The sequence below is a fragment of the Rhinoderma darwinii genome, chromosome 5 (genome assembly GCF_050947455.1).
Source record: "Rhinoderma darwinii isolate aRhiDar2 chromosome 5, aRhiDar2.hap1, whole genome shotgun sequence".
In the NCBI taxonomy this organism is placed as follows: domain Eukaryota; kingdom Metazoa; phylum Chordata; class Amphibia; order Anura; family Rhinodermatidae; genus Rhinoderma; species Rhinoderma darwinii.
In genome coordinates this window covers 270,876,227-271,020,405 of record NC_134691.1, presented here as the reverse complement: position 1 = coordinate 271,020,405, position 144,179 = coordinate 270,876,227, and the positions used below count along the sequence as shown (strand labels likewise).

General features: G+C 43.1%; 2 protein-coding genes across 4 annotated transcripts in view; both read right to left on the bottom strand.

Annotated features, from left to right (window-relative positions):
• The window catches only part of RPL14 (ribosomal protein L14), a 7,242-nt gene extending 6,448 nt beyond the window's left edge, over positions 1 to 794 (bottom strand). The window contains exon 1 of the mRNA XM_075827144.1: positions 704 to 794. Coding sequence (XP_075683259.1) covers positions 704 to 706 — 3 coding nt within the window. The 5' untranslated portion in view covers positions 707 to 794. The remainder of the gene's footprint in view (positions 1 to 703) is intronic.
• Positions 795 to 45,832: 45,038 nt separating this feature from the next.
• ENTPD3 (ectonucleoside triphosphate diphosphohydrolase 3) lies at positions 45,833 to 115,566 on the bottom strand. Of its 3 annotated transcripts, XM_075827142.1 has the most exons (11): positions 115,401 to 115,566; positions 84,267 to 84,286; positions 84,153 to 84,188; positions 79,497 to 79,614; positions 65,515 to 65,665; positions 64,841 to 65,000; positions 61,872 to 62,102; positions 57,451 to 57,723; positions 50,353 to 50,463; positions 48,862 to 48,999; positions 45,833 to 46,857 (listed from the first exon to the last, which is right to left on the bottom strand). In XM_075827142.1, the coding sequence occupies exons 2-11, from the start codon at positions 84,276 to 84,278 to the stop codon at positions 46,669 to 46,671; spliced, it is 1,419 nt and encodes a 472-aa protein (XP_075683257.1). In that variant the 5' UTR covers positions 84,279 to 84,286; positions 115,401 to 115,566; the 3' UTR covers positions 45,833 to 46,668. The 3 variants fall into 3 exon arrangements, with proteins under 3 accessions (XP_075683257.1, XP_075683256.1, XP_075683258.1); XM_075827141.1 differs by having other exon boundaries at positions 84,153 to 84,286; XM_075827143.1 differs by lacking the exon at positions 61,872 to 62,102 and having other exon boundaries at positions 84,153 to 84,286.
• Between the last annotated feature and the right edge of the window lie 28,613 nt (positions 115,567 to 144,179).

Below are 144,179 nucleotides of genomic sequence, written 5' to 3'. Positions count from 1 at the left end.
AAACAAGGGAATATACCCTGTACATTATGTACAGAAGGGTTGTTCCAATAATGGCCTACAGGGCGGTGCTATTTAACCCAATCTTTACAGTACCATTTACTGCACAATAATATTTAGCCCCCATTCTCCCTATTGAGTGCAGATTTTCTTCTCATACATATAGGTCGCTGACAAGTTTATAATTGTGACTCTCCTATTCAAGACTAGTCATAGGCCTTCACTGGATTTGTAGCGGCTATAAAATACACATGGCAGAAGATAACGAACATTGCAATACCTGTTCTATGAGAACGCATACTGTGACCGGGCTGCAATCACGCACGAGACACGTCCCCCCTCAGCAGTAGGTGACAGTATGAGGCGCCGGGAGTAGGCCCGGACCACAGAGATAGTGCGACTCACACTCAGCTACTAATTCAATTTATCTAACAATGCAATTTCACGACAAGCCGAAGGTCACGGAGAGGACCGCAGAACGGGACGGCTCTATAGTTGTACATTGTAGTAGTACTAGACGTCTGTACTCCATGCGGCCCCGGCCTCTCCTCAGTGCAGCGCCTCATACATCACCAGCGCGCACAGTTCTACCTTTACCGATAGCCCGTCCGCTGTTGAATCCCCATGACAACACCAATCTCCTTAATCCAAACCGGGAACCGTACAAAGCCCGCAGCATGCCAGAGCACAAGTCTACCCAACTCACCATGATGGCGTCGGCGAGCAGAAAGGAAGACGCTCCGGCAGCACTTTCCGGATAACCCAGGAAGCCGAACCAATGAACGAAGAGGAAACCGATTACATCACATATGCCAGTAACAAGCGGGCAGATTAGAAGGAGGAAGGGGACGGAAGGCTACGTTCATCTTTGATGTGATTGGATGATGTATGAACACGTGTTTAAGTGAAGTCTATTTCAGTTTTGTAGTGGAACAGCTTGTGGTGTTAATGTAGAGACATGTTTTCGTCTCTGCTAACATGGACGCTGCTGTAAGTTTGAATAAAACAATATTTTGAATCCTTTTGAAAGTCCATTAACCCCACAATGACCAGTTCATTTTGCACGTTAATGACCAAGGTTTATTTTTTGGTTTTGCACTGTTGCATTCTAAGGCCCTGTTCACACAGAGTTTTATGACACGCGAAAAACCCAGTGAAAAACGTGTCAAATGGAGTGCAGGCAGATCAAACTCTACCTAAAAATTCCAGACAGAATTTTGACTCAGAATTTTCTGCCTGCGAAAAACTCGGTGTGAACAGGCCCTTAGTCGTATACTTGTTTTTTTTATTCCGTCGACATAGCCGTATAAAAGGGATTGTTTTTTGCGAGACGAGTTGTATTTTTTAATTGCACCATTTTTGGTGCATATAATATATTGATTAACTTTATTTTAGGAAAGGATTGAAAATAAGCAGCTATTCCAGCATTGATTTTCACGTTATACATTTACACCGTTCACTATGCTGCGTAAATAACATGTTACCTTTAATCTATGGGTTGGCACGATTACGGGGATACCAAATATGTAAAGGTTTTATGTTTTCCTACATTTGCAAAATAAAAACCCTTTTTTAAAAAAAAATAGTTTTTGCATCGCCACATTCCAAGAGCCGTAACTTTTTAACTTTTCTGTCAATGTGGCCATATGTGGGCTTGTTTTTTGCGGGACAAGGTGTAGTTTTCATTGGCAGTATTTTGGGGTACATAGGACCTTTTGATTAACTTTTATTTAATTTTTTATGGTGGGAATGGGAGAGAAAAAGGAATTTTGCCATTGTTTCTTTGCGTTTTTTTTTAACGCCATTCACACTGCGGTTTAATTAATGTGTTAACTTTATTGTTTGAGTCGTTACGATCGCGACGATACCATATATGTGTTATTTATTTTTTTTACACTTTTATGGGAAAAAAGTGGTTTTATTTTATTTTTACTGTAATCTTAATTATTTTTTTTTGGTAAACTTTATTTAACTGTTCTATTTTTTTTTATTTTTGTCCCTTTAGGGGACTTCACCATGCGATCTGCTGATCGCTTATATAATGCTTTAGTATACCAAAGCATTATTGCCTGTCATTGTAAAATCCTGGCATGGCCTAATAGGCAGTTACTGAAGGCAAACTTGGGGGCCTTTGTTAGGCCCCCGGCTGCCATGGAAACCCGCTGATGGGAAGACATCCCTCTGTCAAACACATTAGATGCCGCTGTCGCTATTGACAGCGGCATCTAATGGGTTAAACTGCCGGAATCGTAGTGCCTAAGCCAATTCTCGGGATCGCCAGCGGTCCCACCGATCAGATATTTATCACCTATCCTATGGATAGGTGATAAATATTGATTATGGGAAAACCCCTTTAAACCTTATTTGTCACTTCTCTGCCCAAGCCTTCAAATTCTCCAGACCCATTTGTAATAAAATACTGTCCTCCTTTGTGTTAATTACTTTACACAGTTTAGTATCATCTGCAAAAATGAAATTTTTTCCCTGTAAGTAATAAATAAATATATGAAAAAGAATAGGGCCCGATATTGGTACCCCATTAGTCAGTGGCGGATTAAGTAGACCATGGGCCCTGGGCTGTTCCACAAGCTTGGGCCCCCCCCCCCCCTTCACCACCGCCCTGCCACACCGTGTCTATATTGAACACCACCTTTTTGTGCGAGCATTAACAAATGACCGCTACGATTCCCCTTGTCAAAGGGCTGTGTCCCTACATACTGACAGTCTCCAACCATCGCTGACAGTATCACACTGTGTAGGGACACATCCTCCTGACAAGGGGAATGGTAACACACATTTGTCAATTTTTCCTGGGTGCACAAAGACTTTTTATAGAATACAAGGATTTCCTATAATGGACATGTCAGGAGAGGGGACAGATCTATAAATCCAATGACTCACAAGTGATTTCTTCTCTGATGGGAGTCGTTCTCTTTTCCATCTAACACAGACCGCTATGGCGACTTCTCCTGATGACTGCAGAGTTTCCTGATGAGAAATCTTTGCCCCTCGATTCTGCAGCCATTTTCAGCGTCTATAGCAACACAAAAATTACAAAACGAAACACCCTAAATTGGTTTATACCCCCAGACCAAACCCTAAGGCCTGATTTACACGAGCGTGTGTGTTTTGCGCACGCAAAAAACGCGGCATTTTGCGTGCACAAAAGGCACTTAACAGCTGCGTGTGTCATCAGTGTATGATGCGCGGCTGCGTGATTTTCGCGCAGCCGCCATCATTATGACACTCCGTTTGGATGTTTGAAAACAGAAAAGCACGTGGTGCTTTTCTGTTTTCATTCAGAGTTTGACAGCTGTTGCGCAAATCACGCAGTTCGCACGGAAGTGTTTCCGTGCGACCTGCGTGGTTTTCACGCACCCATTGACTTCAATGGGTGCGTGATGCTCGAACAGCGCACAAAGAAAGGACATGTCGTGAGTTTTACGCAACGCACTCGCGCTGGGCAAAATTCACGCACTGTGTGCACTGCCCCATAGCCTAATATAGGTGCGTACGACACGCGTGAAAAGTACGCGCGTATATTACGCTCATGTAAATGATGCCTTAAGCAAATTAAGACCCCAGGTCCATACATTAAGGCCTCATGCACACGACCGTGTTCGGTCCGTGATATACGGTCCGCATGTCGGCCGCTTGTCCCGGACCGTACAAAGTACAGGGAGCCGGGCTCCTAGCATCATACTTATCTATGACGCTAGGTGTCACTGCCTATCCACGTAACTACTGTCACACACTAAAACATGATTACAGTACGGGACAGTAGTTCCGCGGACAGGCAGTGACCCCTATCGTCATAGATAAGTGTGATGCTAGGAGCCCGACTCCCTGCACTGTGTTCGGTCCGGGACATGCAGCCGACATGCGGACCGTATATCACGGACCGAACACGGTCGTGTGCATGGGGCCTAACTCAGACCAATAAATTCAGTCCCCAAGGGGTAACTAAACTTTTAAAAAACTTTTGGCGTGTCATAGTGATATTTCAGAAGTTTTGATCGATGGGGGTCCAAGCATTGAGACCCCCATCGATCACTAAAACAAAGCAGCAGAAGTGCTCGGGTGAGCGCTGTTCCACTTAATTTCTGATAGTGTTTCCCCGGAGCGGATCAGAACTTGTCACTATGACATATACATTTAAAAAAAAAAATTTAGTTATCCTTTAAGCAGTCAGACACCCCTCCCCTTGCAGTAAAATAACTCCTGAGGGCTATATGGGGAGATTATACTGCAGGGGGAGATCAGTGCGTCTGACTAACTGCTGAGTGCTCTATTGGAGGGTCTTAGCATCTGACTCCTATGGCTCTGGGGGGGGGGGTATCCCCCCTATAGTGACCTCAGCAGTCATTCAGACACTCTAACACCCCCCTTGCAGTATAATAACTACTGAGGGCTATGGGGGAGATTATACTGCAAGGGGGGGGGGGGGTTCTGAGCATCTGACTGACTGCAGAGGGCCCTATGGGTGGGTAACAATTTCACACACAAAAATTTAGAAACAAAACAAACACCCTATATACAATTCACAGTAACACCACACACTATATATTCAAACCACATACACACTATATACACACACACTACACACAAACTATATAGACTTACATTATACACACTATAAGCTCTATACACACAGCACACACACTATATAGACTTAGACTATATACACTATACACACACACTATATAGACTTAGACTATATACACTATACACACACACTATATAGACAAAGACTATATACACTATACACACACACTATATAGACTTACATTATACACACAGCACACACTATTTACACACTATACAATATATACACATATATGCAATATACACACACACACTGTATATACTTACATTTAACATACTATAAACCCTATACACACAGCACACACTATATAGACTTATATTATACACACTATAAACACATTATATACACCTACATTATACACATAGCACACACTATATAGACTTAGACTATGTTCACTATACACACACAACACGTACCAGAGCCCCTTCCTCTGCGGTGCTTGTGCTCTGGCAGCCTCCAGGACTATGATCATGTGACTGTGATGTCACCACAGGTCCTTCACCTCCTACTTGCAGTCTTGCCGTTATCAAGACCTCATGTTTAGAGGTTTAGACAGATGGGACAGTGCACAGCAGCACCGTTGAGCAGACTGTCAGGGAGACTCCAGCACCTGCCCATGACACTCTCTGACAGTCTGCTTTGTACAGCTAATGTGCTGTGCCACCGGCCCCCTGTTTCCTGGCCGCAATTGACTCCCCCTGAACATGCCCCACCCCCTTCATCAGCAGATGGGACCGATGACCCTGAGAATTCGGCCGGCAGCAGCCCTGGATAGTTTTTTTTAAACTTATGTGCGGTTTGGGCGGCCATGGGCCCCCTGGGATACTTGGGCCCCCTGGGATACTTGGGCCCCGGGCGGCCGCCCGAACCGCCCATATGAGGATCCGCCACTGCCACTAGTAACCGTGTACCAATTTGAGTGGGGTTCCACTAATAACCACCCCCTGAGCCAGTTATTTACCCAATAACACACATTTTCCCCCAGCCCAATCACTCTCATTATATGTACGAACCTTTTATGTGGTACAGTATTAAATTCTTAGGAAAAATCAAGGTATATGACATTCAATGACTCACCCCAGTACAGTCTAGAACTTACCTCCTCAATAGAAGCTGATCAGATTAGTTTGTCAGGACCGATCCCTCAAAGCCATGCCGATATGGAGTTACAGTATAAGGTTATTATCAGTGAGATACTCCAGCATAGCAACTCTTCGAAAAAAATTTGAAGCCCTTTGACTCACTTTTTTATCCCTCTTTTTAAATATTGGTATCAAATTTACTATGCGCAAGTCCTGTCGGAGAGACATGGTCATTATAAAATCCTTAAAGGGTATTAGGCTACATTCACATGAGCGTATCAGATTCATGCGCGTGAAAAACACGTGAATCTGGTCTGTTATACATCAGTGTGTTTTGCGAGGGGCATGCGTTATTCACGCACTCGCAAAGCACATCTTTTTTCTTTTTTATTATTATTTTCAATTGAATTGATGCGTATATCACGCACAGCAGATGTGCATCCATGTGCTGTGCGTTATTTTCACGCACCCATTGACTTCAATGGGCGATAGGTGCGTGAAAAAGGCACCAATATAGGACATGCAGTGAGTTTTACGCAACGAACACACGCTGTGTGATAACTCCTGCATGTGTGAATAGCCCCATTGCAATCAATGGGTCCGTGTGCTGTGCGTGATTTTCACGCACAGCACACGGACGAGTTTTACGCTCGTCTGAATGAGCCCTTATTCACACGAACGTGTCCGTTTTACGCGCGTAAAATACTCAGCATTTTCCTACGATTCAGTTCCGTGTGGTATCCGTGTACAGTGCACGTCTGCGTTTTTTACACGCGTATGTCATCCGTATGTCGCGTTTTTACGTCAGCAAAAAAAACTGGAGGAGGTGTTTTTCTTTTTCTCATAATTTCTTTAGCAACTGTTGCGTGAATCACGGACAGCACACGGATGTGCGTCCGTGTGCTGTCCGTGACTTTCACACATGCATTGACTTCAATGGGTGCGTGATGCGCAAAAAACGCACAAGAATAGGACATGCAGTGAGTTTCACACTGCGTGAAAAACACTGAATGTCTGAATGGACCCATTGAATTGCATAGGTCCGTGTGACGTCCGTTGTTTTAACGCATGTAACACGGACGTGAAATACGCTCGTGTGAATAAGGCCTTATGCACACTTCCATGTGCCGTTTAACGGCCGCTAATGACGGTTCTGTGAATCACGGACTGCACATGGATGGCTTCCGTGTGCAGCCCGTTGTTTCACGGACCAAATCAATGCAAAGGCCGAGACTGTTCCGTTAAAACAACGGGAGTATGCATAGCCCCTTTGACATTAATGTGTCAGGGTGCTATCCGTTAAAATAACGGATAGCACCCTGACGAAAAGAAACTGAAGTGGGAATGAGGCTTTATTGATCTTTATAAATTGTGTGCAAGTGGTTCAACTGCAGTGAGATTAGTCACTTACTAAGTAGTCTCTGTAGCTGAAATATCTCTGTTAGGGTTCATTTACACGAAGGTGAATCTGATCCGTGTGCTGTGCGTTGAAACAAAGCACAGCACACGGACGCATTGATTTCAATGGGGCTATTCACACATGTGTGAGTTTTCATGCAGCTAGTGTCCGTGGCATTAACTCAATGCATGTCCTATATTGGTGCGTTTTGGTCAATGTCAATGGGTGTGTGAAAACCACGAACAGCACACGGATGCACAATTACATTGAAAAAAAAGTGCTTGCGATTGTGGAAAAAACACATGCCACACGCAAAGCACACTGATGCTTAACTCAACGCACATGGACAGATTTCGGCACGTTTTTTACGCGAGTAAATCGATCACGCTCATCACGTAGCCTAAGCCAGTCTTACATGCAGTCACATGACCATGCTCCAGTGTTTATCTCCTGCTTGTGTGAGGTACTGTGCACTAAACAGTTCTCTCCCTCCCTTTAGTATGGACGTCACACCTTCCATATATCTCCATTTCTCCCAGCTGTCCCCCCTTTCTCCCTGCCTCTGGAGGGGGTTTGTTTCCTACGCTGGCCAGCAGATTTAGTGGCCAGCAGAGCTGTGTCTCAGTAGCAGATAGTGAGTGTTTACAGCACAATCCTACACCTTGTAAGGCCTGATTCACACGAACGTTGTATACGCCCGTGTACTGTCAGTGAAAACAACGGACAGCACATGGACATATGCAACTCAATGGAGCTATTCAGACATGCGTTATTTTTCACACAGCGTATTTCCGTTGCAAAATATATATATATAAAAATGTGCAAAAACTGATGTCACACGGAACACACACTGATGGCACACGGAACTGTAATGCAGGGAAAACGCTGCGTTTTTAGCGGAAGCAAAACGGACACATTCATGTGAATTTGGCCTAATAGAGGGCTTGCAGACAGCTGTAAATAAATGCAATGTTTGAATGGGTACATGGGAACTGTGGTCTTTACATGGTAATCCGACCCACAACAAGCGGCATCAAAATAGAAGTGCTGTACAAACCTGGGCAGGATAATAAAAATAACTACTTCTGTACCATGGTGGTACAGTGGAGGAAATAAGTATTTGATCCCTTGCTGATTTTGTAAGTTTGCCCACTGTCAAAGACATGAACAGTCTAGAATTTTTAGGCTAGGTTAATTTTACCAGTGAGAGATAGATTATATAAAAAAAAAAAAAAAAGAAAATCACATAGGTCAAAATTATATATATTTATTTGCATTGTGCACAGAGAAATAAGTATTTGATCCCCTACCAACCATTAAGAGTTCAGCCTCCTCCAGACCAGTTACACGCTCCAAATCAACTTGGTGCCTGCATTAAAGACAGCTGTCTTACATGGTCACCTGTATAAAAGACTCCTGTCCACAGACTCAATTAATCAGTCTGACTCTAACCTCTACAACATGGGCAAGACCAAAGAGCTTTCTAAGGATGTCAGGGACAAGATCATAGACCTGCACAAGGCTGGAATGGGCTACAAAACCATAAGTAAGACGCTGGGTGAGAAGGAGACAACTGTTGGTGCAATAGTAAGAAAATGGAAGACATACAAAATGACTGTCAATCGACATCGATCTGGGGCTCCATGCAAAATCTCACCTCGTGGGGAATCCTTGATCCTGAGGAAGGTGAGAGCTCAGCCGAAAACTACACGGGGGGAACTTGTTAATGATCTCAAGGCAGCTGGGACCACAGTCACCAAGAAAACCATTGGTAATACATTACGCCGTAATGGATTAAAATCCTGCAGTGCCCGCAAGGTCCCCCTTCTCAAGAAGGCACATGTATAGTCCCGTCTGAAGTTTGCAAATGAACATCTGGATGATTCTGAGAGTGATTGGGAGAAGGTGCTGTGGTCAGATGAGACTAAAATTGAGCTCTTTGGCATTAACTCAACTCGCCGTTTTTGGAGGAAGTGAAATGCTGCCTATGACCCAAAGAACACCGTCCCCACTGTCAAGCATGGAGGTGGAAACATTATGTTTCGGGGTGTTTCTCTGCTAAGGGCACAGGACTACTTCACCGCATCAATGGGAGAATGGATGGAGCCATGTACCGTCAAATCCTGAGTGACAACCTCCTTCCCTCCACCAGGACATTAAAAATGGCTCGTGACTGGGTCTTCCAGCACGACAATGACCCAAAACATACAGCCAAGGCAACAAAGGAGTGGCTCAAAAAGAAGCACATTAAGGTCATGGAGTGGCCTAGCCAGTCTCCAGACCTTAATCCCATCGAAAACTTATGGAGGGAGCTGAAGATCCGAGTTGCCGAGCGACAGCCTCGAAATCTTAATGATTTACAGATGATCTGCAAAGAGGAGTGGGCCAAAATTCCATCTAACATGTGTGCAAACCTCATCATCAACTACAAAAAAAACGTCTGACTGCTGTACTTGCCAACAAGGGTTTTGCCACCAAGTATTAAGTCTTGTTTGCCAAAGGGATCAAATACTTATTTCTCTGTGCACAATGCAAATAAATATATATAATTTTGACAATGTGATTTTCTGTTTTTTTTTAAAATATAATCTATCTCTCACTGGTAAAATTAACCTACCCTAAAAATTATGGACTGTTCATGTCTTTGACATTGGGCAAACTTACAAAATCAGCAAGGGATCAAATACTTATTTCCTTCACTGTATAAGGGTGAGAAAATTCCCACCCTTAAAGGGGACTTTGCTGCCCAAATGGTATATTTTTTTTTTTGTACTTCTGTCCGTATATGTATATTGATTTGTGCACTGTGATTTGTTGCATTTGTGTGCTGTTATGCTGGTTTTATCCCCTAGGTGGCATTCCCCCTAGGGAGCATCCCCATGTTTGATGTGAGAGTGTAGTGTAAGTAGTAGTGGGTACAGGCAGGAGCCTTTCCACGAGTGTCAGCAAGTAAGCAAGCAGTTAGCTAGTTGCAGCCTATCAGGTCTTACATTGCCGGATCAACCCCTGTATCAGGGAGGAGCACCCTGTGTCCTGTCTGCAGCTGCCTGAGCCTTTGTCTAAAGCCTGATGTGGCTGCGTGTACCATCAACACCGACATACTGTAGTAAATTCTCCATACCATTTTTGCCAAGACACACCTGCACCAGATGCCCTACCACCTGCTGGGGGCCACACCTTACATTGGCACCACCTTGGGAGCAGTCAGGCACATATAAGTACTTTTCTGTGTTTAGCTCGGGAAACTGCTTTTTTTTTTTTTTTTTAGAAATAAGGACCTATCACTGTACCAAAGGGGTTATCCCATCGGGACATATGGACATTAGGGCTGCGCGATTAATCAGATTAATTGGCCCTCAAGGGCTCTCACGATTCTGTTTTTTAACAGGATCATTGAATCGATGTCACAATCTGTCTGTATGTGGACCCACTGGGCCATAGCGGTATAGCAGCTGGCCAAACAGGGTACAAAGTCAATGTCTATAGTTCGGATAAAAGGTACATGTGGCAATTCAGACAGCAGCGATGGTTTAGGCTCGGATGGAACTCTGGCAGCAGGCAGACAACAGGTGCGGTGAAACACAGCGGATGTAGCAGGCGACACAACACGACTCCAACTCTGTACAGCACAGTAACACGGAAGCACGGGATACAGGATACAGGCAGCAGGAACGGGAACACTGGGAACTGGCGAACACTCAAGGGACCATTTGCAAAGACTGACACGGGTAGCTACAAACAATGCTCAGGCAATGAAGGAAGGGGCAGGTCCCTTCTTATAGTCCAGGGTGATCTGGGAGCAATCATCTCAATCTCACAAGGGTGTGCGCTCTGGCTCTTTAAGGCTGGACTGAGCTTGCGCGCACACCCTATTGGTCACTGCGGAACAGGACGGCCGCATGTGCTGGCATCTCTGGAGAGAAAGGCGTCGACAGGATGAGAGGAGTTCGTGGTCAGCGACCACGGGCGTTACAATATATTCTGTAGAGGCACCGTCGCGCCGTGATGCAAGGGGAAGCTCCGCCCCGCTGTCTTGTCACTGCCTGGTCCTTCCAATCTGCCACTGCTTCCCCATGGAACTGCTGTTCTGTACTGAACAAAATTATACAGTACGGAACAGCAGTTCCATGGGGAAGCAGAGACTCCTAGTATATAGCCACACTGCCCCGCTGTATATAGCACCCCCTTTGCATATCCCACCACCACCCACCCCCCTTGTGGATCGCAACCCCCTCCCTTGAAGATCGCAACAACCCTCCCTTGTAGATCACACCCCCCCCTTCCTTGTTGATCGCGCCGCTGTAGCTCCCACTAGGAGCTGAATCCGGCTGACACACGGATTGTTTTTCACGGTCCAATCACGGTCGTGTGAATCCGGCCTTAATGTCATTTATTAAAACCCCATTGTGGGGGAGATACTGACAGGGTCCTGCTCACACTTCAGACACTATAATGTTATCTCTCCCCAGAGTGCAGGCTCGGCGCTGTCTGCCTGGCCCTGCTACAATTTAGACTGCTCTCACCTGCAATGGAGTGGTCTGCTGCACATTACTGCGCCACTAAATGGTGTATGAAAGACTCCATGACACTCACCAGTAGAGATGAGCGAACCGGGACATCCGAACCCGGTTTCGGTCCGAACATCGCGAAAAGTTCGGTTCGCAGCGAATCCGAACTTCACCGGGTTCGGCCGAACACGTTTTGACCGAACCCGGGCGGGCAGAAAAAACATTACAAAAATATTATACTAATCGGCAGCCACTTGTCTCTATCAATCACTGATAGAGAAAAGAGGCTGCTGATTAAAAATAAAATAAAAAGCATTTCATACGTACCCGGTCGTTGTCTTGGTGACGAGTCCCTCTTCTTCCTCCAGTCCGACCTTCTTTCCTGACACGGCAGCCTGTGATTGGCTGCAGAGGCGGTCACGTGGGATGAAGCGTCATCCCTGGAGGCCGGCCTTCTGACGTCATCCTGACGTGCGTGACCGCCACTACATCCCTGGAGGCCGGACAGGAAGAATGTAAGTATGAACGTATTTTATTATTTTTTTTATTACATTAAAATTGTATTTTCCGCGCGCCGAGCATGGTACTGTCAAGGTTGCTGAAAGAGTTAGTGCAGCCCATTAACTCTTTCAGCACCCTGGACAGTACCATGCTCGGCGCACAGAAATTACAGACTCGGTCAGAACTAGTTCGGTCCGAATCGAACTTTTTCGTGAAATTCGGCGAACCAGCCGAACCGAACTTTTCATAAGTTCGCTCATCTCTACTCACCAGATATCTTTAGGACCATTGCTTTATTTTAGGAGCACAGAAACGATAAATCTAGAAACTTATGTTAAGGTTTGATCAGGGTCGGCCTTAGGATAGATGGCGCCCTGTGCGAAATTATCTTTTGGCGACCCACCCCATCATTAAAAAAAAATGCCCCAGAAAAAATATATAATGCCCCTTTAGTGCCCCCATACAGTTTAATAACAATATTTAATAATATAATATATTACAACCCCTTCAAGGACACAGTATTTTGTCCTCTAATTGTGCCCACATTATTATGCCATCTGTAGTACCCATACACAGTATAATGTCCGCTTAGTGTTCTCCACACAGTATAGTGCCCCCTGTAGATTTTGCCATACAGCCTCCCTGTAGACAGTGCCAAAATCCCTGACCTCCTCCTTGTAGATCATGCCATACAGCCCCCCACCTCCCCCTTGTAGACAGTGCCTCCAAACAAAAACAAAAATTGTACTCACCTAGGCCCCGTTCCCATGACGAACTGAGCTGCTCCACGATGGGATCTTGTAGCCTGGTGCAGAGTTTCCCAACCTTTTCGGACTCGAGGCAGCACTGGAAATATCAAATTTCCTCACGGCACCCCTACCAAAAATTGTTTTGAGAAAGACAGAAAACATACCTTAGGGTATGTGCACACGTAGTGACCAAAAACGTCTGAAAATCCAGAGCTGTTTTCAAGGGAAAACAGACCCTGCTTTTCAGAAGTTTTTTGCCCAACTCGCATTTTTCGCGGCGTTTTTCGCGCCGTTTTCGCGGCGATTTTTATGTCCGTTTTTGGAGCTGTTTTCATTGGAGTCTATGAGAAAACAACTCCAAAAACGTCCAGAGGGTATGTTCACACGGCCAAATTTCAGACGTATACGAGGCGTATTTTGCCTCGTTTTACGTCTGGAAATACGTCTCAAATACGTCGGCAAACATCTGCCCATTCATTTGAATGGGTTTGCCGACGTACTGTGCAGACGACCGGTTATTTACGCGTCGTCGTTTGACAGCTGTCAAACGACGACGCGTAAAAATACAGCCTCGTCAAAAGAAGTGCAGGACACTTCTTTGGACGTTTTTGGAGCTCTTTTCTCATAGACTCCAATGAAAACAGCTCCAAAAACGGACGTAAAAAACGCCGCGAAAACGGCGTGAAAACGCCGCGAAAAAGGCGAGTTGGTAAAAAAACGTCTGAAAAGCAGGGTCTGTTTTCCCTTGAAAACAGCTCTGGATTTTCAGACGTTTTTGTTGACTACGTGTGAACATACCCAAAGAAGTGTCCTGCACTTCTTTTGACGAGGCTGTATTTTTCCGAGTCGTCGTTTGACAGCTGTCAAACGACGACGCGTAAATAACAGGTCGTCTGCACAGTACGTCGGCAAACCCATTCAAATGAATGGGCAGATGTTTGCCGACGTATTGTAGCCCTATTTTCAGACGTAAAACGAGGCATAACACGCCTCGTTTACGTCTGAAAATAGGTCGTGTGAACCCAGCCTTACATCTGAAAATAGGTCGTGTGAACCCAGCCTATGGCAAAAAAAATCTGCCTCAAAATTCCTTCAGGAATTGACAGCGTTGTTTGACCTTTTTTTTTTGTGTTTTTTCTTAAGCCATTAAAGCTTAGGGTATGTGCACACGTAGTGACCAAAAACGTCTGAAAATACAGAGCTGTTTTCAAGGGAAAACAGCCCCTGATTTTCAGACGTTTTTTGAGCAACTCGCGTTTTTTGCTGCATTTTTCGCGCCGTTTTCGCTGCGTTTTTTACGTCCGTTTTTGGAGCTATTTTCATTGGAGTCTATGAGAAAACAGCTCCAAAAACGTCCAAAGAAGTGTCCTGCACTTCATTTGACTAGGCTGTATTTTTACGCGTCGTCGTTTGACAGCTGTCAAACGACGACGCGTAAATGACAGGTCGTCTGCACAGTACGTCGGCAAACCCATTCAAGTGAATGGGCAGATGTTTGCCGACGTATTGTAGCCCTATTTTCAGACGTAAAACGAGGCATTATACGCCTCGTTTACGTCTGAAAATAGGTCGTGTGAACCCAGCCTAATGCAAAAGACGCAGGCAAAAAAGCTCCAAACGTGCGCCGCAGGTATTTTCTGCCTCCTATTCATTTCAATTGGGGGTCAGAGGAGGAAAGCACTTGAAGACCATCAGCCCCCCACTCACAGTAAAATGACCATCAGCCCACCACTCACAGTAAAATAACCATCAGCCCCCCACTCATAGTAAAATGACCATCAGCCCACCACTCACAGATTCCCCCTGTAGGTAGTGCCATACAGCCCCTTGTAGGTAGTGCCACACAGCCCCCTTGTAGGTAGTGCCAGACAGCCCCCTTGTAGGTAGTGCCACACAGCCCCCTTGTAGGTAGCGCCACACAAGCCCCTTGTTGATAGCGCCACACAGCCACCTTGTAGGTAACGCCACACAGCCCCTTGTAGAGAGCGCCACACAGCCCCCTTGTGGATAGCGCCACACAGCCCCCTTGTGGATAGCGCCACACAGCCCCCTGTAGAAAGCGCCACACAGCCCCCTGTAGAGAGCGCCATACAGCCCCCTGGTAGGGAGCGCCACAGAGCCCTCTTGTAGGGAGCGCCATACAGCCCCCTGGTAGGGAGCGCCACACGGCCCCCTGGTAGGCAGCGCCACACGGCCCCCTGGTTCGTAGTGCCACACAGCCCCCTGGTTGGTAGTGCCACACAGCACACATCCCCCTGGTTGATAGTGCCACACAGCCCCCTGGTTGGTAGTGCCACACAGCCCCCTGGTTGGTAGTAGTGCCACACAGCCCCCTGGTTGGTAGCGCCACACAAACCACAGTCCCCTTGTTTGTAGTGCCACACAACCCACAGCCCATGATTGGTTGTGGCACAAAACCCACAGCCCCCTGGTAGGTAGTGGTACACCGCCCACAGCCCCCTGGTAGGTAGTGCCTCGCAGACCACAGCCCCCTTGTAGGTAGTGCCACACAGCCCACAGCCACATTGTAGATAGCAACCCCCCCCCCCTTACTGTAGATAGCGCCATTGTAGCTCCCTGAAGTTGCGGAATCCCCGTGTGGCCGGGGATTCCGCTCCTGGAGTGCTCCTTGATGTCTCTGTCAATATATTGACCCTGACATCAGGGGAAACTCCTGCAGCTGCAGCAGAATCCCCGTCCACCGCATTCATGGCTGGTGTTGCCGCTAGCAGACGCTATGGCTGCTACAGCACGAAGTGAAGAAGCGCCCGGGCGGAAAGGCGACTGCTGAGCCCGGGCGCTTCTGAAACAAGCAGGGGAAGAGAGCCAGTGCAGCGCCCCCTTCCACCTGCTGGAGTGATGCGCCCTGTGCGAAGGCACAGCTCGCACACCCCTAAGGCCAGCCCTGGATTTGATTATGGTTGACTCCCCACAAACTTAGCAGCCCTGACCCATTCTCCCAGACATGTCAAACCGACAGAACTCCTAAAGTTGAGACACAGGGAAATGCCATGGTCCTCATATTGGAGAACTAGCTATTGTTGTGCTTGCCTATGACATAGAGGAAAAAGGTGATCACTGGTTATTTTCTTTCACTAACAAAATAGTCACTCTGAAAAATTAAGGAAAAGGAAAATTAAAATTGGATTTTGACCATGAAAAGTGCAAAATGTGCACAAAAACATATTTTGGTTTTAATCTACCACCTGGTTTTTTATTTTGCTTCAGGTTCTTCTAAACTAAGGCAATTTCAACCTTCCCCCCTCTACTCATTTGCACTTTGTCTTATTTTCTACTACTCTTTTTAAACATTTGTTACACCGATAAAAGTGGAACGCCGATTCCTTTTATTTACTTCAAGCGCTGGATTCTAGTTCTATTTTTTTCTCTGATGGTGTTTGGGCTAAGCATTTTATTTTGTGGCATTTGAGGGCATTAAAAAAAGACATAATGAACGGTGCTGTAAAGGATCTGCCAGGCACAGCTTCTGTGTCTACGCCCATAGGTAATCAGTCTGCACCTGCTTCTATGTCTGTGAGACTGACTCCATCTTCCACCACTCAGCATGGCAGGCTTAGGAGTGGGAGAGCCTATCACAGCCTGGCCAGACGGAGCTAGCTCCCGCCCTCTGTCTATTTATACCTGCCTTTCCTGTTCCTCCTTGCTTGTGATTCTTCTCGTTTGGTTTCCTGGCCCTGCTGCAGCTTCTGAACTATTTGACCCTGCTTCATATTGACCCTGGCTTACGGACTACTCTCCTGCTCTGCGTTTGGTACCTCGTACACTCCTGGTTTGACTCGGCTTATTCACTACTCTCCTGCTCTGCGTTTGGTACCTCGTACACTCCTGGTTTGACTCGGCTCGTTCACCACTCTTGTTGCTCACGGTGTTGCCGTGGGCAACTGCACCATTTCCCTTAGCTTCTGTGTACCCTTGTCTGTTTGTCTGTCGTGCACTTACTGAGCGTAGGGACCGTCGCTCAGTTGTACCCCGTCGCATAGGGCGGGTCGTTGCAAGTAGGCAGGGACTGAGTGGCGGGTAGATTAGGGCTCACTTGTCTGTTTCCCTACCCTCATCATTACATAATCACAAGCCCATATACCTAGTCTACCCTGGTCCCTCACACTACTATGGACCCCCTTGAGACCCTGGCTCAGCAAATGCAGGGTCTCTCCCTACAGGTCCAGGCCCTAGCTCAGAGGGTTAACCAGCCTGACGCTACCATGGTAGTGCTCCTCACCTCACCTCTTGAACCCCACCTCAAGTTGCCTGACCGGTTCTCAGGGGACCGGAAGACTTTTCTCTCCTTTCGGGAGAGTTGTAGGCTCTATTTTCACTTAAATCCCCACTCCTCAGGTTCTGAGAGCCAGCGGGTGGGTATAATTATGTCCCGGCTCCAGGAAGGGCCCCAAGAATGGGCCTTCTCCTTGGCTCCGGACGCCCCTGAACTTTCCTCCGTTGATCTTTTCTTTTCTGCTCTCGGACTCATTTATGACGAGACTGACAGGACTGCCTTTGCAGAGAGTCAGCTGGTGACCTTACGTCAGGGTAAGAGACCTGTTGAGGAGTATTGTTCTGACTTTAGGAAGTGGTGCCAGTTTAGGTTGGGTCTGTCGAACGCCCTGAAAGACCTGCTAGTTAGCTATCCCTCTTCTGACTCCCTAGACCAGGTTATGGCTTTAGCGGTACGACTTGACCGACATCTCAGAGAACGACAACTTGAACGTTTTTGTGTTTTCCCCTCTGACTCCCCCATGATGCCTCCCGAGGTCCCGTTGCTTCGCTCTTCCACGGAAGACTCGGAGGTGCCTATGCAACTCGGGGCTTCCGTGTCCCCCCGACAACGTAGAGAGTTCCGCAGGAAGAATGGTCTCTGCTTCTATTGTGGGGATGACAAGCATCAAGTAAACACCTGTCCTAGGCGTAAGAATAAGCAGCCGGAAAACTTCCGCGCCTATGTGATCGGGGAGGTCACTTGGGCGCACAGGTATTTCCCGTAAATATGAAACGTAATAAAATCTTGCTTCCCTTTCAGGTCTCTTTTGGTGGTACGTCTGCTACCGGCAGTGCCTTCGTTGATTCAGGGTCTTCTGCTAATATCATGTCTGTGGAATTTGCTATGTCTCTAGCTATGCCTTTGATTGATTTGCCTAAACCTGTCCCAATAGTGGGTATCGACTCCACTCCTCTTGCTAATGGTTATTTTACACAGCATACCCCTGTTTTTGAACTCCTTGTTGGCTCCATGCATTTGGAGCAGTGCTCTGTACTGTTGATGCAGGGATTATCGTCCGATTTGGTTTTAGGCCTTCCCTGGTTGCAGTTGCATAATCCCACGTTTGACTGGAATACTGGGGAGTTTACCAAATGGGGTAATGAATGCTTGACGTCATGTTTTTCTGTTAATTCTATTTCTCACCCTGAGGAGGTGAACACGCTACCTGAGTTTGTTCAGGACTTCGCTGATGTTTTCTCTAAGGAGGCCTCCGAAGTGTTACCTCCTCATAGAGAATACGATTGCGCTATCGATTTGGTACCAGGAGCTAAGCTCCCTAAGGGTAGGATATTTAATCTCTCTTGTCCCGAACGTGAAGCCATGAGAGAGTATATCCAGGAATGCCTGGCCAAGGGTTACATTCGCCCCTCTACTTCTCCGGTAGGTGCTGGCTTCTTCTTCGTAGGGAAGAAGGATGGTGGTCTTAGGCCATGCATTGACTACCGTAACTTCAATAAGGTCACTGTAAGGAACCAGTATCCCCTTCCTTTGATTCCTGATCTCTTTAATCAGGTTCAGGGGGCCCAATGGTTCTCTAAGTTTGATCTACGGGAGGCGTATAACTTTATCCGCATCAAAGAGGGGGATGAGTGGAAGACTGCGTTTAACACGCCCGAAGGTCATTTCAAATACCTCGTCATGCCCTTTGGGTTGTGTAATGCTCCCGCGGTCTTCCAGAATTTCATAAATTAGATTTTAAGAGATTACCTGGGGGTATTTCTTGTAGTGTACCTTGATGACATACTTGTGTTTTCCAAGGACTGGTCCTCCCACATTGAGCATGTCAGGAAGGTGCTCCAGGTCCTTCGGGAAAACAAACTGTTTGCTAAGACCGAAAAATGTGTGTTTGGGGTACAGGAGATACCATTTTTGGGTCAAATCCTCACTCCTCATGAATTCCACATGGACCCCGCCAAGGTCCAGGCTGTGGCGGAATGGGTCCAACCTGCCTCCCTGAAGGCGTTACAGTGCTTCTTGGGGTTCGCTAATTATTACAGGAGATTTATTGCTAACTTCTCGGTCATCGCTAAGCCTCTTACGGACCTCACTCGCAAAGGTGCTGATCTCCTCCACTGGCCTCCTGAGGCTGTTCAGGCTTTTGAGGTCCTTAAGAAGTGCTTTATCTCGGCCCCTGTGCTGGTTCAGCCCAACCAAATGGAGCCATTTATCGTGGAGGTTGACGCATCCGAGGTGGGAGTGGGGGCTGTCTTGTCCCAGGGTACCAGGTCCCTCACCCATCTCCGTCCCTGTGCCTACTTCTCCAGGAAGTTTTTCGCCCACTGAGAGTAACTATGATATTGGCAACCGCGAACTCTTAGCCATTAAATAGGCATTTGAAGAGTGGCGCCACTTCCTGGAGGGGGCTAGGCACCAGGTAACGGTCCTTACCGACCACAAGAATCTGGTTTTCCTAGAATCTGCCCGGAGGCTAAACCCGAGACAAGCTCGATGGGCGTTATTTTTTACCAGATTCAACTTTTTGGTTACCTATAGGGCTGGGTCTAAAAATATTAAGGCTGATGCACTGTCGCGTAGCTTCATGGCCGGCCCTCCTTCGGAGGAAGATCCTGCTTGTATTTTGCCTCCAGGTATAATCATTTCCTCTATTGATTCTGATTTAGTCTCTGAAATTGCGGCTCATCAAGGTTCAGCTCCTGGGAACCTTCCTTAGAATAAGCTGTTTGTTCCCCTGCAATTCCGGCTAAGGGTACTTAGGGAAAATCATGACTCCGCACTATCTGGTCATCCAGGCATCCTGGGTACCAAGCACCTCATTGCCAGAAACTATTGGTGGCCTGGGTTGCCTAAAGACGTTAAGGCCTACGTCGCCGCTTGTGAGGTTTGTGCTAGGTCCAAGACTCCCAGGTCCCGACCAGCGGGCTTACTACGTTCTTTGCCCATTCCCCAGAGACCTTGGACCCATATCTCCATGGATTTTATCACCGATTTGCCTCCATCTCAAGGCAAGTCGGGGGTGTGGGTTGTAGTAGACCGCTTCAGTAAGATGTGCCACTTTGTGCCCCTCAAGAAACGACCCAATGCTAAGACATTAGCTACCTTGTTTGTCAAACACATCCTGCGTCTCCATGGGGTCCCTGTCAATATTGTTTCTGACAGAGGGGTACAATTTGTTTCATTGTTTTGGAGAGCCTTCTGTAAAAAGTTGGAGATTGATCTGTCCTTCTCCTCTGCCTTCCATCCTGAAACTAATGGCCAAACTGAGAGGACTAATCAGTCTCTAGAACAATATTTAAGGTGTTTTATCTCTGACTGTCAATATGATTGGGTCTCATTCATTCCCCTCGCCGAATTTTCCCTTAATAACCGGGTCAGTAACTCGTCAGGGGTCTCCCCCTTTTTCTGTAATTTTGGGTTTAATCCACGGTTCTCCTCCGTTTCACCTGGTAGTTCCAACAATCCCGAGGTAGAGGTCGTTCATCGGGAACTGTGCACAGTCTGGGCCCAGGTTCAGAAGAACCTAGAGGCGTCCCAGAGCATACAAAAGACTCAGGCAGATAGAAGACGTTCTGCTAAGCCCTTGTTTATGGTCAGGGATCTGGTGTGGCTATCATCTAAGAACTTGCGCCTTAATGTCCCGTCCAAGAAGTTTGCTCCCCGGTTTATAGGACCGTACAAGGTCATTGAACTCCTCAATCCTGTCTCCTTCCGACTGGAGTTGCCCCCATCTTTTCGAGTACACAACGTGTTTCATGCCTCCCTCCTTAAACGCTGCTCCCCGTCCTTGGCTCCCTCGAGGAAACCTCCTGTCCCCATTCTCACCCCTGAGGGGGTAGAATTCGAGGTGGCCAAGATTGTGGACAGCAAGATGGTCCAGGGTTCCCTCCAGTACCTGGTCCATTGGAGAGGATACGGGCCTGAGGAGCGGACTTGGGTACCCGCCCGGGATGTTCACGCTGGGGTATTGGTCAGGAGGTTTCACCTTCGTTTCCCCAATAAACCAGGTCCACCTAGAAAGGGTCCGGTGGCCCCTCATAAAAGGGGGGTACTGTAAAGGATCTGCCAGGCACAGCTTCTCTGTCTACGCCCATAGGTAATCAGTCTGCACCTGCTTCTATGTCTGTGAGACTGACTCCATCTTCCACCACTCAGCATGGCAGGCTTAGGAGTGGGAGAGCCTATCACAGCCTGGCCAAACGGAGCTAGCTCCCGTCCTCTGTCTATTTATACCTGCTTTTCTTGTTCCTCCTTGCTTGTGATTCTTCTCGTTTGGTTTCCTGGCCCTGCTGCAGCTTCTGAACTATTTGACCCTGCTTCATATTGACCCTGGCTTACTGACTACTCTCCTGCTCTGCATTTGGTACCTCGTACACTCCTGGTTTTACTCGGCTTGTTCACTACTCTCCTGCTCTGCGTTTGGTACCTCGTACACTCCTGGTTTGACTCGACTCGTTCACCACTCTTGTTGCTCACGGTGTTGCCGTGGGCAACTGCCCCATTTCCCTTAGCTTCTGTGTACCCTTGTCTGTTTGTCTGTCGTGCACTTACTGAGCGTAGGGACCGTCGCCCAGTTGTACCCCGTCGCCTAGGGCGGGTCGTTGCAAGTAGGCAGGGACTGAGTGGCGGGTAGATTAGGGCTCACTTGTCTGTTTCCCTACCCCCATCAATTCAGGTGCTTATGGTATTTTAGGCCCTCCTACAGCTAATCCAGGGCCGGCGTCAGCACCCGGCAAACCCAGGCAAGTGCTGGGGCCGACTCCACTTGGGGGGGCCCACTCGTACGCCGGTTGCTGACGCTGCCGTCGTTAAGGCATCACTGTCCATATATGGACAGTGATGTAAGAAGTAGAGGAGTCCCAGGCAGAGCGCTAGCGGCTCTGCTCCGGGACTCCGTCTCTGGGAAAGCCCCTGACATCGCTGTCCATATATGGACAGTGACTATGGACAGTGATGCCAGGACCAGAGCAGTGTCCGAGTCCTCGCTCCAGCATTCACTGTGCCGTGAGCAGCTCGGCACAGGCAGGCGCGATGTAGTGATGTCACTACATCGCGCCTGTCTGCGACGAGTCACTCACAGGACAGTTCAGAGGAGGAGAAGGATCTTCCACACGTCGGTAGGTAAGTAATTATGTTGTTATTTTTAAATTAGGTACATATGGGAGCATTATACTAGGTATGGGAGGGGGGGTCCTATTCTAGCTACTGAGGGGGTATTATACTGTATGTGGCAGCTATGGAGGGCATTATACTGTATGGGGGCATTATACTGTATGGGACAGCTATGGGGGTCATTATACTGTATGGGGCAGCTATGGAGGGCATTATACTGTATGGTGCAGCTATGGGGGGCATTATGCTGTATGGTGCAGCTATAGGGGGTATCATACTGTATGGTGCAGCTATAGGGGGTATCATACTGTATGGTGCAGCTATGGGGGGCATTATACTGTATGGGGCACCTATGTGGGGCATTATACGGTATGTTGCAGCTATGGGGGGCATTATACTGTATGGTGCAGCTATGGGGGGCATTATACGGTATGGTGCAGCTATGGCGGGCATTATACTGTGTGGGGCAGCTACGGGGAGCATTATACTGTATGGTGTAGCTATGGCGGGCATTATACTGTGTGGGGCAGCTACGGGGAGCATTATACTGTGGTGGTCAGCTATGGGGGTATTATACTGTATGTGGGGCAGCTATGGGGGGCATTATACTGTGTGGTGGATTTATACTGTGGGAGCAGCTATGAGGGGCATTATATTGTGATGGTCAGCTATTGGAGCATTATACTCTGTGGGGGCAGCTATGGAGAGCATTATACTGTGGTGGTCAGCTATGGGAAGCATTATACTGTGTGGGGGGCAGCTATGGGAGTCATTATACTGCGGGGGCATTCATGTGGTCTGTCGGGCAAGGCAGCTGGGCATAGGCGTGCGCAGGGTTCTGGTAGTGTTGGGTAGGGGGGCCTAAGCTGAATTCTTGCACCAGGGCCCATGACCCTTTAGCTACGCCACTCCCAGGCAGAGTGCTAGTAATGCTCTGCCCGGGACTATGGATCTGGGGTTTCCCCTGACAACACTGTCCATATATAGACAGTGACGCCAGGAGCTGTGTGACACTACCTGAGAGGGGGGCTGTGTGGCACTACCTGGGAGGGGGGGCTGTGTGGCACTATCTACAGAGGGGACTAAATTTATTGGGGTACAAACTGGGGGCCTAACTTTTATATGGGGGCATAAACAGGGCCTAACGTCTATATGGGAGCACAAAGTGACGATTTTTGGCATTTTACTGCCGCCTTGAGTTTCCTCGCAATGGGGCCCACTAAGTCTGTGTAGCCTAAGGGCCAACATAAACCTGGAGCCGGCCCTGAGCTAATCCAACTTATTTCAAGTAATTTTGAGAAAGCAAAGTAGAAGTCGTACAGGGGATGGTTTTCTCTTTTGGTGCTCCAACCTATCTTTATGACTGAAGTGCCCGGCATGTTTGCACTTCACAATAAAAATGAAGTACATTAGACCCCAAAGTACAATATGGAGAATACGGAGAAAGTCAGCAAATGGTTTACATCTTTTTTATAGACACTGGAGCTCCATTTCATACCCCAAATTGATTATATATATATATATATATATATATATATAAATAAAATGTATGTATATTGTAAAAGATTGGCAGCAAATTATAGAGTTTCTAGCAGGATTTGGGGCAAAAGAGAGCAGGACAGAGGACGTATAAATCGAACACAATTTGCACCTGTCTTTATTCCAGCAACTACGCTCATCCCTTATGGAATCTAAAAAAAAAAAAAAAAAGATTAAGAAATATTAAAATACAGTTTTAGTTTATCTTCTGTGTCTGTGCAAGGATATAATGTCAGACTATTAGAACTTTTTTACAGAACCCTATTCATGTGTGGTTTTATGGCCAGGTGCAGCGACAGTGAGCACCAGAAACCGGGAGGTCAGCTGTCGCCAAAAGCTGACACTCCACTCTTGCCGGCCAGTGGTCCTTTGCTGCCGATTCAGGCAATTAACCCCTTAAATGTGGCGCTGAAATCGTGGGGTTTTCCGATAGTTAGAATGGCAAACGGAGGCCAAACAATGGCCTCCGTGTTTGCCATGGACGGAAGCCCATTAGGACCAACCTCTGGCTGGTCCTGATAGGCTTCCTGTCAGAATGACAGCAAGTCACTGTGTTGTTCCCGATGAACACTGTCGGCGACAAGGTATGCATCCCTTAAATGCGGTGATCGATTGCGATCGCTGCATTTAGGGAGTTTGTAGCATATCGGTAGTCCCCATGCAGTCGTGGGGGTTGCTGATGCTTGTGATGGCATCCGGAGGCCAGAGAACGGCCTCCGGGACCTCCATGTATGTAAGCCTATGAGGACCAGCCTCTGGCTGGTCCTTGTAGACATACTGTCAGGGTGACGGACGACACACTGACAGTTGGAATACATTTAACTACTAGGTAGTGTAATTTATTCTAGCAGCGATCAGAGCTGCAGGTAAAAAAATAAAGTGTAAAAACAAAACAAAAGTAAGAAAAAGTTAACCATGTTTTATAAAAGTGTTAAAATAAACGTTTTTTTCTCCTATAATAAGTCTTTTATTATAGGAAAAAAAATTAAAACGTTAAAAAAAGTACAAATATTTGGTATCACCGCGTTTGTAACAACCCAATCTATAAAACTTTAATGTTATTTTTTCATCACGGTGAACATTGCAAACAAAATAAATGAAAAACTATGCCAGCATCGCTATTTGTTGGTCGCCACCCCTCCCAAGATATAGAATAAAAAGTGATCAAAAAGTCGCATGCACCCCAAAATAGTACCAATAAAACTAACACATGTCCTGCAAAAAACAAGCCCTCCCACAGCTTTTTTGACTAAAAAAAGTTATGGCTCTCAGAATATGGTGACACAGAAAATAAATTATTTTATAGAAAAGTAATTTTTTGTGCAAACGCTGCAAAACATAAAAAAAACCTATATATATATAATGGTATATATCGTATCGACCCGCAGAATAAAGTAAAACTTAATTTATTGCGCACGGTGAACGCCGTAACAAATAAAGAATTTAAAATGCCCAAATCGCTGTTTTTTGGTCACCTTGGCTCTAAAAATTTTTAATAAAAACGAATCAAGAAGTTGTATGTACCATAAAATGGTACCAATAAAAGCTACAGTTCATCCCACCAAAAATAAGCCCTCACACCTCTCAATCGACCACAAAATAAAAAATGTATGCCCAGTGGCGGATCCCCATATGTGCGGTTCAAGCGGCCGCCCGGGCCCAAGGCTTCCAGGGGGCCGATGGCCGCCCAAACCGCACATACACTACCGTTCAAAAGTTTGGGGTCACCCGGACAATTTTGTGTTTTCCATGAAAACTCACACTTATATTTATCAAATGAGTTGCAAAATGACTAGAAAGTATAGTCAAGACATTGACAAGTTTAGAAATAATGATTTTTATTTGAAATAATAATTTTCTCCTTCAAACTTTGCTTTCGTCAAAGAATGCTCCATTTGCAGCAATTACAGCATTGCAGACCTTTGGCATTCTAGCTGTTAATTTGCTGAGGTAATCGGGAGAAATTTCACACAACAACAGCTCTATGGGGTTGAGATCTGGTGACTGCGCTGGCCACTCCATTACAGATAGAATACCAGCTGCCTGCTTCTTCCCTAAATAGTTCTTGCATAATTTGGAGGTGTGCTTTGGGTCATTGTCCTGTTGTAGGATGAAATTGGCTCCATTCAGGGTATGACATGGCGTTGCAAAATGGAGTGATAGCCTTCCTTATTCAAAATCCCTTTTACAAATCTCCCACTTTACCAGCACCAAAACAACCCCAGACCATCACATTACCGCCACCATGCTTGACCGATGGCATCAGGCACTCTTCCAGCATCTTTTCAGTTGTTCTGCGTCTCACAAATGTTCTTCTGTGTGATCCAAAACCTCAAACTTCGATTCGTCTGTCCATAACACTTTTTTCCAATCTTCCTCTGTCCAATGTCTGTGTGCTTTTGCCCATATTAATCTTTTCCTTTTATTAGCCAGTCTCAGATATGGCTTTTTCTTTGCCACTCTGCCCTGAAGGCCAGCATCCCGGAGTCGCCTCTTCACTGTAGACATTGACACTGGCGTTTTGCGGGTACTATTTAATGAAGCTGCCAGTTGAGGACCTGTGAGGCGTCTATTTCTCAAACTAGAGACTCTAATGTACTTGTCTTGTTGCTCAGTTGTGCAGCGGGGCCTCCCACTTCTCTTTCTACTCTGGTTAGAGCCTGTTTGTCCTGTCCTCTGAAGGGAGTATTATACACCGTTGTAGGAAATCTTCAGTTTCTTGGCAATTTCTCGCATGGAATAGCCTTCATTTCTAAGAACAAGAATAGACTGTCGAGTTTCACATGAAAGCTCTCTTTTTCTAGCCATTTGGAGAGTTTAATCGAACCCACAAATGTAATGCTCCAGATTCTCAACTAGCTCAAAGGAAGGTCAGTTTTATAGCTCCTCTAAACAGCAAAACTGTTTACAGCGATGCTAACATAATTGCACAAGGGGTTTCAAGTGTTTTCTAATCATCCATTAGCCTTCTAACACAGTTAGCAAACACAATGTACCATTAGAACACTGGAGTGATGGTTGCTGGAAATGGGCCTCTATACACCTATGTAGATATTGCATTAAAAACCAGACGTTTGCAGCTAGAATAGTCATTTAGCACATTAACAATGTATAGAGTGTATTTCTGATTAATTTAATGTTATCTTCATTGAAAAAAACTGTGCTTTTCTTTTTAAAAATAAGGAAATTTCTAAGTGACCCTAAACTTTTGAACGGTTGTAATGACCGGGGTAGGGAAACGGACAAGTGAGCCCTAATCTACCCGCCACTCTGTCCCTGCCTACTTGCAACGACCCGCCCTAGGCGACGGGGTACAACTGGGCGGCGGTCCCTACGCTCAGTAAGTGCACGAGACAAACAGACAAGGGAACACAAAGCAAAGGGAAAGGGGCAGTTGCCCACGGCAACACCGTGAGCAACGAGAGTGGTGAACGAGCCGAGTCAAACCAGGAGTGCATGAGGTACCAAACGCAGAGCAGGAGAGTAGTCAGTAAAAGGGGGGGGGGGTCAGTATGGAGCAGGATCAAATATTGATAATCTGTAGCTGTGCCAGGAAACCACACGAGAAGAACCACAAGCAAAGGAGGAACAGGAAAGGCAGGTATAAATAGACAGAGGGCGGGAGCTAGCTCCGTCTGGTCAGGCTGCGATAGGCTCTCCTCCTAAGCCTGCCATCCTGAGTGGTGGAAGATGGAGTCAGTCTCAGAGACATAGACTCAGGTGCAGACTGATTACCTATGGGAGTATACACAGAAGTTGTGCCTGGCAGATCCTTTACAACGGTAGTGTAAGTTAAAAAACTATCCAAAACAATCTCATCGGTCCCACCTGCTGATGAAGAAGGGGCATGTGCAGGAGGAGTCAATTGCAGCCGGGGAACAGGGGGTGGGCGGCACAGCACATCAGCTGTACAGAACAGACTGTCAGAGATTGTGATCGGCAGGTGCTGGAATCTCACTGACAGCTCCCCTGTGCTGCTGTTCACTGTCCCATCTACACCGCCAGCAACTGCTTGATAATGGCAAGACTGCAATTAGGGGGTGAAGGACCTGTGGTGACATCCTAGTCACATGATAAAGATCCTGGATGCTGCCAGAGCACAAGCACCGCAGAGGAAGAGACTCTGGTAAGGGTGGTGTATATATAGTGTGTGCTGTGTGTATAGTGTATGTCTATATAGTGTGTATATAGTGTATGTCTATATAGTGTTTGGTATGTATGTCTATATAGTGTGTGCTGTGTATATAGTGTAAGTCTATAAAGTGTGTGTGTGTGTATATAGTGTAAGTCTATATAGTGTGTTTGTGTGTGTATAGTGTAAGTCTATATAGTGTTTGCTGTGTGTATAGTGTAAGTCTATATAGTGTGTAGTGTGTGTGTATTGTAAGTCTATATAGTGTATGTCTATATAGTGTGTAGTGTAAGTCTATATAGTGTGTGTATAGTGTACAGTGAAGGAAATAAGTATTTGATCCCTTGCTGATTTTGTAAGTTTGCCCACTGTCAAAGACATGAACAGTCTAGAATTTTTAGGCTAGGTTAATTTTACCAGTGAGAGATAGATTATATTTAAAAAAAAACAGAAAATCACATTGTCAAAATTATATATATTTATTTGCATTGTGCACAGAGAAATAAGTATTTGATCCCTTTGGCAAACAAGACTTAATACTTGGTGGCAAAACCCTTGTTGGCAAGCACAGCAGTCAGACGTTTTTTGTAGTCGATGATGAGGTTTGCACACATGTTAGATGGAATTTTGGCCCACTCCTCTTTGCAGATCATCTGTAAATCATTAAGATTTCGAGGCTGTCGCTTCGCAACTCGGATCTTCAGCTCCCTCCATAAGTTTTCGATGGGATTAAGGTCTGGAGACTGGCTAGGCCACTCCATGACCTTAACGTGCTTCTCTTTGAGCCACTCCTTTGTTGCCTTGGCTGTATGTTTCGGGTCATTGTCGTGCTGGAAGACCCAGCCACGAGCCATTTTTAATGTCCTGGTGGAGGGAAGGTGGTTGTCACTCAGGATTTGACGGTACATGGCTCCATCCATTCTCCCATTGATGCGGTGAAGTAGTCCTGTGCCCTTAGCAGAGAAACACCCCCAAAACATAATGTTTCCACCTCCATGCTTGACAGTGGGGACGGTGTTCTTTGGGTCATAGGCAGCATTTCTCTTCCTCCAAACACGGCGAGTTGAGTTAATGCCAAAGAGCTCAATTTTAGTCTTCTCTCCTTCTCCCAATCACTCTCAGAATCATCCAGATATTAATTTGCAAACTTCAGACGGGCCTGTACATGTGCCTTCTTGAGCAGGGGGACCTTGCGGGCACTGCAGGATTTTAATCCATTACGGCGTAATGTGTTACCAATGGTTTTCTTGGTGACTGTGGTCCCAGCTGCCTTGAGACCATTAACAAGTTCCCCCCGTGTAGTTTTCGGCTGAGCTCTCACCTTCCTCAGGATCAAGGATACCCCATGAGGTGAGATTTTGCATGGAGCCCCAGATCGATGTCGATTGACAGTCATTTTGTATGTCTTCCATTTTCTTACTATTGCACCAACAGTTGTCTCCTTCTCACCCAGCGTCTTACTTATGGTTTTGTAGCCCATTTCAACCTTGTGCAGGTCTATGATCTTGTCCCTGACATCCTTAGAAAGCTCTTTGGTCTTGCCCATGTTGTAGAGGTTAGAGTCAGACTGATTAATTGAGTCTGTGGACAGGAGTCTTTTATACAGGTGACCATTTAAGACAGCTGTCTTTAATGCAGGCACCAAGTTGATTTGGAGCGTGTAACTGGTCTGGAGGAGGCTGAACTCTTAATGGTTGGTAGGGGATCAAATACTTCTTTCTCTGTGCACAATGCAAATAAATATATATAATTTTGACTATGTGATTTTCTGTTGTTTTTTTTAATATAATCTATCTCTCACTGGTAAAATTAACCTAGCCTAAAAATTCTAGACTGTTCATGTCTTTGACAGTGGGCAAACTTACAAAATCAGCAAGGGATCAAATACTTATTTCCTTCACTGTATATAGTGATTATAGTGTATGTCTATATAGTGTGTGCTGTGTGTATAGTGTAAGTCTATATAGTGTGTGCTGTGTATAGTGTATGTCTATATAGTGTGTAGTGTATTTATAGTGTATGTCTATATAGTGTATGCTGTGTGTATAGTGTTTATACTGTAAGTCTATATAGTGTGTAGTGTGTTTATAGTGTATGTCTATATAGTGTATGCTTTGTGTATAGAGCCCTCAGTAGTTATACTGCAAGGGGGGTCAGAGCATCTGATTGACTGCTGAGGGCACTATGGGGGGGGGGGGGATAACTCCTTACCCCCAGAGCCATAAGAGTCAGATGCTCAGACCCTCCCATATAGCCCTCAGGAATTATTTACTGCAAGGGGAGGGGTGTCTGACTGCTTAAAGTGTAACTAAACGTCAAAAATTTACATGTCAGAGTGACATGTCAAATGTTCTGATCGGTGGGGTTCGAGGACTGAGATCTTAACCAATCGCCAAAACAAAGTGGCAGAAGCGCTCAGGTGAGTGCTATGCCACTTTGTTTCTGATCGTTTTTCCTCTAATAGCCGAGCAAGCAGTGAACGGACACAATAGAAAGTCTATGAGTCAGTACACCGCGCCAAAGAAAGACGATCATAAATTAAGTGGAACAGCGCTCACCAGAGCACTTCTGCCACTTTGTTTTAGCAATTGGTGGGGGTCTTAGTGATCGGACTCCCATCGATCAAAACTTCTGACATGTAACTATGGCACGCCAAATGTTTTTTAAAAGTTTAGTTACCCCCTTGGGACTGAATTTATTGGTCTGAGTAAGGCCCAATGCCCTTTCATTTCTACGTGCCATGGACACCTTTCAGTATTTTACTGATGAGTGTCCGTGCTGATAAAATTATAGAACCTGTCCTATTCTTGTCCGTAATTATGGCAAGGACTCTCCCATAGAAGTCTGAGAGCTTCCGTAAATACGGACCGCTACACATGTGCATCTGCATACCGTCAGTATTTACGGAAGCCCTGCTATGAAACATGCTGATGACATCATTTGCATCTTTCCGCTTTTTTTTTTAACGGATCCGTGTGTAGGGATGGAATACTGATGCAATATGGACCGTATTTCCGTAAATACGGATTAAATGCGGATGCCTACGAATCCGTATTTACGGATAGTATTTTGGGATAGATGAAAATACGGGGCCTGGGGTCTTAAGTTGCTTAGGAGTCTGGGGTATAAAACAATTTAGGGTGTTTCGTTTCTGATTTGTGTTGCTATAGACGCTGAAAATCGCTGCAGAATAGAGGGGCAAAGATTTCTCATCAGGAAAAGTCGCCATAACGGCCTGTGTCAGATGGAGAAGAGAAGAAAAGAGAATGACTCCTATCAGAGAAGAAATCACTTGTGAGTCATTGGATTTATAGATCTGTCCCCTCTCCTAACATGCTGTTGGAAAAAAAGGCAACAAAGCGCACATAGTGCATGAACCTGTAGAATGTAAGGAAAATTAAAAAACGGTGGTCAATTGTGCTGACCTGATGATGTTATGCTCCTAGCATAACACCCAGTGATGCGTGTCCAAGTCACACTTGGGTAAGACAGTTGCAGCCCAAATTCCGGTCTGAAGATTGCTAAAACTCCGCTGTGTGGATCCAGGAGGTAAAAAACTTAATGTCCGAGGGCGCAGCCGTACTGAAAATTGCTTTTATTTTTGTACAGTAACTAGTTACTCCATACATAAGAAACAACAATCAGAGCAGTTGAGGCCAGTATATATATATATATATATATATATATATATATAAAATTTTTGACTTTTATTAAACATATATCACAGACAATGTAAAAATGCAACAAGATACGACTCTAGTAAGAATGGCGGAACTATTATTGCTGGTACAGTTACATGGGATAGCCAGTTAGTATATAATTACTACATATCACGATAGTGTATACCACCCCTCACAAGGGGGAAATTTATTTAAGCCTAGTACATATAGTATAGGTATATTAAGTGTACGTAAACACAGAAGGCTAAAATAAAGTGACAGTGCTTTTATAAGGTAGTCTGTATGGCAGCAGCCTTACCCATGATCAGCAAAAGGAATGATAATGTCCGCTCCTCCACATGAACCCCGACGCGCGTTTCGCCACAAATGCTTCCTCAGGGGGATGTGTGTTACTGTACAAAAATAAAAGCGATTTTCAGTATGGCTGCGCCCTCGGACATTACGTTTTTTACCTTCACTGTACAAAAATAAAAGCAATTTTCAGTACGGCTGCGCCCTCGGACATTACGTTTTTTACCTTCTTATCTCCTGGAGCCTCTCCTGACATGTCCATTAACCCGTTAGTGACCGGCCCATCGTGTTTCTACGTCTGTCACTAACGGGCCTTATTCCGATGCCATAGACTTTTTACGTCGCGGCATCGGAATAAGTAAACAGAGCAGGGAGCTGTCAAATCTCCCTGCTCTCAGCTGCTAGAGGCAGCTGAGGGCTGGGGGCGTCCCTGCTCTGCGAGATCGATATAAGTATCGATCTCACACGTTTAACCCCTTAGATGCGGTGCTCAATAGCGAGCACCGCATCTGAGTGGTTTTGGAGAGAGGGAGGGAGCTCCCTCTCTCTCCCACCGACACCCGGCGATACGATCGCCGAGTGTCTGTGTTTCTAATGGCAGCCGGGGGTCTAATAAAGGCCCCCAGGTCTGCCTGGAGCGAATGCCTGCTAGATCATGCCGCAGGCATGACCTAGCAGATGCCTGTCCGTGTTAAACGGACAGGCAGTAATACACTGCAATACAAAAGTATTGCAGTGTATTATAAATGCGATCGCAGAATCGCATATTATAGTCCCCTAATGGAACTAGTAAAAAAGTGAAAAAAAAGTTTAATAAAGTTAATTTAAAAAAAAATTGAAAAAAAATGAAAAACCCAGCTTTTCCCCTTACAAACTGCTTTACAATTAAAAAAACAAAATAAAGTTAAAAAGTTACGCATATTTGGTATCGCCGCGTCCATAACGACCCCGACTATAAATCTATTACATTATTTAACCCGCACGGTGAACGCCGTAAAAAAATGAATAAAAAACTATGGAAAAATTGCTGTTTTCTGTGAATACTGACTTGAAAAAAATTTGATAAAAAGTGATCAAAAAGTCGCATCTACTCCAAAATGGTACCAATAAAAACTACAAGTCGTCCCGCAAAAAAAAAGCCCTCATACAACCGCATCGGCGAAAAAATAAAAACGTTACGGCTCTTCAAATATGGAGACACAAAAACAAATAATTTAGAAAAAAATGCGTTTTTACTGTGTAAAAGTAGTAAAACATACAAAAACTATACAAATTTGGTATCGTTGCAATCATAACAACCCACTGAATAAAGTTATTTATACCACATGGTAAACGGCGTAGATTTAGGACGCAAAAAAGAGTGGTGAAATTTCAGATTTTTTTCTATTCCCCCCCAAAAAAAGTTAATAAAAGTTAATCAATAAATAATATGTACCTAAAAATGGTGCTATTAAAAAATACAACTTGTCCCGCAAAAAACAAGACCTTATACAGCTATGTCGACGCAAAAATAAAAAGGTTATAGCTCTTGGAATGCGATGATTGAAAAACGTAAAAAATAGCTTGGTCATTAAGCTCCAAAATAGGCCGGTCATTAAGGGGTTAAAGGAAATCCTTGTATTCTATAAAAAATCTTTGTGTACCCAGGACTAATAGACAAATGCGTGTTACCATTCCCATTGTCAAGAGGATGTGTGATGCACAGTGTGATACTCTCAGCGATGGTTGGAGACTGTCAGTATGTAGGGACATAGCCCTTTGACAAGGTTAATCGTAAGGATATGTTCATACGGCTTATTTTCAGCCGTTTTTCGGAATCGGAAATCGGAAGCAGAACGCCTCCAAACATCTGCCCATTGATTTCAAAGGGAATAATGACGTTCTGTACCGACGGGCCGTTTTTTTTACGCAGCCGTTTTTAAAAACGAACTCGTAAATTAACGGCCGCAAAAAATAAGTGCATGTCACTTCTTGAGATGGTTTTGGAGCCATTTTTCATTGACTCTATAGAAAAACAGCTCCAAAAACAGCCGTAAAAAACACAGTGAAAAACACGAGTGGCTTAACCCCTTAATGACCAGCCTATTTTAGACCTTAATGACCAGGCTATTTTTTTACGTTTTTCCATCGTCGCATTCCAATAGCTATAACTTTTTTATTTTTACGTCGACATAGCTGTATAAGGTCAAAGGGGAGAGAATAGACATGGACCGCACATCCACTGTATACTATGATCAATTGCGGCTAGGCAAAATATTTAAATATGAACAAGAGGTTCTTTGTAACATTTTGATCAAATTGTATGCAAGCCCACTTGCCACTTCACGGCGACCTCTAAAAGTGGGTCCCTACTCTATCGGTTGCACCACCGCGTGGCGGCCACCGCCACCGCAGCACCGCTCCCACAGAGGGAGCGACCCAGAGGACCAAAAGCACCCATGCCATCAGGCCAAGCCTCCCTGGCTCTGGGCCACGTCCCCCCACAAGTGCAGCACCACAGTAACAGACACCACCACACAGTAGCACAACTAGTGAACAGATGGAATGAGCTCACCTTACCATGCGCCCCCAGTGGCCAACTGAGAGTACAAGCAGGAGCAGGAACACTTATGAGGTCATTCCTAAATTAAAATCAGCTGGGCCAAAAGTGTGGAGTGCTGGTACCAAGTAAAACAAAACAACAGAGGGGATAGACTCTGTATCATATCAAAGGGGAGAGAATAGACATGGACCGCACATCCACTGTATACTATGATCAATTGCGGCTAGGCAAAATATTTAAATATGAGCGAGAGGTTCTTTGTAACATTTTGATCAAATTGTATGCAAGCCCACTTGCTGTATAAGGTCTTGTTTTTTGCGGGACAAGTTGTATTTTTTAATAGCACCATTTTGAGGTACATATTATTTATTGATTAACTTTTATAAACTTTTTTTGGGGGGGGATAGAAAAAAATCTGACATTTCGCCACTCTTTTTTGCGTCCTAAATCTACGCCGTTTACCCTGTGGTATAAATAACACACGTTTATTCAGCGGGTTGTTATGATTGCAACGATACCAAATTTGTATAGTTTTTGTATGTTTTACTACTTTTACACCGTAAAAACACTTTCTTTTCAAAATTATTTGTTTTTGTGTCTCCATATTTGAAGAGCCGTAACGTTTTTATTTTTTCGCCGATGCAGTTTTATGAGGGCTTTTTTTTTGCGGGAAGACTTGTAGTTTTTATTGGTACCATTTTGGAGTAGATGCAACTTTTTGATCACTTTTTAATCACATTTTTTTAAAGTCAGGATTCACAGAAAACAGCAATTTTCCGTCGTTTTTTATTAAAATTTTTACGGCGTTCACCGTGCGCGTTAAGTAATGTAATAGCTTTATAGTCGGGGTCGTTACGGAATCGGCGATACCAAATATGTGTAACTTTTTAACTTTATTTAGTTTTTTTAATAGTAAAGCAGTTTGTAAGGGGAAAAAGTGGGTTTTTTATTTTTTTTTCACATTTTTTTAAAATTAACTTTATTAAACTTTTTTTTTAACTTTTTTACTAGTCCCACTAGGGGACTTCACTATGCGATCCTCCGATCGCTATTATAATACACTGCAATACTTTGTATTGCAGTGTATTACTGCCTGTCCGTTTAAAACGGACAGGCATCTGCTAGGTCATGCCTGCGGCATTATCTAGCAGGCATTCATTACAGGCAGACCTGGGGGCCTTTATTAGGCCCCCGGCTGCCATGGGAGACACTGACACTCGGCGATCTTATCGCCGGGTGTCGGTGGGATGAGAGGGAGCTCCTTCCCTCTCTCCAAAACCACTCAGATGCGGTGCTCGCTACCTCTGGCAGCTGAGAGCAGGGAGATTTGACAGCTCCCTGCTCTGTTTACTTATTCCGATGCCGCGACGTAAAAAGTCTATGGCATCGGAATAAGGCCCGTTAGTGACCGACATAAAAAGACTATGGGTAGGTCACTAATGGGTTAAAAACTTCTGAAAATCAGGAGCTGTTTTCCCTTGAAAACAGGTCCGTATTTTCAGAAGTTTTTTGCTAAGCGTGTGAACATAGCCTTACACTCATTTGCCAATGCCCACACAGAAAGGTGGTGTTTAATAGAGACACGACGTGGCAGGGCGGTGGTGGAGAAGGGGGACCCAAGCTTGTGGAACAGCCCAGGGCCTATGGTCTACTTAATCCGCCACTGGTTATGCCTCTCAGAATGTGATGATACAGAACTTTTATTTTTTAACAAGTAGTCTTTTCTTTGTAAAAGTAGTAAAATATAAAAAAAATATATAAATTTGGTATCACCATAATCGTATTGAGACGCAGAATAAAACAAAGTTGTCGTTTTTACCGCATGGTGAAAGACGTAAAAACAAAACCCCAAAAACAATGGAGGAATCACAGTTTTTTCCAATTTCAGCCCGCAAATAATTTTTGTTCAGTTTCCCAGTACATTATATGGTACTTTAAATGGTGTCAATAGAAACTACAACTCCTCCCGCAAAAAATAAGCCCTCACACCACTCTATTGACGGAAAAATTAAAACGTTTTGGCTCTTGGAAAGCGGGGAGTGAAAAACGATAATGAAAAAAAAAAAGATCAGTCCTGAAAGGGTTCATTAATTTCTAATAAACATTGCCGTACTCGGGAGAAATTGCTTTTCAAATGTTGGGGTGCTTTTTCTCTTTTATCCCTTGGGAAAATTAAAAAATTCAACATTTTAGTGAACAAAAATGTTGATATTAATTTTCACGGCCTAATTCCACTAAATTCTGCAAAAAACCTGTGGGGTCAAAATGCTAACTATAGCCCTTGAAAAATTCCTTGAAGGGTGTAGTTTCCAAAATGGGGTCACTTTTGGGGGGTTTCCACAGTTTTGGTCCCTCCAGGGCTTTGCAAACCCGACATGGCACTGAAAACCAATCCAGCAAAATCTGCGCTCCAAAATCCAAATGGCGCTCCTTCCCTTCTGAGCACTACTGTGAGTCCAAACATCAGTTTATGACCACATATGGTGTATTGCCATAATCATGAGAAATTGGTTTACAAATGTTGGGGTGCTTTTTCTCCTTTATTCCTTGTAAAAATGTAATTTTTTTATGTTTTAGCAGAAAAAAAGGTGATTTTCATCTTCACAGACTAATTCCACTAAATTCTGCAAAAAAACTGTGGGTTCAAAATGCTAACTATTCCCCACTTTTTGGGGGTTTAGACTGTTTAGACACCACAAGACCTCTACAAACCGGACATGGTGCCTAAAATATATTCCTAAAAAAAGGAGACCCCAAAATCCTCTAGGTGCTCCTTTGCTTCTTAGGCTGGTGCTTCAGTCCATAGGGCCACATGTTGGATATTTCTAAAAACGGCAGAATCTGGGTAATAAATATTGAGTTGCGTATCTCTGGTAAAACCTTCTGTGTTACAGAAAAAAATGTATTACAAATGAATTTCAGCAAAAAAAATTTAATTTGTCAATTTTACCTCTACTTTGCCTTAATTCCTGTGAAACGCCTAAAGGGTTAAAACACTTTCTGAATGCTGTTTTGCATACTTTGAGGGGTGCAGTTTTCAAAATGGGGTGATTTATGGGGCCTTTCTAATATATAAGGCCCTCAAAGTCACTTCAGAACTGGTCCCTAAAAAATTGCCTTTTGAATTTTTCTTGAAAATATGAGAAATTGCTGCTAAAGTTCTAAGCCATGTAACGTCCTAGAAAAATAAAAGGACATAAAAAAACAATGCACACATAAAGTACACATATGGGAAATGTTAACTAGTAACTATTTTGAGTGGTATTACTATCTGTTTTACAAGTAGATACATTCAAATTTAGAAAAATTTACATTTTTGTAAATTTTCCCTAAAATGTGAAGTTCTTCACAAATAAATATTGAATTTATCTACCAATTTTTTTCACTAACATAAAGTACAATATGTCACGAGAAAACATTATCAGAATCGCTTGGATAGGTTAAAGCATTCCAAAGTTATTACCACAAAAAGCAACACGTCAGATTTGAAAAAATCATCTGTCTCCACAATAACTTAATATATTAACAATAAAGAAAACAAATGGCCTTCGTAGAACCAGCTATTGCAGAGTATGGATGGCATAAATCCTCTCACTGTATTGGTTTATATACAACAATAATTATATTGCTTTTAGACCATTTATACAATTTTTGATAAATAACTACCTGCGAGAGAACCTGTCACCTCTCCTGACATGTATTTTAGTAAATACATGTATTCCCCATGAAATAACAATTCTAAAACATCTTTTCTTATAACTCTGTATTGTGCCGTTGTTATTCCTTCTGGAAATGTATAAATAAATTGACAAGTGAGCTATACCTTGCTCATTGTCAATATGGTGTGTCTCAGACTGATACTGTCAGAACTGATAAGAGTGTATAGAAATAGGCCCCATTGACAAGAGGACCAGTCATACATTTCCTGGAGGAATAAAGGAGGAATGGCACAATGCAGAGTTTTAGGGTAAGGTACCCCAGCATTCTTGTTTCATGGTAGGTCAGGAGAGCTTATAGTTTATTTTTAAGCATAAATTCACCTGAACCTATTGAAATAAAGTTAAAATACATTATGACCTTTCCTACATGTGATTGTAGGGGTGTGGATGGGAACAGGCAAACACCAGGCCCTTCTGTCCAGATATAAAGGGTAAAAGGAGTTTGATTTTGTATTCCCCAGCACCAAGAGCAGGGTAGCATGGTAGAACATACTTTATTCCAGAATGGGTACATAGTTTGGAGTAGGGAAGGCAGGGGCATTGGTGCTTTTGTGTTGGTTCTGGGCCAGTGAAAGTAAGAACCTTCAGCATAGAAGCCCTATTTTGATTTGCTGTGAGGAGCTTCTTCTTTGTTTCCTCTGCTCCAAGTAAGGTTTTGCTATCTAGCCCTTTAAAGCAGAAAGAGAGATGTATGACATTTTCAAGGGGATTTACACTTTGCTAAATGCTTCAATGGAAATGTCTAATGGAATGAGGTTGTTGTTCAGTGTACATTGTGTAATAGTTTCTCGTGCGAGGTAGTGGACATTTAAGGCTTCAACCGTTTTGGCACAGGCTAGACTGAATTGCAGAGTCTAAGGGCTACTCCGGTATTTATTCTTTAACCTTCGTACGGAGATGTGGACTGCTGCAGGAAATCCCCAGGTTGCAGTCCCCAGAATAGTCACCAGTTGGCAAATGTACACGGCAACAACGATAGAACACATGAAGAAGGTACTGGAACATAGTCAGAATAAGTCAGGTGTCAGATATAATAGAAACAGGAGTAGAACTACAAGTTTTGGGTATCCGAAGGGCAAGGCAGGAGCGAAGTCGGGAGTCGTCCAAGAAAAGAGCTAGGTCAAACACAGGTAATCAATAAGAATATATAACTGGCTAGGGGCAGAGACTGACTGAACTTACTCAGGCAATGAATGTGAGATCCAATTGGGTTTACATAGCAGGTCTGATAATTCATCAAAACAAGATGCAAGGCAACAGAGCACAGCATAGAAGGAGTTACACAACAAAAGCTGTAGCAGCAAGGTATGGTCACATCCCCAAGAAAGTCAAAGAAATATAACACTTACTATGAATGCCTGCAGGAGCAAATGATGTCCTGTCAGTGACACCAGAGGTACACTGTGACAATTGATATTGAGTGCACTCTGTCTACTAGACAGGAGTCTGATCAAAGGACTCCCTGTCACTCCACCTCTACTACCTCCCTATGATATGATGACTTTTCATATGAGGCTGTATGAAAAGGGATTTGTGCATGTGCCCACTGCAGGTTAATTTGGTTATGTGTGCAATGTGTGGACAGGATAAGGCTAAACTCACATCACGTTCGGTGTCCACATTTACTGTATTCCTATACAGTTGCATACGTCTGCCATAGACTTTCAAAAATAAAATAAAAAATAAAACAACTAGTTGACCACCCTTTTCAAAACAGTTGTGGTTGCAGGATCCCAATGTGTATCCCAGCCTATGGGCATCCTTTTGGCATATGCCATTAAAACCACTAACAAGTGAAGTGAATAACATTGATTATCGCATTACAATGGCACCTGTTAAGGGGTGGGATATATTAGGAAGCAAGTGATCAGTCCGTTCTTGAAGTTGATGTATTGGAAGCAGGAAAAAAGGAGAAGCGTAAGGATCTGAGACTTTGACAAGGGCCAGATTGTGATGGCTAGACGACTGGGTCAGAGCAGGTCCAAAACTTCAGATCTGGTGTAATGTTCCCGGTTTGCTGTGGTTAGTACTGTCAGGTCCGTATTTCACACCGAATAACCACCTCTGTAAATTGAAAGCTGAAGGCATGCCTGGAGAGAAGTACACCACACAGATGTTTGGTACAGCTTCCCTTTCTCAGTCAGGAGGAAGACTGAAAAACTTTTATTCAGAACAAAGAAACACAGAAAGAGACACATGTGTCCTCCCCAGAGATGTGGGAGTGCCCAAGCCCCCACCAGTTTCTCAGACTCACTCTTCTTGCATTCCAGGGGGCGGTGTCTTCCATAGGTGTGTCCGACATGAACAAAGAACTTGTTATATATATCAGTATATTACACAAAGAACTGAAATGTATATACATATGTGTGAGGATAATATTTTTCAAACAATATACATAGTATTGATCCCTGACAGTACCTACCAAAAGTGGTCCAAGGAAAAACAACCAGTGAATCAGCGACAGGGTCATGGGTGCTCAAGGCTCATTGATGCATGTGGGGAGTAAACACTACCCATCTGTTCCGATCCCATAGAAGAGCTAATTGCTGATAAAGTTAATGCTGGCTGTGACACATTGTGCATCCCAGCTTGTGGTCTTTGAGGCTGCACAGCTGCAGACCAATCAGAGTGCCCATGTTGATCCCTGTACTCTGCCGACCGTGTCTACAATGAGCTGACCATGGAAAGAAGTTGCCCTGGTCGGAGGAATCACGTTTTCTTTTACATCATGGGGATGGCCAGGTGTGTGTGTGTCACTTGCCTTGGAAAGAGATTGCACCAGAATGCACTATGGTAAAAAAGACAAGCCGGCAGAGGCAGTGTGATGCTCTGGGGAATGTTCTGCTGGGAAACATTGGGTCCTTACATTCACGTGGATGTTAAATTAACTTGTAGCACCTACCTAATCCTTGTTGCAGACCATAAACACCCAATTCATGGCAATAGTATTACCTAATGGCAGAGACCTCTTTCACCAGGATAACGCACCCCCCTGTCACACTAAAAAACTTGTCCAGGAAGAGTTTGTGAACATGACAAACAGTTCATGCTATTGGCTTGGCCACCAAATTCCCCAGATCTAAATCCGATTGAGCACCTGTGGGATGTGCTGGAAAAATCAATTGGATCCGTGGAGGCCCCACCCCAGAATTTACAGGACTTAAAGCATACTAAAACTTTGACTTAAAAGGTGACTTTTTAGAATAAGCAGTCATGTGTGTGTACATTAGGAATAACGCAATATCTACAATTATATGGCTTGTATATGGCATTTTTCAGTAGTTGTCCCCTTTTGTATGCTCTATTTTTAATTGTCAGTTTTCCTTGAGCTCAGATTCTGCGCGGGAGGAGACTATGCTATGTATGGTAGGCCGCATAGCATCTAGAGAGAACAACCTACTTATCTATCTATCTATCTATCTATCTATCTATCTATCTATCTATCTATCTATCTATCTATCTATCTATCTATCTATCTATCTATCTATCCATGACAAATATATTGAAGCAGAGTCATGGAGGAGATTACACAGCAGTAATAAGCATTGTAGTTGAGAATCCAGCTCTGGGGTGAGATAAAACACATGCTAGAAGCTGCAGCAGCGTCTGCCTGTGTCTCTCTCCTCTGTCTCCCTGCAGCAGCTCCCTCCCCCTCCCCTCCCCATAGACTTCCCAGTTGTAACCTGATCTGTCAGTGAAGCACTGAAACTGTATCCCCTCTCTGCTCTACAGAATTGATGAGTGAATTCTGAATGAGTGAACAGTTAGGAGGCAGGGGGAGAAGGAAAGGAACATGATAAGTGGAGAAAAAGGCATTTTTCTGTCATATAATATATTACAAAGTTTCTTATCTTCGCTTGTTCTATTGATTTATGGGAAAAATTTTAAGTATAGGTACCAAAGCATCTGTGGCTAATGTCTTGGTGCTAAATACCACAGGTCACCTTAAGGCCCCATGCACGCGACCATATTTTTTCCCTCCCGTAAATACTGGCGTAAATACGGGTCCTTTGTCACACGTTTTTAACCCGTATTTAACCCGTATTTATGGACCCGTGCCCGTAAATACAGGTCCGTTGTCATCCATATTCCACCCGTATTTACGGACCCGTTTTCTCTGCTTCTCTTTATTCAAAAATTGAAATGAGGCATGAGCCTGCAGACAGGGGAACCCCCTGACGTTGCCTAGCAACGCTCGCGTAATTACGGGTGCCACCCGTAATTAAAGGAGCCCCATAGACTTCTATGGGCCTGCCCGTGACGTAATTACGGCCTGAAATAGGACATGTTCTATATTTTTCAACGGCCCGGACACCATCCCATAAGCAAACGGGAAGGTACCCTTGGCCAATAGACGGGTGTTTTTACGGTCGTGTGCATGGGGCCTAAGAGGTCTATGCCTTGATGGGTCAGAACTTTTTTTGGTGACATATATATGTATTTGGTAAATTAAAGAATAATTATACCTTATTATGAAATTTGTTTCTTATAACAGAAAATGTACAAATTGTGACCATAGACAGCTTATACAATGTAGGATTGAAATCTCATTATACAATATTCTTTTTTTCCATTGCTGAATTACTCGATGCTCCCTGAACAGAGGACAACACGTTAATTTCTGCAAGACTGCACTGTGATTTCATCACTGCAGGGTTGGCTCCATGTATCTGGTTCAATGCAGTCCCGGGTTTGTTTAGTAAAACGTCTCCAAAATCTAGTCATCATTACCACCACTACTATCACGCAAAATATACTATCAAAGTATAAAACAACAATTAAATAAATAAAATAATTGAAATATCATATAGAGAAGGGAATATATATATACATATATATATATATATATATATATATATATATATATATATATATATATAGAGAGAGAGAGAGAAAAACATAGAGCGCAGTAACGGCACCAGGACTTCAAGGTAGATGAAAGCAAAAGTGGATTTATTCACCTCAACACAGCAACGTTTCGGTTCAATAGGAACCTTTCTCAAGCCATAATAAACTGAACAAAGTGTCTAGTATTTATAGGAGGAGCATACATAAATCGACAATAAAACAATTATATGTATAAATCCATCAAAACATATGGAAAAATATATACTGGCATTATAAAAAGACATTCATAGAGTGCACATAGTTTTTCCACTGTGAAATATATAAAAACAATACAATATGCATAGAAAGTATAGTGATAATTGTAAGGAACACTGTAAATGAAGGCAATTTAAGATAATTGGAAGCAGGCAGAAGCTGATTGTACTTAAGCACCAATGTACTCACTGTAAACCGTTCGATATGTGGAGAGATGGAAAAATGCGCCCAACACACACATGTGTGTCTACTGCGCATGTCCCAAGATGGCGCCCGCACCGGATATTAGATCCGGTGGAACGCATCAGACAGCAGGTCACCACTGCGCATGCGCCACGACGGAGCTTGCGTTCCACCACTCCTGGCGGATGCGTTTCTCTTTGCTATGATATTTATTGGGAATATCTGATATCCTTGATTGGAGTGTAAATGTTCCCTCTAATATAATATCCGTAGTTGTCCCATTGGTGACTACAGTCACATCACATTGAGATATCATGACATATAGATTTATCTTTCTGCCACTAGGGGGCCTCATATTACACTAACAGCATGGTATTTGTATTTTTTTGATCTAGCCTTCCAATTTGTGTAGGCATGGTCCAAAATCTATCTAATCCCTGTGGGATGGACAATTTAGTCCAATATACTATGTGGACTATGGTCTATTTTAGATACGATGCCATTCTCAGAAATTTACATTCTCTACATAGCTAAGTCCCGGCTGGCGCATGCGCAGGAGTGGTGGAACGCAAGCTCCGTCGTGGCGCATGCGCAGTGGTGACCTGCTGTCTGATGCGTTCCACCGGATTTAATATCCGGTGGGGGCGCCATCTTGGGACATGCGCAGTAGACACACATGTGTGTGTGTCGGGCGCATTTTTCCATCTCTCCACATATCGAACGGTTTACAGTGAGTACATTGGTGCTTAAGTACAATAAGCTTCTGCCTGCTTCCAATTATCTTAAATTGTCTTATTTACAGTGTTCCTTACAATTATCACTATACTTTCTATGCATATTGTATTGTTTTTATATATTTCACAGTGGAAAAACTATGTGCACTCTATGAATGTCTTTTTATAATGCCAGTATATATTTTTCCATATGTTTTGATGGATTTATACATATAATTGTTTTATTGTCGATTTATGTATGCTCCTCCTATAAATACTAGACACTTTGTTCAGTTTATTATGGCTTGAGAAAGGTTCCTGTTGAACCGAAACGTTGCTGTGTTGAGGTGAATAAATCCACTTTTGCTTTCATCTACCTTGAAGTCCTGGTGCCGTTACTGCGCTCTATGTTTTTCTCTATTTCGATGTTGAGGAATTGATTCACCCCCAGGTAACGAGCACATGGCCTGATCTTTTTGAACCATTGGAGTGCTGTGTTCATCTACCCTCGGACTGTATATATATATATATATATATATATATATATATAAAACTCCCCTTCTTCCTGTATTCTTTCCTTTCTTATCTTACTTTATTCCATTTCTTGTTCTAGCCAAAGTATCCTTAATAGGTAAATTCAATACTGTCTTGTTAAAATTTATTTTAATCCACATGATATGTACTGGTTTTAATATAATTACTGTAACTGCGCTTTGAAACACTTGTCACCCTTTTCATCCTGGGGAGGAAAAGATTCAACATAATAAAATTACAGACGTACAACTGCAAGTATTGATGTGAATAAAATGTCGGTATACAAATATTGGACAACAGAGTAAACATCTGATATAGAGTGGTTATAATATAAGATGATGGAATCAAACATTGATGGCATATCCTAAGGATAGACTATCAAAGTTAAAATCCCGGGGAATCCCTTTGAAAACAATGGGGGAGATTTAAAACTAGCATAATGGAATATGATGCTTTTGCCCATGGTAGCCCATTACATTGCATCTTTTATTTTCCAAAAGGCGTCAGAAAATTAAAAAGCTAGGATTTGATTGGATGTTATGGGCAACTGCTTCCCTTTTCACCTGCACAATCACAAATGGATTATTAGTGTACTACTGACATAGTCCGTTCAATTAGGATCCGGCATTGGCTCCATTGTACTCTCTTTAGCAGGCAGAAAGGGAGTGTTGGTGCTGTATATGAATACCACCTTCCCGTGTAATGAATGGGGGTGACAACACCATATCTCCATAAGGGTATGTGCACACACACTATTTACGTCCGTAATTGACGGACGTATTTCGGCCGCAAGTACCGGACCGAACTCAGTGCAGGGAGCCGGGCTCCTAGCATCATAATTATGTACGATGCTAGGAGTCCCTGCCTCGCTGCAGGACAACTGTCCCGTACTGTAATCATGTTTTCAGTACGGGACAGTAGTTCCACGGAGAGGCAGGGACTCCTAGCATCGTACATAAGTATGATGCTAGGAGCCCGGCTCCCTGCACCGTGTTCGGTCCGGGACTTGCGGCCGAAATACGTCCGTCAATTACCGACGTAATTAGTGTGTGTGCACATACCCTAATTGTTGTCACTTTTGCTAGCAGTGGGCTAAATTATTATTCAGAGACACTAAAGAATGTTACTATATCATTTAGCACTTTAGATTGCTAATACATGTTGTTCTATCATTATCTGTTGCAGGCAAAAACAGGCATGATGGCGAGAGCTTTCTTCTGACATAGCTTTAATAGGCCGCTTTCACACACAGTGTTTTTCATGTTTTTTTTTATTTGCTAATATGCTGCAGTAAGAAATTTCAGAAAATATCTATAAACACAGCGTTTTTGAGGTTCTTGAAGCCAGTTTTTTCCTTGTATTTTTTTTTCCATATACTTCTCAAAATAACTTCAACTGTACAAAAAGACACTATTAAGAAAAACAACCAATCAGGTTGATCCCTTTAGAGATCATATAACACGCATGCAAAGAGATGATATGGATTATGCATTTTTAACCTCCACTGATCACTTTCTATCCTGCAAGTTACCTCAGAGCAGCAGTTACTATCACTATTAATTGGAAACCATTCACAATATTATCCTTTGTGTTTTACGAGAAAATGTTTCTACAGAAAATTGGAATGACAAATATACAAACTCTCTACTATTCTACAGACCAGAATCCACATCCATACAAATACATCCATTGTTGCCCACAATTTGAAATGTGTCTAAGAATGAAATTATATATGTTGATACACAGTTTTTCTTACAAAACTCATTGCTTAATATCTGGCTTTATACAGCATCCCATCCTATCACAGAAGAAATGACCATAGGCATTGTCCACACTCTTGTCCCTGAGGTACATCCGTGTAATATGACGTTGAGTCCTGATACACCTTATTTGGTACTGTACATTTTCTAGATACTGTACAAAGGATTTCAAGGAATAATTCTTCTTGGACGGTGATCGACAAAGCTTCCTTTGCATAAAAACGACACACATTTGTCCTTCCTTTAGTCATTCAGGTAGGCCTTTACTTTAAAGGTTGAAGATTAGCCTAGCAAGCCCGAGCCAGTAGAATCACAAGGAGAATGAGACATAGTAATGATATTGCTGCAAACAAGAAGAGAAGTCCAACAAAGACAGTAGGCCGCATAGGGAGAAGAATCAGGGATCTCTCTGCAGGGATCATATTGGTGAGATTTAGCATGTATCCCAGGGACCATGCAATGCTGCTATTGTCAACCTGTCAATCAAAAAGGAGACCACAACATATCAAACTAAGAAAAAAAAAAAAGTCAGCTTAATCCCTGGCACCCCATGTTTTGTTTTTTTTTTAAGATTTTTATTTTCAATTTATCAAATTGATAATGACATATAAAAAAAGATTACATGTGTACATCAAATATATTCTCTCCCATAGCCTCCTTAAGCCCCATAAATAATACCCCCCAAAAAAACAAAAACCATGGTGCCCCATGTTTATACTTTCATTTCCCCTGCACTAATTAACATGCACCCTGGTGGAAATCTTTAGACACAATGGGAGAGATTTATCAAAACTAGTGGAGACAAAATGTGGAGCATTTGCCCAGGTTTTAGCTTTCATTCTCCAAAGTGCCTCCGAAAAACGAGAGCTGAACTCCAATTGGTCAGTGTGGGTTACTTCTCCACTTTTTTTTTTTTGCCTAGTTTTGATAAATTCTCTATTATATCTAGGCTACACGGGGACATCGACACGGGTCATGCAGTCAAAGATCGCTGTGTCACCCTGCCTGCATCACGGGTACTGAAAGTCAAGGAAGTCGCTTTGTGAGCCATAAACCTATTAAACTTCTTGCAAAGCGACCACATTCACTTATATTACTGCGATGTATGCAGCACTACACAGTGATCTTTGCACCCCTGAACTGTGTCTCGGCCAAGGTATCCATGTAGCCCTATATAGATAAATTGTGACCTGATTGGCAATGTCAGTAAATGTCAGAATTGTCACCTATCAGAATATACTGTCTCGCTTTTAACTATATGATTTACAAATAAATTTCATACCATAAATTGGGGTATTGTTGCAGCATTGTGTGGGGATGTTATAAATATGGATAAGAAAAAAGAAGGGCAAAAAGATACTTGCTCACTAGATCTCTTAAAAATGTTTGACCGGCAACAGCAGGTCTATATTGCTGAATACCCAATTGTAAATGATCAAAACACATTTATTTTTGTTATTATATTATAATATTAAATGTTATTTTTAATAAATGGGATTTGAAAAAAACCAAAAACAAATATAAAAACAATAAATATTATAATATAAAACTAAAAATAAATGGGATTTAATATTTTACAATTGGGTGTTGTCAATTAAGGGACCGTTCACCCGATATTCTGCTGTTAGGCAATATAGGCCTGCTGTTGCCGGTCAAACATTTTTAAGAGATCTAGTAATCCAAGTAAGTTTTTGCCCTTCTTTTTTCTTATCCATATCCCTTTTCCCTATTGTTTATGATTTGTTACTGGGCAGAATAAAAAGTTAAAAAAAGACTTAACGTCATTGTGTGGGGATGTGAAGCAAAAAAGGAATTGGAAGCATATCTTCTCCATTATTCAGATTTACTACATGACAAATACAAACTGCTGCAATTTTATAGGAAAAACGGCAGTAAAACCACTCATAGCATGCCGCGTTTGGAAAAAAACGCTGCTGACCAGAAAAATGCAACTTGAATGCCACAAGCAAAAAAGTAGTTATGTATAGTGTATTTTTTTATTTTACTACAGACTTTAATGTAATATCTGATGCACAAAAAAGCGCACCACAATTGGGATAGGGTCCTTTCTGCGGGTTCCCCAGTAGGACATTTTTTGTCACTGGTTCGTGCATGGTAAAAAAGTCTGGGAAATAATATACTAGAGCGTACTAAACGTGTAAACATGTCTGCTGCTCTGTGGAAATCACATGGAAAGAAATGACAAAAATCCTAAATAGTTAATTATTTACAAATTCCAAGGATGGATTCACACACTGCGTATTTGTTGCAGATTTTGAAGCAGATTTTTGTCCCAAAGCCAGAAGTGGATCCAGGAGTAAGGAGAAGTATCTGCATCAAAATCTGCAAAAAATACGTGATGTGTATATTCGACCTAATTGTATACTATAGATGTTCTGAATTTGTTGTATAGGAATACAACAATTGTGAACATAATTACACTTTTCTAATCAAATCTAATCAAGACATATTTATTTTACCTCCTTCTGAAACAGAATCTGTGGCCAAGATTCATGGTCAAATTTATATCCATGGACTAATAAATGGTAGATGTAATTAGCCGAAAAACAATAGGATCTTGCATAAGTTTCATCAAATCTTGCTAAGATTTGTGGAAGCTAAAAAGAGAAAAAGACAACAGAAACCATGCTTGTTAGGGCATATTCACACGCCACAGATTTGTTGCAGAGATTTTTATGCAATCGTCCGATTATCATGTGATTTAAAACATTTCTGTAATAAACTTTCTGCATGGTATGGAGACACAGACACAGACACACACACGCACAAACACACACACACACACACACACACACACACACACACACACACACACACACACACACACACACACACACACACACACACACACCTACACCTTGGCAATTGGTATCAGTGTATAGAAACATTTATGGTTTATATTGAGTAGCTTAAAACTCCTCCTGACACAGACCTGCCCACATAGCAGCAGTTTACATTTTTCAATCGTGAGAACGGGGGTCCTGGACCACAGATCCTCCTAACTGCACCCATTGCAGTGAGAAGGGGCTTGAATGGAGCAGCGGTCGAGCATGCGCCAGTCGCTCCATTCACTGTCTATGAGAATGAGCGAAACAGCCGATCGATATATTTGGCTGTTTCTGTCATTCCCATAGACTTTGAATGGAGCAGCAGTGCTCATGCTCAACTACCGCTCCATTTAATGTTGATAGATGATAATTTATGATTTTGTGTGTTCCCCTTTAACAATGGGTTTTATGGTAAGTGAATCATTAATACAGTAATACATTTAGTAATGTGCTCTATATTAGATCATACCAGGTAAGATCACACTCAAGATGCAGAAACACATCAACTAAACACTATGCATGGTAAGGGTATGTTCACACGATGAGAGGCATTTACGTGTGAAAAGACAGACTGTTTACAGCTGCCTCGTTTCACACGTCAATGCTCCTCCTCGTAATTTACGAGGCGTCTGAGACGCTCGTAAATCTTGAGCTGTGCTTCATTGAGTTCAATAAAGAACAGCTCAAATTACGTGGCAAAGAAGTGCCCTGCACTTCTTTGCCGAGGCAGTCCATTTACGCGTCGTCGTTTGACAGCTGTCAAACGACGACGCGTAAATTACAGGTTGTCTGCACAGTACGTCGGCAAACCCATTCAAATGAATGGGCAGATGTTTGCCGACGTATTGCAGCCCTATTTTCAGACGTAAAACGAGGCATAATATGCCTCGTTTACGTCTGAAAATAGGTCGTGTGAACCCAGCCTAAGAAGTTCAATGACCCTGTATTTCTTAATATAATGTTTGCTAGCCTTTAGAATACATGTGAAAAAATTTCTAACGATGTATTGTGCCCTGCTCACAAATGGGAACAGAGTATAATTTTTTTCTTGGACATACCAACTCTTACTTATGGATTTCCTTTAATTTCTTATCATCTGCTAATAATGGACAGTATACAAACCTTGCTCCATTCTTGACTACAGAAAGAAGACATACTTGAGTTGAATTCATTTAAATGGAAATTTCCAGTCAAATTCAAAGCATTGGCCGTGTAATAAAAACCAGAAAATGCCTGGAACATAAAGAACATCTTTAATCGTTTAAAGATATATGAGCTGAAATGAAGTATACATATATAGAACTATACACTGTACTAGGGGGACACTGTACTACAGTCAAACAATACTCAATTGTTTCCTATGGCATAAAAAAAACATACCAAGAGATTAGTTGTGTATGAAGACATTAGAACTTTTAAAGTAAACTTGTTTCAGTTGGCTTCCCGGGCAAGTTATGATCACTAATACTGGCCATACACATAAGATAGCCGTCTTCCATCGGCCATCACCCGGACTCCATAGGTTTGCATGCTCAGATCTGTCAATCATGAATGATTACTGCCAGAGGGATGCCTGTTTCACCTGATGGCAGATGTCGGGGGACAGAATGGCTGCCCCATACACATTGTTGGCTTGTCCTGCCTAAATCTACAGGATCAACCAACAATTATCTAATATGTACGACCAGCTGCCTCAGGTTGGTTTACTTACTGCAGATTTGTTCTGGTGTTCTCCCAGTGAAGTCCATGGGGAAAAACCTTGGCATTAAAAACTGCATGTAAATAAGGTATTCACAATTTTTAGCTATGGTACTGTGACGTGGTTTGCATTGACAGTTCTTAGAACAATTTTTTTTAAATAAAACCACAGTGAAAATGTCCTGTAGACTAATCAGCCATAACAATATTGCTTTCACCCATCGAGGCATAGTCTCCACAAGATCTTCGAAGTCGTCCTGCAGTATCTGACACCAAGACGTTAGCAGCAGATATTTTAAAGGGGTATTCCTGTTGCAACAACTTATCACCTATGGAATTGATAGGTAATAACTGTTAGTTCTTGGCGGTCGGACTCCCACTGATCTCCAGAGCAGGGTTCCTGTGCCTCTAGTTCCACATTGCGACAAAACTGCTTGCCAAGAGGAGTTGAATGGAGCAGCGGTTAAGTTTAGACACTGCCGCTCCATTTAAAGTCTAAACAGATAAAAACAAGGGGACATATATACACAGCCGGGGCTTTGATGCTGGGAGAGCATGGTGTGTTGTTGTTTGGCTTAGCAAGCAGGGTAGCCCGCTCTATGAATTATCAAGGAGTCACAAATAGGCTTCTACCTGGCTATACACCATGCGCCTCATGACTTACACACTATCCCTCCATGTTTCACACACTTGCACCCCATTATCCATTTATTTTTATTGAGGCACTTTACTCATTACTGCCCCCTATATTTCACTTATATTATTACACTTGCACATACACTATTCATTTATTATTTCTCACTACACATCCCATGCACCACACACCACTCCCCTCAAGACTAGTGGGAGTGGCTATTATTATTTAAAGCACCTGCTCAGTCTCCTTCATCAGCGTTTCTGACCTGGCTGTGTCCATTTGTAAGTATGGCCTTTTTCTGTGTTTTTGTATATATGTCCCCTTGTTTTTATCTGTTTTGTCTGTGCATCAGGAGCTTTTCGTTCCAGTTAGGGACTCGCAAGTCTGGGGATCCTTGTCGTGGATTTCGAGCTTGCGTCCTTTTGGCCAAAATAATCACTAATACCCCAGGTATTTTTCATTATTACTTATATTTGCTTCTTTTGGACACAGCCGGGTCTTTGATGCTGGGAGAGCATGGTGTGTTGTTGTTTGGCTTAGCAAGCAGGGTAGCCCGCTCTATGAATTATCAAGGCGTCACAAATAGGCTTCTACCTGGCTATGCACGTTGCGCCTCATGACTTACACACTATCCCTCCATGTTTCACACACTTGCACCCCAATATCCATTTATTTTTATTGAGGCACTTTACTCATTACTGCCCCCTATATTTCACTTATATTATTACACTTGCACATACACTATTCATTTATTATTTCTTACTACACATCCCATGCACCACACACCACTCCCCTCAAGACTAGTGGGAGTGGCTATTATTATTTAAAGCACCTGCTCAGTCTCCTTCATCAGCGTTTCTGACCTGGCTGTGTCCATTTGTAAGTATGGCCTTTTTCAGTGTTTTTTTTTTTTTTCCATTTAAAGTCTATGGCTGTGATGGAAACTGCCAAGCGCAGCTCAACTGCCGCTCCTTTAAACTCCTTATGGCAAGTGGCTTGCTGCTGGGGGGGATATTGGACTCGTGTTCTGGCAATCGGTGAGGGTCCCCAGCATATAATAGTTATCACCTCTCACATCCACATGATAAAGGGGTACTCCCGTTGTAACAAGTTAAGTCCTGTATGGTCCATGGTGGTCCCTTCTCGCACCCGACTTGTTTTTCCACCATATCCCACAGATGCTTGATCTAATTAAGATCTGGAGAATTTAGAGGCCAAGTCAACACTTTGAACTCTATGTCATGTTCCTCAAACCAGTCCTTAAAAATGTTTTCAGTGTGGCAGGGCATATTATCCTGCTGAAAGAGGCCACTGCCATTAGGGAACACCCTTTTCCGTGAAGGGGTGTACATATAGTCTGCAACAATGTTTAGGTAGGAAGAAATTGTCAAAGTAACATCCACATGAATGCCAGGACCCAAGTTTTCCTAGCAGAAAGTTGCTCAGAGCATTACACTGCCTCCACCGGCTTGTCATTTTCCCATGATGCATCTTGGTGCCATGTCTTTCAGTAAATGGTCCAGTTCTGATGCTCATGTGCCTTTCAACAGTGGACAGGGGTCAGCATGGGCACTCTGACTGGTTTGCAGCTACAAAGCCCCAAACACTGCAAGCTGTGATGCATTGTGTGTTCTGACACCTTTCTAACATAGCCCGCAGTAACTTTTTCAGCAATTTGTGCTACAGTAGGTCTTCTGTGGGATTGGACCCGCTCCCTAGATTTATCCATGAGCCTTGGATGTCCATGACACTGTCACCAGCTAACTGGGTGTCACGTTGGGTACGTGGACCCACTGGGCCATACCGCCTTGACGGTATGGCAGCTGGCCAACAGGACACAGGTCACAGTCTATAGTTCGTATAGTGTACCTGTGGTAGCTCAGACAGTAGTAAGGCAGGCTCGGTTGGGACTAGACAGCGGGCAGGCGCCAGGCGTGGTGTAGCAGGACAGGCGTGGTATACAGGACAGCACGACTTTGCTCAACACGGCACTTGACCAGGATAGCACGGAATGCAGGTTACAGGTAGCAGGAACGGGAAACACTGGGAACTGGAAAACACTTAGGAGACCATTTGCTTAGGTATGCTAGGATAAACGACAACAATGCTCAGGCATTGCAGGAAGGGGCTAGGCCCTTCTTATAGTCCAGGGTGCTTATGAGCTAATTTTAGTACTAATTTCAGGTGCGCGCGCTGGCCCTACGGTACACAGCCGGGAGAAGCGGAAATGAGCGCTGGCGTCTCCTGAGGAGGAGATGGGGACCAGCGCTCACAGTTCCATGGCTGCGGGCGTCAGGAGGTGAGTGAGCCTGACGGCCCGTGGCCATGGGCATGGCAGGTTGTCCTTTCTTGGACCCCTTTTGGTAGGTTGTAACCACTAGACACTGGGAACACCCCACAGAACCTGTCGTTTTGGAGATGCTCTGACCCAGTCGCCTAGCCATCATAATTTAGCCCTTGTCAAAGTCGCTCAGATTCTTACACTTGTCCATTTTTCCTGCTTCCAGCACATGACCTTCAAGCAGTGACTGTTCACTTGCTGCCTAATATATCAAAGCTCCTTTACAGGCATCATTCTAACAAGAAAAGCCTTGTTTTTCACTTCACCGGTCAGTGGTTGTAATGTTATGGCTGATTCAGTGGCGGACACAGACTGCAAAAGGCCCCTGTGCAGATAATGTGCCAGGGCCCCCCCGCCCCCCCCCCAATACCGACAAAGTTACCTAAACATATATATGCATATAAAAATAAACCTTACTAATAAAAATTATGAAGGAAGATTTATATTGTACATTTTATTACCAGTTTAGAACACAAGTAACACATTTTTTTCCGGGTTAAATTCTTATCTAAACTAAGTCCCTAAATGTGGGCAAAGAAAATGAAAAACCTATACTCACCTCCTCCGGCGCCTCCGTTCCCCCTCCGCAGCCCCTATCCCTTTCTGTGTTTACAAAGCTGCTGTGGTGACGCGCGGTCGATGGCACATGACCGCTGCAGCCAATCAATGCCCTCAACAGCGATTTGCTGTGGAACTACTGTCCTCAGCAGCACACCAATGAGGAGTTATTGGCAGCAGCGGTCACGTGCCATCGGCAGCGCGTCACCAGTGCAGCCTTGTACACTTGTAACACAGACCGAGACAGGAGGATGGGGGCTGCGGCGGGTGAACGGAGGCGAGGGAGGAGGTGAGTATAGTTTTTTTATTTTCTTTGCCCACATTTAGAGACTTAGGTTAAATTGAATCATTGAATATAACACAAAGCACTCATGCAACTGAGATGCAATAATTTAGATGATCTTATCATGCTTAGCTTACTGCACTGTTACCTATCAAGCAGGACTGAATCTCAAGATATCTACAGAGGGGGCTGTATGGCGTTATCTACAGGGGGGACTGTATGGCGCTATCAACAGAGGGGGCTGTATGGCGTTATCTACAGGGGGGACTGTATGGCGCTATCTACAGAGGGGTCTGTATGGCGCTATCTACAGGGGGGTCTGTATGGCGCTATCTACAGGGGGGACTGTATGGCGCTATCTACAGGGGGGACTGTATGGCGCTATCTACAGGGGGGACTGTATGGCGCTATCTACAGGGGGGACTGTATGGCGCTATCTACAGGGGGGACTGTATGGCGCTATCTACAGAGGGGGCTGTATGGCGTTATCTACAGGGGGGCTGTATGGCGTTATCTACAGGGGGCTGTATGGTGTTATCTACAGGGGGGACTTTATGGCGTTATCTACAGTGGGGTCTGTATGGCGTTATCTACAGGGGTTCTGTATGGCGTTCCCTACAGGGGGGGTCTGTAGGGAAAGTCATACAGCCCCCCCCTGTAGGGAACGCCATACAGACCCCCCTTTAGGGAACGCCATACAGACCCCCCTGTAGGGAACGCTATACAGCCCCCCCCTGTAGGGAACGCTATACAGCCCCCCCTGTAGGGAACGCCTTACAGCCCCCCCCTGTAGGGAACGCTATACAGCCCCCCCCCTGTAGGGAACGCCATACACCCCCAATCACTCAAAAAAATGCGACCTACAGTGTGAAAAGACAAAAGACATGTATCCCCTATCCACAGGATAGGGGATACATGTGTGATCGCTGGCATTGATAGGGAGAGCGGGGGACCGAAAGTCCCCCGAAGTTCTCCATCACTCACCTCTGACTTCCGGTGTCTGCGCAGCTCAAGTGTGACCGGCGCTCCATTCATTTCTACGGAGCTGCCGACACAGACCCCGGAAGTCCGAGGTTTGTGATGGAGAACTTCAGGGGACTTTCGGTCCCCCGTTCTCCCTATCAATGCCAGCGATCACACACGTATCCCCTATCCTGTGGATAGGGGATACATGTCTTATGTTTAATGGCAGAGCGGGGAGATACTCCCTGCTCTGCCGTAGTGTTCCGTGGCATCGCGCTGTAGCAGCCATAGCGGCAGCTAGCGGAGATTCCGGCCAAGGTGGGGGCCCGTGCCGGCAGGTGACGCGGGCCCCCTCATGCCGCGGCCCCGTAGCAGCCGCTACGGCTGCTATAGCAGTAGTTACGCCCCTGTGTTAGGGGGAGTTCACACTGAGGTTTTTTTCGCGAAAAACGTCAGAAAGTGCCTCCCATTGAAATCCATGAAATTTTTCCTGCGAGCAGTAAAAACCACATGCGGGAAAAAGAAGCGCAATGCCCTTTCTTCGGGCGTTTCTGTCTCTGACTTCCCATTGACAACAATGGCAGGCAGAAAATGCGTTTTTTGCTGCGTTTCCCTGCCCACGGCCCGATGGCCGAAAAACGCCACAAAAAAACGCAATGAAAAACGCGGGAAGTGTTCTACCGGCAGGTCAAAATATGCCTCAAAATTCCGGAAGGAATTATGAGGCAGATTTTTCTACATAAAAACTTCTCCCTTCTGACATGAACTTTTTAACTTCATCTACCTGTCCTCTGCAGTCTGCACGTCCTCCACTCGTCCTGTGTCTGTCCTCCGCTCATCCTATGAGTTCTCCGGCAGTCCTGACTGTACTGTCCAGCCGCCCGAAGTCTTACGTCGCACCGCCCCCTGTCCTCTCCCCTGCCTGAGCGCTCCTCCTACCACCAGCATCGCCGTCCTGTCCTATTCATCTGTGCCAGATTGGCAGTGCAGTGTAGCGGCTATCACCGGGCCCGGGCACCCGCCCCCTCCCTCCCGATTGGTAGTGCAGTGTGGCGGCTATCACCGGGCCCCCGCCCCCTCCCTCCCCTCATGCCTAGTGTTGTGATGCTACTAGGCATGAGGGGGCCCGTGCCGCCAGGCCTGGTACATAAAATGTAATGTGCCTGTCAGGGCGACACGGGCCCCCCCATGCCGCGGGCCCCGTAGCAGCTGCTACGGCTGCTACTGTGGTAGTTACGCCACTGAACGGGCCCCCTTCCCACGCGGGGCCCTTGTGCAGCTGCACCGGCTGCACATGCGGTATGTCCGCCCCTGGGCTGATTGGTGTACATACTTTTTCTGTGGCAACACTCCCAGTACCTGTAAACTAATAGGGAAATTATGGAATTTGAAGAAGTCAAATAGTTTATCATCACTTAGAAATATATGAGATTACCCTATTTTTATATCAGATACTTTGGTTACACCTTGCATAATGTTATTTCTTAGATACATGTCACTAAACCTTACATATTGCTTGTTGTTAAGCAGCTTTCCAAATATCATAGTATAGTATACAGTAGTATACAGTAGTATACATCAGCCAAGACATGATTACCATACAGACTGCATTGCTGGAAGATTATTTTGCTGGTTATTTCTAATAGTATCATCATGCCTACTTCACATATACAAAGAGGAGTAACATTGATCTATAAGTGATAAAACACACATTATTTATGTATAACAAGAGCTGCTTACCGAAAATCCTCCCTTCACCTTGGGTTGGTGAACACCATCAAATGAGCAGTCTTGTTTCCCACCACATGCAGTAAAATTGAACAGAGTAGACACTCTTTCCATACATAGGACTGGCTCTGCTGTTCCCTTAAAACTAATAAGTTGCTCCGGGTTGTAGTTTTCTGGTCGGAAAGATGCGGAACACAGGCTGCCAAATATGTGATTCATTGTTAGATTCACCTTGTAATTCCGGGGATAGCATGGATTTTCGACATGAGGTTTCCCCTGTGAGCTCTAAACATGATAGACACAAAAGTAGTATGGTACATTTAATTAATTTATTAAACTATTTAAAAAAACATGTAAGTCAGTCTCTATTTTCTGGGTTTTAATGTGGACTTCTTGTAAAGCCAGAGAAACCATCTGATGACAGGCATTATGTGATGTTCACCTCCAGTGATCATACAAAAATAGCAACTAATAACGGTGGTTTACATATTTCATCTTATGAGGCCTTGATGGATAAATAGTTGTAGAAATCCGTATTCTTTGTGCTTTTCCTAGTGGCAGAATTATCCCACAGAAATGTTTCTATAGTATTTACCAAATCTGAGCATACCGAGAAACAATCTCCTGTAACCCTGTTACAATATACATAAGCATTAGGCCTCCTTAATACAGGGTTTTTGTCTGGCTTTTTAAATGGCATGAAAAAAAAATGCATGTAAAAATGGCAGCGACTTTTAGATAAAACTTGTTCTTTGTAGCGTTTATTATTTAGTGTCATTTTGTACATTAACTTTTCTTTTGTTTCAAATTTTCTTTTTATTGATCTAAAATCACAAGGTTTAAAACAAACAAACAAACAAACAAACAAACAAACAAACAAACAAACAAACAAACAAACAAACAAACAAACAAACAAACAAGTTCAGTAAATGCTGAACAACGTGAACTTGACATTCGGTATACATACTAAGGTTACATGAGCCAATCGTACCTAACTAATTCATATAGGCGAAAAAGGTCTTAGTAAAGATTCTTACTAAAGTGTGGCTAAATGTCAGGAATTAAACAATAAAATAACGTCTATTCATTGTATAATTAAATCCTGTTCAATTCTCTAATGTGCTTTGTATTTTAGTTCTGCATTACTTTCAAGATCTCTGCTTGCTGTTAGTGAATGGAAACATTCTTCTTTACTTTCAGAGTCTAAAAAATATGTCCTCATCTGACACAAGGGCAAAGCTCAAGAAAGAACTCTGATACACTTAGGCTAGGTTCACATGTAGCATGCGTACTGCAGAATTTTAGTCCGGAAGACATGCTGAAACTGACCTGTGGTGCGGATTCTCAATCTGCAGCATGTTGATTTCTTTTGCGAAAATGCTGCGTAATTTCCGCACAGAAATAACGGATGAAAATTCAGCAGTATTTACGCTACCTGTGAACTTAGCCTTAAAGTGCCCTGCACCTATATCAGGTGTATATGATCAGGGCAGGTTTTCAGACAATGGCTGTAGACGTTTCTATTCATTGAAGCTTAATTTGAGGTACATTTGGTTTCTTTAATGGAGCATAAAAAATAAATACAAATTGAAATGTACACCCTTTAAAAAAATGGCTTAATTTTTTTAATACTTTTGGACCTTTCTGGTCTTTGTAGAGAGGTATAGAAAGCATTTGCTGGTAGATTCAACAGCTAACAGGAGCATTTCCGGGTATGCTGAGATATGTATTGCATGGCACGATACTAAAACATATATATCTTATTTTTATATACACAAGGGCTTTTTATGTAAGACTTCTGAAAGTTATCCATTAAAAATAACTTTTTCTCATGATTAAATATGACATTTCTCTGGTAGATCACAGAAAACACAACAATTCTTCCAATGGAATAATTTTTTTTTTTTTAAATCACTTAATTTGTCTTGTGCCAGTGGACGCACATGCCCAGTATCTCTGCCCCCCCCCCCGCCCGGATCCATTTGTACACAGAGTTATTGTACAGGCCACTTATTAAAGCGGTTTACCACTTTTTAACATTTAGTGCTTAAAGAGGCTCTGTCACCAGATTTTGCAACCCCTATCTGCTATTGCATCAGATAGGCGCTGCAATGTAGATTACAGTAACGTTTTTATTTTTAAAAAACGAGCATTTTTGGCCAAGTTATGACCATTTTTGTAGTTATGCAAATGAGGCTTGCAAAAGTCCAAGTGGGTGTGTTTAAAAGTAAAAGTCCAAGTGGGCGTGTATTATGTGCGTACATCGGGGCGTTTTTAATACTTTTACTAGCTGGGCGCTCTGACGAGAAGTATCATCCACTTCTCTTCAGAACGCCCAGCTTCTGCCAGATCACGCTGTGACGTCACTCACAGGTCCTGCATCGTGTCAGACGAGCGAGGACACATCGGCACCAGAGGCTTCAGTTAATTCTGCAGCAGCATCGGCGTTAGCAGGTAAGTCGATGTAGCTACTTACCTGCAAACGCTGATGCTGCTGCAGAATCAACAGCCTCTGGTGCCGATGTGTCCTCGCTCGTCTGACACGATGCAGGACCTGTGAGTGACGTCACAGCGTAAATCTCTCGAGAACACGGCTGTGTCTGCACTGCCAGAAGCTGGGCGTTCTGAAGAGAAGTGGATGATACTTCTCATCAGAACGCCCAGCTAGTAAAAGTATTGAAAACGCCCCGATGTACACACATAATACACGCCCAGTTGTACTTTTACTTTTAAACACACCCACTTGGACTTTTGCAAGCCTCATTTGCATAACTACAAAAATGGTCATAACTTGGCCAAAAATGCTTGTTTTTTAAAAATAAAAACGTTACTGTAATCTACATTGCAGCGCCTATCTGCTGCAATAGCAGATAGGGGTTGCAAAATCTGGTGACAGAGCCTCTTTAATAAATATAAAATATGACAATAAGGCACTCAATGTCCATGCTACGCATGTAAACAATCTGTCCCCAGTAATAATAATGAGGCGTTTCGTCTATCACAGGTCATCAAAATAAGATCACGTGACCATTTTGTCCATGGGTCTATCTGCACTCCTTTCTTATCTGGGCATGTGCCGATGACAGTGCATGTACAGACTCGTAACTGCCGATCTTGTCTGCCTTCCAACACACACTACTGAACCTTGTAGTGTATTATGTTACCATTCTAAAAAAATGAGAAGAGAAGTCATGCACATCAGGAATGTGCAGACTGAGGACATACTTGTAGTGGAATGTGGCAGATTGGGAGTTGTTATTCACAGGGAAGGAATGGATCGATTAACGACACATACAGAGATGGAATATGGCACATACAACCCCATAGAGAATGAGAACGGGAGCCGTTCCATTCACAGAAGCGTATGCCGTCTGTGTGGGAATGGTGCATGCGCCGCTCCCACACAGACCAAAACGAAGCTCGTTCGTAGAGCGAAATCCGGCGCCATTTTCACGTGGATCGGAAGCCGCTGCCGGACAGTAAGATGAAGATTTATGGCCGCGACTTCCAGCCATATGTTCAACTAAGTGAAGGCGCAAGGAATAGGAGCGTAGACCGGCGACGGCGGCAGGAGCAGGTAATTTATGTTCGTGTATGTGAGGTGTGTATTATGTTCGTGTATGTTCGTGTTATACTGTCTGCTGAGCCCTGTATCTAATCCTCCTACACTGTGCAGTTGCTCAGAAAATGACGGCACACAGTGTAGGAGGTTTGAAGACATTGAAACCCTTCCTTCTCCTAGCACTAGCCAGAAGAAGGGAGGGGGGATTGTATGAGGACACTAGAGGAGAGTGTGTCCACCCCAAATTTGCAGCATAAATCAATGAGGTTGCTTTACCACAGTGACCATGGTGCAATTTTGGGAACTGCTCCCTCTAGTGGCCAGCACATGGAAATGTTATAAATTAGAATCTAATTTATAATATTTCCTGACTTGTGAAAAAATTCTAAAAATTAAAACAATGTGTAATCACTTAAATCCTAACTGTTTAACTGAAATTTTTTTTTATCATTTCTAGCGACACATTCCCTTTAAGGATCCTGCATCAGAATGGAAAATAGATTTACCCAGGTGATTTCTTCTGTGCTCATTGTGTTCGGTTGTTAATTCATGGTCTTTCAGTCATTGTGACCTGCCAGGAGGACTGAGCACATTTCAGGGCACATTCAGACAAACTACTACTGTATTTTCTATAGTACGGTGTCCACGGATATGATCATGGAACTGGATATGAACAGCTGAGGATTTTCATGCCAGTCTAGAGTTGCACTTTAACATAATAATTTTCTATATTATAATCACACATAAATATGATCTCATACAAATATTGTGTTAAACAAGTTCTTAACATTGACATAAATATATATATATATATATATATATATATATATATATATATATATATATATATATATATCTGTGTTTCTTATACCTGAGCTAATAATGCCAGGAGTCTTTTCTCTGATTCATCCCTCCCATAGCACTGGAAGCTGTGAGTGTACACATTGTACTTATAGCCATACAGTGTCACCTCCAATGTGTTGTTGGGGTTCTGCTCTGACTTCTCTGGAATGAATGAGATCTGTGTAGAGGCACCACCCAAATCCAGCGCTCCAGTGGTCTCTGCCCCATCTGGCCTTACCCAAGTGCTCCAAATGTTTTTCTAAAGGTAAAGCATCAATTATTACTTACAGCTTCTAGTTAATAGTATTCTCATGTCTCACACAATTTTACTCTCTAAAATTTTTGCACATTTTTCAGGTTCTATTTCACATTTCAAGATACCCCTCTATGATCCATGTATTACATGGTCAGCATGTAATACTACATTTTCCCTGCAGTGGCTATGGTAAAGACACGGCTTTCTTATACACCATTACCTCTGTAGATGAATGTACCCTACCTATTCAGCCAGTTTATTATGGTTGGTTTAGAAGTCACATCATTTGTCAAACAGAGAAAACATATGTATAGTCAATTGAATCTACAACAAGTATTTTAAGAGTGCCCATACACGCTAAAACCATGTGATTGACCTGTACAGGCTGTACATAAATAACCGCATTTCAGCACACTAGCTTAGCTATGCCACTGCGAGTATTTTCGGAAATGCAACATAAGTGACTAATGGAAATGGTCCCTGAAAGTCCAACTGTTTTTTGGTGGTGATTTTGATGAGGAAACCACGTAGGAATCAGCGCCATAAAACGACTGAAACAACCTCGCATTGATTTCAATGGGAGGCGTCCATGTGACATTCTCTTTCTTCCTGCGGTTCCGTCTCTGACCTCCCATTGAAATCAATGGGAGGCAGAGAACGCGTTTTTGGCCCGTGGCGCTCAATGGCCGTGGCCGAAAAACGCACAAATAAAGCGCTGGCAGGTCATACCCTTCATTTTGAGGCAGATTTTTTCGGGCTGCAAAATACTCTGTGTGAACAGGGCTTAATAAGGGAGACAAAAACACTGCTAACAATTCTTGGACAAGATTATTGAAAAGTATCAGTTATAGGAAATTTCCACAGCAGGTCACACTGAAAGAAAGGGATCATGCAAAAAGCACTATAGAGTAAAGGCATCAAAGAGAACTAGGAGTTATAAGTTGTGGATGAGATGGTAGAGTTTATACATACAATATGACATCTCATTTACAGTTTTCCAAAAGACATGTGGGAGGTTCTGAAATCAAGTAGAGAAAGGGTCTATAGTTTGAGAGTAAAACAATTTTTTGGGCTATAAAAATTTCGTTTCACGCACACCACACACCATAAAAAAAAACTTACCACCCACAACAAAATATAATGCAGATGGCAGCACCATGATGAGGGAATGCTGCTCTGCAGGAGGGCTTGGAAGGCTTATGAAAATACTGGGTAAAATCAACATAGAAAATGGAAAGAAATTCCTATGAAATAAAATGCTGTAGTCTTGTGACTTGTAAGAAGATTTATTTTCTAGCAAGACAAAAGGGCCTAAATATAAAGCTTAAGCTACATAGAAATGGTTACATAGTGTGGTTGAAAAAGGCACAGATCCATAAAGTTCAACTGGGAAGGGGGAGAGGATGTGAATGAAGGAGGGTTACATTTAAAAAAATGTTTACCCCTATTGATCTAAAGGAAGGCAAAAAAATAAACCTAATCTGGCCTTAAAGTGAAAAATTTCCCTCCACATAATATGCGGTGTTCAGACTAGATCAACAAGCCTGTATTTAAGCTATCAACTATTTCTGATAAAACAGGCTTCTAGGGTGACTATTCCACAGATTCCCAGTTCTTATGGTAAAGAAGCATTGTCGTCACTGGAGAGTACCCCCTTGTCTTTTGAGGGGATTTTGCATGAAATAGCTTTTCACAATAATTTATGTATGGGTTATTTATATACATCTCTAAGGCAGATACAAAATAAGTTGCGTAATGAGGCTTTCAGCAATCTAACGTTTATCAGCTATCCTTTTTCAATAGTGAGATAACTCTTTTAATAGTCTTTTCAGTTAAGAAAAACAAAACAAAGAAAAATCCACTGTGATTCAATGTTTGTACACAATAGGACATTCAATTTTCTATATACTTCTATAAACACATCACACTAATATATACACTTATATATGTTAAAAACTTGAAGAAATACACACTACCCAATCAATCAGCTGGACATTCCAATTGCTCTTTATAGCAGCTGATCGCTCTGGTTAATAGAAGAGCATCTAGAGCAGGAGATTCCCCTCTATTACATCTATATGCTCTACTACATGCAAATTCCTTTAATTTAAAGAGGATGTGTGACAAGATTTCAGAATATAAACTGCATACAATATTTAATAGATCTCTTAGACCTGATGAAGCTGGTGTACTTACTTTAAGAAAGGTCATACAGACATTGTGACATGGATTTTCAACGTTTTTCTTTGAAATTTCAGCATCGTCTGGGGGAGGAGGGACACTGATAGGGGCTTGTCAACCATAGATAGAGATTATCTCATGAATACACTTGGACTCATAAAATGTTAATTTTAATATCAGGCAGGAAAACTTTGATTTTCAAAGTGAGTACACCAGTATCATTAGGTCTGAGAGATCTATTTAATAATGTATGCAGTTTGTATTGTGAAATCTGGTAAATGATTATCTTTAAAGCTTTTTCAATATTGAATTTATCCTTTCTATGGAATGTCCTTTTCTCTGTACTTTACATAGCTACTACCTGAGACAGTGGCATCAACCAGCTTCATTATTATCACCACACACCTGATGTGACCAATGGCTACAGAAAGGCTGATCATGATATTGGTGACTACTTATTCATGCAGACCTTCATGTAAAGTGTAAAACTATTGACTATTGTTAAATTGACCTGATAGGATACAACGTAGGAATAGAAATCATACACTTTTTACACACACCTCCAAGAAATTTCCCATTAAATAGTTCACTGTAATCCATCCATACACCCCTTCCTCCTGACCCGTTATGATGTGAGCTCCTCTAAAATCAAATGGCTGGGTTTGGAAGTAGTTCTCAATACTGGTCTGGACTCCTCGAGCGGCACTTTCATTTTTCAACCTAGCAAGTTTATAGAAGACAAAATGCTGAGAATCTGCAAAGTGGATCTAATGCCATAAATACACATGTGAGGTCTAGTATTTTCTTTTATAGTGCATACAATCTTACATGAATAGGGCTCAAATAACAAAACAGGTATAGTGCTCACAATTGCTTATATGAACTGCATAAAAATTAGAGTGCATTGAGTGGAATTCATTGAGGGATGGGGGAGGAGATATTAGTTTTATTGAAAAATATAAATGCTGCTTGGCATCTACAGTACATCCTATGCCTTTATAGCGCCCCCTATAGGCATATCCTTGTATCTCGTCCATAGGGACCACTAATGTGAGGAGACATTTCGTCCCTCCACTCATGGCTTCCAAGATCTGTGCTGGACAATAGGATTTTAAAATAGTTGACACTGGCAAGTGTGAGCTCGATAAGTGATCTGTTATTTGAGTCATGACTTTGGTGTGAAACTTTGACATGACTGTCTATGATGTAATGATGTAACTAATAAATCACTCACCTGAGAAGCCTCATTCCTGCTGTGGCTCCCAGATATACGGGCGTACTGTTCTGCTGATTAAATGGAATTACACTAATAACTTTCTTCATACAGCTGTCAATGTTCTTAGCAGCTTTTTCAGGCTCGCTGGCATAGCTGGAAATCCCAAGCCCTGAAAACAAGTCGAACTAGGCGCTACTTTGGAACATTTTTTAATTACGTGCAGACATACATTTGTATTAACTTGTTTATTCTTGCACACACGATTGTATAGAAATTCCTTATCGAATACAGTACAATAAAATTCTTATTTTCTATCTTTCCATCTCATTTCAGTAAAGGAAATATTTATCAAATTTATATAACAGGTAAATTTAGAACTCTTCGTTGTGCTGTACCTCGGATATTCCTCTTGGAAATATATGAATAAATTAACAACTGAGCAGTACCATTCCCCTTGTCTTTTTTTTTAATAAACAGAATTTTATTGATCCAGTATACATCTAATCATTACATACAGCAATGAAACATTGCAAACAAAGCATTGGGATAAGGATCAAATTTTTTACAGAGAAAAAAAAAAAGGGAACATACAAACAAACAAACAAACAAAACTCCGGATCCAGACACGACAAATTGACCACATATTCGACTAATTTAATCAACAGAGTATGTCGGAGTAGGTAGAGTCAGTCCATTGATCCCATAAGGAAGTACGAGCGTAGGACCCTTGAATAGAGGCTAAAGCGCGTTCCATAACACAATTATTGTTAACATATAAGATCACTTCACTCATACTAGGCACTTTTGTAGATTTCCAGTATTTTGCAATCCATATTTTTGCAGACAGCAATACATGAAAAAGTATGTTTCTGACACCCGGCGAGTAATCCACCAATCCCACATGCAGTAGGGCTAGAGCAGGGGCGAGCTGAATGTCAACCCCTAAAAGAGATCGTAAGAAATTTTCTACTTGCTGCCAAAAGCTGGACAAATATGGAGGATGGTACCCTTAGAAGTGAGGCACCTCCAGCACCTATCTGATGATGTTGGATATATTCGCGACAAACGACTACGAGTGTAATACCACCTATACATTATTTTCCTAGACGCTTCCAAATGTGTAGCGCACTTAGAGAGAGAGCAAGCTAGATTGAAAGCGGCTTCCCAATCCTGCGTACTTATAGGGATTCCCAGATCTCTCTCCCAATGCCCCAGACAAGGAAATTCCTCCCGAAGCAAACCCTCACACAATACCTTATAAATTTTTGATATCCCTTTGCATGTTTTATCCAGATTAGTGAATGACAATTCAAAAGGCGTTTTAGGGGAATCAATCAGAGGAGGCAATGTACTCAACAAGTGACGTATTCTAAGGAATTTATAGAAGTCCCTACGGGGTATGTTGTACTTCAGACATATATCATGAAATGCCATTAGATGAGTTCGCTCCATAATGTCAGAAATACACTCAATGCCGGACAACAGCCAATTTTGGATATCAATATCAGGTATCAGAAGCGGAAGCAGTCGAAGAGGAAGATCAGAAAATCTCACCGGGATTATAGGGTGAATAACAGTACATTTTTTCCAGACCTGGAGCCCTGCATCAATCGTTAAAAAAGAAGATTTAGATATTTTAGCACCAGTGGACAATAGCCACATGCGCGCTTCTACAGAAGATCCATCAAGTAATTCCTTTTCCATAGAAATCCAATGTTTCATATGAACTTTAGTCTTCCACATTCTGGCTTGATCCAAAATTGCTGCATAATAATAATGAGCCAAGTTTGGGAGACCCAGACCCCCTTTAATAATTGGCTGGTATAATACCTCCGCAGCTACTCTAGGGCGGGAGTTTTTCCATATATACTTATTAATTATACCTTGGAGTCTTTTAAGATAAGATACCGATAGCAGAATAGGTAAATTTCTAAATAGATATAGTATTTTTGGGAGGATCATCATCTTAACCGCAGAGATTCTCCCTACCCATGATGCCTCATACTTCATGTACTTGGATAAGTCTGCTTCTATCGCAGATACCAATGGTATATAATTATATTTATATAAAAGAGAGGTGGGGTAGGTAAGTTGTATTCCTAAGTATGAGAAAGAGTGCTCAACCCAAACAAACGGAAATTTCCTCCAGAGAGTCCAAAAGACGACGAGAAATATTCATACTCAAAACCATAGACTTTGTAACATTAAGCTTATAATACGAAACTGCACTAAAAGCCTCCAATATCTTAGTGACCTCTAATAGAGATGTCTCAGGGTCAGATATAGCAATGAGCACATCATCCGCAAATAAGCCAATTTTATGAGATATATCCCCCACCGTTATCCCACTAATAGCAACAGATGACCTAATGGAAGTAGCCAACGGCTCCATCACCAAGGTAAAGATGAGTGGAGATAAAGGACACCCTTGTCGAGTCCCATTGGTTATGTTAAAAATGTTTGATGTACTGTAAAGGATCTGCCAGGCACAGCTTCGGGGTTAACTCCCATAATTAATCAGTCAGCACCTGAATCTACATCCCTGAGACTGACTCCAGCTTCCACCACTCAGGCTGGCAGGCTTAGGAGTGGGAGAGCCTATCGCAACCTGGCCAGACTCAGCTAGCTCCCGCCCTCAGTCTATTTAAGCCTGCCCTTCCTGTCCCTCGGTGCTTGTGATTCTTTTCGTGTGGTTTCCTGGCCCAGCTACAGCTCCTTCTATTTTGATCCTGCTCCATACAGACCCTGGCTTACTGACTACTCTTCTGCTCTTCGTTTGGTACCTCGCACACTCCTGGCTTGACTCGGCTCGTTCACCACTCTAGTTGCTCACGGTGTTGCCGTGGGCAACTGCCCCTTTCCCTTGCTTGTATTCCCTTGTATGTTTGTCGTGTTTGTCGTGCACTTACTGAGGGCAGGGACCGCCGCCCAGTTGTACCCCGTCGCCTAGGGCGGGTCGTTGCAAGTCGGCAGGGACAGAGTGGCGGGTAGACTAGGGCTCACATGTCCGTTTCCCTACCCCCCGTCATTACATAATCACAAGCCCATACCTAGTCTACCCTGGTCCCTGACACCACTATGGACCCCCGTGAGACCCTGGCTCAGCAAATGCAGGGTCTCTCCCTACAGGTCCAGGCCCTGGCTCAGAGGGTCAACCAGCCTGATGCTACCTTGGTAGTTCCCCTCACCTCACCTCTTGAACCCCACTTCAAGTTGCCCGACCGGTTCTCAGGGGACCGGAGGGCTTTTCTCTCCTTTCGGGAGAGTTGTAGGCTTTACTTTCGTTTAAAGCCTCATTCCTCAGGTTCTGAGAGCCAGCGGGTGGGTATAATTATGTCCCGGCTCCAGGAAGGGCCCCAAGAGTGGGCCTTCTCCTTGGCTCCTGACGCCCCTGAACTTTCCTCCGTTGATTGTTTCTTTTCTGCTCTCGGACTTACTTATGACGAGACTGACAGGACTGCCTTTGCCGAGAGTCAGCTGGTGACCTTACGTCAGGGTAAGAGACCTGTTGAGGAGTATTGTTCTGACTTTAGGAAGTGGTGCGTAGCTTCTCGGTGGAATGACCCTGCCTTAAGGTGCCAGTTTAGGTTGGGTCTGTCGAATGCCCTGAAAGACCTGCTAGTTAGCTATCCCTCTTCTGACTCCCTAGACCAGGTTATGGCTTTAGCGGTACGACTTGACCGACGTCTCAGGGAACGACAACGTGAACGTTTATGTGTTTTCTCCTCCGACTCCCCCATGATGCCTCCCGAAGTTCCGTTGCTTCGTTCCTCCCCAAAAGACTCAGAGATACCTATGCAACTCGGGGCCTCCGTGTCCCCCCAACAACGTAGAGAATTCCGCAGGAAGAATGGTCTCTGCTTCTACTGTGGGGATGACAAGCATCAAGTGAACAACTGTCCTAAGCGTAAGAATGCAGCCAGAGAACTTCCGCGCCTAAGTGATCATCGGGGAGGTCACTTGGGCGCACAGGTATTTCCCGTAAATAGGAAACGTACTAAGATCTTGCTTCCCTTTCAGGTCTCTTTTGGTGGTAGGTCTGCTACCGGCAGTGCCTTCGTGGATTCAGGGTCCTCTACTAATATCATGTCTGTGGAATTTGCTATGTCTCTTGCTATGCCTCTGATTGATTTGCCTAAACCTGTCCCGGTAGTGGGTATCGACTCCACTCCTCTTGCTAATGGTTATTTTACACAGCATACCCCTGTTTTTGAACTCCTTGTTGGCTCCATGCATTTGGAGCAGTGCTCTGTACTGTTGATGCAGGGATTATCGTCCGATTTGGTTTTAGGCCTTCCCTGGTTGCAGTTGCATAATCCCACATTTGACTGGAATACTGGGGAGCTTACCAAATGGGGTAATGAATGCTTGACGTCATGTTTTTCTGTTAACTCTATTTCTCCCCCTGAGGAGGTGAACACGCTACCTGAGTTTGTTCAGGACTTCGCTGATGTTTTCTCTAAGGAGGCCTCCGAAGTGTTACCTCCTCATAGAGAATACGATTGCGCTATCGAATTGGTACCAGGAGCTAAGCTTCCTAAGGGTAGGATATTTAATCTTTCTTGTCCCGAACGTGAAGCCATGAGAGAGTATATCCAGGAATGCCTGGCCAAGGGTTACATTCGTCCCTCTACTTCTCCGGTAGGTGCTGGCTTCTTCTTCGTAGAGAAGAAGGATGGTGGTCTTAGGCCATGCATTGACTACTGTAGCCTGAATAAGGTCATGGTAAGGAACCAGTATCCCCTTCCTTTGATTCCTGATCTCTTCAATCAGGTTCAGGGGGCCCACTGGTTCTCTAAGTTGGATCTACGGGGGGCGTATAACCTTATCCGCATCAAAGAGGGGGATGAGTGGAAGACTGCGTTTAACACGCCCGAAGGCCAATTCGAATACCTCGTCATGCCCTTTGGGTTGTGTAATGCCCCTGCGGTCTTCCAGAATTTCATAAATGAGATTTTGAGAAATTACCTGGGGATATTTCTTGTAGTGTACCTTGATGACATACTGGTGTTTTCCAAGGACTGGTCCTCCCACATTGAGCATGTCAGGAAGGTGCTCCAGGTCCTTCGGGAAAACAAACTGTTTGCCAAAACCGAAAAATGTGTGTTTGGGGTACAGGAAATACCATTTTTGGGTCAAATCCTCACTCCTCATGAATTCTGCATGGACCCCGCCAAGGTTCAGGCTGTGGCGGAATGGGTCCAACCTGCCTCCCTGAAGGCGTTACAGTGTTTTTTGGGGTTCGCTAATTATTACAGGAGATTTATTGCTAACTTCTCGGTCATCGCTAAGCCTCTTACGGACCTCACTCGCAAAGGAGCTGATCTCCTCCACTGGCCTCCTGAGGCTGTCCAGGCTTTTGAGGTCCTTAAGAGGTGATTTATCTCGGCCCCGGTGCTGGTTCAGCCCAACCAAATGGAGCCATTTATCGTGGAAGTTGACGCATCTGAGGTGGGAGTGGGGTCTGTCTTGTCCCAGGTTACCAGGTCCCTCACCCATCTCCGCCCCTGTGCCTACTTCTCCAGGAAGTTTTCGCCAACTGAGAGTAACTATGATATTGGCAACCGCGAACTCTTAGCCATTAAATGGGCATTTGAAGAGTGGCGCCACTTCCTGGAGGGGGCTAGGCACCAGGTAACGGTCCTTACCGACCAGAAGAATCTGGTTTTCCTAGAATCTGCCCGGAGGCTAAACCCGAGACAAGCTCGATGGGCGTTATTTTTTACCAGATTCAATTTTTTGGTTACCTATAGGGCTGGGTCTAAAAATATTAAGGCTGATGCACTGTCGCGTAGCTTCATGGCCAGCCCTCCTTCGGAGGAAGATCCTGCTTGTATTTTGCCTCCAGGTATAATCATTTCCTCGATCGATTCTGATTTAGTCTCTGAAATTGCTGCTGATCAAGGTTCAGCTCCTGGGAACCTTCCTGAGAACAAGCTGTTTGTTCCCCTGCAATTCCGGCTAAGGGTACTTAGGGAAAATCATGACTCCGCACTATCTGGTCATCCAGGCATCCTGGGTACCAAACACCTCATTACTAGAAACTATTGGTGGCCTGGGTTGCCTAAAGACGTTAAGGCCTACATTGCCGCTTGTGAGGTTTGTTCTAGGTCCAAGACTCCCAGGTCCCAACCAGCGGGCTTACTGCGTTCATTGCCCATTCCCCAGAGACCTTGGACACATATCTCCATGGATTTTATCACCGATTTGCCTCCATCCCAAGGCAAGTCGGTGGTGTGGGGGTAGTAGACCGCTTCAGTAATATGTGCCACTTTGTGCCCCTCAAGAAACTACCCAACGCCAAGACGTTGGCTACCTTGTTTGTCAAACACATCCTGCGTCTCCATGGGGTCCCTGTCAATATTGTTTCGGACAGAGGGGTACAATTTGTTTCATTGTTTTGGAGAGCCTTCTGTATGAAGTTGGAGATTGATCTGTCCTTCTCCTCTGCCTTCCATCCTGAAACCAATGGCCAAACTGAGAGGACTAATCAATCTCTAGAACAATATTTAAGGTGTTTTGTCTCTGACTGTCAATATGATTCGGTCTCATTCATTCCCCTCGCCGAATTTTCCCTTAATAACCGGGTCAGTAACTCGTCAGGGGTCTCCCCCTTTTTCTGTAATTTTGGGTTCAATCCACGGTTCTCCTCCGTTTCACCTGGTAGTTCCAACAATCCCGAGGTAGAGGTCGTTCATCGGGAACTGTGCACAGTCTGGGCCCAGGTTCAGAAGAACCTAGAGGCGTCCCAGAGCATACAAAAAACTCAGGCTGATAGAAAACGTTCTGCTAACCCCCTGTTTATGGTCGGGGATCTGGTGTGGTGGTTGTCTAGGAACTTGCGTCTCAAGGTTCCGTCCAAGAAGTTTGCTCCCCTGTTTATTGGGCCGTATAAGGTCATTGAGGTCCTCAATCCTGTCTCCTTCCGGCTGGAGTTACCCCCGTCTTTTCGTATACACAACGTGTTTCATGCCTCCCTCCTTAAACGCTGCTCCCCGTCCTTGGCTCCCTCGAGGAGACCTCCTTTTCCCGTCCTCACCCCTGAGGGGGTGGAATTCGAGGTGGCCAAGATTGTGGACAGCAAGATGGTCCAAGGCTCCCTCCAGTACCTGGTCCATTGCAGAGGATACGGGCCCGAGGAGAGGATTTGGGTACCCGCCCGGGATGTTCACGCTGGGGTATTGGTCAGGAGGTTCCACCTGCGTTTCCCCAGTAAGCCAGGTCCACTTAGAAAGGGTCCGGTGGCCCCTCATAAAAGGGGGGGTACTGTAAAGGATCTGCCAGGCACAGCTTCGGGGTTAACTCCCATAATTAATCAGTCAGCACCTGAATCTACATCCCTGAGACTGACTCCAGCTTCCACCACTCAGGCTGGCAGGCTTAGGAGTGGGAGAGCCTATCGCAACCTGGCCAGACTCAGCTAGCTCCCGCCCTCGGTCTATTTAAGCCTGCCCTTCCTGTCCCTCGGTGCTTGTGATTCTTTTCGTGTGGTTTCCTGGCCCAGCTACAGCTCCTTCTATTTTGATCCTGCTCCATACAGACCCTGGCTTACTGACTACTCTTCTGCTCTTCGTTTGGTACCTCGCACACTCCTGCCTTGACTCGGCTCGTTCACCACTCTGGTTGCTCACGGTGTTGCCGTGGGCAACTGCCCCTTTCCCTTGCTTGTATTCCCTTGTATGTTTGTCGTGTTTGTCGTGCACTTACTGAGCGCAGGGACCGCCGCCCAGTTTTACCCTGTCGCCTAGGGCGGGTCGTTGCAAGTAGGCAGGGACAGAGTGGCGGGTAGACTAGGGCTCACTTGTCCGTTTCCCTACCCCCCGTCATTACATGTACATCCAAAGGTAAATACCAATGCAGAGGGAGAAGAATATAGGGCCATTATACTATGATGCGCCGTACCATGAATTCCAAATGCCTCCAGAAGTAACCGCAAATATCCCCAATGGACCCGATCGAAGGCCTTCTCCGCGTCCAAGGAAAGAAGCAAAGAAGGCGTCCGATCTCGCTCCACAGGCCCAACAAGTCCACAAAACGCCTTGTGCTATCAGATGAGAGCCTCCCCTTTACAAATCCCACCTGATCCTGATGTATCAAATCAGGCAAAATGCCGGCTAGGCGTTCCGCAATTATTTTAGCAAACAATTTTAAGTCTGTATTCACCAATGATATAGGTCTGAAGTTACCCGGTTTGTCCGGAGTTTTCCCCGGTTTAGGTAAAACAACTACTGTAGCTTTTAACATTTCCACAGGGAAATTACCACCTTGCTGTACATCAATAAACAGATTCAATAAATGGGGTAGGAGAAGAGAACCAAATTTTTTGTAGTAGTCTACCGTGAGACCATCGGGGCCAGGAGCCTTATGAGGTTTCAAGGACTTTATAGCCTGCAGGATTTCAGTTTCATATATACTAGCAGAGAGCATCTCCAACTGATGAGAGGTGACTGAAGGCAAATTCATGTCCTGTAGAAAGGAAGAAATCATGGACACAGAAGGCTGTGGGGTATCTAAATTATCCTTGAGATTATATAGATCTGCATAGTAATCTGCCAGTACATTTGCTACGCCTTGAGGATCAAATACCTTTTCATTCTTACTATTATAAAGGAAAGGAATCCTAGATTGAGCCGATCTCTGTTTGAGATGTGAAGCTAATAAGGCGCTGGTTTTATTGTTATATCCATAATAACGTGCCTTCACCTTTCTCAAGGACTGCTCATATTTTTAAAGGTCAAGTTGGTGGAGTTGATTCTGTAAATTCTTGAGCAAAGCAGCCCTGTGTGGACAGTAAGGGTATGTTCACACGCTAGCTGGCTTTTACGGCTGAAATGACAGACTGTATTTAGGAGAATACAGCTGCCTCGTTTCAGCCGTAAAAGCTCCTCCTCGCATTATGCGAGGCGTCTGAGACGCTCGTAAAACTTGAAATGCTCTTCATCGAGTTCAATGAAGAACGGCTCAAATTACGTTGCAAAGAAGTGTCCTGCACTTCTTTGCCGAGGCAGTCAATTTACGCGTCGTCGTTTGACAGCTGTCAAACGACGACGCGTAAATTACAGGTCGTCTGCACAGTACGTCGGCAAACCCATTCAAATGAATGGGCAGATGTTTGCCGACGTATTGTAGGCCTATTTTCAGACGTAAAACGAGGCATAATACGCCTCGTTTACGTCTGAAAATAGGTCGTGTGAACCCAGCCTTAGACTGCTTGTTGGAAGCACTTAATTGAGTGATGTTGGATGACAAATGAAATCTCAATTCGTTTTTCTGTCTTTTATCTCTAGCTGCAATACTGATAAATTGACCATTCCCCTTGTCAATAGGGTGTGTCCCTACCCAGTCTGACACTGTCAACACTAATTGGAAAGTTGGGGAAATACTCCTTTGTAAAGGTTAATGGTAATGCCCAGTTGTCAATTTATTCATAAATTTTTAAGAAGAATAACAGACAAACAGTACATCGCAGAGTTCTAAGAAAATAATTTGCTCCAGAATTGTTATTCCATGGGGAAAGTAAGTATTTACTAAAACAGACATATCAGAAGAGCTGACTTTTCAAAACAAGCTAGCGCTTACTCCAGCACCCACAGCCCCCACCTCTACTATGGCACTATATATACTTCAGTGCCATAAATGCAGAAAAACTACAATTCCATGAATGCGGCCATGTGGTCAAAATTTAATTAGAATAGAATGTGTGAAGGCGGGAGCACCTGCTGGCTTATAAAGGTGCAGCTAGACCAATGGTGGATCATCATAGGGCGTTTTGGGTGGCCGCCCAAAGTACAATGTAGTAGAATCGCGGCAAAAACTGCGACAAAACTGCATTGTATATGTCCTGCAAAAGGACCTTTAGACATAAGGTCACATGACCTCATCTCTGAAGTTCTTACTACTGTTTGGAGACATGCTGGTCACATAACCGCTATATAAGTATAAGTGGATGGATTTGTTTAAGGCGTCTGTATTTAAGGGGTCTGGTTTGGGGACTGTATTTAGGAAGTTTGGTGTCTGTATTAGTTTAAGGGGTCTGGGGTCTGTATTTAGGGGGTCTGAGTTCTGTATCAGTTTAAGGGGTTTAGGATCTGTATATATAGGGGTCTGTATTATGCTATTATACTGGATTATCCACAACGAATTCCGTTCTGCTGTATTTCATTTTTTTTTTATTTCCAATTAATTGCAGTCTGCAGGGTGTTTTGTAATGCGCGTGATCACCAATACCCTCTCAAGAAATGAGCGCCACAGGTTTTCTCTGCCGCGGATTGATTTCAATGGTAGGTCAGAGGCGGAAAACGCGGCAAGAAAGGACATACCATTTTTTTCTTCAGTGAGCGGTCAGAAGCCGCCCGGAAGGGAATAATACACCTCTGCCCCCCACTGAAATCAATGGGGGTGATTTAGACCATTTTTTTGTGGTGCTGATTCCGACACGGTTTTCATGTCACAATCAGTGCCAAAAATTCAGTGTGAACTAACCCTAAGGGGTAGTTCACACTGAGTTTTTTGCTGAGTTTTTTGATGCGGAAACCGCACCGCAAAATGTGCCAAAAAACAACTAAATATGCCTCCCATTGATTTCAATGGGATGCGGAGGCGTTTTTTTTCCCGCGAGCTTATCTCCCATCAATGTGAGGCAGAGAAAGCGTATTTCGCTGCGTTTTATGCCCGCGGCGCTCAATGGCCACGGGTGAAAAATGCAGCGAAAAATGCAGCGACAATCGTCATGCAGGCAGAGGAAAATCTGCCTCAAACTTCCAAACGGAATTTTGAGGCAAATTTTCCTCCTGCAAAAAACTCTGTGTGAACCCAGCCCTTAGGCCTCTTTCGAAACAGCAGTATTTTAGGCAGTATTTTGCTACAGAATTTGTAAACCTTTTTTTACTCAGTTTGCATTAGCTGCCAGAAGTGGATCCGCAAAGGATGACAGGTAAAAAGAAACGACTCATGCATCTCCATTTTTTTTGTATCTGCTCCTGTGTTTGGTTTAAAAAAACGGAGCCAAAAAACTGTACCAAAAACCGAATCAAAAGTCCGTGAGATCCTGGCCTTACGGTGCAGTCACATGCCACTGATTTAGGCCTCATTTACACGAGCGTATTATACGCGCGTGCGACGCGCGTGCTTTTCACGCGTGTCGTACGCACCTATAATAGTCTATGGGGCTGTTTAGACGATGCGTGAATTTTGCGCTGCGTGAGTGCGTTGCGTAAAACTCACGACATGTTCTATATTCTTGCGTTTTTCACGCAACACGCACCCATTGACTTCAATGGGTGCGTGAAAACAACGCATGCCACACTGACGGTCCTGCGTTGCATGCGCGAAAATCACGCAAGAGCTGTCAAACTCCTGAATGTAAACAGAAAAGCACCACGTGCTTTTCTGGTTACAAACATCCAAACGGAATGTCAAATTCGAGATGAGCGCACCGAACTTCACCGGGTTCGGCCAAACTCGTTTTGACCGAAACCGGTAAAAAATGTTCGGGTACGCGACGTCAGGAGACAGTCACTGTCCACGGTGCTGAAAGCGTTAAACTGGTTCAGCACCATGGACAGTGACTTCCGCTCCGAAAATCCATGAACCTGTAAAAAAAAAAAAAAGTTCTGACTTACCGATAACTCCGGTCCGACCTCCCGGGATGACAGTTAAGTCCAAGTGACAGCTGCAGCCAATCACAGGCCAAGCACAGGCTGCAGCCAATCACAGGCTGCAGCGGTCTCATGGACTGCGGCGTCATCCTGGGAGGTGGGGCCGGATGACAAGAGTGGGACGCGTCACCAAGGCAACGGCCGGGAGACCGGACTGGAGGAAGCAGGCAGTTCATGGTAAGTGTGAACTTCTTTTTTTATTCACAGGTTGGTGTATATTGTGCTCGGCATTCACTGTCGAGGGTGCTGAAAGAGTTACTGCCGATCAGTTAGCTCTTTCAGCACCTTGGACAGTGACGGGCGTCGACTACCTCATCTCTATGATGGCGGCTGCGCGATAATCACGCAGCCGCGCATCATACACGGATGACACACGGAGCTGTCAATTGCCTTTTGCGCACGCAAAACGCAGCGTTTTTTTGCGCGCGCAAAACGCACACGCTCGTGTAAATGAGGCCTAAGGCCTGATTTACACGAGCGTGTGCGTTTTGCGCACGCAAAAAATGCAGCGTTTTGCGTGCACAAAAGGCACTTAACAGCTGCGTGTGTCATCAGTGTATGATGCGCAGCTGCGTGATTTTCGCGCAGCCGCCATCATTATGACACTCCGTTTGGATGTTTGTAAACAGAAAAGCACGTGGTGCTTTTCTGTTTACATTCAGAGTTTGACAGCTGTTGCGCGAATCACGCAGTTCGCACGGAAGTGCTTCCGTGCGACCTGCGTGTTTTTCACGCGCCCATTGACTTCAATGGGTGCTTGATGCACAAACAGCGCACAAAGATAGAATATGTAGTGAGGTTTACGCAACGCACTCGCGCTGCGCAAAATTCACGCACTGCACTGCCCCATACCCGCGTCGCACATGCGTATATTACGCTCGTGTAAATGATGCCTTAGTTGCAGAAATTTCTACGACTGAAAATCAGTTCCATTTATCTGAATGGAACTTACAGAAATTAATGCACCTGCTGCAGAAACAACTAAATTCAGATGAATGGAACAAATTTTTAGTAGCAGAAAATTCTGTATCAAAGCTTTCCACGTGTCACTGCACCCTCAGGCTTCATGGACACGACCGTAGAGGTGTGCACGTTCCATGCACACATAAGATGTGCATTGAGTTTAATGAGCCCATACCACAATTGCAGCCCATAAAATGACGCCCTATTTTTTGGGGGTCTGGGCTCCGGCCAATGCATGGACCGTGGAAACTACGCAATTGCGGATTGTATATCGATAAATGCACGGTTGTGTGCATGGGGCCTTAGGCCTCATGCACACAACCGTAGCCATGTGCACGGCCGTGATTTTCATGTCGGCCGGCCACGGAGTCTCAGCCGCAAGCCGCCCGCAAATCGCGGGACGTGCACATGGCCGCGGCCATTATTTTCAATGAGCCCGCAGAACACGGCCGTAATAAGACATGCCCGTTCTTTCTGCGGTCCGGGCTCCTGGGCCATGCACGGACCGTGGAAACCACGGTCGTGTGCATGGCCCCATAGGAATGAATGGGGTCGCAATTCTCCCGTGGATTTTCGGGGGAATTGCGGCCGCAAAAGCACGTTCGTGTGCATGGGGCCTTAGGCTAAATGCAAACGTTGCGTAATTTGGTGCGGAAAATCTGCATCAAACCGCAAGTAAACGGAGGTAATTCTGCAGGTAAAATCTGCACTTAATATTTCATGAATTAACATTCTGCGGACATTGAAATACGCACCGCAGTTTAATTTATGTACGAAAAAATTCTGCAAGATTACTTGGAATCTCATTTACTTTGCTAGTGCTGTATTACGCTGCTGATTTACCGCAATATAATCTGCGTGGCAAATCCGCACGTAATACGCATAGTGTGCAGGGTGCCCTGGGCCTCCTCCACACAAAAAGTTTCTGGCAATTTAAACTGCTTCTGAAAACACTTCTAAAAATGCTAGCATTATTAAAATGCAACAGGGTTTTTTCTGGCGTTTTTAGAGGTGTTTCTCATTTAGTGTTATTTTGCACGCCTAAAAAGACTTCATATGAAAAGCATGCTGTGTTTAAATAAAATAAAAATGCCACAAAATTGCCTCAAACCAAACAGTTGTATGCAGTGCATTTTATAATTCACTATAGACTAATGTAACATCTGGCTGCACTAAAACAAAAATGCATAAAAAAACGGTGTTAAAAACGGCATGAATAATAAATTTCACAGCCAATTTAGAGTCGGTTAGTTTTAGCTAATTTTAATAATGTTAACATTCTTAGAGCTTAGGATTTTTTACTTGCTATGTAATATAAAGAATTTATAAATGTTTAGCTTCACCAAGTATATGTCACAATGAGGGAATATGCAGTCTTACCATTAACGTTGCATTTGAAGGTCTGACTTACTACTCCAGTATTGTTTTCTTTTTCAGCGGGCCACTGATACACATATACTGTGGTCCTGGAGGATCCTGCATCCAGCACGATGCCATACTGAACAGATAAATAGATGATTGATAGTACGTGATGAAGTAATAACTAAAGATAATGTATAATTCAGTCTGATCTCATTATTCAGAAGAAAGTAAAAGGCAGCGTAGAGCTGGCGTAAATTATAGTAAATGTGTCAGGCCGTGTGTGGCCATGCAACCTTCCGCTAAGCTCCGTCCACTTTTTGAAAAGTGACGTAAGCGGGGGAAAAGGCCCAAAGTTTTTCTGTCTTTTAAAGGACCAGTGTCACGGAAAAAAAATTTTTTAGATCAATTTGATTTTAGTGTTTTATTAAACATTTTTTTATTTATTTGTGTGTTTGTGTTTTACTTTTTTTTATTTTTTCACTTTTTCTTCCCTATGGGGGCTGACATTTTTTTTTCCATCTCTGTATGTGTCGATTAACGACACATACAGACATGGAATACGGCAGCTACAGTCCCATAGTGAATGCGAACGGGGCCGTTCCATCCACTATGCTGTACGCCGTCTGTGTGGGAATGGCGCATGCGCCGCTCCCACACAGTCCAAGTTGAACGGTGCGACGTCCGGCACCATTTTCCTGTGGACCGGAAGTCGCGGCCGGACAGTAAGATTACTACTTCCGGTCGCGGATTCCGGACTTGTGCACTTGGAGCGGAGGTAGCAGACGGAGCGGATGGACCGGAGGGAGCGGCGGCGGCAGGAGCAGGTAAGTTATTTCTATGTATGTTCGTGTTTTAGTGTGTGTTTACTACTGTATGTTAACCTACTACACTGTTAGTTAGCTCAAAAAATGGCGACACACAGTGTAGGAGGTTTGACCGTTCAATCCCCTCGTTTCTCCCGGCACTAGCCAGGATAAAGGAGGGGGGATTCTGAGAGCTCACTAGAGCGAGTGAGTTTTCTCAAATTTTGCAGCATAAAGCAATGTGGTTGCTTTACCACATGCAATGCTGCAATTTTGGGAATTGCTCCATCTAGTGACCAGCGCTGGGAAATATTATAAATTAGAATCTAATTTATAATATTTCCTGACTCGTGAAAAAAATTAAAAAAATTAGAACAATGTTTAATCACCTATACACTAATTGTTTAACTAAAAAAAAAAAAAAAAATTTCTAGCGACACTTTCCCTTTAACCTGTTTGCGACATTTCCATGGCGTGGGAACGTTGTTAACTTTCCTCTCAGGCGTTTTAATGCTTCACTATTTTCAAGATATTTGTTTGCGGTCAGTGAATGACAATGCTCTTGTTTACATTCAGAGGCAGCAAACCTGTACAGAACCAGTCCTGCTCTTAGCTGAGAGGTTTACTGCACATAGGGGGGAATTTATTATTCCTCCTTGGTCAGTTGTCGGATGTTGAAGAGTCGCAAATGCCTCAAAAGACTCAAGGCACTTTACGTAACAATGCATGGAGCTTAGCAGAAGGGCGTGGTATTCTGCATCCGGAAAAATTAACTAAAGCACAAATCTACTCCAGCTCATCGCTGCAGTAGATTTGACTTTGTAGCACAAAGATATCCAGAAATGCACCTAATTTATTAATGGCAGTCTTAATAAATTCCCTCCAAAGTCACGTGATAAAAGTTTGGCTGCCCGTTGCCACCACTAGGGGGAGGTCACTGCCTTTGGATTCATACTGCTCTAGTTGAACGCAATACTAGATGTATAAATCAATATGTAAGGAGTTCCCAATAGTGACTGCTACAGACAATTTTTTTTGTCATTAAACGAATGTGTGGCTGCTTCTTCTGCCTGGAGTGCTGGTTTCCAGTTTCTAGAAACAACCCCCAAGTGCACCCTTAGTAAATGATAAATTATTTTAGCATAACACCACTCCAAAATGCTTTTTAAACTTTTGTTTGAATTTTACTGTCCTTGACATGAAATACATTAGAACCGATGGTAGAGGAACAGAAACAAGTCATGATTTGTTGTTTTACCATATTCACCTACGTTCATCTTTTTGTTTTAGGGGGTGGTGACTATAGACTTAGAAAATCAGCTTGATTGGATGAGAAGTTAAAGCCCGTTACCTATGTAATAATAACCAGACATTTGATTTTGGGAATACCTGTTACTATGACTCCTCAATATCAGCTTTCTAAACACTGTGTAAACAAAGTTTAAGGAAATGTTTGTGGTTTATTTTCCAAATCTATAGGCAACCACAAATGACAAGAAAGGCCCTGCCCCATGTAAAGATAAATGATGTGGAAATTATTCTAGGAAATCTACAAACCTGCAGATCGCAACCATTTGCGAGGGAGGGAAATATTTTAAATACCATTATACTGAAAATAAATAAATATAAATGAAAGACAAAAGCTATATCCTGGAAAACCCATTTAAATATAAGCGGCAAAATCATATACGTAGCTTATGGTACCGCAGTACGGTGCATTGGATGAATTGCTTCCCCAGGTTTCAAATTTACCTTCAAAACAGATAAAAACAAGGACATTCATGCAGAAACACCGAAAAAGGCCATACTTACAAATGGACACAGCCAGGTCAGAAACGCTGATGAAGGCGAGTGAGCAGGTGCTTTAAATAATAATAGCCACTCCCACTAGTCTTGAGGGGAGTGGTATGTGGTGCATGGGATGTGTAGTAAGAAATAATAAATGAATAGTGTATGTGCAAGTGTAATAATGTAAGTGAAATATAGGGGGCAGTAATGAGTAAAGTGCCTAAAAAATAAATGAATAATGGGATGCAAGTATGTGAAACATGGAGGGATAGTGTGTAAGTCATGAGGCGCAACGTGTCTAGCCAGGTAGAAGCCTATTTGTGACGCCTTGATAATTCATAGAGCGGGCTACCCTGCTTGCTAGGCCAAACAACAACACACCATGCTCTCCCAGCATCAAAGACCTGGCTGTGTCCAAAAGAAGCGAATATAAGTAATAATGAAAAATACATGGGGTATTAGTGATCATTTTGGCCAAAAGGACGCAAGCTCGCAATCCACGACAAGGATCCCCAGACTTGCGAGTCCCTAACTGGAGCGAAAAGCTCCTGATGTACAGACAAAACAGATAAAAACAAGGACATTCATGCAGAAACACCGAAAAAGGCCATACTTACAAATGGACACAGCCAGGTCAGAAACGCTGATGAAGGCGAGTGAGCAGGTGCTTTAAATAATAATAGCCACTCCCACTAGTCTTGAGGGGAGTGGTATGTGGTGCATGGGATGTGTAGTAAGAAATAATAAATGAATAGTGTATGTGCAAGTGTAATAATGTAAGTGAAATATAGGGGGCAGTCTGGGGATCCTTGTCGTGGATTGCGAGCTTGCGTCCTTTTGGCCAAAATGATCACTAATACCCCATGTATTTTTCATTATTACTTATATTCGCTTCTTTTGGACACAGCCAGGTCTTTGATGTTGGGAGAGCATGGTGTGTTGTTGTTTGGCCTAGCAAGCAGGGTAGCCCGCTCTATGAATTATCAAGGCGTCACAAATAGGCTTCTACCTGGCTAGACACGTTGCGCCTCATGACTTACACACTATCCCTCCATGTTTCACATACTTGCATCCCATTATTCATTTATTTTTTAGGCACTTTACTCATTACTGCCCCCTATATTTCACTTACATTATTACACTTGCACATACACTATTCATTTATTATTTCTTACTACACATCCCATGCACCACATACCACTCCCCTCAAGACTAGTGGGAGTGGCTATTATTATTTAAAGCACCTGCTCACTCGCCTTCATCAGCGTTTCTGACCTGGCTGTGTCCATTTGTAAGTATGGCCTTTTTCGGTGTTTCAAATTTACCTTAAAGGGGTTGTCCAGGAATACATTTTATTTATATTTTAACTTAAATTGGACATATATAAGTAACTTTCTAATATAATGTCTATTTACCTCTGGCTTCGTTACTTGGTTCTGATTTGCTAATAGCCATATAGGAGGTGACTCTTTCTTTTCACTCTGGGCGGTGTAATCTTTTCTGTATGACCAATCAGCATACAGCTTCTCCCCATTCCCGGCCCAGCAACATGGTGTGATCATATAGTATACAGCATCCATTCCCGACTGTGTATTCAACTGACAATATCTCCAGTTGTGTCACAGCTATAACTGTAATCCTGGTGTCATATGAAAGATTAGAATCTCCTCTTTCATATGCCACCACTGTTCTAGGAGGTCCACAGCTGGAGATATGGCTATTTGAAGTTATCGCCCCTCCCTCCGGCCTCAGTCTCTCACACTGTGTGAAGCAGCTTCATGCTGATAGGTCAGAGGCTGTGAGGAAGCTCCACCTCAGGAGATTCGCTGCTGTTGACGCCCATTTGTCTAGTTTAGCCTCATTTGCATATTTAGAAAAAAGCTCATAACTTTTAAAATAATAATCGTTTTGGGACACAGTTTTCACTAGCATTATCAGTATGACAGCGCCTATTAGATTAGCGCCTATTTTAGAAATACACAAGCAAATCAAATGGAACTTATATTGGCCTGAAAACTGATTTCCAGGCCAAAATAAACTGGCAAAAATTAAAAAATTGTATGTATTAAAAGACATTACGTACCTTCAAACCAGGAGAAAGTGACCGTTCATGGTGAATCTGAATGTAAGCAATTGTAATTATAACAGATAAACTGATCAAGAGAAACAAAATGGAAACAATGAGAGGAATTTTCACCTTAGAAGGCATCCCAGTACCTGCAATAAAAATAATAATACAATTAGACACAGCTCTTGATGCTGCAAATAAGGAACACTATACATTATTCTAAGGGTATGTTCACACGGCCTATTTACGGACGTAATTCGGGCGTTTTTGCCCCGAAATACGTCCGAAAATAGCGCCTCAATAGCGCTGACAAACATCTGCCCATTGAAAGCAATGGGCAGACGTTTGTCTGTTCACACGAGGCGTATTTTACGCGCCGCTGTCAAAAGACGGCGCGTAAATAGACGCCCGCGTCAAAGAAGTGACCTGTTACTTCTTTGGCCGTAATTGGAGCCGTTATTCATTGACTCCAATGAATAGCAGCGCCAATTACGCCCGTAATTGACGCGGCGTTCAAGCGCCTGCACATGCCGATACGGCTGATATTACGGGGATGTTTTCAGGCTGAAACATCCACGTAATTTCAGCCGTAACGGACGCCCTCGTGTGAACATACCCTAATACTAATACTCCTAGTGGCCATGTGCTTGGGTATAACAAACAGATCCTAACATCAAGTCTGGACATTTTCCTTACTATGTCACTTATCAGTGTAAGGCCCTTGAACATGTAACGGATTCGTCACGGATCTTCCATCTGGATTTGTGGGTGAAAAATCTGCAGTCTAAGACTGTTGCAGGCAACTAGAAGACATTTTAAAAATCTGATCCACCTGCTGCTGAATATTTACCGCATGGAAATCAGGGCCTGCTGAGGATTATTATTTTACCCTATTCAATGTAGAAGAGCAGAAATCCGCAGCAATGCAGAAACGCTGCGTAAAACCTGCAACAATCCGTTGTGTGTGGGTACTTTAATAGCTACTTGACCAGAAAGTATTTACTGAATAAAAATCAAGCTGCATTAGCTCTGTGATTTACAGAGTTATCATAATTCTGCTTTACCACATGATCTGACATCAGGTATGGAGAGATGCAAGAAGCATTCTGGGCAGTACATTTGCTAAGAGCAATCATATGGCGCTAATCAGGGCCGGCCTTAGGGGCGTGCGACCTGTGCGAGTGCACAGGGTGCTGCACCCTCCCAGCATGTAGGGGGCGCCACTGGGCTCTGCTTCTGCTCTGTCCTCTGCTCTTAGTTGCACAAACAGAGTAAACAGAGCTGAGGAGCAAGAGCAGAGGAGGAAGCTCCCACAGCCCGTCCTGCAAGAAACCTCTGAGCCTATCAGCAAGGAGAGATGGTAAGTGTCTATGTGTGTCTATTTGTCTGTTTGTATGTGTGTATATGTCTGTGTATATAAGTCTCTGTGTTTGTATGTGTATATGTTCCAGTATGTGTAATGATGGGGGTAGGGAAACGGACAAGTGAGCCCTAATCTACCCGCCACTCTGCCCCTGCCTACTTGCAACGACCCGCCCTAAGCGACGGGGTACAACTGGGCGGCGGTCCCTACGCTCAGTAAGTGCACGAGACAAACAGACAAGGGTACACAAAGCTAAGGGAAAAGGGCAGTTGCCCACGGCAACACCGTGAGCAACAGAGTGGTGAACGAGTCGAGTCAAACCAGGAGAGAACGAGGTACCAAACGCAGAGCAGGAGAGTAGTCAGTAAGCCAGGGTCAGTATGGAGCAGGATCAAATAGTAGAAGCTGTAGCTGGGCCAGGAAACCACACGAGAAGAATCACAAGCAAAGGAGGAACAGGAAAGGCAGGTAAAAATAGACAGAGGGCGGGAGCTAGCTCCGTCTGGCCAGGCTGCGATAGGCTCTCCCACTCCTAAGCCCGCCATCCTGAGTGGTGGAAGATGGAGTCAGTCTCAGAGACATAGACTCAGGTGCAGACTGATTATCTATGGGCGTATACACAGAAGTTGTGCCTGGCAGATCCTTTACAGTACCCCCCTTTTATGAGGGGCCACCGGACCCTTTCTAAGTGGACCTGGTTTATTGGGGAAACTAAGGTGGAACCTCCTGACCAATACCCCAGCGTGAACATCCCGGGCGGGTACCCAAGTCCTCTCCTCAGGCCCGTATCCTCTCCAATGGACCAGGTACTGGAGGGAGCCTTGGACCATCTTGCTCTCCACAATCTTGGCCACCTCGAATTCCACCCCCTCAGGGGTGAGAACGGGAACAGGAGGTTTCCTCGAGGGAGCCAAGGATGGAGAGCAGCGTTTAAGGTGGGAGGCATGAAACACGTCGTGTATTCGAAAAGATGGGGGCAACTCCAGTCGGAAGGAGACAGGATTGAGGACTTCAATGACCTTATACGGCCCAATAAACCGGGGAGCAAACTTCTTGGACGGGACCTTAAGGCGCAAGTTCCTAGACGATAACCACACCAGATCCCCGACCATAAACAAGGGGTTAGCAGAACGTCTTCTATCAGCCTGAGTTTTTTGTACGCTCTGGGACGCCTCTAGGTTCTTCTGAACCTGGGCCCAGACTGTGCACAGTTCCCGATGAACGACCTCTACCTCGGGATTGTTGGAACTACCAGGTGAAGCGGAGGAGAACCGTGGATTAAACCCAAAATTACAGAAAAAGGGGGAGACCCCTGACGAATTACTGACCCGGTTATTAAGGGAAAATTCGGCGAGGGGAATGAATGAGACCCAATCATATTGACAGTCAGAGATAAAACACCTTAAATATTGTTCTAGAGATTGATTAGTCCTCTCCGTTTGGCCATTAGTTTCAGGATGGAAGGCAGAGGAGAAGGACAGATCAATCTCCAACTTTTTACAGAAGGCTCTCCAAAACAATGAAACAAATTGTACCCCTCTGTCCGAAACAATATTGACAGGGACCCCATGGAGAGGCAGGATGTGTTTGACGAACAAGGTAGCTAACGTCTTGGCATTGGGTAGTTTCTTGAGGGGCACAAAGTGGCACATCTTACTGAAGCGGTCTACCACGACCCACACCCCCGACTTGCCTTGAGATGGAGGCAAATCGGTGATAAAATCCATGGAGATATGGGTCCAAGGTCTCTGGGGAATGGGCAAAGAACGTAGTAAGCCCGCTGGTCGGGACCTGGGAGTCTTGGACCTAGCACAAACCTCACAAGCGGCGATGTAGGCCTTAACGTCTTTAGGCAACCCAGGCCACCAATAGTTTCTGGCAATGAGGTGTTTGGTACCCAGGACGCCTGGATGACCAGATAGTGCGGAGTCATGACTTTCCCTAAGTACCCTTAACCGGAATTGCAGGGGAACAAACAGCTTGTCCTCAGGAAGGTTCCCGGGAGCTGAACCTTGATCAGCCGCAATTTCAGAGACTAAATCAGAATCAATAGAAGAAATTATTATACCAGGAGGCAAAATACAAGCAGGATCTTCCTCCGAAGGAGGGCTGGCCATGAAGCTACGCGACAGTGCATCGGCCTTAATATTTTTAGACCCAGCCCTATAGGTAACCAAAAAGTTGAATCTGGTAAAAAATAGCGCCTATCGAGCTTGTCTCGGGTTTAGCCTCCGGGCAGATTCTAGGAAAACCAGATTCTTGTGGTTGGTAAGGACCGTTACCTGGTGGCTAGCCCCCTCCAGGAAGTGGCGCCACTCTTCAAATGCCCATTTAATGGCTAAGAGTTCATGGTTGCCAATATCATAGTTACTCTCAGTGGGCGAAAACTTCCTGGAGAAGTAGGCACAGGGGCGGAGATGGGTGAGGGACCTGGTACCCTGGGACAAGACAGCCCCCACTCCCACCTCGGATGTGTCAACTTCCACGATAAATGGCTCCATTTGGTTGGGCTGAACCAGCACCGGGGCCGAGATAAAACACTTCTTAAGGACCTCAAAAGCCTGGACAGCCTCAGGAGGCCAGTGGAGGAGATCAGCACCTTTGCGAGTGAGGTCCGTAGGAGGCTTAGCGATGACCGAGAAGTTAGCAATAAATCTCCTGTAATAATTAGCGAACCCCAAGAAACACTGTAACGCCTTCAGGGAGGCAGGTTGGACCCATTCCGCCACAGCCTGGACCTTGGCGGAGTCCATGCGGAATTCATGAGGAGTGAGGATTTGACCCAAAAATGGTATCTCCTGTACCCCAAACACACATTTTTCGGTTTTAGCAAACAGTTTGTTTTCCCGAAGGACCTGGAGCACCTTCCTGACATGCTCAATGTGGGAGGACCAGTCCTTGGAAAACACCAGTATGTCATCAAGGTACACTACAAGAAATACCCCCAGGTAATCTCTTAAAATCTCATTAATGAAATTCTGGAAGACCGCAGGAGCATTACACAACCCAAAGGGCATGACGAGGTATTCGAAGTGACCTTCGGGCGTGTTAAACGCAGTCTTCCACTCATCCCCCTCTTTGATGCGGATAAGGTTATACGCCCCCCGTAGATCAAACTTAGAGAACCATTGGGCCCCCTGAACCTGATTAAAGAGATCAGGAATCAAAGGAAGGGGATACTGGTTCCTTACAGTGACCTTATTCAAGTTACGGTAGTCAATGCATGGCCTAAGACCACCATCCTTCTTCCCTACGAAGAAGAAGCCAGCACCTACCGGAGAAGTAGAGGGGCGAATGTAACCCTTGGCCAGGCATTCCTGGATATACTCTCTCATGGCTTCACGTTCGGGACAAGAAAGATTAAATATCCTACCCTTAGGGAGCTTAGCTCCTGGTACCAATTCGATAGCGCAATCGTATTCTCTATGAGGAGGTAACACTTCGGAGGCCTCCTTAGAGAAAACATCAGCGAAGTCCTGAACAAACTCAGGTTCACCTCCTCAGGGGGAGAAATAGAATTAACAGAAAAACATGACGTCAAGCATTCATTACCCCATTTGGTAAGCTCCCCAGTATTCCAGTCAAACATGGGATTATGCAACTGCAACCAGGGAAGGCCTAAAACCAAATTGTAATGGCGGAAGGAGGTGAAGGGAACAAGTGAGCCCTAATCTACCCACCTCCCTGTCCCTGCCTACTTGCAACGACCCGCCCTAGGCGACGGGGTACAACTTGGCGGCGGTCACTACGCTGACTAAGTGCAAGGGGATACAAACAGGGAACAAGCAAGGGAAGGGGCAGTAGCCCACGGAACACCGTGAGGGAACGGAGTGGTGAACGAGCAGTCAGGATCAGGATGTAATGAAGTATACAAACGCAGAGCACGGAGCAGGAAGCAAGCCGGGGGCAGAGCGAAGCAGGATAAGCGGGAACTGAAGCAAGGCTGAAGCACGGCAGAAGCAGGCTGGAGCAAGGCAGCAGTGGGGCCAGGAAACCAAGAAGAATCACAAGCAATGAGGAAGAGAAAACGGCAGGTATAAATGGACAGGGGGCGGAGCTAACTCCGACTGACCAGGCCGCGATAGGCTCTCCCACTCCTGAGCCTACCACCCTGATTGGTGGGAGGCGGTGTCAGTCTAAGAGGTCTGGCCTCAGGTGTCGATTGATTAATCCTGGGAGTATCCACAGACGTATTGCCTGGCAGATCCTTTACACAAATCGGACGATAATCCCTGCATCAACAGTACAGAGCACTGCTCCAAATGCATGGAGCCAACAAGGAGTTCAAAAACAGGGGTATGCTGTGTAAAATAACCATTAGCAAGAGGAGTGGAGTCGATACCCACTACCGGGACAGGTTTAGGCAAATCAATCAAAGGCATGGCTAGAGACATAGCAAATTCCACAGACATGATATTAGCAGAAGACCCTGAATCCACGAAGGCACTGCCGGTAGCAGTCCTACCACCAAAAGAGACCTGAAAGGGAAGCAAGATTTTATTACGTTTCATATTTACGGGAAATACCTGTGCGCCCAAGTGACCTCCCCGATGATCACTTAGGCGCGGAAGTTTTCCGGCTGCTTATTCTTACGCCTAGGACAGGTGTTCACTTGATGTTTGTCATCCCCACAATAGAAGCAGAGACCATTCTTCCTGCGGAACTCTCTACGTTGTCGGGGGGGGGACACGGAGGCCCCGAGTTGCATAGGTACCTCCGAGTCTTCCGTGGAGGAGCGAAGCAACGGGACCTCGGGAGGCATCATGGGGGAGTCAGAGGGGAAAACACAAAACCGTTCAAGTTGTCGTTCCCTGAGACGTCGGTCAAGTCGTACCGCTAAAGCCATAACCTGGTCTAAGGAGTCAGAACAGGGATAGCTAACTAGCCGGTCTTTCAGGGCGTTTGACAGACCCAACCTAAACTGGCACCTTAAGGCAGGGTCATTCCACCGAGAAGCTACGCACCACTTCCTAAAGTCAGCGCAATACTCCTCCACAGGTCTCTTACCCTGACGTAAGGTCACCAGCTGACTCTCGGCAAAGGCAGTCCTGTCAGTCTCGTCATAAATGAGTCCGAGAGCAGAAAAGAAACGGTCAATGGAGGAAAGTTCAGGGGCGTCAGGAGCCAGGGAGAAGGCCCATTCTTGGGGCCCTTCCTGGAGCCGGGACATAATTATACCCACCCGCTGGCTCTCAGAACCTGAGGAGTGGGGCTTTAAGCGAAAGTAGAGCTTACAACTCTCCCGAAAGGAGAGAAAAGTCCTCTGAGAACCGGTCAGGCAACTTGAGGTGGGGTTCAAGAGGTGAGGTGAGGGGCACTACCATGGTAGCGTCAGGCTGGTTGACCCTCTGAGCCAGGGCCTGGACGTGTAGGGAGAGACCCTGCATTTGATGGGCCAGGGTCTCAAGGGGGTCCATAGTAGTGTAGGGGACCAGGGTAGACTAGGTATAGGGCTTGTGATTATGTAACGATGGGGGCAGGGAAACGGACAAGTGAGCCCTAATCTACCCGCCACTCTGTCCCTGCCTATTTGCAACGACCCGCCCTAGGCGACGGGGTACAACTGGGCGGCAGTCCCTACGCTAGGTAAGTGCACGAGACAACAGACAAGGGTACACAAAGCTAAGGGAAATGGGGCAGTTGCCCACGGCAACACCGTGAGCAACAGAGTGGTGAATGAGCCGAGTCAAACCAGGAGTGAACGAGGTACCAAACGCAGAGCAGGAGAGTAGTCAGTAAGCCAGGGTCAGAATGGAGCAAGATCAAATAGTCAGAAGCTGTAGCTGGGCCAGGAAACCACACGAAAAGAATCACAAGCAAAGGAGGAACAGGAAAGGCAGGTATAAATAGACAGAGGGCGGGAGCTAGCTCCGTCTGGCCAGGCTGCGATAGGCTCTCCCACTCCTAAGCCTGCCATCCTGAGTGGTGGAAGATGGAGTCAGTCTCAGAGGCATAGACTCAGGTGCAGACTGATTACCTATGGGCGTATACACAGAAGTTGTGCCTGGCAGATCCTTTACATCCCCTTTTTGGTCCACACATTTGCAGTTTGGGGAAATGTTGCTAGGAAAGTGTTGTCCTGGTATAATACAGGCACCGTCGCTTCCAGCGGATATGTTTGGGCCCTACCTTTTCTGGTTCCCTAATTTTAGGCCCTTGATATATCGCCTCTTAAAACAGAGGAAATGTTCCCCTCAGACCTACACAACTGCATATTTTTCTTTCTTGACTTATTGGAGCCTTAACGCATTTTATTTTTTCATAGTCGTAGTGGTATGAGGGCTGTTTTTTTTGTGGGATGAGCCGTAGTTATTATTGGTACCATTTTGGGGTACATGCGACTTTTTGATCACTTTTTATCCTATTTTTTGGGAGGCCAGGTAACCAAAGAACCGCAATTCTGGCACAGTTTTTATAGTTTGTTTTATACAGCGTTCACCCTGCGATATAAATTACATGTTAACTTTATTCTGCGGGTCAGTCCGATTCCGGCGATACCTAATTTATAGCACTTTTTTATGTTTTGCACAATAAAATTTCTCTTGTAAAAAAAATTTATTTTTTCTGTCGCCAAGTTGTGAGAACCATAACTTTTTAGTCGACGGAGCTGTATGAGGGCTTGTTTTTTGCGAGACGAGCTATAGTTTTTATAGGTACCATTTTTGGATACGTGCGACTTTTTGATCACTTTTTATTCCATTTGTAGGGCAAAGTGACCAAAAAACAGAAATTCTGGTACTATTTTTTACGTTTTTTTTCTACGATGTTCACCGCATGCAATAAATAATATAATATTTGAATAGCTCAGAAGGGGTTAATAGCAGGGATCGGAGCTAGCTCCGGTTCCTGCCGTTACAGGTGGATGTCAGCTGTAACATAGAGCTGACATCGACCGCTGATGACGCTGGCCTAGCTCCGCGGCTCAGCTACGCCAGGCGGGTCCTGAACGGCTTCCGTGCTAGGCAGACCGGGAGGCCAGTATTAGGCCTCCGGTTGCCATTGCAGCCACCTTAAAGCTGCAAACACCTTAAAGTGGCTCTGTCACCACATTATATCTCCTACATAAGGAGATCGGCACTATAATGTAGGTGACAGCAGTGCTTTTTATTTAGAAAAACGATCTATTTTTACCACTTTATGAGCGATTTTTAGCTTTATGCTAATTAGTTTCTTAATGCCCAGCTATATCGCTAGTGCAGTCTAAATGAATGGAGAGAAGTGCATGACGTGGATTGGTCAGCGTCATACACTCCTCTGTACAACGCCCACTTGGTCTAAAGTAAAAACACGCGCACTTGGGCATTAAGAAACTAATTAGCATAAAGCTAAAAATCGCTCTTAAAGTGGTAAAAAATCGTTTTTCTAAATAAAAAGCACTGCTGTCACCTACATTATACCGCTGATCTCCTTATGTAGGAGATATAATGTGGTGACAGAGCCACTTTAAATGCAGCGTTTGAGCGCTGCATTTAAGGGGTTAATGGCGGGGATCTAAACCAGTTTCGGTCCCCGCCATTACAGCCGGATGTCAGCTGTAAGATACCGCTGTCATACGGCGATGATGGCAGTTGCTCAGGTTCTGAGCCGATGCTATGCATTTGGCGTATGGATACAGCAAAATGCGGGAAGCACTAGCTTTCCATGATGTATTCATATGGCAAATGTCTGGAAGGGGTTAATGTCTGATCCAGTGGGAGAACAAAATTATAGTGTACCGTAGCGTAAACAATGCAACATTTTCTCCGTATTTTCTGTGTGGAAATTTTGCAGCGTTTACAGTAGCAGCAAAGTAGAGGAGATTTCAACACACTTCAGAAAAAACCTGCAGAAAAGATGTGCGGAAATTGACTTGCTGTATGGATTTTCAATCTGTAGCATGTTAATTTATGTTGTGAAAACGTAAAAGCATGTAAAATTGAAAAGGTAACATAAACCAAAAAGATTTTATTTAGCCTTAACTTTTTTTTGATAAAAAAAATCAGTTGAACAACATACAATGCATGTGGGTATTAATTTGAAATAAGCAATAATTAGGACATAAACACAGTAAGGGGTTAAATTATTAACAGGCTTTATTCTACAGCATCGTCTTGCCAGGGCTGTTTTTCCTTGTAACTGCGGCTGATATCTAAGCTACAGTTACAAAGTAAAAATTCAGTCTAAAAGAAAATCTATGAAATAATAATTCTGTCTGAAGGTATTTTCTTTTACACAGCATAATAAAATAAATAGTTTAAAAAAAAAACTAAGGTAACCTAAAAAGCATTATATTGGATATAAATGTCTAATTAAATAGCATACACTTGCAAAATTTCAATTATTTTTTAAGGTTAGGGTTTTTATTTACTATTTCCATTTACAAATAATTTTTACAAAGCAAAGACTATGGGCCTCACTTATCAAGACTGTATGGCAGTAATTTAACTTTTTGGGGTACATGACATGTCTTCTTTAACCCCTTGTATTTCGGATATTCATTTTTGTTTTTGCTCCCCGTCTTCCAAAAGCCAGAACTTTTTTATTTTTCCGTTGACATAGCCGCATGAGGGCTTGTTTTTTTGCGGGAAGAGTTGTGGTTTTTCACACCATTATTTAATGTGCCATATAATGTACTGGGAAACTGAAAACAAATATTTGTGGGGTGAAATGGGCAAGAAAACCTTTGTTTTCTGGGTTTCCTATTTACGATGTACAATGTGCGGTAAAACCCGATATATTCACTTTATTCTACGGATCGATACGATTATGGAGATACCAAATTAATACAATTTTTTATTTTTTACCACTTTTATAATAAGAAAACAATTTGTTAAAAAAAAATGTTATGTCCCCACATTCTGAGAGCAATAACTTTTTCATTTGTCTGTCGAGTCAGCGGTGTGATAGGTTATTTTTTTTTGTTGTCATTTTAATTGCTACCATTTTGGGGTACATTTTTTATCACTTTTTATTCAAGTTTTTTTGGGAGGTAAGGTGACCAAAAAACAGTAATTCGGGCGTTTTGTTTTTTTACGCAGTTCAACAAGCAGGTTAAATAACATTATAATGTAATAGTTTGGGCTTTTACTGATGCGGCGATACCAGTTAATTTAATTTCATATTATGTTTAACATTACTTTACATTACTATTAATATTATGTATTACAGTATATCGTAATTTTGGCAGTCTTCGGCAGGGCTTCATAGGAGCAAAAAGATGGCAGACCTGGAGACCTTCATTTGTCCCCCAGGCTGCCATAACAACCATCGGCACCCTGCAATTGTGTTGCGGGGGAGCCAACGGGCACACCCCTTACATCAATGGCTTAGATGTCGCGGTCACTGTTGCAGTGGGGTGTCGGCTGTAACATACAGCCAACACCCACTCAGTATGAAGCGCGCTCAGCTTGTGAGCATGATCCATACTTCCCCTTGGCGGCTGTCACGTAGTTATGTGACATGTCACCAAGGGGTTAATCGGTTAAAGTAATTATGACAAGAAACTTTGTTTACCAGCAGAAGGATCACAATATGATCTAAACTTTGTATCTTGACAAGAATTTAGCACAGTTTTTAGAATTTAAGTATAATTTTCCCCAAGGTCATAACTTTCCTATAATAGAATTTTATGAGTGAGCCAATGCTATTCTAGGAGGTGAGGCTTATTGTCTTTGGCTAGAGCTTGGAATCCTTATCATTAATACTAAAAATAAGCAAAGAAGAATGAAGTGATGATATGAAAGTGAGTGTGATTAAAGGGAGTCTGTCAGTAGATTTTATGCTACCAAATGTCTGACACCACTAAGTAGCTATAGGGTAGTGGATTAGAGACATACCTGTGTTTCTTTTTGAATTAGCGAAATAAATAAGTTTTATTCTGCCACACGCCGTGCTCGCCGAACCAGGTAGAGTCCAGTATCTGGCGCTCCAACCCCTCCCCTCTCCTATGCAGTTGATTCAGCAGTCAATGAACTGCATATGCAAAGTGTTAGAGCACTAGATGCCAGACTCTTTCTAGTTCGGCGGGCACAGTGCATGGCAGAATAAATGCTATTTTTTTCACTAAGGCAAGCAGTAACAGCAGAAACACAAGTATGTGTATAGCTACCTAGCGGTGTCAGCCATTTAGTATCTTAAAATCTACTGACAGACTCCCTTTAATTTCGCTGAACTGTAGCATCGCCTACAGATTTATCATTCACCCTTGTTTCTACTGAGTCAAGTTTTTCATTGGGGCTACATGTGCAAACTTACTTAACCCCTTAAAGACGCGGCCTAATTTGGCCTTCAGAAATGTACAAAAAAAAAGAAGAGCAAAACCAAGAGGCATGCACATCCAACTATAGAAAAGTAAATTACGTTTTTATTTACAACCAACAATGATTAAAAACACTGTGACAGCATGACAACAATAGCAATCCATGATAAGATTTTCCACAAAAGCCCCCCAAAAATATGTAATATTGGGCTGCTGAATTAAACACTATTACAGAAAATGCTAGTGGCTATAAAGGCATGTGTGAGAAATACAATAGAAGTAAAAAGCTGCATTCAATATGTTAATTCAGATGCACAGCCAAGAATTTCAAAATTCTGCATGAATATATAGCAGACAAACTGAGACCATTCCCTGCCCAGTGGTGTCGCCGTCCATTCTTGGGACTTTGTTCATTTGTGGGTGGGTGAGTTGGACAGATATTTACGAAGGTGCTGCTTTTACATTGTTTTTTGTCCTATGCCTGTCCTATGCCCGTCACTGTGAGGTACTATTACATCAATTCATGGGAACTGCTCAGTAATAATGTTTAAGACAATTTTTATGTTAAACTATTATTTATTTTTTATTTTTTTAAATCATTGCCCATTTTTTCTTCTTTTTCTTTTATACATCTCTATCTCAAATAAAATTAAAATATTTCACACTGATCAATGAGCTCTTACAATCGGCTGACACACCCTATCACTTTTCAGCTTGTTGGCTATACTAACAACAGGTGAAGTGGACAGCTCACCTCCTTTTCTCCCTTACTGCACAGACATGTCATATAGCATGCGCGCAATAGGTTGTTTTCTGACTTTTAAAATGGATTACTCTTTCCGAGGATAGGCAATTAATATCTAAATGGTGTAGGTCCGATTACTGCCACTCCCACCAATCAGCTGTTTTGAAGGGGCCACGCATTCAAACGAGTGCTGCTTTCCCTTCATTCCTTCTGTTGGTACTGTGAATATTGCTGGATACTTTTTAGAGACATGGTATAGTTGGTAGATATGCAGTTATAATCTTGTTCATTCGTTAAGGCTCTCAATGCTTCTCCTATTTTTTTTTACATTTCTGCTCATACTATACTTATGATGACTAAAGTTTGCAGCTCAAGATTTAGATCACAAGTGAATGTCTAAGAACTTTCTTTTCAGTATTATAATTTTTATTTTTTACATTGCCATTAACTTTATGAAGTTATGTCCTTAAAGGCATGGTGTCGCCCCAAAAACATGTTTTTTTTTTAAAATTTAAACATTTAGTGTGTGGGTGATTAAACATTGTTCAAATTTTTTTTATTTTTTTCGCGAGTCAGGAAATATTATAAATTTTTTCAAATTTATAATACTACCCATTTTTGGTCACTAGATGGAGCTGTTTGGAGCTAGTTCCCAAAATTGCAGCATTGCAACATTGGGTTAAAAGCTATCGCTCTAGTGAGCTCTCAGCATCCCCCCCTCCTTTATCCTGGCTAGTGCCGGGATAAACGAGGGGTTTGAAAGGTTTAACCTCCTACACTGTGTGTCGCCATTTTTTGAGGTAACCCACAGTGTAGTAGGTTTACATGCAGTAGTAAACACACACAAACACTAACATACATTGAAATCGCTTACCTGCTCCTGCCGCCGCGGCCCGTCCGCTCCCTTTGCTGCCGCTGTTCCATGTGCACTTGTCCGGAAGCCGCGACCGGAAGTAGTAATATTACTGTCCAGCCGCGACTTCCGGTCCACAGGAAAATGGCGCCGGACGGCGCCAATTTCGAATAGGACTGTGTGGGAGCGGCGCATGCGCAGTTCCCACACAGACGCCGTACACGGCAGTCAATGGGACGGGAGCCGTTCGCAGTCCCTATGGGACTGTGGCTGCCGTATTCCATGTCTGTGTGTGTCGTTAATCGACACACACAGAAATGGAACAAAAAATGGCAGCCCCCATAGGGAAGAAAAAGTGTGAAAATAAGAAACAGTAAAACACAAACACACAAATGTAAATAAACGTTTATATTAAGGCACTAACATCTTTAACATATAAAAAAATTATTTGTGATGACACTGTTCCTTTAAAGGGGTTTTCGCACTTCTGGGACCCGCACCTATCTCTAGAATAGGGCCCCCTAAACCCCGTTCTAGCTTTCTGTGCTCACCCTGCTATCTGGCCACTTACTGATTACATGGTCGGGAGTTACGGAAACAGCGTAACTCGCTCAGCTACGCTATTTCTGTAACTCCCATAAAACTGAGAAGTAGTTACCGAAACATCGTACCTCGCATGCTACTCTGCTTCCGTAACTGACATTCACTTCTATGGGAGTTACGGAAACAGCATAGCTCAGCGAGTTACGCTGTTTCCGTAACTCCCGACCATGTAATCAGTCAATGGCCAGGAACCAGTGCCCTCGAAGTTAAAACCCCTTTAACTTCCAGGGCACTGGTTCACATATCAAATACACAGGGGATTAAATACATAGCATATGAACACGATAAAAAACAAGCAAATACAATAGACTTATGGAGCTTTCAGAGTAACAGACTGGTACAGAAGGAGAGAGGACCCTGCCACAGAGGGCTTGCAATACATGATCGGAAACCCATTGATCCACCAGTAGCATGTCAAGTAGATTGTGGGCATGTCTTTATGCTTTTATACAAACAGATATCTTACCAATTTTCTATCTATTTAGACCAATATCAGTCCAAGGGCTGGTTTACACTGGCATATTTCGGCCCATAACAAGTCCCAATCGCCAAGAAAAGGCAGATCGTCGCTTGTTTAAAGACCCCTTACATGGGCCAATGTAAACTGTATGGGAACAAACGATCATTAATACGATCGTTTGGTCCCCATACTGTTTACATATTGTCGACAATGCTGATTTTTAGGGCTGCATAAAAGATGGGATCAGTCGACAAACGTTTACACAGGACAATGATCAGGAACAAGCGTTCATACGAATACAAGACCACCCAAGAATTTACCTGTGTAAATAAACCTTAAATAGGTGTGTGTGTAAATGGCCATTTGATCTGATTGTGATCTATCTCATCTGTCAGAAAAATTATTTTACATTTGTAAAAATGTGGCTGCCAATCACAATGATTTTAGCACGAAACAGCATCTGAAAGATATCTGAAAGAAAACTCCATTATAAGGAATAGAAAGGTTTTATAACCGATGAGGAAGAGGAGTATTGGTTCTAAAGGTACATGCACCAATGATTGGGTGAACAAACATTCATATGAACACTCATTCCTGGTTTTTGTCCTGTGTAAACAGGGCAAAGCTCAGCCGATGAGCGAACAAATGCTCATTCATCGGCTGATCGCATTTTTTATGCAGTAAGACGATGCTGCTGCAGACCTCCCAACTATCATATTGATGCTCAGGGAGAGGAGAAGTCTTCCGCTCATAAAGGAACTGAAACAACATCATCACAGACATGTAAGTTGCTGCTGGGGCCGGTGAGGACACTCTGATGGCACTGTAATTGGGGGAATTGGTGGCATTGTTAATAGGAGCACTTTGGTGGTATTATCAGGGAGAAGAGCATAGAAGATCTTCCAAGGATTGGAGATTGTGAGTAGTAAGGTAAAAGTGTATAAGACAGAACACATTTTTATTACTCAAATAGACTGTAATGGCAGGAAGGAGGTGAAGGGAACAAGTGAGCCCTAATCTACCCACCGCCCTGTCCCTGCCTACTTGCAACGACCCGCCCTAGGTGAAGGGGTACAACTTGGCGGCGGTCCCTACGCTGTCTAAGTGCAAGGGAGTACAAACAGGGAACACGCAAGGAAAGGGGCAGTAGGCCACGGAACGCCGCGAGGAAACGGAGCGGTGAATGAGCCAGTCAGGATCAGGATGTAGTGGAGTATACCAACGAGAGCACGGAGCAGGAAGCAAGCCAGGGGCAAAGCGAAGCAGGATCAGCGGAACTGAAGCAAGGCAGAAGCAGGCTGGAGCAAGGCAGCAGTGGGGCCAGGAATCCAAGAAGAATAACAAGCACTGAGGAAGAGAACACGGCAGGTATAAATGGACAGGGGGCGGAGCTAACTCCGACTGACCAGGCCGCGATAGGCTCTCCCACTCCTGAGCCTGCCACCCTTGTTGGTGGGAGCCGGTGTCAGTCTAAGAGGTCTGGCCTCAGGTGTCGACTGATTAATCCCGGGAGTATACACAGACGTAGTACCTGGCAGATCCTTTACAGTACTCCCCCTTTTATGAGGGGCCACTGGACCCTTACTAAGAGGACCCGGTTTAGTGGGGAAGAGAAGGTGGAACCTCCTGATCAATACCACAGCGTGAACATCTCGAGCAGGTACCCAAGTCCTCTCCTCCGGCCCGTATCCTCTCCAATGGACCAGGTACTGGAGGGAGCCCTGGATCATCCTACTGTCCATAATCTTGGCCACCTCGAATTCCACCCCCTCAGGGGTGAGAACAGGAACAGGAGGTTTCCTCGAGGGGGACCAGGACGGGGAGCAGCGTTTAAAGAGGGAGGCATCGAAGACGTCATGTATGCGAAAGGATGGGGGCAGCTCCAGACGGAAGGATACAGGGTTGAGGACTTCAATGACCTTATAAGGTCCAATAAATCGGGGAGCAAACTTCCTGGACGGGACCTTAAGGCGCAAGTTCCTGGACGACAACCAGACCAGATCCCCGACGACAAACCGGGGGTTAGCAGAAGGTCTACTATCAGCCTGAATCTTTTGTACGCTCTGGGACGCCTCTAGGTTCTTCTGAACCTGGGCCCAGACTGTGCACAGTTCCCGATGAATGTCCTCTACCTCGGGATTATTGGAACAACCAGGAGAAATGGAGGAGAACCTTGGGTTAAACCCGAAATTACAGAAAAACGGGGAGACCCCTGACGAGTTACTGACCCGGTTATTCAGGGAAAATTCGGCGAGGGGAAGGAATGAGACCCAATCAAATTGACAGTCAGAGATGAAACACCTTAAATATTGTTCCAGGGATTGGTTAGTCCTTTCCGTTTGGCCATTAGTTTCGGGATGGAAGGCGGAGGAGAAGGACAGATCAATCTCCAACTTTTTACAAAAAGCTCTCCAAAATAAGGAAACAAATTGTACCCCTCTGTCAGAAACGATATTGACTGGGGCCCCATGGAGACGCAGAATGTGTTTAACAAACAAAGAAGCTAACGTCTTGGCGTTAGGTAGTTTCTTAAGGGGCACAAAGTGGCACATCTTGCTGAAGCGGTCTACTACCACCCACACCACCGACTTGCCCTGAGATGGAGGCAAATCGGTGATAAAATCCATGGAGATATGGGTCCAAGGTCTCTGGGGAATGGGCAAGGAATGTAGTAAGCCCGCAGGTCGGGACCTAGGGGTCTTGGACCTAGCACAAACCTCACAAGCGGCGACGTAAGCCCTAACGTCTTTAGGCAACCCAGGCCACCAATAGTTTCTGGTAATGAGGTGTTTGGTACCCAAGATGCCAGGATGACCAGATAGTGCGGAGTCATGGTTTTCCCTGAGTACCCTTAGCCGGTATTGCAGGGGGACAAACAGTTTGTCCCCAGGGAGGTTCCCGGGAGCTGAACCTTGATCAGCCGCGATGTCAGAAGCTAAATCAGAATCAGTGGCAGAAACGATTATACCAGGGGGTAAAATACAAGCAGGATCCTTCTCGGGAGGAGGATTGGCCATGAAACTACGTGACAGTGCATCAGCCTTAATATTCTTGGACCCAGCCCTATAGGTAACCAAGAAATTAAATCTGGTAAAGAATAGTGCCCAACGAGCTTGTCTAGGATTAAGCCTCCGGGCCGATTCTAGGAAAACCAGATTCTTGTGGTCAGTAAGGACCGTTACCTGGTGTCTGGCCCCCTCCAGGAAGTGACGCCACTCTTCAAAAGCCCATTTAATGGCTAAAAGTTAGCGGTTGCCAATATCATAGTTACTCTCCGTGGGCGAAAACTTCCTAGAGAAGTAAGCACAGGGGCGGAGATGGGTGAGGGAGCTGGTACCCTGGGACAAGACGGCCCCCACTCCCACCTCGGATGCGTCAACCTCCACAATAAATGGCTCCCTTTGGTTGGGCTGAACCAGCACGGGGGCCGAGATAAAGCACTTCTTGATGGTCTCAAAAGCCTGGACGGCCTCAGGGGGCCAATGGAGGACATCAGCACCCTTGCGAGTAAGGTCCGTCAGAGGCTTAGCGACGACCGAGAAGTTGGCAATAAATCTCCTGTAATAGTTAGCGAACCCCAAAAAACACTGTAGCGCCTTCAGGGAGGCAGGTTGGACCCATTCCGCCACAGCCTGAACCTTGGCAGGGTCCATGCGGAATTCATGAGGAGTGAGGATTTGACCTAAAAATGGTATCTCCTGTACCTCAAACACACATTTTTCGGTCTTCGCAAACAGATTATTTTCCCGGAGGACCTGGAGGACCTTCCTGACATGCTCCACGTGGGAGGACCAGTCCTTGAAAAACACCAGTATGTCATCGAGGTACACTACAAGAAAATTACCCAGGTAATCTCTCAGAATTTCATTAATAAAATTCTGGAAGACGGCAGGGGCATTACACAACCCAAAGGGCATGACCAGGTATTCGAAATGACCTTCGGGTGTGTTGAACGCAGTTTTCCACTCATCCCCCTCTTTGATGCGGATAAGGTTATATGCCCTCCGTAGATCGAACTTAGAAAACCATTGGGCCCCCTGAACCTGATTAAAAAGATCCGGAATCAAAGGAAGGGGATACTGGTTCCTTACGGTGACCTTATTCAGGTTCCGATAATCAATGCACGGCCTAAGACTACCATCCTTCTTCCCCACGAAGAAGAAGCCAGCACCTACCGGAGAAGTCGAGGGGCGAATGAAACCCTTGGCCAGGCATTCTTGGATATACTCCCTCATAGCTTCACGTTCAGGACATGAAAGATTAAATATCCTACCCTTAGGAAGCATGGCACCAGGCACCAAATCGATGGCGCAATCGTAATCTCTATGAGGGGGCAACACCTCGGAGGCCTCCTTAGAAAACACATCAGCGAAGTCCTGAACAAACTCAGGAAGCGTGTTTACCTCCTCCCGGGGGGAAATAGAGTTAACCGAAAGACATGACATCAGGCATTCACTACCCCATTTGGTGAGATCCCCAGTATTCCAATCAAATGTGGGATTATGCAGCTGCAACCAGGGAAGACCTAATACCAGATTGGACGATAATCCCTGCATCACCAGTACAGAGCACTGCTCCAAATGCATGGAGCCAACAAGGAGTTCAAAAACAGGAGTATGCTGAGTAAAATAACCATTAGCAAGAGGAGTGGAGTCGATACCCACTACCGGGATAGGATAAGGCAAATCAATAAAAGGCATTTTTAGAGACATAGCAAATTCCACAGACATGATATTAGCAGATGAGCCAGAATCCACGAAGGCACTGCCAGTGGCAGACCGGCCAGCAAACGAGACCTGAAAGGGAAGCAAAATTTTATTGCGTTTCATATTAACGGGAAATACCTGTGCGCCCAAGTGACCTCCCCGATGATCACTTAGGCGCGGAAGTTTTCTGGCTGTTTATTCTTGCGCCTGGGACTGGTGTTCAGTAGATGCTTGTCGTCCCCACAATAGAAGCAGAGACCATTCTTCCTGCGGAACTCTCTACGTTGTCGAGGGGACATGGAGGCCCCGAGTTGCATAGGTACCTCCGAGTCCTCCGTGGAAGAGCGAGGAGACGGGACCTCGGGGGGAATCGCAGGGAAGTCAGAGGGGAAAACATTGAAACGTTCAAGCTGACGTTCCCTGAGACGTCGGTCAAGTCGTACTGCTAGGGCCATAACCTGGTCTAGGGAGTCAGAAGAGGGGTAGCTAACCAGCAGATCCTTCAGGGCGTCAGATAATCCTAACCTAAACTGGCACCTTAGGGCCGGGTCGTTCCTCCGAGAAGCTACGCACCACTTTCTAAAATCAGAACAGTATTCCTCAACAGGTCTCCTACCCTGACGTAAGGTCACCAGCTGACTCTCGGCTAAGGCAGTCCTGTCAGTCTCGTCATAAATGAGTCCGAGGGCAGAGAAAAAACGATCAACGGAGGAAAGTTCAGGGGCGTCAGGAGCCAAGGAGAAGGCCCATTCTTGGGGCCCTTCCTGGAGTCGGGATATAATGATACCCACCCGCTGGTTCTCGGAACCTGAGGAGTGAGGTTTTAGGCGGAAATAAAGTCTGCAACTCTCCCGGAAGGAGAGAAAAGTCTTACGGTCCCCTGAGAACCGGTCAGGTCACTTGAGGTCGGGTTCTAGAGGTGAGGTGAGGGGTACTACTAAGGCAGCGTCAGCCTGGTTGACCCTCTGAGCCAGGGCCTGGACCTGTAGGGAGAGGCCCTGCATCTGCTGGGTCAGGGTCTCAAGGGGGTCCATGATAGCGTCAGCGTAGGAGAAATGGTAGACTAGGTATGGGCTTGTTATTATGTAATGGCAGGAAGGAGGTGAAGGGAACAAGTGAGCCCTAATCTACCCACCGCCCTGTCCCTGCCTACTTGCAACGACCTGCCCTAGGCGACGGGGTACAACGCTGTCTAAGTGCAAGGGAGTACAAACAGGGAACACGCAAGGAAAGGGGCAGTAGGCCACGGAACGCCGCAAGGAAACGGAGCGGTGAATGAGACAGTCAGGATCAGGATGTAGTGGAGTATACCAACGAGAGCACGGAGCAGGAAGCAAGCCAGGGGCAAAGCGAAGCAGGATCAGCGGAACTGAAGCAAGGCAGAAGCACGGCAGAAGCAGGCTGGAGCAAGGCAGCAGTGGGGCCAGGAATCCAAGAAGAATAACAAGCACTGAGGAAGAGAACACGGCAGGTATAAATGGACAGGGGGCGGAGCTAACTCCGACTGACCAAGCCGCGATAGGCTCTCCCACTCCTGAGCCTGCCACCCTGGTTGGTGGGAGCCGGTGTCAGTCTAAGAGGTCTGGCCTCAGGTGTCGACTGATTAATCCCGGGAGTATACACAGACGTAGTACCTGGCAGATCCTTTACATAGACATTTATTTTACTGTGCTCTTTGATATGATTGCAAACTCAAACATGCTACTGCAAGCTGTATCATAAGTCACTACATTGTGAGATTTCTACATCTTACTTGATGTGTCTTAAGACTTTTCCACCCACGCAGTTCATATTTGAAAAGCAGGACAGTGTAGTTGTCAGTGTCTGTGTATTGTTTAGCTGGAGAAAATGTCACTTACAACATGGTAACATGACAATGAGTAGGGAAAGTGACATACCATAGACACACTAGTGATTATATATGTAAATTATACTACATAGCTCAATAATACACACTCTTTCATGTATAATGTTCGTTAATGTAAATGTACCTTTTTACTGAGAACATCATAAAGAAAGTCATACATCCTCATATGTTGGACTGAGCCTTATGGTTGGTGAGACACCGACCTGTCTTCAGACCCCCGTTTGCTCAACCAGTGTTACTGTCATAGTAGTATCACAGAAATAGCAAGACCCTCCCTTTTCTCATAGGATCACATTATTGCTAGAAAAAGTCCCTGTCAGTATTACTTTTATCCTAGGAATCGAAACTAACTTTTTCCTTTTCCGTTTCTTGTTTTTCTATATTATTCTAGATAATTGATCTATATGTATATATATATATATATATATATATTTATATATATATATACACACAGTTGAGTTACATTATTATGACCACCAGCTAATATCCAAAGTAACCGCCGTGTGCATCATGGACAGCAGCTAGACGGGCTGGGAGTGACTCAATATGGTGCTGGTAGGTTGTCTCAGGTATCTGGAGCCATGCTCGAACACCAAAGAACTACCCCTAAATGCTATAATAAGACCAAATCAATCGAATCATAGAAAAATACAAACATCTTTATTTAAGACAGACAATACATTTGATCAAAACCTGTTTAAAATGACACCCATAAAAACACAATATAGATTATGGTTATATTCATTGATATTGTATGCATAGCACCACCATTTTTTCTGCCCTGCCTTATGTACAACATTGTCTATTCGTACTGATTGTACATTGTGTTTTTATGGGTGTCATTTTAAACAGGTTTTGATCAACTGTATTGTCTGTCTTAAATAAAGATTTTTGTATTTTTCTATGATTCGATTGATTTGGTCTTATTATAGCATTTAGGGGAAGTTCTTTGGTGTTCGTGCTTTGTATGGGTTCCCATATGCGAAATGATATACATTGAATAGATGACCTTTAAAATAAAGTGATATTCTTTTTCGGTTTAAATAAAAATCTGGAGCCATGCTGACTGCAGTGCATCCCACATTTGCTGGAGGGTGCGTGGGGGAGGATTCATGGACCGAACAAGATGATCGAGGTGGTCCCACAGATGCTTAATTGGGCTAAACTCTGGCAAATTAGGGGGCAAGGGAAGTACTTGTAAATCTTGGTCGTGCTCTTCCAACCACTGTTGGACATTTCTAACCGTGTGACAATTCCGTTACTACCGTGCGAATGAAAGCCTTTTTTTTTAAATGCACCTTTGTTAGCATAGGAGCAGTTACCATCCGTCTGCTTCGGAGACCGATACGCAGTAGGGTTCGCTGAACTGTTGCTTTAGACACATGTCTGGGAGTAACATGGTTGATTTTCACAGTGAGCTGCTACACAGTAGCGTCTCATTCGGCCCTTGCGCACCTTTATAGCCGACATTCACCTCTCACATCAAAGGCACGTGGTGCTCCGCAGTTGCCACGTCGGTTATTCCTAATGGTGCCATTTGTCCACTCACGATACACTTTCACCACAGCAGCACGCAAACAGTTCACAAATTGCGCTGTTTGAGAAATACTGCCACCCTTGGCCCGAAAGCCAATAATCATCCCTTATTGGAACTCTGATAAATCGCCCCTTTTACCCATGGCAACAACCAGTGATATGTTTTCAGAGAGCCTATTGCACACCATATATACCCACCAAGCCAGCCCACGACACATCACTTCCTACATGGCCTATGCGCTGCCGACGTTGAAAGTAGGAGGTGGTCATAATAATGTGACTCAACTGTGTGTGTATATATATATATATATATATATATATATATATATATATATATATATATAAAACAACAGAAAGCAGCAGCATTCACTAAGTACAGATGTATAGGTGCCAAGCAAGTCGTCCCGATCCAAGGACAGAGCAATATACAAAAGTAGAAATCTTGCAGCACTCCAAATGTGAAAAAATGTTGGTTTTTTTTCAGCCAACAAAAAAGCATCATAAAGGTCCTATTGTTGGACAGAAACGTCGCTGTTTGTTGGCTGAATAAAACCACCATTTTTTCACATTTGGAGTGCTGCAAGATTTCTACTTTTGAATATATATATATATATATATATATATATATAAAATCTATGGAACCAAAATGCGTCAGTTTACCTCATTCCTCATGATTTCTATTATGATCATTATTAAAGTCACTGGGTTGCTGATTGATTAAAATGATTAAAAACTGATGCAAATTGATGTCACTTTGTTAGGGTGTTATCACAAAGGCCTTTAGTGTGCCACAGGGTTTAGCAATGCAGTTTTTAGCTGCATGGTTTTTACTGTATTAAAACACAAATGTATGCAAAAAGGACATTCTTTTGACATACGTCTGGCTAATAGAAGTCTATGGGAACGTTAGATGTATATGTAGGGAGAATTGATGTACACTGAAAGTAGTGCGCAAACTCTGCAATTTCAATTCAATAGATTCCCTTTAGGTTATATTCAGATGTGGCATATTTGTTGAAAACAATTTTATAGTACAATGCCAGTGAATGGGACTTTACAAAGCCAGACCTTCAGAGATTGGCCGACTACTGCAAAGGCTTAATTTAAAAAAGGGTTGTCTTTAAGAAACAACTCTTTTAACATCATTGAAAGGATTATTATAGAGTAACTGTCATTTGACAAAACTTTTGAGTGTCGTATCAGAAGTTTTGATCGGTTGAGGCTCCGGTTGCTGAGACCCCCACCGATTCATGAAAACGAAAAAGCAGAAGCACTCAGCCGAGCACTCTGCCCCTACAGCTGTAATGGTATAACTTCAGCTCTCCTCAGCTCTTCTTAGGGAGGCAGAGTTAGCTGAAGATAGGCTAATAGAAGTCTATGATCCCGTCTCCAGCTAACTGTCTTTCCGAGCAGAGCCGAAAAGTGCTGACGTTATCTATCAAACAATGGAGCACATAATGTGTGCTAAATTTATTATAGTCTTTATCTTTTACACCTACTTTGAGAGTTTTGAAAAGTATCTAAAATAAAAAGTCCGGTCTCACTCAATGATTACATCCTTGTATGAGTGTGCATAGAGAGATAGCTGTCACTCACTAGGTAGGCCCGCCTGTTTGCTGGTCTCACTCAATGATTACATCCCTGTATGAGTGTGCATACAGAGATAACTGTCAATCACTATTTAGGCTTGCCCACTGGACTCAGAACCCGAGAGATTGAATCTCTGTTTGAAACATATATGTAAATTAATAAGGCCCTGGGATTATAGAGACCTGTAACTCCAGTACCTGCTGATAGGCATGTAAAGACATTTGTTCGATCAAGCAAATAATAAATCAGAGATTAGAGATAAGGTAGAGGAAAACATTTATGTAAACAAAAAACACTACATGAAAGCTAAAACACGAAAAATATTGCTAATTGACAACAATTTATTGCCAATCTAGTGTAAACAGCCTTTATTGTAATCAATTTATCTTGTTTGGTCAATGTGAGATTAGCTAATAAGGCTTACAATGTATTAAAATGTATTCTACTGAACAATATGCTGCAAATCCACATCCCATGATTTTCGGCTATATTAGTGAACTGTAACAATTGTGATGATATGTGTGGTATATGACCAACTCAAACTCAATGCAATGAAATTATTCATAAATTAGTGTTATTTGCACTATAAAGATGAAATCCATAAATACCTATTTGTCTATTACTTATAAAGGCTCCCTTAATTATGGGTATTATATACTTCAATAATATACAGCTCCATATTGTGTTTGTCCAAATAACTAAAATAATTATTATTATATCCAAAAAGTCCAAATAGTTAATTCTCTTCTACACGTTGACTCATTTCCTCAATTTATTGCAAAAGAACAATGCTTCTGCATCAGCAAATTACCTTCACATGGAAGGCTTTTCATTCATTTTGAACTGTCTCATATATAGTTAAAATATACACAGTGATCAAGATAAACTAGGAACATCAGTCTTCCCAGAAGCACCCACACAAGTATGGCTCATACAGCTGGAACCCCATGTTGACATTTTGCAGTCAGCTGATCTGCCATTTCTCATCTGTCTTGCCTTATAACATGACTTTATGCCTTGATATCAGGCTTTATGTGTGTTAACAAGCTGTGCTTTCAAAATCACTGAACCACATACAATCGAGCCAAAAAATTTGTAATCTTCCGAAGTTATTCAAATATCGCTCTGATATGCCTATAGGCAAGACACATTTTTTTGCATCATTAGATCTCTCTTAAAATGGACAGTTTTATAATGTAATTTAATATAATTCACATGTAGCTTTGCATGTAGATTATTTACAAAAAAGCTACGACATTTTAAAGATATTAAACCTTTGCTTTACTAAAATCTAGAATTGTAGAAAATATCAATCCATTTAAAAGGAGCCTTTCATGTTTAACATGTTGCTCTGTCTGTGGACAGTGTTTTAGAGAGCTGGAGGTGCTGAGCAGATTGATGCATAGTTTTGTGGGAAAATATTTAGCATAACTTGTAATTTATTGCTTTAATTTCCTAATTTCTCGGGGTCTATGAGTCCAATGGACGATGTCACATCCCTGTATGAGTGTGTATACAGAGATAGTTGTCAATCACTAGGTAGGCACGCCTGTTCGCCGGTCTCACTCAATGATGAGAGACATCCCTGTATGAGTGTTTATACAGAGATAGCTGTCACTCACTAGGTAGGCCCGCCTGTTGGCCGGTCTCACTCAATGATTGAGAGACATCCCTGTATGAGTGTGTATACAGAGATAGTTGTCAATCACTAGGTAGGCCCGCCTGTTGGCTGCTCTCACTCAATGATTACATCCCTGTATGAGTGTGCATACAGAGATAACTGTCAATCACTATTTAGGCTTGCCCACTGGACTCATAGACCCTGAGATATTGAATCTCTGTTTGAAACATATATGTCAATTAATAAGGCCCTGGGATTATAGAGACCTGTAATTCCAGTACCTGCTGATAGGCATGTAAAGACATTTGTTCGATCAAGCAAATAATAAATCAGAGATTAGAGATAAGGTAGAGGAAAACATTTATGTCAACAAAAAACACTACATGAAAGCCCAGCTAAAATAATATTATTATGCATTTAAATAAAGAGATTATTAGTAAAATTTGAGCTAAAACACTTGAATTTAACAATAATCTCTATATCTTTAGGCAGTGCAGAGGTAGTAGTCACATTCAAACACTGGTGCATGAGGAAACCCAAAGGCCCCTCTGCCAGATAAGATGACACCAGTATTATAAATGGCAAATGGCAGATGGGGGTCCCTATTACAGATTTTGTATTGGCGCCCAGGAGTCCACACATTGCAAACATTTGTCGTTGCGGATTTCAAAGCACAAGTGTTGCATGCGGATTTCGCCCTATGTATTGCAAAGTGGGAAACCTGCGACAAATGTGTGTCAAATTCGTGGCATGCCCTGAATTCCATGTGGATACATGGGGTTTTTAAAATCCATCCATATGTATTGCGCTATAAATTGCTGCGGAAATTCAGTGCAAAATCAGCACTGATAATCCACCGCAATTCAACAGCATGTGGATTTACCCAAACATTAAAGGGAATGTGTTGCCAGAAAAACATGTTTTTTTTTAAAAAATTAAACATTTAGTGTGTGGGTGATTAAACATGGTTCAAATTTTTTTTATTTTTTTCACGAGTCAGGAAATAGTCAGGAAATATTATAAATTAATTCTAATTTATAATACTACCCATTTTTGGTCACTAGATGGAGCTATTCCCAAAATTGCAGCATTGCAACAATGGGTTAAAAGCCCTCGCTCTAGTGAGCTCTCAGCATCCCCCCCTCCTTTATCCTGGCTAGTGCCGGGATAAACGAGGGGTTTGAACGGTGTAACCTCCTACGCTGTGTGTCGCCATTTTTTGAGCTAACACACAGCGTAGTAGGTTTACATACAGTAGTAAACACACACAAACACGAACATACATTGAATTCTCTTACCTGCTCCTGCCGCCGCGGCTCCCTCCGGCCCGTCCGCTCCGTTTGCTGCCGCTGGTCCAAGTGCACAAATCCGGATGCCGCGACCGGAAGTAGTAATATTACTGTCCGGCCGCGACTTCCGGTCCACAGGAAAATGGCGCCGGACGGCGCCAATTTCGAATTGGACTGTGTGGGAGCGGCGCATGCGCAGTTCCCACACAGACGCCGTACACTGAAGTCAATGGGACGGGAGCCGTTCGCAGTCCCTATGGGACTGTGGCTGCCGTATTCCATGTCTGTATGTGTCGTTAATCGACACAGACAGAAATGGAACAAAAAATGGCAGCCCCCATAGGGAAGAAAAAGTGTAAAAATAAGAAAAAGTAAAACACAAACACACAAATGAATATAAACGTTTTTAATAAAGCACTAACATCTTTAACATATAAAAAAATAATTTGTGATGACACTGTTCCTTTAAGCAAAACATTTTTTCTTCTCAATTGTGACTTGATTATCAAATATAAACCATTCCGCACATTATTGTTAACAGAAGTCATAACAATTGGAAAGATATTGCTAATTGACAACAATTTATTGCCAATCTCCTAGTGTAAACAGCCTTTATTGTTATCAATTTATCTTGTTTGGTCAATGTGAGATTAGCTAATAAGACTTGCATTGTAAGAAAATGTATTCTACTGAACAATATGCTGCAAATCCACATCCCATGATTTTTAGCTATGTTAGTGAACTGTAACAATTGTGATGATAGATAACACATTTTACAGCAGGAGAATGGATAAGTTAATTAGAACCCATATACAGGGGCGTAGCTAGGGGGGGGGCAGGCGGGGCACTTGCCCCGGGCGCAATTCAGAGGGGGCGCCAGAGCCCCCTCCTCCTGCACTATAATTGTACCTGTGTCGCAAGGACACAGGTACAATTAGAAGCAATGAATGACCGGGCACGTTCCGTGCCCGGCCATTCAGCGCCTCTCCACGAATGAAGCGACTAGTACCTTTTGTACCAGTGACGCTTCCATCGATGAAAGGCGCTGACTGACCGGCAGGGAAAGTCATCCTGCCCAGCCAATCAGCGCCTTTCATAGACGCCGCGTTCAACCCCCAGGAGACCTGCGCAGAAGAGAGCAGGTCTCCATGGCTGTCGGACGGCGTCGGAGCGGGAATAAGGTGAGTTTGAATTATTATATATTTTTTAAATTGTAATAGACGTGTGGCTGTATCTGCGGGGGGACTTTATCTACGGGGGTGTCTATCTACAGGGGGACTATATCTACAGGGCTGGGCTATATACAGGGGGACTATATCTACAGGGGGGCTATATCTACAGGGGGACTATATACAGGGGGACTATATCTACAGGGGGACTATATCTACAGGGGGACTATATCTACAGGGCTGGGCTATATACAAGGGGACTATATCTACAGGGCTATATACAGGGGGACTATATCTACAGGGGGGCTATATCTACAGGGGGACTATATCTACAGGGGGACTATATCTACAGGGGGACTATATCTACAGGGGGACTATATCTACAGGGCTGGGCTATATACAGGGGGACTATATCTACAGGGCTGGGCTATATACAGGGGGACTATATCTGCTGGGCTATATACAGGGGGACTATATCTACAGGGGGGCTATATACAGGGGGACTATATCTACAGGGGGACTATGTCTACAGGGGGACTATATCTACAGGGGGGCCTATATCTACAGGGGGGCTATATACAGGGGGACTATCTACAGGGGTGGGCTATATACAGGGGGACTATATCTGCTGGGCTATATACAGGGGGACTATATCTACAGGGGGACTATATCTACAGGGGGACTATATCTACAGGGGGCTATATACTGGAGTGGGCTGTCTATAGAGCACCATATACAGGGGTGGGCTATATAGTATAAAGCCCCCTGTATATATAGCCCACCCCTGTATATGGTGCTCCATAGATAGCCCACCCCAGTATATAGCCCCCCCTGTAGATATAGTCACCCTGTATATAGCCCAGCCCTGTAGATATAGCCCCCTGTAGATATATTCCCCCTGTATATAGCCCACCCCTGTATATAGCCCCCCTATGTATAGCCCACCCCTGTAGATATAGCCCCCCTGTGTATAGCCCACCCCTGTAGATATAGCCCCCCTGTGTATATCCCAGCCCTGTGTATAGCCCAGCCCTGTAGATATGGTCCCCCTGTAGATATAGCCCCCCTGTAGATATAGCCCACCCCTGTATATAGTCCCCCTGTAGATATAGCCCACCCCTGTATATAGTATCCCACAAATAGCTCCCCCCTATAGTGCTCCACAGAAAGCCCACCCCTGTATATAGCCCCCTTGTACATATAGTCCACCCCTGTATATAGTGCTCCACAGATAGCCCACCCCTGTATATACTATATACAAGGGTGGGCTATCTGTGGAGCACTATATACAGGGGTGGACTATCTAGTGGAGCACTATATACAGGGGTGGACTATATGTACAAGGGGGGGGCTATATACAGGGGTGGGCTATCTGTGAAACACTATATACAGGGGTGGACTATATGTGGAGCACTATATACAGGGGTGGGCTATATCTACAGGGGGGCTACATACATGGTTGGGCTATCTGTAGAGCTCTTTATACAGGGGTGGGCTATATCTACAGGGGGCTATATACAGGGGTGTGCTATCTAGAGCACTATAGGGGGAGTTATTTGTGGGACACTATATACAGTGGTGGTCTATATGGGGGCACTATCTACAGGGGCTCTATGGCAGGCACTATCTACAGGGGGCTCTATGGCAGGCACTATCTACAGGGGGCACAGTGTGTGTGTGTGGGACACGGTGTATGGTGCTATTATAATTAGAGGTGCAGTGTATGGCACTATTATATTTAGGGGTGTAGTGTGTGGTATAATGATAACTTTATATTTATTTATAGGTGCAGAAATTTTGGAAAAGTGAGAAGCTGAAGACATCTAAGCGGCAAACTGCAGAAATGGGCTGTGACCGGGAGAAGTCATCATAGAGGTCTGGACCAAATGGAGAAAAAGAACTAGAATCTGAGACGTCACCGGTGAGTCACTTAATGTAAATGTTCATTCTGCCTCTAATCAGTAATGTAGTCACTGTATGATCTGCAGTGAGATGATGGGTGGTATGATTATGATAGGATTTATTTTTTGTGAAACGGCATCTCCCAGCATATCCTTATCATTGTTCGGGTCATGCTGGGAGCTGTAGTTTTACGCCGTACACACCTATACAGCAGGGGTTGCACTAAATTGAGCTGTATTTGTGCTGGTGTTGTATATATGTAGTGAGCTTGGTTCTTGTGTTGTGTATAGAACCATATTGCTTGTGAAATGTACAAATAATTTTATGCTTGCGTTACATAAAAAGAAATGACACGTCGATTGGTAGAGAAAACAAACACGGCGAGGGGGAAGGAGATGTCGGGAAAGAGGTTGGGGGGGGGGGCGCCAAACTGAATCTTTGCCCCGGGTGCTGGAGAACCTAGCTACGCCTCTGCCATATATATCAAGTGTAACGAAAACTCACATTTCTCCAACCAAAGATTAAGCATATCATGCAATAGATGTGCAATAACCCAACTGGTATCACATAATCCTATGTCTACAAACATAAAAAGATTATTTGAGAAGTACATCCAGTCCTGTTGGTTCCCCATATCTGCAGTGTGAATAGAGAGGATACATGGACATTATCCAAGGGTTGTAAGTTTGCCATATACATAGTGATTGTCCTTTTTCTTTACATAATAGTTTGCAGTAGGCTGAATGTCCCATAAATAAACCAGTTAATCATGGAAATGTAACAATGGCCCATGGTATGTGGGATAAAGCTGGTCATATATTAGTGATTTTGGATGTCTGGCTATATTGTCATTTTGAATGACAGTGCCATTTATTAAAACAACAAAATGACAGTATACGTAGATCCCTGCATAGGTCTGTGACTAGGTGGTATAAGCGAATATTGATGATGTGACAATAATATTGCCAGACATACCCTTTGACCAATACTTGCCTATAATAAACAACTGACATGGTCTCTCAGATGACTAGAGCCACCAGTGTATGGCCAGCTTAAACATTTATAGATAGCCAAAGACATGTCATGCGTAATCATCAATAATTGATATAGTTGGAAACAAGTCCAATACATTTTCCCATAATCCAAAATATTACAGTTGATCTTATATCGGTGCAATAATTAATATTATTATGATATTTTGACATATTGCATGAAAAAATCATTACATAAAAGGCTATAGATCTATATACTAACAATCTATGGGAAACTATTTACAAGTCTTATGTATACAGTACATAAGTAATTTAATAAATAATTCTTACCGTTCTTTCCACCTCAGTGTATAAATAGTCCAGACCTGACGGTCACATGCAGCTCAGTCATATGCAGAAAGAAAGTACAGTATCTTTCCAGTGCTTCGAGCGGAAGCACAAAAGTAAGGCAGCAAGGATGAAGTGAGCAGTGTGGAAATGAATGGGTGCAAATGTAGCATTGTGCTCTAGAGATAGGGCTGCTATGCTAACCACACCTCCAGCAGGGGAGTGTCCAAGGAATTAACAAAGAGGCAAAGGGGGGAGATCATTCCACAGCAGGTAGGCAGAGCGGGCACATTCCTCAGCAACACTGCTCATATTATTACTTTCCAAAATCTGGGGTCTATGTGAAAATCTTATTATTACTGGGAAATATCCCCCAAAATGTTTTAAATATTCACATTTGTACCTGGAAACTGATTATATTTCAGTTGTTGTAGCATTTAAAGTATAATAAATAAAATACAATTTATTCAGCCCTTACAACCCATAGATTACATGAAAGACAAATCTTTACTATAGTAGAATGACAACAAACAATGCAACCAAAATGATAGACAAAATATGTAATAATTACCTGTGCTTATAGAGGCTCTGTCACCACATTATAAGTGGCCTATCTTAGCTTTATGCTAATGCCTTTCTTAATGGACAACTGGACGTGTTTTACTTTTTGACCAAGTGGGCATTGTGGAGAGAAGTGTATGACGCTGACCAATCAATGACCAATCAGTGACCAATCAGTGACCAATCCGCGTCATACACTTCTCCCGATTCATTTACACAGCATATAGTGATCTTATTACATCACTATGTGCAGCCACATAAACACACTATAATGTTACTGCAGTGTCCTGACAATGAATATACATTACCTCCAGCCAGGACGTGATGTCTATTCAGAATCCTGACACTTCTGTAGCGTCTCTGTGAGATTTACAGCAAGGCAAGCGTAATTTCATTTTAAATGACAGGTTACAACGTAAGATTGCCTTGCTGTAAATCTCACAGAAACGCTACAGAAGTGTCAGGATTCTGAATAGACATCACGTCCTGGCTGGAGGTAATGTATATTCACTTTCAGGACACTTAAGTAACGTTAATGTGTGTGTATGTGGCTGCACATAATGATGTAATAAGATCACTATATGCTGTGTAAATGAATGGGGAGAGGTGTATGACGCTGATTGGTCACTGATTGGTCAGCGTCATACACTTCTCTCCACAACGCCCACTTGGTCAAAAAGTAAAACATGCCCAGTTGTCCATTAAGAAACTCATTAGCATAAAGCTAAAATAGGTCATAACTCCGTCAAAAATGATAGTTTTTCTAAATAAAAAACACTGTTGTCATCTACATTACAGCGCCGATCATATTATGTACAAGATAGGCCACTTATAATGTGGTGACAGAGCCTCTTTAACGGGGGCCTTCCCACACTAAACATTTATAAATGTTAGATTGCTAATGGCTAACAGAGCAAGTGGCAGCACACATGCTCAATCGCCCCTCCATACAAACTCCTGGGGGATGGATGCATGGAATAGAGGATGAATGAGTAACTCTGGACCCCCACAATAGTGATCGGTGGGGTTCCCAGTAGTGGGGCTCCTAGCGATCAAACATTTATCACCTATTCAGAGTATAGGTCAACCTGCCTCAATAAGGGGGCTTAAAATGTGGCTCTTGACTCCATTAGAGCTCCAACTATCACATTTAGACAAAGCTCGAAAAGAAAGAACTCATATGTTAGTTAGAAAAAGTGTTACAGTCTGATTAGTTGATGCATCATGGTTAGGGAAGGTTTGAAGCTTTTTAAAATACTTTACAAACACTAAAAGTATATTGTACAGTTTAAAACCACAACAGCTTAGAGCAGACATGGGCAAACTACGGCCCGCGGGCCACATACGGCCCGTTAGGCTTTTTAATCCGGCCCGCCGAACTTGTCCAAGATATATCCGTCCTCAGCAGCTGCTAGTTCGCGCAGGAGGACGGATATATCCGTCCTGTGATCGCGCGGGTACTGACAGTTTACCCACGCGATCAGCGGCAGGAGCACGGCTGTTATACACAGCCTGGCTCCTGCTGCAACTGCCGGAATCGAAGCACGCGCCGATTCCGGCAGTTTAACCCATTAAATGCCGCTGTCAACAGTGACAGCGGCATTTAATGTGTTTGACAGAGGGGGGAACTCCCTCTGTCTCCCGATCGGCGCCCCCGCAAACAAATCGCGGGTCGCCGTCGGGTTTCCATGACAGCCGGGGGTCTAACAAAGACCCCCAGGTCTGTCTTCAGCATCTGCCTGTTAGGCGATGCCAGAGGCATGACCTAACAGGTTGCCTGTCAGTTTTACACTGACAGGCAATAATGCTTCGGTATACGAAGTATACCAAAGCATTATATATGCGATCGGCACATCGCATAGTGAAGTCCCCTGGTGGGACTAAAAAAAAAAAAGTAAAACCGTTAAATAAAGTTTGTGAAAAAAAAAATAAAAAAAATTACAGTCAAAGTCAAATAAAACTACTTTTTTGCCCCAAAAAGTGGTTTTATTTAATAAAACGGTCAAAACAAATCACACATACACATATATGGTATCCCCGCGATCGTAACAACTTGACCAATAAAATGAACACATTAATTAAACCGCCGGATGAACGGCGTCCAAAGAAAACGCAAAAAACAACGGCAAAATTCTCTCTTTTCTCCCATTCCCCCCATAAAAAAATAAAATAAAAGTTCATCTATAAGTCCTATGTACCCCAAAATAGTACTAATGAAAACTACACATTGTCCCGCAAAAATCAATCCCACGTACGGCCACATCGACGGAAAAATAAAAAAATTACGCCTCTTGGAACGCGGCGATGCAAAAACAAGTAATTTTTTTCTAAAAGGGTTTTTATTGTGCAAACGTAGAAAAAACATATAAAACCTTTACACATTTGGTATCCCTGTAATCGTGCTGACCCGTAGAATAAAGTTAACATGTTATTTACGCTGCATAGTAAACGGCGTAAATTTATAACGTGAAAATTAATGCTGGAATAGCTGCTTATTTTCAATTCTCTCCTAAAATAAAGTTAATAAAAGTTAATCAATATGTTATAAGCATCTAAAAATGGTACAATTACAAAATACAACTCGTCCCGGAAAAAACAAGCCCTTATACGGCTATGTCGACGGAATAAAAAAAGAGTTACGACTCTTGGAATGCGACCGTGGAAAAACAAAAAATAATCCTTGGTCATTAACGTGCAAAATGGCCCGGTCATTAAGGGGTTAATGTGGCGCGTATTTCTCTTTATTTCACTTTAATTTTCACTTCGTTTCACGTCACCATTAAGCCCTTCGGTTTTCAAAGAGTACAATATCAGCCGTCACTTTGCCACGAAGCATGCAAACTATGCTAGCAAGCAGTCAACACAAGAACGGGCGGCTACTGCTCAGAGGTTGGCAGCTAATTTACAGAGTCAACAGAACTTTTTTCTTGATAAATCACAGTGCGTATGTTATTTTAATCTATTTACATTTCCTCCTCCCAGTATCTGCGAAATAGTATGTAAATGCCATATCTTGCATATTCCTTGAGACAAATTTATTAACTGATAAGGGCTATTTTTCACATTTGAAAGACAGTTAATAAATTGGGTTGTAGTGTTCTTACTGTGCTATGAGGTTTGCACACACTACATTTAATGCTTTAGTATATCCGGCCCAAACACTCCCTCCAAATGCTCCTGGCCCGGCCCCTCTGTCAAATTTTAGAACCCATTGTGGCCCGCGAGTCAAAAAGTTTGCCCACCCCTGGCTTAGAGTGATGGTATTTTCCTCACATATACAATACTAGTATAGAAAACCTGTTACATGGGTTTGTTAGCAAAAGGAATGATAATAAGTTGTTTTTTTTGTTTTTTTTTTAAATAATTGTATTTTAAAACCTAATTACCAAAATTTGAAACCTAAGAAAAATTCTGAAGCGTTTGCTGAATAATAGATTATTCCCCCAGGGTAAAGGTATAATGTAGTAGTGTCACATCCAGTCCTATGTAACGTCACAGATAACACAGTAATAACTCTCTGAGTACAGATAATGTAGATGTTACCTGCAGTCCTATGTAAGGCTCTATTCACACGACAGGGTCCGAGTGTCGGCCGATTAAAACTGCCCTTTTGGTCAGTATTTCTCGGTCATTTTGCATCCGTTCCGTTTCCGTTCCGTGTTTCCATTTTTAACGGCCGATTTTGACCCGTTTTGCATGCGTTTTTTTCCTCTCCATATTAAAAATGGATGAATTTAATTTGTACATTTTCTGCTACACACTTCCCTCTGTAGATAATGCCACACCCTGCCCTCTGTAGATAATACCACACACTGCCCTCTGTAGATAATGCCACACACTGCCCTCTTTAGATAATGCCACACACTGCCCTCTGTATATACTGCTACAGCCCCCTTGTAGGTAGTGCCACACAGACCCCCTTGTAGGTAGTGCCACACAGACCCCCCTGTAGGTAGTGCCACACAACACCCTGTAGGTAATGCCACACAGCCCCCCTGTAGGTAATGCCACACAGCCCCCCTATAGGTATTGCCACACCGACCCCCTGTAGGTAGTGCTACACTGCACCCTTCAACATAGCCACCCCTCATAGATGCTACCCCGCATAGATGGTACCACCCTACTTTCCTGTAGGGGACCGCTCCAGGAGAGGTCCCCGACTTCAATGTCCATATATGGAAAGTGACGTCAGAGACTTTTCCTGTTGCGGAATCACCGGCCACAACGCCGGGGATTCCGCTTCAGAAGTCCCTGACGTCACTGTCCATATATGGACAGTGAAGTCAGGAACTTCTGCTGAAGCAGAATCACCGATTACAGCACTGGGGTTTTCGCTTCACGAGTAGGGTAATGCTCCAGGAGAAGTCCCTGACATCACTGTCCTGGAGCTGTCCCCTACGTTTGCTCGTTCATCTGCTGATCGCTGCCCTGTTTACACAGGGCAATTATCAACAACAAGCGTTCTATGAACGATCGTTTTCACGATAATTGGCCCATGTAAAAGGGTCTTAAAGAGGCTCTGTCACCACATTATAAGTGCCCTATCTCCTACATAAGGAGATCAGCGCTATAATGTAGGTGACAGTAATGCTTTTTATTTAAAAAAACTATCTATTTTCACAACGTTAGGAGCGATTTTGGTTTATGCTAATGAGCTTTCTTAATGCCTAAGTGGGCGTATTTTTCCTTTCGACCAAGTGAGCGTTGTACAGAGGAGTGCATGACGCTGACCAATCGGCATCATGCACTCCTCTCCATTCATTTACACTGCACTAGCGATATAGTTATATCGCTATGTGCAGCCTCATACACAAACCCTAACATTACTACAGTGTCCTGATAATGAATACACATGACCATCCAGCCTGGACGTCATGTGTACTCAGAATCCTGACACTTCTGAATCTTTTTTGTGAGATTCCGGCAAGTGAAACGAAATCTCGTTTAGCTCCGTAATCTCGCGAGATTTAGTTTCACTTGCCGGAATCTCACAAAAAAGATTCAGAAGTGTCAGGATTCTGAGTACACATGACGTCCAGGCTGGATGGTCATGTGTATTCATTATCAGGACACTGTAGTAATGTTAGGGTTTGTGTATGAGGCTGCACATAGTGATATAACTATATCGCTAGTGCAGTGTAAATGAATGGAGAGGAGTGCATGATGCCGATTGGTCAGCGTCATGCACTCCTCTGTACAACGCCCACTTGGTCCAAAGTAAAAATACGGCCACTTGGGCATTAAGAAAGCTCATTAGCATAAACCAAAATCGCTCCTAACGTTGTGAAAATAGATCGTTTTTTTAAAAATAAAAAGCATTACTGTCACCTACATTACAGTGCCGATCTCCTTATGTAGGAGATAGGGCACTTATAATGTGGTGACAGAGCCTCTTTAACTCTTCCTTATATCTATCTCTGGATCCATCCCTAAACACTGACCTTAACACCAGACACCACTAAAGGGGGTTTTACACAGGACGATTATTGGGCAGACGAGCATTAACCCCTTCCCGCTATTAGGCGTGACTGTATGTGCAAATTCAAAGTGCGTTCCCGCAATAGGGCGTACAGTCACGCCCTGTAGATAAAGCCGGCACAGGAGCTATGCGCGCTTCATCTTCAGCGGCTGTCAGCTGTAACACACAGCTGACATCCTGCTGCAAAGGTGGCGACGGCAGTTACCGCCGATCGCAGCCATTTAACCCCTTCAATGCGGCTGTCAATGGGAGAACCCACTTAACAATTTATGGGATGTGTGTCTACGGTGGTACAAGCTGGGCACAACACATTGAGTACTGAAATGGCATATCTGTGGAAAACGGCCATTTTCAATCTCCAACATCTATTGTTTACTCATTTTTGCAAAACACTTGTGCAGTCAAAATGCTCACTACACACCTTGATAAATTCTTTGCGAGATCTAGTTTTCAAAGTGGGGTAATTTTTTGGGAGTACCACTGTACTGATACTATAGCTCAATGCAACATGGTGTCAAAAAACAAATCTTGTAAAATCTCCACTTCAAATACTAAATGGCGCTCTTTCCCTTTAGAGCCTTGCTGTGTGTCCAAATAGCAGTTTATGACCACGTGTGGGGTATTTCCCTACTCTGAAGAAGTTGCTTTACAAATGTTATGGTGCTTTTTCTCCTTTATTTGTTGAGAAAATGAAAAATGTGGAACTAATGCTACGTCTTATTGGAAAATAATGTAATTTTTAATTTTCACTGTCCATTTCTAATAAAATCTATGAGACACCTGTGGGGTCAAAATACTCACTACCCCTCTAGATGAATTCCTCAATGTGTGTAGTTTGCCAAATGGAGTCACTTTTGGGTAGTTTCCACTGTACTGGTACCAAAGGGGCTTTGCAAAAGTGACACAGTGCAGAAAAACCAATCAAGCAAAATCTGCTCTCCAAAAGCCAAATGGCGCTCCTTCCGTTCTGAGCCCTGATGTGTATTCATATAGTGGTTTATTGCCACATATGGGGTATTTCCGTACTCCGGAGAAGTTGCTTTACAAATGTTATGTGCTTTTTGTATCCTTTATTTGAAGAGAAAATGAAACATTTTGACCTAAAACTACGTCTTAGTTGAAAAAAAAATTTTTTTTTTCACTTTTACTGCCCAATTATAATGAAATCTATGAAACACCTGGGGGGGTTAAAATGCTCACTACACCCCTAGTTGAATTCCTCTAGGGGTGTAGTTTCTCAAATTGAGTTACTTTTGGGGGGGTTTCCACTGTACTGGTAGCTTAGGAGCTTTACAAATGCGACATGGTGCCGAGAAATCAATCCAGCAAAATCTGTACTCCAAAAGCTAAATGGCGTGCCTTCCCTTCTGAGTCCTGACGCTTGCCCAAACAGCAGTTTATGACCACATGTTGGGTATTTCCGTACTCTAAAGAAGTTGCTTTACAAATGTTGGGGTGCTTTTCCTCATTTATTTTTTCAAAAAAATTAAAAATTCTGAGGTAAAGCTACATCTTATTGGAAAATAATGTAATTTTTCATTTTCACTGCCCAATTCTAATGAAATCTATGAAATACCTGTGTGGTCAAAATGCTCACTATACCCCTAGATTAATTCCTCTAGGGGTGTAGTTTCCCAAATGGAGTCACTTTTGGGGGGTTTCCTTTGTTTTTGCACCACAATACCTCTTCGAACCTGACATGGTGCCTGAAATATAATTTAAGAAAAGGAAGGCCAAAAAAATCCACTGGGTGCTCCTTTGCTTCTGGGGCCTTTGTTTCCGGCCCGTAGCACACTAGGGCCACATGTGGGATATTTCTAAAAACTGCAGAATCAGGGCAATAAATATTCAGTTGTGTTTCACTGGTAAAAATCTTCAGTATTACAGGAAAAATGGATTCAAATGGAATTTATGAAAAAAAATTTCATTTGCAAATTTCCCTTCCACTTTGCTTTAATTCCTGTGAAACGCATAAAGGGTTAATAAACTTTTTAAATGCTGTTATGAATACTTTAAGGGGTGCAATTTTTAAAATGGGGTGATTTGTTGGGGTTCCTAATATATAAGGCCCTCAAAGCTACTTCAGATCTGAACTGCTCCCTAAAAAAATTGCCTTTTAAAATTTTCTTGAAAATGTGAGAAATTGCTGCTAAACTTATAAGCCTTGTAACGTCCTTGAAAAATAAAAGGATGTTCAAATAATGATGCAAACATAAAGTAGACATATGGGAAATGTTAACTAGTCGCTATTTTGTGTGGTATAACTATCTGTCTCACAAGCAGATGCATTTGAATTTAGAAAAATGCACATTTTTGCAAATTTTTTCTACATTTTGGTGTTTTTCACAAAAAATATTGAATTTATTGACCAAATTTTTTCACTAACATAAAGTACAATATAGAATTGTAATTGTAATTATAATAGAAAACAATCTCATAATCGCTTGGATAGGTAAAAGCATTCCGGAGTTATTACCACATAAAGTGACACGTCAAAAAAATGATGCTGTGTCATTTGGTCCAAAAGTGGCTGCGTCCTTAAGGGGTTAATATAACGCTCGTTGCCGATAATTGCCCTGTGTAAACAGGGGAACAATCAGCAGATGACCGAGCAAACGCTCGATCATCTGCTGGTCGTATCGTTTTAAAAAGAAAAAATATTATCGTTGTCGGCAGTACATCTCCCTGTGTAAACAGGGAGACCCACTTCCAACATGATAATAATGAATGGGGACGAGCGATCGGAGTAACGACCGCTCCTTCCCATCAATAGCTCCGTGTGACAGAAGCAAAGCAAGCGCCGATCATCGATGTCTCTTTGATTGGTGCTCGCTGCACCGGCCACTTATCGGCCGGTCTAAAAGGGCCTTAACGCTCTGCTGCTCTAAGGACAACTGCTAATCAATGATTCTGTTATCTCTTTGTTTGGGCATTGGCAGGCAATGCCTTTGGTCTGGATTTTGTCATTATTTAGCTTTGCCTGGTTGATTAGAGCGGACTACCTTTCTTGGGCTCATATATACAGTCCTGGCCAAAAGTTTTGAGACTGACACAAATTGTAGTCTTCACAAAGCTTGCTGCTTTAATTTTTATGGTGGCAATTTTCATTAATTCTAGATTGTTATAAAGAGTGATCAGATGAATTGTAATTAATTGCAAAGTCATACCTTGCCATGAAAATTGGCTTAATCACAAAAACCCCACTTCCACTGCATTTCAGCCCTGCCACAAAATGACCGGCTAACATCATTTTAGTGATCTTCTCGTTAGCTCAGGAGAAAGTGTTAATGAGGACAAGTCAGCTTATATCACTCTGTCATGCTAATTTAATTATAAGAGCAGACTGGTTGCTTTAAAAGGGGGATGGTGCTTGAAATCACTGTCTTCTTCTGTTAACCATGCCTCCAAGGAAACACGTGCAGTCATTATTGCTTTGCATCAAAAGGGCTAGACTGGCAAGGACATTGCTGCTTGTAAGATTGCCCGTAAATCAACCATTTATCGGATCATCAAGAACTTCAAGGAGAGAGGTTCAATTGCTGTGAAGAAGACTTCAGGGCGGCCCAAAAAAATACAACAAATGCCAGGACCGTCTCTAAAAGTGGATTCAGCTATGGGATCATTTCAACACCAGTGCAGAGCTTGCTCTGGAATGGTGCATCTGCACGCACAGTGAGGCAAAATTAGTACATGGTGGATATTGCGGATTGAAAATGTCAATTTTTCCACAGATATGCTATTTCAGTGCTCAATATGTTGTGCTCAGCTTGTACCACTAGAGACACACACCCAGTAAATTGTTAAGCTGGTCCTCTGGAGTGTAGTATTGTCCCACATGTGGTCATTAACTGCTGTTTGGGCACACTGCCAGGCTCAGAAGGAGTGCCATATGGCTTTTGAAGAGCAGATTTTGTTTGGTAGTTTGTTTAGGGGTTTACTGGTGGTTCAGTTTATAATGTGGGAGCATAGGTAAGTTTAGTGGAGTATATCAGTGCATAATAAGGTGGTATAATAATGGGGTAAATAAATAATAAAATTAATTATCCATGGATAGTGACATACACTTTGAACCAATTCTTTATGCACAAGCCAATTTTTTGGGGGCAGGAGTCAGGGTGTCTGTGGTATTATACAAAATTTCCACACTCCGATATTGCCTAATCTTTGACTTCTTCACTAGCCCCATATGCAGCACAAGAACCTAAATTGTCATAGTTTCTGCTGCATTTACAGGGTCTACCTATGGGGCCTAGCAAATGTTGACGTGGGGTTTTTGGTGAAGAACTGCTGCACATATAAATTAGTCTGGGCCGTCATTTTGCATCATTGCATTTCGAGATTCATAACTTTTTATTTTCCCATTGACGAGCTGTGTGAGTGCTTGACTTTCATGGGCAAGCTGTAGTTTTTATTAGTATCGATTTGGGGTACATGTGATTTTTTTGATCAGTTTTTATAAAAATTTTTGGAAGGTGAGGAGACCAAAAAACCGAAATTCTGTCACTGTTTTTTATATATTTTTTTACGGCGTTCACCATGCAGTATAAACAACATATTTACTTTATTCTGCAGTTCGATAAGATTACGAAAATACCAAATTTATATAGTTTTTAATTGTTTTACTATATTTACACAATGAAAACACTTTTTTTCTAAATAAAATAATGTTTTAGTGTCACCATATTCTGAGAGCCATAACTTTTTTTTTTTTGTCGACGTAGCGGAGTGAGGGCTTTTTTTTTGCATGTCAAACTGTAGTTTTTATTGGTACCATTTTGGGGTAATTGCTACTTTGATCACATTTTATTCCCATTTTTGGAAACAAGGTGACCAATAAAGGAAATTCTGCCATTGTTTTATTTAAATTTTTTTATTACAGTGTTCATTATGCAGGATAAATAATATGATTTTTCTATAGTTTAGGCCAATATGAACGCGGCGATACCTATTATGTATAGTTTTTTTTTTATTTATTCATTATTTTCGAATTATAAAGGACTTGAACTAGGAAACAGGGCGGTTCTTGTTTTTATTATGTAAAACTTTTATTTATTTTTCTAAAACATTTTCTTTTACACTTACTAGGGGACTTGAAGGCCTGATCTTCTGATCCCCTGTACAATACACTGCACTACTTGTCCTGCTGCAGAATAAATTTGGAGCCAATCAGACGCCTCCTTGATGGTATTACATGATGGATAAGTATCTGCCTGTGTTTCTCAGCATTGAGGACACCATTAGTCCTGACAAAATCCCCAAATATATATGCTGAAATGTGGCCCCAAATTTACTTTACTGTTGAATGCTGACACTCATTATTGTACTACTCTCCAGCCCTTTGGCGAACAAACTGCCTTATGTTAGAGCAAATATTTCACATTTTGACTAGTCCAGAGCATCTGCTGCCATTTTTCTGCACCCCAGTTCCTATGTTTTCGTGCATAGTTAATCACTTGCCTCGTTTCCATGTCGAAGGTATGGCATTTTGGCCACAATTCTTCCATGAAGACCACTTCTGGCCAGACTTCTCCGAACAATATATGGGTCCCACTGGGTCCCACTGGTTTCTGCCAGTTCTGAGCTGATGACACAGCTTGACATCTAATGATTTTGAAGAAAAGTAAGAATGATGTGTCCTTGATCTGCTATACTGCTTCCTTGGCCAAAACCTCAGCATCTACGGTCCTCAACGTTGCCCGTTTCTTTGTGCTTCTTCAAAAGAGCTTGAACAGCACATCTTGAAACCCCAGTCTGCTTTGAATTGTTTGCCTGGCAGGGACCTTGCTGATGCAGTAACTACCTTGGGTCTTGTTTCTGTGCTCAGTCTTGCCATGCTGGACCTGTGACATGAAACTGTCTTCCACAACCTCACCATTGTAGCATGGTTTGGCTGTCCTTCACCCAGTTTTAAGCCTCCTACACATCTGTTTCTGTTACAGTTAATGACTGTGTTCCAAACATCATATGAAAATTATGATTATTATCACCTGTATGGTGTAATTGATTAATCATACACCTGACTATAATCCTGCAAAATCCATGACTTTGAAGTGTACCTAGAAAAATTGATGCAGTTTTAAAGGCAAAGGGTGGTCACACCAAATATTGATTTGATTTAAATTTATTTTCTATTCATTCCCTTTGTATTTTGTTAATTGATAAAAAACTATTAACACTTCTATTTTTGAAAGCATTCTTACTTTGCAGCATTTTCCCAGAACTGCCTAAAACGTTTGCACAGTACTATATATGGTCACTATATATGGTCACAGTACTATAAATGGTCACTAACCTTACAACAGACTTTGCATGAATGAATAGTACAAGCAAATATAAATAAAACTTTTAAAACATATCTTATCAGAGAAAAATGCCTCTTTCGCCACTTTTTAGTCTTTTCTGCCCTTGCACTGATCATTCACTCTCAATTCACTGCTAAAATCTGTGTTGAGAGGCCAGATGGACTATTAGCTAACTGAGGGATCAGGTTACAACTGCTTATAGAAGTATAAGGAGAGGGGAGGGGGAGTAGGGAGCAGGAGCAAAGTGAGGCAGAGAGACACACACAAACGCTGCAGCAACTTCCTAGTAAGGGTTATATGTCACCCCAGTGCTGGTTTGACATCCATACTGCTCAGTACTGCTGTATGATGTCCTTCATGCTGCTTCTGCTTATTCTGAGGGTGTTCTACAAAGAGATTGGGAAGCAGGATGTTGTCTTCTCTATGTGTGACGTGTTTGGGAGACATCATAGCAGTTAGACACCACCCACTAGCTCAGAGTAAGGCCCCATGCACACGACCGTGCCAGTAATTGCGACTCGTAATTACGGGCATGGCCGGGCATGGGCAGCCGGCCGTTTTTCCGGGCTGTGCTCCCATTATAAAGTATAGTAGCACGGCCCGTAAAATAAAAAAATAGAACATGTTCTATCTTTTTCAACGGCACGGGCACCTTCCCGTAAGAAAACGGGAAGGTACCCGTGGCCAATAGAAGTCTATGGGCCCGTTATTTCGGGTCGGAATTACGACCGGTAATAACGGGAGTTTTTACGGTCGTGTGCATGAGGCATAACCTGAGAATCTGAGATAGAGCCTGTAGAGGGGAAAACTGCTACAAAAATGCAGGCTACAAGTCATATAATATCCTCCTGACGAAGGGTGCAAAACGCACGTCGAGGTGTTTCTCTCTGAGACGTTTGACAGCCATCATGCCAGCTACAAGTAATTGAGATCCTCCCATGTCTCTGATCATTGTGTGTGTATATCACCATCAGTATATCACTGTATAGACTGTGGATTGTGTTAGGGGGAATCGGGATTGAGGCATATTATATGCTTTCTCTGTATCTCCTTGTCAAACTCTTGCATATTATAGAATTATTATACCTTCATGGCTATACTGGCATTTTGTATGTATATTTGTTTGGGTTCTGGGGGGTATCCATATTTATGGAATAAAAAAGTATATATTTTTGGACAAATATATGTCTAGAATTATTTTTTTGCACAAATTGTGTGTTTGAGACATACATAGGTTTACTGTTGTTTGGATTATGTCCAATACTTATGCCCAAAAGGCATTATAGGTGTTAAAGGGAAGGTGTCACGATTTTTTTTAATTATTATTATATTGCTTTTAATATAATTTAATTGTGTTCTCAGTTTTAACTTTTTAATGTATTTTTACTTTTACTTCTCTATGGGGGCTGCCATTTTTTTTTTCATCGCTGTATGTGTCGATTAACGACACATACAGAGATGGAATACTATAGAAAACTTAGAGAAAAAGAAGTCATTACGCCATAGATGTAGTGAAAAAATTAACATATTTTATTGGGACATACAACATAGAGGGTATTACATAAAATTCAAAAACAGATCCGAATAAAAATAGGAGCACAGTGTGGCGGCTTCAAGGATTTTATAAGTTAGGGGTATTCGGCCCACCGTAACACAAAATCCCTGGCAGTAAGTCACAATCCAGAATGGATAATAGGTGATCCAGTCTAAATAAATTAATTATTGCATACGTAACAATGAAGATAAAAAAATGCTAGTGGAGATAATGAATGCAAAGTATCCGCAGATTTGGAGCGAAAAAAAGGACTCGCTAAAAGAGTCATATGTTTCCTCCAAAGGTTATTCAGAGTGTTTAGAAAATTTAAAACATAGTAAGTTATAGCATTACAAAAGGTAGGATGTAGCAATAAAGTAAACTAGGATCAGAATATAGTAGTGTGACTGAGTACGCCAGGGAAAGAGTCAAATATCTTACATAGAGAGTGTGAAGCTGGGCTTACCCATAGAGATGGACGTGATAAGAAGCCCCGCACTGCAGCCTGACAACGTAGCGCCCCGACGCGCGTTTCGCCAATGTGGCTTCCTCAGGGGGTAGTATATGGGATGCTGCAGTATCATGCATATATATACAGTTCAGTTGATTTAAAAATTATGTGATTCCGGTGTCCGTCCTCGCCGTTCTGGTCTACGGCGCATGCGCGGGAACCCGACCTGAGCCGCGAGATCCCTGTCCTCTGTCGTCACGCTCTCAGTGCGCCTGCGTGCCCCCAAGGACGCGTGTCCATGGAAACCAAGCAAAGCACAGTGCAAAAATTGAATATCAACACTTGGAACATCAAGTTGACATTTGTCCATGACAGACAAAGGGTGAACTTTTTGGATATATCTATTTCATCAGATCACGACGGGAGAATACAGACCGACGTCTTTAGGAAAGAGACGTCGGTCAACTCCCTTCTACATGCGACCTCGGCACACACCTATTCCACGATCAAGGCTGTCCCGGTTGGTCAGTTTCTGAGGATGAGGCGGATCTGTTCTTCGGACTCTAGCTTCGAGAATCAGGCTCAAGATCTAAGGGAACGTTTCAAAGAGAGGGGTTACAGTCATCGCTGTATTAAGCAGGGCTACAATCGGGCTAGGAGTGTGGCACGGAAACACCTACTTAATCCACCACCTCCAGAACAGAAGGAAAAGATGCCTGGCTCGATTAGATTTATCTCGACCCACAATAACCAGTGGCAAACAATGAGAGGAATCTTGGAAAAACATTGGTCCATATTACAGTTGGAGGGAACACTTGCTCCAACACTACCTCCACACCCTCTAATGACCGCAAGAAGAAGCAGCAATTTGAAGGACATCCTTATACAGAGCCACTATGTTCCCAAACGAGAGAATCCTTTCTCGACTAGAGGTCCTGCTCAAGGCTGCTTCCCTTGCGGGGATTGTGTAGCTTGTGCCAACATTCTGCGGACCACAACTTTCGATTCCGTAAAGACGGATAGACGTTTTAAAATTTTGCAATACATTTCGTGTAGCACCACTCACGTGATTTACTACGCTACATGTGATTGCCCTATGGTTTACGTAGGCCTGACCTCCAGACAATTAAGATTACGGGTGAGGGAGCATGTACGGGATATATCCGCAGCAAAAGAAGTAGTTGATTTGACGACCTTAAAAATCCCAAGACATTTTAAATTAAAACATGGATGTGACCCCAGAACTTTTCGCGTGAGAGGTATTGATCGAATCCATTGCGGCGTCAGAGGGGGGGATGCTAAAAAGTTACTTGCACAAAAAGAGTGCAGGTGGATTATTACGTTGGGTACCATGACTCCACATGGGCTCAATGAAAACCTGAGTTTCTCTGCCTTTCTGTAATAGATCCGTTACCTCTTGGATTATAACGTTTTTCGGCCAGCAAACTTCCTTCGTATTAACTTTTCCCTTTTAATTAATTTTAAAGTATTTTTAATCGTCAATAATGCCTGTTCTTTCTGCATTTTCATGCTTAGATTGAGTGATCCCGAACTTGCCGTCCTTTCGATATACCACGCAATTACATCTTTGATGTATCAACCTACTACTATGGACAAGAAGAAGATTTTTATATTTATTTATTATTTTTTTATATTTGATATAAACCATAATTATATTTATGCCATTGATTTATGGCGTATTTTTCGTATTTATTATTTTTTGTTATTTTTGAATATTTTATACATTTTTGTCACTTGTTGTGATCTTTTGTCTCTGTATCGTTTTTTATTTATACTTATTTTATTTTAATATATTATTTTCAATGTCTTTATGTGCTTTTTTGGTTGGTTTTCCTTGTTGTTATTTTTGTGGTTCACTGATCGCAATAGATGCGTCGCCTATTCATGGTTCTCATGATCTTCACACCATTTTGATATTTATGTGTTTCATTAGTTTTTTATTTTTATTCTTCATTTTTTACTTTTACTTATATGTTTTTTATTTAATTGTTTTTTCATTTATTATTTTTTACTTTAATTTATTCATAAATTCATTTATTAATTATGATTTCTTATCTAATTACTATTTATCAATCACCATTTTTTCTACTTTTATTATTCTGTAAACTAGTGATGTTTCACGTAATTTGTTGATATTTTTAAATAAATCACTATACACATATATTTTTTGATATTTTTTGTTTACACTTTTATGAATTAATAATTGCAATTTTTATTAAATTGTCATATTTATATTATTTGTTATATCTTGGCACTTACTTGTTTGCTCCACGTCTTGCGATTCCTTTCTTCTTATTATTTCTATTTCGGTTTTTTCTCTTTTTCCCCCTTTTTTCTTTTCTTCTTTCTCTGCCTCTCATTCTCTTTCTTGTGTATTCATTTTTAGTAGACATTAAACACTTCTCACTTGTTCATTGTATTCTTATTCGCTACACCACACACATATTGTTATATTTAATTTAATATCTTCCTATGTCCTGGGGTTGCGCTTGTTGCAGTTGAACCTGGGAGCCTCGCCCTGTTTCCCAGTCGTCTCTACGCTCGCACTGTGCTTTGCTTGGTTTCCATGGACACGCGTCCTTGGGGGCACGCAGGCGCACTGAGAGCGTGACGACAGAGGACAGGGATCTCGCGGCTCAGGTCGGGTTCCCGCGCATGCGCCGTAGACCAGAACGGCGAGGACGGACACCGGAATCACATAATTTTTAAATCAACTGAACTGTATATATATGCATGATACTGCAGCATCCCATATACTACCCCCTGAGGAAGCCACATTGGCGAAACGCGCGTCGGGGCGCTACGTTGTCAGGCTGCAGTGCGGGGCTTCTTATCACGTCCATCTCTATGGGTAAGCCCAGCTTCACACTCTCTATGTAAGATATTTGACTCTTTCCCTGGCGTACTCAGTCACACTACTATATTCTGATCCTAGTTTACTTTATTGCTACATCCTACCTTTTGTAATGCTATAACTTACTATGTTTTAAATTTTCTAAACACTCTGAATAACCTTTGGAGGAAACATATGACTCTTTTAGCGAGTCCTTTTTTTCGCTCCAAATCTGCGGATACTTTGCATTCATTATCTCCACTAGCATTTTTTTATCTTCATTGTTACGTATGCAATAATTAATTTATTTAGACTGGATCACCTATTATCCATTCTGGATTGTGACTTACTGCCAGGGATTTTGTGTTACGGTGGGCCGAATACCCCTAACTTATAAAATCCTTGAAGCCGCCACACTGTGCTCCTATTTTTATTCGGATCTGTTTTTGAATTTTATGTAATACCCTCTATGTTGTATGTCCCAATAAAATATGTTAATTTTTTCACTACATCTATGGCGTAATGACTTCTTTTTCTCTAAGTTTTCTATGATATAATGAAGTTTGCTACATTATTTATATATAACGAGGCGTATTGGACACTTGTTAATTGACGCCTAACTATCTACCTAACCCGGTAAGTCCTTATATTTCAAGAGATGGAATACTGCACATACAACCCCATTGAGAATGCGAACGGGAGCCGTTCCATTCTCAGAAGCATACGCTGTCTGTGTGGGAATGGCGCATGCGCCGCTCCCACACAGACAAAAACAAAGCTCATTCGTAGAGCGAAATCCGGCGCCATTTTCATGTGGACCGGAAGCTGCTGCCGGACAGTAAGATGACGACTTCCGGCCGTGGCTTCCGACCATATGTTCAACGAAGCGAAGGCGCAAGGAATAGGAGCGTAGACCAGCGGAGACAGCGGCGGCAGGAGCAGGTAATTTATGTTTGTGTATGTGATGTGTGTATTATGTTCGTGTATGTTCGTGTGATACTGTCTGCTGAGCCCTGTATCTAATCCTCCTACACTGTGCAGTCGCTCAGAAAATGTTGGCACACAGTGTAGGAGGTTTGAAGACATGGAAACCCTTCTTTCTCCTGGCACTAGCCAGAAGAAGGGAGGGGGAATTGTGTGAGGACACTAGAGGAGAGTGTGTCCACCCCAAATTTGCAGCATAAATCAATGAGGTTGCTTTACCACAGTGACCATGCTGCAATTTTGGGAACTGCTCCCTCTAGTGGCCAGCACATGGAAATGTTATAAATTAGAATCTAATTTATAATATTTCCTGACTTGTGAAAAAATTAAAAAAATTAAAACAATGTGTAATCACTTAAATACTAATTGTTTAACTGAAAAATAAATAATAATATTTAGCGACACATTCCCTTTAATACAAGTCATATATTGGCCAGAAATAGTGTTATTCCTCATGTACACCCATATGTCAGCTTATTCTGAAAAGTCAAATGATGCCGTTGACATCGATACGTGCATCTTCCCGTGACGCACAGCAGAATATCTGCTGTTGAATACTATTATCGCTGGTGATGAGGCCAGAGTTACCAAGATACGGACCCCTGAGGATGAGTATCTGAAACGCGTAGGGTCGTTTTATTGTATATGGAATGTTTGCATAGGGGACAGTAACATTGTGTTACACCCAGCACTAGGAGATCCGATTTTTCTTCGGACACTTGTGTTCTACTTGGGGATTGTACTATTGTTGTGCCCAGGATATATGCTGGTTCCAGACAAATATTGTTATAAACACTGAGATATATTTATCATAATGACTCAGTGTTTTTTGTTTAATACATTTTTTAATTCACGGTGAGGCTATTTCACAGTGGTGTGTTACCCCTGTTTTTAAATGAGTTACTAATAAAAGGTATTTTTTACTCAGTTGTCACTTCAGTGAACCATATTCTGAAAAGTCACCTGAAAAGTTAGGTATGCTTTAAGCAAAATGTTAAGGTCCACTTTTCATGTTTCTCAAGATTTAATGGCAGAAAATTATTTAGCACTGAATTGTTATCTTGTATAAGTACATGCCTGAAAAGGATGTTCAAGACAAAAATGTCAACTTCTATATTTCAAGAATATGAAGTTGAGCCTCTTGAAATCTTTCACATTACTAAGCATTCAAACATAAAGGTGTGGATAGGACAACCAAATTACCATCTTTTGGTACCTGGTTATTAGACACACTACAACGGCTATTTCAGATCTTTAAAGTCCAGACACTCAAAGTGTAAAGACTTTGTTGGTAAACCGCCATACGCTGCAACCGCTAGAGTAGGGACCCACTTTAAAAGAGGTCGCACGTGTAGTGGCAAGTGGGCTTATACAGTTTGATCAAAATGTTAACTAAGATCCTCATGTTCATGTTTAGAAATTATGCCTAGCGGCCCAGATCAACGTATACATTGTGGATTGTGCGGTCCATGTCTTTTTCCTCTAAATATTGCCACATATTTCTTTAGTCTTTACTGCCAAAAGCCCATATATTCTTGCAGCCACCACTAGGTAAAACTTCAGTTCCATTAAGCTCACTGAAAAAGAAGTAAGCCCCTTGTGCTGGCTGCAGGCAGGCAGAATTTTATCATTTTAATCTATGACTGTGTGAAAGGTAGCAGGGGATTTTGAGCTCTGCAAGGGCTTATTCCGACGAGCCTAATACTCGTTCGTGTACTGTGCGTTGAAATAACTCACAGCACATGGACCTATTAATTTCAATGGGGCTATTCAGACATGCGTTAGTTTTCACGCAGCGAGTGTCCGTTGCGTGAAACTCACTGCATCTCCTATATTGGTGTGTTTTCGCGCACCTAGTCGCCAATTGAAATCTATGGGTACGTAAAAAACTATAGACAGCACACGGACGACATCCGTGTGCTGTCCGTGTTTCACGCATCAGTTACATAGAAAAGCATAGGAGATATAAATAAAAAAATTAAATAAAAAAGTAGTGAAAAACGCATGCCACATGCAAAGCACACTGATTCTAATACGCAACACACACGGACATGAAATGTAGAAAAAAAGCTTTCACGTGTGCAAATCGTACACGGTCGTCTGAATGTAGCCTAACAGATAAATGGAGCTCAGACCTCTATAAAGATATGTTATGAAGTCAATCAGCACAGAATTTTAGATCTATTTCAATTTTAAAAAATGAATTCCTATACTTGAATGCCCCAGTAAGGTAAAATAATAATTATTTTAAATAATAGTGTGTATATAATAATGTGTTGGTTTGGAACTGATATAAGCATATCCAAATGTATTCTTCCGCTGTACCTATTTTTCTATTTTTTCGTTTTCCAACAGCCCACAATATAATACAGTAGAAAAATATACACATGATCGATCTCTTTCTGGTTATATAGTTGCATGTTATGTAAAGCAAAAAAATATATATATACGGTAATACGTTTTCACATCAGCTGCTATAATAAAAAAAAAAAGTAATTTCAATGTGCTATTTTTGTGCACTCCCTAAGGCTATTCAGCAATGCAATGTGTGCATCCAAGACCAGCAATAGATTGCAGCCAAACTAGAATATTTTTTCCCTTCTCCCCTGCACTGGAATCTATTCCTATTTTTGGTAAATAATGACAGATGGGAGACCAGATCGCATACTGAACTATATGGCATGGCAAATCAATACAATATAATTAAAAAAAAATCTGACTTTTTAATAGGTTAAAAACTGAAAAGATGCGTTAACATATTTAAAATTAGAATTCTATTACCAGCTGATTTAAATATGCAAATGTGGGTGCATTTGAATAGTTGAATGTGTAATTCCTGTAGCTGAAGCCCTTATTTTGTGAGATAAAAAAAAATACTGGCAGCTCACTGAGGCCTCAGCTAGCTAAGTGCTAAGTGGGCGATATTCTATCAAAGAGAAAATTGGAACAGTAGGAACCATACTAATCTAAATTTACGGCAGGATGATTCAAGAGATTTAATTACATCACGACCTAAAACACCATGTAGGTACACAATCATAAAACACATATTCTTCATCACTATAAGTTCCTCCTATTTAAGTTTGAGCACTCGTTTCTGTTAGTTCACCCTCCTTCCCTACATCAACATTAGTTCAGTTAACTGGTTAAAGACGCTTTATCTCTATGATCGTCGTGAGCAGCTGGACGTTGCCACATCATGACGAGCATAGTCATCATGCTGATTGCGTGGGTACAGCAAGTGTGCCCATGCGATCAGAAGCCGGCAATGGCTATAATACACAGAGGCAACCCTGCTCTAACCAAAGAGATAAGGGAAACCTCTGATCTCTGCCATTAACCCTTTGAATGATGCAATCAAATCTGATGGCACCATTCAAAGGGAAAATGAGTAGGGGGACCCCTCTTTGAGCGAGTCACAGGACATTTTATGGGCAGAGAGGACCCCAGGACCCAATGACTGTCTGACCATATTTCCTGTTATCAGTACACAGGCTAATGTAATGGCATGTGGATATATGCTAGAACATTAAAGATAAAAATCTAAATTAAAAAATCTCCCTGTAGAATAAAAAAAAAATTAAATTAATAAAAATAAAAAAGTAATGTAAAAAAATCTGTAAAACAAATACACACAAATGCACATTTTTGCAAGAAATAAACTTTATTAAATATAAGTCCCAAAACATGAAATAATATACACATATTTGGCATACAACCATAACAACCTGTACAAATAATTTTTAGCAACATTTATGATGATCGGTGTATGTTGTAAAAAATAAAATGAAAACTTTCACAGCAGGTGACGTGGATGCAGCGAGAAGACACGACTTGACTTTCACAGCAGGTGACACCGCGGATGCAGCGGGAAGACACTTGTAGATATGATGGCACGGGATACAGGGTACAGGCAGCAGGAATGGGTAACACTGAGAACTGGAAAACACCGGGAGACCATTTGCAAGACAAACTTAGGTATACAAAAATGCTCAGGCAAGGAACCAGTGGGCAGAGCCCCGTATTATAGTCCAGCAGCCATTTGGGCTGATAACTGATGGGTGACAGCTGGACGCGTACTGGCCCTTCAAGGCCGTGCATGCGCGGGCGCGTGCGCCCTGCGGGAATCAGTCCGAGGACCCGGAAGACAGTGCCGGCGTCTCCCTGGAGGGAGCTGACACCGTGAAGAGAGATGTCCATGGCCGGGATCGTCAAGGGGTAAGTCTAAATGACGACCCCCGGCCATAGACGTTACAGCCAGCGTCTCCCAGGAGGAGGATGCCGCCCGGAAACTCATTCGTCCATGGCCGCGGCCGTCAGAGGGTAAGTGAGGACGACGTTACAACATGTCTCACATTATGTGATAATAACTCTGGAATGCTTATACCTATCCAAGCGATTCTGAGAATGTTTTCTCATGACACATTGGGCTTTATGTTAGTGGTAAAATTTAAAGATAAATTCATTGTTTATTTGTGAAAAATAGCAAAATTGAGAGAAAGTTTGGAAAAAAAATGCTTGTAAGACAGATAGTAATCCCCACAAAATAGTTACTAATTTACATTTCCCATATGTCTACTATATGATGGCATAATTTTTTTTAACATTCTTTTATTTTTCTAGGATGTTATAAGGCTTAGAACATAGGTAGCAATTTCTCATATTTAGAAAAAAAATGTCAAAAGCCTCTTTTTTTTTAGGTGCCAGTTTAGTTCTGAAGTGGCTTTGAGTGCCTTCTATATTAGAAACCCCCATAAAACACCCCATTTTAAAAACTAGACCCCTAAAAGTATTCAAAACAGCATTTAGAAAGTTTCTCAACCCTTTAGGCGTTTCACAGGAATTTAAAGCAAAGTAGAGGGGAAATTTATACATTTATTTTTTTGTCAGAAAATCCTTAACTCAATATTGATTGCCCAGATTCTGCAGTTTTTAGAAATATCCAACATGTGGCCCTAGTATGATAATGGACTGAAGCACCGGCCTCAGAAGCAAAGGAGCACCTATTCGATTTTGAGGCCTCCTTTTTATTAGAATATATTTTAGGCACCATGTCCGGTTTAAAGAGGCCTTGTCCTGCCAAAACAGTGGAAACTCTATTTGGCAAACTACACCCCTCAAATAACTTATCGAGTGGTACAGTGAGCACTTAGACCCCACAGGTTTTTTGCTGCATTTTGTTGAATTAGGCTGTGCAATTGAAAATCAAATTTTTCCGATAAAAGGTACACATTTTTATTTTTTACAAGGAATAAAGGAGAAAAAGCACACCAACTTTTGTAAAGAAATTTCTCCCGATTACGGCAATATCCCATATGTGGTCATAAACTGCTGGTTAGACAAACGGCAGGGGTCAGAAAGGAAGGAGTGCTGTTTGGCATGTAGATCTTGCTGGATTGGTTTCTGGGTGCCATGTCGCATTAGCAGAGCTTCTGAGGTACTAGTACAGGGGAAACTCCTTAAAAGTGATTTTGCAAACTAGACCCCTTGTGGAATTCGTTGTAGTTTTCATGGGGTGCATGCGACCTTTTGATCAGTTTTTATTCTATTTTTTTAAGGGGCGTGGTGACTAAAAAACAGCAATTCTACTATGGTTTTTTATTCCTTTTTTTTACAGCGTTCACCATGCGCTATAAATGACCTATTCACTGTATTCTGCGTGTCGATACGATTACGACGATACCATACTTTTTTTTTTAAGTCTTATGGCGTTTGCACAATAAAATACTTTTTATAAAAAATAATTTACTTTTTTTGTTGCCATATTCTAAGAGCCATAACTTTTTTATTTTTCCATCAAGAAAGCTGTGTGAGGACTTGTATTTTGCATAACGAACTGTAGTTTCGATCAGTGCAATTTTTGGGTACATGTGACTGTTTGATCACTTTTTATAAAAAATTTTGGGAGGTGAAGTGACCAAAAAATTGTGATTCTGGTTTGGTTTTTTATTATTTTCTTTTAGAGTGTTCCCTGCACGGGATAAATAATGAAATACTTTTGTAGTTCTGGCCGTTACGGATACCAATTATGTATAGTTTATTTATTATTTTTTTAATAATAATAATTGAGAAGGTAGAAAGTGAGATTTTTACTTTTATTACTAATAAACTTTTTTATTTTTTTATTTTTATACAACTTTACTTTTACTATATTTTTTTTGTCCCACTAGGAAACTTGGAGGCAGGAGGCCCTGATCGCAATTCTAATACACTGCACATGTGTAGTGCAGTGTATTATAGCTGTCAGCTGCACACTGACAGCAAGCATGGTGGGTTCTGACTTTGTAGATGGCATAGCCGGAGGCCATTGTTAGGCCTCCGGTTGCCATAGCAACCATCAGCGCCCGCGATCATGTCGCAGGACGTCAATTGCGTTTTAACCCCTTAGAAGCTGCGATCGCTATTGGTTAATCGGCGGGGACCACCGCGATCCGTCACTGCTGAAGGAGCTGTTGTCACAGCTCCTGTATACGCTGTGTGGGGGCCGGAATGACCATTCCTCCTGTCAAGGTACTATTAGGTCATAGAGCGAACGATGTGCTCATCATGACCTAATAGTACATCCAGGAGCGACATTGCTCTCATTGGTCCGTGAAAATTCACGAACCAATCAGAGCGATTGCCGACCCGGGACTGCTCTCATTGGTACCTGGCCGGCTAGCTGCGCTCCTCTGCTGTCTCTGACAGCGTGGATTACAGCCCCCATTCTCCCGCTGCCTCATTTAAATAGGACATTGCTCTGATTGGTCTATGAATATTCACGGACCAATCAGAGCGATCGCTGACCCGGGACTGCTCTCATTGGTCCCAGGCTGGCTAGCGGTGATGGTCAGCTGTCTGTGACAGATGTCATCACAGCTCTGTCACCATGCACTAAGATAAGTGGTGGTTTGATGCCATGACGAATATATTCGTCATGGAGCATTAAGTAATGGTGCTCCAAGATGAATATATTCGTCTTGCAGCGTTACAGGATTAATTGCAGGTCCAACTATGTTATCTACCTCCTCTAATATTCCTGCAATCTACAATACATGGGTCGTACTGTACCACAATTACGCTGAAAAATGAACAAGCATAGGCACAAGGAGGTTAATGGATATCTCCAGCATAGAGTGTCCCACCATTACAACCTGGTCCACAACAATGATTTCAGAAATACTTTAATCACACCAATAGTATTTACACCCACCTATGTGCCCAACAGATTCCTAAAACTGAGGCAGAGGGAATCCTATCGGATATATAAACTGTCAGGCCTGCAACCAAATGGCCTTAAGAAAGTAATTGAATCCTCATTTTAAACATACACTTCCCCATATACTAAGCCGATTCTTTTATCTTTTATCTGTTGTACGAGTAGTTCACGCCTCCCCAGGAAGTCATTACAGACCATGTGGAATGTCAAGCCTCCATCTACAGCTTTTACAAACCAGCATTTTTTTGTAAGATGGATCACCTTCATCCACCTGTTCAATCCTCAGCCATTTGTCATCTTTACTCCCAGGAGTCGTGAGTTGTAATCTGGCACAACTTTGCCGATACAAGCAAATAAATATATATATCTTCATCGGTCTCCAATTCCACACAAAAAATTGTCCATTATCGCTCCCTGATGAACCAACTAGGTCGAGGAAACATGTTGGGACAGTTATGAAGTGTCAGTGTTGTGGTCTTATTATGCAATATTTGACGCTTAGAAATTACACTAATTGCGTGTGAAAGAATTTTCCCTAGAGTTTGTTTATAGGTGGCATATGGTACCACGCCATCTAGATAGAATTTTCTGGATACTCCAGCTGATAATTGTGGATTGCTTATTGATTCAACCCTGGTTGTGACAGGGGTATTTGTGAATTAACTAGAGTATTTTAATCTGAATAATGAATAAAGGTTATGTTTTGTGAAGTGTTCTTTTTGAGGAACCCACATATTGATTTCAGAGAATATATATTTGAGTAGTACTACGGTGAATTCTCTACCCAAGTTTCTATTTATTTATTTATTTATGTTTTTGAACTAGGATTCCTATTCCATGGAATAAACCACCCCGATAACATATAAACACAATACATTGAGACAACGCACGTATGCACTTTATTTCTAGCTGGTATTTATTTATTACTATTTTTCATCAATTATTCATTTAATTATTTATCTTATTATTATCATTATAGTTTTTATTCATTATAATTTTTCACTATTATTATTCTTCATTTATTATTACTTTTTATTATTCACTATCCATATATCCCCCAAAACAACATAACTCTCATTGAACTTTCTACTCTAGTCCCAGCTGAGTGTGTAATGAAACTTGTGTGGGCTAGTGGCTTCCCTCTGTGCCAAGTTGAGCCTCCTCCCATTTAGGTGGTCTACTCCATTGTGCCTTTATTTGCCTTTTTCCTGTGCCTCTGTTCGGCTTACTCCGTTGTGCTAGGCTGAAACATGTCACATGTAACCCAGGTCGATCGCGGTCCAGTAGTGGTGGCCCTATGCTGCACAGACGCGCTACTCCTGTCAAGCTGACGTTTGCTATGGCCCCTAATCCCCGATCTGTGCCCAGGTTTTCAGTGCTGGGATTCCTGCAAACCGGATACTGGCCTAGCTCGCTACTCGTCTAGGAGTATATACATAACTTTACAATTGCTCTCCCTAAGTGTCTGGTTGCTGTGGGAACCAGCCCTGTCAGTCTGTATTTTTTTTAAAAATGTTTTTCCCTGCATCGCCGCTGATGATGTGGGGACTACAGGATCGTGATCGGTGGTTAAAGTCCCTGTTCCATCATTTAATTGACTTGATGCTTGACATCTACTTAAAGGCGCTCACCGGGCACAGGCAGCCCACTTCGTGACTATGAAATTCTTGTTCACCATTATATTATTGCTTTTATTCCCCCATGGCTTATTTAGGGCCTATTTGATAATTGTTACTTTAATCCATTATTAATTCACTACTGTATCAGTTTTACTACTTACTATTGTGCAATACACAACAGTCCATCACACTCAGACCTAATGACGTCAGTTTTAACCTGATCTCTCCCCCCCCCCCCCCCCCCGCAGTTTCGAAACATAAATGTGATGCCTATTTCATGATTCTGTATTTTTGCCTGTACCTGATGAAGGCTCTGGTCCAGGGCAGCAATGCATAATACCTGAATAAACCACTTTTAACAACACCAGTGGTCATTTTACTTGGCTCTGCAAGCGCTTTGAAAATCTGTACTTATTTTATCCATATACTTTTACGGACATACTGCCAGTACAGATCCAGGAACAGGTTGAGCAGCATCAGAGTTGCATTGGCACTCATCCGCTTTTCATGTTATTGTGTCTGACTGGCACAATTACATCAGGTGAGCACCCACCTAACAGTTTGGCATCTATTGATATACCCTTCTCGCATAGTATTATGCTAAGGAGCGCCATGTCTTTTTTCCTCTTTTAGTCTCCAGTTTTATTGTTAGACAGTTTTGATTAATTAGGCCTATTGTCTTTGGTCACCAGTTTATAAAAAAGATATCAGGAAGCTGGAGAAAGTTCAAAGATGGACAACCAAATCAATAAGGTGTTTGGTAGATCTCAGTTATGAAGGAAATGTTATAAGAACTAAATGTTCGAGGGGGATAGGATTGCTTAAATATATATATGTAAATGGATCTTATAAAAACGTTGGCAGCCATTTTTATATTTGCAGACCCCACAGAGAATGTTGATTTTCCTATGACGTTCAAGAGCGTTGTTTTTTTTATAAATTGGGGTTTGCAAGTTAAGAAGGTTGAACTTAATGTATTTTTTCAATCTACTAAAGGAGTACAGAGAGTGGATATGAAGAGAACATGAAAGGCAGTTATGAAGGATGTAGACAACGGCATGCAAAAATCACAGGGAAAATTTAGAATAGCAGCAATAAAGGAATACATGTGACATTATTAGAAAAAAATATGTGTGGAACATGTTATTAGTGCTGGAATTGAAAAGGAATCTAGATCTCATACTTTCATATTTCTACTCCAAGTTATACATTCAAAGGATTTTTTGATGTTTTTAGAAATTCAATGCAATATTCATGAATTGCTAAGAATAAAAGTATTAGCTTATCTCTATAAATTGTAAAATATGCCAAGCTTTCTGAACTTTACTCATCTTAACTTTGGTGGTTCCTCATACTCTAAGGAACATGGATTTATTCCTGTCACGATTACATATAAAAATAAATTTAAAAACAAACACGTTTGGCTTCCGAATGGAAAAGATAAGAATACAATGCAAATATTTGTAGCGAGTAGCATTAATGGGTTCATATGCAGTTTAATTAAAGAAAAAAATCTAATAATAACTCAGCAATTAAATTACCTTTCAAAATGTAAAAAAACATTTCAAATTTAGTGCCCCTTCGATAACGTTACTAGGAAAAGAATGAATCAATAATTACATAACGTAATATTATTAATTAACGTTACCGTAATGTTATTTTCTATTTTTAGGGCATACTTAGATATTCCTCAAACAACTGCCTGTGTACTATCAGTACACAGACTAATGTACTGGTATATAGAAATACTGTATACTATAAAGAACATAATTAAAAATCCCCTACCGGGATTTAAAAAAA

Excerpts from the sequence above, each read along its gene's own strand:
- ENTPD3 (XM_075827141.1), bottom strand. The coding sequence starts at position 84,278 with ATGCCTTCTAAGGTGAAAATTCCTCTCATTGTTTCCATTTTGTTTCTC. Across the intron at positions 65,666-79,496 it reads CTTCAAATGCAACGTTAATG|GGCTTGGGATTTCCAGCTAT; the intron begins GTAAGACTGCAT and ends ACTTGTTTTCAG. Across the intron at positions 50,464-57,450 it reads AGGTGAAGGGAGGATTTTCG|GCATTTTCTGGTTTTTATTA; the intron begins GTAAGCAGCTCT and ends TTTATGTTCCAG.